This window comes from Malus sylvestris, chromosome 17 (assembly GCF_916048215.2).
Source record: "Malus sylvestris chromosome 17, drMalSylv7.2, whole genome shotgun sequence".
Lineage (NCBI taxonomy): Eukaryota > Viridiplantae > Streptophyta > Magnoliopsida > Rosales > Rosaceae > Malus > Malus sylvestris.
In genome coordinates, this window is record NC_062276.1 from 33,605,833 (window position 1) to 33,741,969 (window position 136,137).

Consider the following 136,137-nt stretch of genomic DNA (forward strand, 5'->3'; position numbering starts at 1 on the left):
TCGTCAATTAAGCCAACAATGTTACTTGTTTTGTAGGTTTGATTTCGTCGATCCATCATTCGATGGAATTTGCATCCATGCAACCCGCCTTGTGAAAGAGAAGGTAATATATATAACAAAAGGCTTGGGCTAAAAGAAAAGAGCAAAACAAAATGGAAGGGCCTAAGAAATCTTTTAGACGGGCTAAGAATTTGTCGGAATATATGAGTTACTTAGGAAGGCCCCTATCATCATCATCCATCACCATCAATGAATGATTATAATTTGAAAAATTAAATATATTTTCTTGAGCTTAAACAACCAAAATTTTGCTCTAGACCAAAGATTCTTGAAATAGTTATATGACTTTGTTTAGTTGTTTTAACTTTTCTTCAATGGGAGAGGATAATTCAAAGGACAAGGATTGTCTGCCCTCCATTTCTGGTGTCCTTCTGTTTGTGTGAACACGGCTAAATCACGTCAATATTTTATATTACTATTCATTTTTGTCTTATTATATTTATAAAAAAATAATATAAAATATTAACGTAACTTAACCATGATCACACAAAATAATAGAACATGAGAAGAGCATCGAAAGTGAAAGGCAGACAATCTTTGTTCTAATTCAAAAGCAGCTAAAAGCTCGCAGTCAGCGAAAGAGGTTAATTAATATAAATCTTAAAAGCAACTTTTGTATAATCAACCCAGCTTAGCTCAGCCATGACGTGGTTTAATATTTAATTGATATCTTCACAAACTTCATATTGAGGACGGAGTCCTATTGCCGTACTCAAAATTAAGGAGGTCGTTGGGAATCTTAATATTCTATGATATCTATCTGTCCACCCAGCCAATACATTACACATGGAGTTGATGAACCTGACTTCCTTGTCTCACCTCATGTCACTTAATGGATTATGATAGGATTTTTAGGTACTTAGCGCAAAGAGGTTAAAGTACTAATTTGGTACTGATGTGCTTTTATAAAAAATGGGTATAAAAAAATCTGAGCTAAAAAAAATGTTTGATAAACACTTAAAAATAGCTTATTTTCATAGTTTTTGGTGAAAAAAGCTGAAAACGTAAAGCAGCAAAAATGAACTTATTCTCACAACACAGCATGATCAGTTTTTTTTCAAAGCATAGCAATAACAAACCAACCCAAAATCACACAAAATACTTGCAAGAGAACAAAGTAGTTGTAGTATAAACTGCTCAAATAAGATCGTTTTTTACATAGATTATTTAAAACAATTTATGAAAAACCCTAATCTTAGTTAATTATCTAAAAGTAAAGATTGGAAAGAGTTGATTTTGAATTTAAAAGTAATAAAAACGAATTTTAATAAAAGTAATTTAGGGAAAGCAACTAATAACCAATTAAAAAGGAAACAAATCAAAGAGAAAAGATTTTGAGAAACAAATTTGGAAAAGCATTAAGGTTTCGCCGTCATCCTAACAATCTTACGTAGTTCTTCTAATTCCTTATGAATTACACATGCATATTTTGAAGGTTAGGTTTTCCTAAAGTATGCCCTACTTGGAACCCCCAACATAGAACGTATATCTAATATGCAACCATCCGTAGCGTCTAGATCGAATGTGAACATGCAAGACTCATTAAGTTTTGTGAAACCCTTTTGAAAAACCATATAACTCCTAAGACGTGTCGTCCATCCTAAGTAGTTACACATGTTAACCACAAGAAGCCTTAGTCAGTTTTAGGGATAGTCCTCCGTCAAAATTGCATCAAATTACTTTTCTAAATATCCTAATGGTCGCGAATCACTAAGACAAATAGATAGTTTAAAACACAATAATTAACAACCCAAAACTTGCATGCATAAATTCATAAGAAAATTAAAAAGAGACTACATGAACGTCCAAGAGACACATGAACGTCCTCCAATTTGAATCACTCCAAAATTCGTCCGTTTGATCATGTTTTGCTCAAGAAGAAGTCGAATGTCTTATATTGAAAATATAAAGCAAAGTATCAAAATTCTACCAAAATAATTATCAAATTATACTAAGAATAGGGTAAAATATATTCATCAGATTACAAGTCTAGGCCTAAGAAACTCTGTATCAACAAGCTTTAAGGTGCTACACTTGCAATTTTTCATATCATCAATCAATAAACTTGACGCATTTTCATTTACTAGTGGATTTCATATTGCTAGTGGATTCTAGCTTAGTTTATTCTATAGAAATAATTAGTACAGTCCAACATACCAAACGATGTCTTAGTATCGTCGCAAACACTACTAAGAGTAAAATTCGTGTCAAATTACCACCTTTGACTAATCTTTCAGTGTGAATATGGTATTAAATTAGAAAATTAATTTTGGGGCCACTTTCGATGGCCTTCTTTTATTGAAAAGTCAGAATTTTTATTAAGCTAGAGTATTGGGCAGAAAGTGTTTCTCCCTAAAATATAATACTATGAAGAAGTTTTATGTTAAAAGCTGAAGAAAATAATGAAACACTCTTCTATGTTTGGTTAAGAATTTTACACCTTTGACTAATCTTTCAGTGTGAATATGGTATTAAATTAGAAAATTAATTTTGGGGCCACTTTCGATGGCCTTCTTTTATTGAAAAGTCAGAATTTTTATTAACCTAGAGTATTGGGCAGAAAGTGTTTCTCCCTAAAATATAATACTATGAAGAAGTTTTATGTTAAAAGCTGAAGAAAATAATGAAACACTCTTCTATGTTTGGTTAAGAATTTTAGGACTTGTTTGGTATCCTATTAAAAAAATTTCATTATTTTTCAAAACATTTCTTAAGAACAACCTAAAATTTGAAAACTGTTTTCAGTTCAAAAAGTTAAATTCAAGTATAATATCAAACAAGCCTATAAAACATCCTCAAATTTTGGGAATGTACTACATAATTAGAAAGAGTGACTTCAAAATGAGATACGTTTCATTTGACAAAACTTTCAAATGACATTTTTCAAAGTGTCATACATTTTGCAAAGTCTAATATAATGTGCTTGAGTTGAATACATCCTAAAGTAGTGTCCTTGCTAATGCCATCATCGGAGTGAAGAAATGTCGTTTTATCTTTCTTGTTAGAACAAAAGATGTTTTGTTTATTGGTAAATGCATGGTGGATGTTGGAGCCTTGTGACTCGGAAAATAAAAAAAGGGTTTGCTAACTACCATAGGTTTGACATTTCTTGGAAAGCGATGTTAGAGTTTGACAATTATAAAGCTTGCGCATTAAGTAATACCAAACTGCTGTAGCACAAAGTGCATTTATATTAATATCTGCAATTAGTCAGAACAAACACCCCACAAATACAGAAAGTTGGTGAGTGCCGGCGGATTCTTCAAGCTCAAGATACCCTTTTGGTAAGTATCTCATTTCTTGCTCTGTGTTTCTGTGATTCGGCATATCATATGGGTTCTCTTCTGTTCCGTACTGAGTTGTGCTGCTGCTTAATTACTTTCTTTTACTGCTCCAAATGTTTTGGTGTTGTATTGGGTTTCTCGAGTTGCAGAGATTCGAATCTGATTCCGTCAGTTGCTCAATAAAGTTGCAGCCTTTTTTATTCTATTGGGACCCAATCACTTGATAAAACATCTTTACAGTGTCAATCTCCTCCTAGTTTTTCTTTCTCTGGAATCGTTTTGTTTTCCTGCCTTGGCCCTCCGGTGAGGTGATGTATTGTTGTTAGACTTGCCTGCTTGTCACCAAGTCACTTGATAAAACATCTTTACAGTATCAATCTCCTCCTAGTTTTTCTTTCTCTGGAATCGTTTTGTTTTCCTGCCTTGGCCCTCCGGTGAGATGATGTATTGTTGTTAGACTTGCCTGCTTGTCACCTTGGAATAGAAGACTAGTATGTAGTGTTCTCTTTTTTATATAAAGATTTAGGTTTTGTTTCTTTTTTCTTTTTAAAATCTGAAGCCTGCTTGCAGATATGGAAGTAGTTTTCTGCTTGCAGATCTTTAGCTGGCTTGGCTTGTAAGTTTACGATAACAGGCCTGTGCTTGTGCAGGTGTAGATTGAGGTATAACAACTCAGGAGTAAAACACCTCAATACTGAGATAAGTTCTTGGGGTTGGTAACATGGCCGAGGAAAATGGCCTGGGTGGCGCTGTACCTCAAGAGCGTGAGGATACCACTTCAGGAAACCAAGTAGAAGAGAAAAACACCGGCACGGACGGGGCTCATCGAGGCTCAGACAAGAGCGGCGGAAATGAGAAAGTAGAAAAAGTTGCATTTTCAAAACTATTCTCATTTGCAGATAAGACTGATATTATCTTGATGCTCGTTGGCACAATCGGTGCCATTGGGAATGGCTTGTGCATGCCCCTTATGACCATATTATTTGGGGACTTGGTCAATGCCTTTGGAAATAATCAAAACAATTCAGATGTAGTTAGTGTTGTTTCCAAGGTAAATTTATGCTGCACAAGCCGAGTGTTAATCTTCTATCTTTGTTGAAAAATCGAGTTGAACTTTTAATTGAGTTTTGAACTACTTTTATGAGGTGAAATATTAGAGTTCCACAAGTTCAAATCAATTTATTGAGCTCAGGTTTTATGTTCAATTATTCATTCAATTACGAGTTGGACTTCTAATTAAGTTTTGAACTACTTTTATGAGTTTAAATATTAGAGTTCCAAAATTCAAATCATGTTAATGAGCTCAGGTTTTTGTTTGATTTTATTTATTTACTTATTTTTTATGTTCATTTATTCTTAGAGGATTCTTTTTTTATCTTATCAGAATTTTTAGGGGATTCATTTGATAATTATAACATGTTCTCTTCCTCTTTTGATTCACTAAGTTGTTATCTTAAACATGTTGTTAATCACTTACTTATCCTGGTACTCCGTAGGTCTCTCTAAAATTTGTGTATTTGGCGATCGGGGCAGGTGTGGCCGCAACTCTTCGTAAGTACAAACGTTTTTAACGCATGCGTAGAGAGATTCATTCATATATCAAGCATTTGAACTGATACAGCTGTATTTCTTGTTCACAGAGGTCTCTTGCTGGATGGTAACAGGGGAAAGACAAGCTGCAAGGATAAGGGGTTTGTATTTGGAAACAATTTTGAGACAAGACGTTGCCTTCTTTGATTTGGAAACAAACACTGGAGAGGTCATTGGGAGAATGTCTGGAGACACAGTTCTCATACAAGATGCCATGGGCGAGAAGGTACTGAGCTGGCTGCACAATTGCACCCGTAAATTCACCCAGGGAGAATAAAAACCTTGAAATTTGTTATTCTTATTATGTAACTAAGGGTCATATTCGTGCACTTGTTCATGCAGGTTGGAAAATTTTTACAACTACTTTCAACATTCATAGGAGGGTTTATAATAGCATTTATCAAGGGGTGGCTTCTTACCGTTGTCATGTTATCCTCGATTCCTCTGCTCGTGGCAGCTGGTGCAACTATGTCAATCGTTATAACCAAGATGGCATCCCATGGACAAACTGCTTATGCAAAAGCTGCAAATGTTGTTGAACAGACGATAGGCTCCATCAGAACCGTATGTCACATTAGCCTTGCAACTATTGAAATAATTACGTTATTTTTATTTTTATTTTTATTTTTATTTTTACCAAGAGTATGATGTTTGTCATCTGGTTTCTTTGTAGGTTGCATCCTTTACTGGAGAGAAGCAAGCTATAACAAGTTACAAAAAATATCTTGTGGATGCTTACAAATCAAGCGTTTATGAAGGTACTGCTGCTGGAGCAGGTTTTGGCATCGTTATGCTAGTTGTGTTCAGCACTTATGCCTTGGCAATATGGTTTGGTTCAAGAATGGTAAGGAATAATGGATATTCTGGGGGTGCCGTGCTGAATGTGATTGTTGCTGTTTTGACTGGATCCATGTAAGCGCCATTTTTTGTTTCTTTTTTGTTTCTTTTTCGTGTTTGATGTAAATACTCGTACGCACATGCAGGTATACGTGAGTGCCTCTTATTGGTTTTTTTTTTCCTTCTCTTTTTATTTAACTTAATTAACTATTTTGGATGAGTTAGGTCTCTGGGGCAAGCATCACCGTGCTTGAGTGCATTCGCTGCTGGTCAAGCTGCAGCATTTAAGATGTTTGAGACTATCAGTAGGAAACCAGAGATTGATGCTTCTGACGAAAAAGGAAAGATTTTGGATGACATTCGTGGAGATATAGAGCTGAGAGATGTTTATTTCAGTTATCCTGCCAGACCAAATGAACCAATATTTGACGGGTTCTCTCTTCATATCTCTAGTGGCACCACTGCGGCTTTGGTTGGACAAAGTGGAAGTGGGAAGTCAACAGTCATCAGTCTGATGGAGAGATTTTATGATCCACTAGCTGGTGAAGTTTTGATAGATGGCATAAACCTAAAAGAATTTCAGGTGAAATGGATTCGGAGTAAAATTGGTCTTGTCAGCCAGGAACCTGTACTGTTTGCATCCAGCATTAAGGACAATATTGCCTATGGAAAGGATGGTGCTACCATTGAAGAGATAAAAGCAGCAGCTGAACTTGCAAACGCCTCCAAATTTATTGATAAATTGCCTCAGGTTCCAACTAATTCTATCTAAATGTCGTTTATATTATATATGTGATCATAAGAATGTTAGTTCATTGGACTTTAATTATTCGTGGTCAGGGAGTTGACACCATGGTCGGTGATCATGGAACTCAGCTATCTGGTGGGCAGAAGCAGAGAATTGCTATAGCAAGAGCAATTTTGAAAGATCCACGAATTTTACTTTTGGATGAAGCTACAAGTGCACTTGATGCAGAATCTGAGAGGATAGTTCAAGAAGCATTGGATCGGATTATGGTCAACAGAACTACTGTTATTGTTGCTCATCGTTTGAGCACAGTGAGGAACGCAGATACGATTGCTGTCATTCATAAGGGAAAGCTGGTTGAAAAAGGTATTCTACCCGATAAAGCTAGCACATTCATTTTATTCTGGCATATGGAACCATAGAAAGCATATGTTTCCCGATTCCCACCCCCTGATCAACCATGCATTCAACAATAGACACATATCCATTGCTTTCTTCTACTAAAATACGTTGCTTTTTCCACAAAAATCTATTATAATGTCCAATGTCCAGGCATAGTGATTGTACTTCTGGCAGAATTTCGGATTACTCCGAGCTGCAATGGATTGTTAGATCCCAGGTTCCTGCCTGTTTGTCACGTGTATAGGTAGAATATTAGTTAATTGTATCTTTGTCCATCGAGCAGGCTCGCACTCAGACTTACTCAAGGATCCTGAAGGAGCATACTCTCAACTTGTACGCTTGCAAGAAGTAAACAAGGGCTCAGAACAAATAGGAGAAGCTCAAGACAAATCTGATATAACTACCGAATCTTTTAGACAGTCGAGTCAAAGAGTGTCGTTAGCAAGATCCGTAAGTCGGAATTCCTCTTTAGGAAATAGCAGCCGACATTCATTTTCAGTCGCCTTTGGTTTACCCACAGGACTTGGTAGCAATCGTGACACTACATTGGCAGAACCAGAGGCCGCTGCCCTGGCATCAAAGCCACGTCCAAAGGTCTCTCTCCGCCGCCTCGCTACCCTCAACAAGCCAGAGATTCCAGTGCTTCTTCTTGGAAGCTTAGCTGCCATCGCTAATGGTGTCATATTTCCCGTTTTTGGTGTGCTTATTTCCAGGGTAATAAAGACTTTCTACGAACCACCTCGTCAACAAAAGAAAGATTCAGAGTTTTGGGCAATAATGTTTATGACCCTTGGTCTGATATCATTTCTGGTAATCCCAGTACGAGGATACTTCTTTTCGGTTGCTGGTAGTAAGTTAATTGAACGTATCAGATTGATGTGTTTTGAGAGAGTGGTTCACATGGAAGTTGGGTGGTTTGATGAGCCTGAGAACTCAAGTGGTTCAGTTGGTGCGAGGCTCTCAGCAGATGCAGCATCAGTGCGGGCCCTAGTTGGAGATGCGCTAGCTGAGATAGTTAATAGCATTGCCACCGGAATTGCAGGTTTGATCATTGCTTTTATTGCATCCTGGCAGTTGGCATTCATTGTTCTCGCATTGATTCCTCTGATCGGATTTGGTGCTTATGTTCAAACAAAGTTCATGAAAGGATTCAGTGGAGATGCAAAGGTATCATTAAAAGCTCCCTGATTTAGTACCACATTTCAAACTTGTAATTTCAAATTATTTCTTTCTGTTGAGGTCTCATACAGATGTATAATTAAATGGTTGCAGATGATGTATGAGGAAGCAAGCCAAGTTGCTAATGACGCAGTTGGGAGCATACGAACAGTTGCTTCTTTCTGTGCTGAAAAGAAGGTAATGGAACTGTACAGAAGGAAATGTGAAGGCCCAAGAGCGGAAGGGAAAAGACAAGGCGTGATCAGTGGAATAGGATTTGGGGTATCTTACTTCTTTCTCTTTTGTGTCTACGCAACCAGCTTCTACGCGGGAGCTAAACTCGTCGAGGCTGGCAAAACAAAATTTGCCGACGTTTTCCAAGTAATTATTCCCTTTCCATATGTATCTACCAGTTCTTTTCAGAAAGTGATGAAAACATACATACGAAATCAAAGTGATATATACATTCACACCTAGGTGTATGTAGCCGATTTTAAGATGTGTATTTGGTTTGCAGGTTTTCTTTGCTTTGACCATGGCAGCCACGGGAATCTCTAATATGAGCAGTTTTGGCTCTGATTCTAGTAAAGCCAGGAATGCTGCTGCTTCCATATTTGCAATAATAGACAGGAAGTCAAAGATAGACCCTAGTGACGAGTCCGGCATAAAATTGGATAGCGTAAAGGGAGATATTGAGCTTCGCCATGTAAGCTTTAAATATCCCTCTCGGCCAGATATACAGATTTTCCAAGACCTCAGTTTAACTATCCATTCTGGCAAGGTAAATATTTCGTCAATTGAACTGTATTTGTGTTCTGTTTTTTTTTCTAAATTTTACTTTTAACTTCATGACATGCTGATGAACCTCAAGACTTGATATAATGTTTTTTGTATTGGTGAATATGTTTTGCAGACAGTTGCCCTGGTTGGAGAAAGTGGGAGTGGAAAATCGACAGTAGTAGCATTGATGCAACGATTTTATGATCCGGATTCAGGTCATATCACACTTGATGGAACTGAACTTGGAAAATTCCACTTGAAATGGTTGAGGCAGCAGATGGGGCTTGTGGGGCAAGAACCTGTTTTATTTAACGACACAATCCGTGCCAACATTGCGTATGGAAAGGATGGTGATGCAACTGAGGCAGAAATCATAGCTGCATCGGAGTTGGCCAATGCACACAAATTCATTAGTAGCTTGAATCAGGTTAGAACATTTAATAAATTCTTTTTAGGATAGTTTATAACAAGATTGTTTCAGAACTAATCCAAATGCAATGTGCAGGGGTATGACACCGTAGTAGGAGAACGAGGAATACAATTATCTGGCGGGCAGAAGCAACGCGTAGCCATTGCGCGTGCGATAATCAAGAGCCCCAAGATATTACTGTTGGATGAAGCTACAAGTGCACTTGATTCTGAATCTGAGAGAGTGGTTCAAGATGCATTAGACAGGGTGATGGTAAACCGGACCACCGTAGTTGTTGCTCATCGACTATCGACAATCAAGAATGCAGATGAGATCGCGGTGGTTAAAAACGGAGTGATCGTAGAAAAAGGCAAGCATGATAAGTTGATCAAAATTACAGATGGATTTTATGCATCCTTGGTCGCTCTGCACATGAGCGCTCCAAATGCATGAGCTTCTTTCGTGTACACTTTTCTTTGTTTCAACCAAAGACTAAAGAGAAAATTGGCATTGCCACATATCCAAATAGGCAAATATTACAGAAATGCTAATGGTTCTATATTTCACTTTCTTTTTTTCTCTTTTTTTCTTCTTTTTTTCTTTCTATTAACTTCTTGTATGTACTATTGTTATTTCTAGAGAATGCATAAAAAGTATTTTTAAGCCATAGACGATGGCCTTTGTTTGTTCGTGAGCCTGTTTGAAAAGAAAAGATACCACAATTTTTTAAGATTATTTCAGTTCTTTTTGAAAAAAAGAATTCATCTCAAATTCTCTTAATACATTTTGAGAGGAATTTCAAGTTAGTTCGACGAATGCAACATGTTCACCGAGAAGAAAATTTAGTTATTGAGTTCTACCAAATTGTGACTTTTCTTAATAAAGAAAATACGATATATTCATTTATGAAAGAGAAATACTATTGAAAAATATATTTTAAACTGAAGTAAATTATTTTAGTTGAATAAAATTATATTTGATGGGGTTGTGACTATTCATGAATAAGGTTGCGATTCTTGAATTAAACAGAAAGGGTGCAACATTTACCTTTTAATTGAAGAGATGTAACTATTGACTCTTCAAGGAAATATGCAACCATATGAAGAGTCACTTTTGTAAGACTTTGTGTATTATGTGGTTTGTTGTGGCCGGCTATTTGGTTCTAATTGAATGCAGGAAGTCTTGTCGGAAAAGGTTTGGATTTAGTTTCAACTCGATAAGGACTGGAAAGTGGTTAATGAACCAGTGAATACACTCATTAGAGGACAAGGATTGCTTGTCAGTTTTCCAGATGGATTCTAAATTTCTTATAAGAGAGACAAGTAGATGCCTATGAATACGATGGCCTCTGCTCTCACAAAACCGTGCTCTCTTATTGAATCCAAAGCCCATTGTCGATTGAGCATATACGAGTTTTGACAGAAAGGAGAAGAACTATCATTGGAGTTTTTTGTTATGGCTTCATCTTCTTCAAGTGATGTAGGTACTATTCTTGGTTGTTATCATCGGCTTAGGGCTGTTCATAGAGACTTCATAGTGTCCTCATAGTGCTCTTATAGTGCCATATAAAGCTTCTGTAGTGCTCTTGTAGAGCTGTTCTAGATTTTTTATTAGTCTCGTGATTTATTAACTTTAACTTGATCTCTCAATTGGGCATGTTTATTCTTGCATGTGATATCAGAGACAAGCAACTGATTTTCATGATATTGCAAGCACTGCAGCTAAAGTATAGTCAACTCAAGGTGTCTTACAACACTCAAAACAACCACTGGACTATGGATGAACTCATTGCTCAATGCGTTCAGGAGAAAAACAGACAAACAAAGAAGTGGTGATGTGAACTTGGTGCAAGCTGCAGTGACAAGAAAGAGACCAATGGTGCTTCTAGTAAGGGTTCTAAGTCTTCTAAAAACCCTTCTAAATCTGCCAAAACTACTGAATCATCTAAGACATCTAACAATCTTGTGAAAATAAAGACAAAACCAAACTCAAATATTTATGGTGCAAAACCAAAGGTCACTTTAAGAATGAAGTGTTTAAGGACTGGCTTAAGAGTAAAGGCAAAACAGGTATCTATATGTGTGTGGAGTGTAATCTGATTGAAATTCCTGCAAAGTCATGGTGTTTTGGTTCTGGCTATTTTGTTCACATAACAAATATATTGCATGGTTTTGAAAAAGGAAAACTAACTGGTCAAAATACTTACAATGTTTTTGTTGGGAGGAAACTAAGGTTGTAGTGGAGGAGACTGTGAACTGAAATCTCTTGTGGTTTTGTTTTACAATTGAATAATGTGCTTTATGTGCCTAAAATGACAAGAAGTTTGATTCTAGCCTAAAAAATGGTTAAAAATGGTTTTGTTTTTCTTGATGATGATAAGTCTATTAAAAAATTTGGGTAAATTACACAAAACTACCTCAACTATGGGTCGAATGACACTTTCATACCTCATTTTTTAAAATGACAATGTCATACCTCATCTTACGAATTTGTGCCAATGTCAGACCTCCGTCAGTTTTTCTGTTAATTTATCTGTTAAGTGCTGACGTGGCTAGAGACGGGGGCCACTCACTAATCCAGCTGGATTAAAAAATAATTAAATATTATAAAATTATAAAATTAAGAATAGAAAAAACAAAAAAAAATTTTAAATGGCCTAGGGGTGCGGGCCTCCCCTTTCCTCCACCCGCACCAACCTTCTTCTTCTCTTCGACAACCACCAAACCCTTCCCCATCCCCCCAACCTTCCTTGACCCACCCCATCCCCCACATCTTCCCTTCCCTTACCTTTTCCCGTCCTTTTCGAATCCAAACCCTAACCCTAATTCCCCATTTTCAAACAGAAAACCCCAACCTTCCTCACTCGTCCCCCCCCAACTTCCCCACCCGTCCACCCAACCTTCCTCCACCACCCTCTCTCTCTCTCTTTCTCTCTCTGAGGAAAAGGGCACAAAATTGCGAGATTTATTTCGGAGCTCGAAAAACTCGCTTCGGCGAAGAGTCGACTAATAACTGAGTCATCGAGAATCGATAGAATCAGGTGTTGGAGCTCTACTTTAATGGCAGAGATCGAGGACTGCTGTGAGAGCTGGTGGTAGAGGTGGTCATTCTCTGGCTGCCTTTGTTGGTTGGCTTGTAACTGTTTAATGGCGGCCATGAGCGAGTTCGAAACGGGCGGGTCGTCGGCGAGTTGGGTTGAGGAAACCCGGTTGAGCGAGGCGCTGAGGCAGAGCTCCATAGCAAGAGCTTGAAGAAATGGGTCTGTGGCTGGTAGCGGTGGTGGGTTTGGGTGCAGTAGCATGTGTTGTAGAAGCTGGTGCAGCAAATGGTAGTGGTGGGAAGGGGAAATGTTAGGGCAGGTGGGATCTGGGTTTGGGGTGGTTTTGGTTTTGGGTTGGGGGAAGACGGGAGGGGGAAGAAAGGGTGAGGGGAAAAGGGTGCGTAGAGAGGGAGAAGAGAGAGGCGAGAAAGGGAGAGGAGAGAGGAGTCCCACAATTTTATATAAAAAAATAATTTTATAATATTTAATTATTTTTTAATCCAGCTGGATTAGTGAGTGGCCCCCGTCTTTAGCCACGTCAGCACTTAACATATAAATTAACAAAAAAAACTAACGGAGGTCTGACATTGGCACAAATTCGTAAAATGAGGTATGACATTGTCATTTAAAAAAGATGAGGTATGAAAATGTCGTTCGACCTATAGATGAGGTAGTTTTGTGTAATTTACCCAAAAAATTTCAAAGCACAAGCTTGATTTTGTTTTCTTAAACTGTTTCGTTGGTTGAGGAACTTTGGCAACTAAGTTGCACACCTGTTTAAATGAATCACATGCTTTAACTGCAACCACCAAGAGAATGCATAATGAAGACACTTCTTATATGTTGTGGCACATAATCTTGGTCATATTTCAAAAGAAAGGATTTTAAAGTAGTCAAAAATGGATCTCATTCCTAAACTTGTTTTTTATACCAAGTCTAAAAGGAAAATTGACTAACACAAGGAAATTTGATGCTAAAAGGAGTCAAAGTTTAGTAGAAATTACACACACTGATGTTTGTGGTCCTTTTCCAACTAAAACCATTTGTGGAAGTTGGAAACATCAATTTTCAATTATTACTTGTTGGATCAGAGTGTAAAAAGGTGATTCTTCTCAAATAATAATCCATGGTTATTCTTACTCCTATATAATTCTTTTGTGAATTTGATTTAACTTTCTCATAGGGGAGGAGAGTATTTTAATAGGTACATTGAAGTTGAAGGCTCCCTTTGCTATTTTTCTTGAGCAGCAAGACATCATCTTATTGAATTGAAAGCCTAATGACAATTAAGCACATAAGGGTGTGTTTGTTTCACCTCCTTAGAAGGGACTGGCTTGGATTGGCTTAAGTAGGACTATAATACTGTGTTTGGCATGTCCTTAGACTAAAATATGTGGGACTCGCCTCAACTATGAGGCCCTTTGGGGTTCGCTAAAGCAGGGGGACTAGAATCCAATCCCTAAGTTTTGCTCACTGACATCCAGTCCCCGCTTCTTTTATGGTGCCATCACTAAGGCGTCGTGGTGCTTGCTCTTTCGTGGCCCAAGTCCTGGGGGAAGGGGGACAACTGCAGCTCACAGCCAAAGCGGCGTCGCTGTTGGTGGACATTACGGCCAAAATCGGCGTGTCGGTGGAGAACTTGCCGACGCTGTGAGCCAATAAACGAATTTTGAGTCCCCAATTGAAAAATCGTATTGAATTTGAAAAACTCAAATGAGCGACAAGTCTTCGAGCTCTGTGGAAATTCCAGTGCTTTCTCTCTCTTTTCTAGAAAGCGGATGTTTGGCTTCCTGCTGCCCTAAGAAATTTGCAGGTTGGGTTGGGTATTCAAATTAGGGAAAACGAAAAGGGATTGAGTTTTTTTGGGGCATATTTGACAGTTGAGGGGAGATGGGAGAGAGGGGAGTGGAGGGGTAATATGGGAAATGAGGAAAGATTGAAAATCAATGGAAATATGAGTTTGAAAGTTCGAAAAATCAATGTGATTTTTATCTTGGTTTTTTTAATTCATATGAGTGCTAATTCAATAGAAAGTTGAGTTCCAAATTGAAAATTTTGAAGGCTTTTCAGCTGGGCTTTTGGGTTTCATTGATTTATTGGAAAGTTTTGTTTTTGGGTTGAGAGAATGTAAAATTTGGTTGCTAGGTGTAGTTGGATTCTGCAGAAAAGTTTGATGTTGGGTTCAACTTCTTTGCATCAGAAAATTCTGTAGAAAGTTTTGTTAACAAAAACTTTTATTTCCCTTTTGTCCTTAATTCTGCTTCTTAGTCCGACTTTGCACCAAACGCTTCACTAAGTCAATCCAGCTTAGTCTAGTCTAAGTCAGTCCAGCTTAGTTTATAAAGCTAGTCTAATCCGAAATAGTCTGGTGCAACAAACGCACCCTAACAGTTTTGACAAAGGGGAGAAGGACTATCATTAGAGTTATTCTATGGCTTCATCTTCTTCAAGTTCTGCATATATGATTCTTGGTTATCATCATCTTTGTGGCTTAGGGCTGTTAGAGAGACTTCATATTGTCCTCATAATGCTCTTATAGTTCCATATAGAACTTCTGTAGTGCTTTTGTGGAGTCGTTATAATTTTTTATAGGGAGTTTTAACAAAATACTTCCGTTACTGTTCACTTTTAACGACAAATCACATTTTTACCTTTCTCTGGTACTATTCACTACACCTTCATTTATCATTTTTCATTAAAACTAAAAAAAAAATAAATAAACTTTTTGTTAGTTTTTTTTTGAATTTTATATGTCTCGTGATTTGTGAACTTCATCTTGATTTCTCGATTGGGCATGTTTATTCTTACAACTTTCACAAACATCCTTTGTCGTCGGCCTCTTTGCTCCGGCTTGAGGTCGGCGGCAGCCTAACCCTCCCCTCCTCATCCTCCTCTATCTTCCTCGTCCGTCCTCCCTTTATTTTCATCCATTTTGTCTATCTCTTCCTGTTTTTTCGCCCTTATTCCTCTTCCTTTTTCTCCACCCTTGTTTCCTTTCTTTATCCCCTTCTTTCCCTCTCTGTCTTCCCATTTTCCCCTTATCCCCTTTCTCCTCCTGCTCCACCTCAGTTTTTCCCTCTCCAAGCCACCATGGTTGGAGATTTGGTTTATCTATTTATGCTTTTAGCTTTCGTTTGCTTTCTGTCTGAGCATTTTGTGTCTCAGGTTGCTCTGAGCTTGGTCTTAGTTTTCCCTAAGTTTATCTCAGATCTGCTTTCTTTGCCTTGTTCCTCTCCAATCATCGCTCCTCACCGTGAATAAGACGTAAACTTGTCTTAGAAAAAGAAAACCAAATTCTTGACTCCACCGTTGATTTTAGGTATTTCTAATCCAATTTCACGTGTGGTAACACTGTGTTTTGTTTATCAATAAGTAGTGAATTTAATTGCATGAGTATTTCTTGTATTATCTGTGATTAATATAGCAAATAAACCTATTCCAAAAATGAGCACATAGACCCTATTTTCCCAACACACAAGATTTAATACAAATAAAGAGCATTATCCCAAGAGGAGGGTACTTGCAAATAATATTTGAAACCAAATGTTGCAAGAAACTGAAAGATATGGAAGGATCCACATAAGTCAACAGTTCTAGTACTACAAGATCCTATCAAAGATCTAAGCACTCAAAAACCAATTAATTGTGAGATATGGAAACGCCATGCTCTTATTTGGACACTGCATAGAAAGACGTCATGACTCCAAATCACCTTATGATTCTGAAGCATCATGTAAACCTCAATTACTACAATGACACACCAATATATCAAATCTCAAATGACCAAACTCGCATATTGTGAGACTTACAAAACTCGCCTAAAACGAGACTACCACACTTGCTTACGGTAAGGCCAGACAAGTCACAAATTTTGTGAAATTATTGGGCATTTTTTCGTTGTGGAACTCAACTCACTTTTCCCTAAAACACAAAATACCCTTTTTTATTCTTCTGTGGGATCGTTTTGTTTACTTTTGGTTGCATTTTTTTCTACTTTATTTATCAAAAGAAAGAGAGAAAAGAAATACTTATCGGAAGGGTGTTTGCTTGTTAAAGTAGTGAATTTCGTAGTCTATGGAATCAAATGGTCAGATTCTCGTATTGTATCCTTGTCTGCTTGTGATCGACATTCGAGTAAATTAACATAAAACCTATCATCTTGGGATACAAGACAAGTATGTAGTGTTGAGTTTTTTTCAAGCTCTAGAATTTGAACCTTTGCCGTTATAGCATTTAAAGTTGATATACCAGTTAAAGTTGATATAGCAAAGGTTTCTGGTACTTTCAATTGCTCTTTTTTATTGCGGGTGCTTACTAAATTTGGTTTCTCGTTTGCTTTTCTGCCTAGTTGAGGAGGCTTCATCAAGGGGTCCGAGTCAGCTTCAACTTGATGGGACTAAATTTGGTTTTTCGTTTGCTTTTCTGCCTAGTTGAGGAGGCTTCATCAAGGGGTCCGAGTCAGCTTCAACTTGATGGGCTTACTAATTCAATTTTTGCTCTAAGAGGTTGTATTCCTCCTTCTAATGTACTTTATGTAGATGATCTATTCATTTTTTACAGAAGTGATGGTATCACTCTGCGTTATCTGCAAGGTTTCTTAGATAGATATAGTAAAGTCTCTGGTCAATTTGTCAGTAAGGATACAAGTACTTTCTACTTGGACTCTACTTCAAGGCATCGCAAAGTTGTGGTCAAGTGCTAAATGGGGTTCAAAGAAGGCAAATTACCATTTGTTTATTTAGGAGTTCCCATTTTTTGTGGAGGAGGTTTCATCTTCGAGTATTGACAGATGAAGCTAAAGCTAAGTTAACAGGTTGGGAGGGGAAACTTTTAACTATGGCAGGAAGAGTTCAACTTACTTAGTCAGTTTTTTCAGAGTATGCTTTCGCATAATTTTTTTTTATTTATCAGTGGCCTTCTTTCTTATTGAGATCTCTTTCACAATGTGCTTGCAACTTTATATGGTCTGGAACTCAAAGAAGATTGTCACAATTTCTTGGTCTCAAATTTATGCGCCGAAAAATGAGGGTGGTTTGAGATTACGTGATCTTTTCTCTCTAAATACTATGACTCTCTCAAAGCTTGGATGGGTTGTTATTACTTCTTATTCTCTATGGAGTGTTTATTTTTTAGAGCTATTTCAGCTACATGGGCATTTGTTCTCTTCCTGCTACAAGCCATCTTCCATATGGCCTGGTATTAAACCCAATCTTCATATCTTATTTCAGATTTGTCGATGGGTGATTGGGAATGGCTCTAGCACTTCTCTTTGGATTGATAAGTGGTTGGATATTCTTGTTGTGGAGGTCGTTGGTGCTATTGAGCTTGCAGATGCCACTTCCAATGGATGAGGAAAATGACTTGTTAATTTGGGAAGCTTCTACATCTAGAGTTTTTTTTGTTCTCTGATGGCTATGAAATTGTTCGTCAATGAATTCCTATTAAAAGTTGGGCTTCCATTATTTGGCATCCTTTCATTCCACCTCGCCACTCTATTTTAGTTTGGAAAATTCTTTTCAATAAGCTCCCAACAAAGGATCAACTTCAGCTACGGGGCATTCCTTTGATTCCAATATGGCAACTATGTTACAATAATTCGAAGTCCATAAAGCACTTATTTTTTAGTTGTGAATTTGCACAAGGTACATGCTTGGTTTTGGCTCGCTAGTCAATTTGGCACTATTCTTCCGCTTACGGGTTCCTTCTTGGATTTATGGCTTGCTTTTGTATCAAAGCGTTTTCTCCACAACTTCGCAATGTTTGGCTAGCATCAGTATTTATCTTATTAATAACTATTTGAAAGATGCGTAACAAAGTGAAGTTTGAAAGTAAGCCTCCTTCCTTTTCATGCCTTTGTCGTTCTTCTTTGGCTTGGATTAGGCAGGTTGGAGTTTTTACTCCTGATCATGTACGTGGTATAAGCAACTTTTAATCTCTCTTGGAATCTTAGTTGAGTCTTGTAAAACTCCATCTATAGTTCATGTTATTTGGCACCCTTCATTCCCTTGGGTGAAAGTGAATACGGATAGGCTTGCTAAAGATAACCCAGGTCCTGTAGCTTGTGGTAGAGTTTTTCAAGATTCTGCGGGATATTTTCTTGGTGGTTTCTACTTGAGCTTGGAGAATCCTACGTCTTTCTATGCAGAACTTTATGTCGTAATCCTTGCTATCAAATTACCTCATGCACGATATTGGCAATTTATGGCTTGAAAGTGACTCATCCAGTGTGGTACATGGGTGGGCACGGGTTAGGCCTAAATTTGGAGAAACTGGACATATTTGTAAAACTGTAGTGCACATTATTTTTAATTTTCACACATCTTTTTAATTTTCGACCGTCAGATTGGATGAATTAAAGAATATCAAAGACAAAAATTAATAAAAGAGTGTGAGAAGTAAAAAAAATGTGTGTGTATAGCACACCCCATTTTCAAAAATGCAATTTTTTGGATCCTTCAACATACCTCTTGAGATTCTTCCTTTTTTGCAATCAGATTTCATAGGCATGTCGGCTTACAGGTTTATCTCTCCTTCTTGATGTGTCATTTTCTTTTTTACCTAATCCTTTTGGATATTCTTTTCTATTTTGCAGCTTTTCTTGTAGGTTATTACCTTTTAGGTTTTACTAGCAATAATGGCCGCGCGTTGCTGCGGGTCTTAAAACTACTGGACATAAAAGAAGAAAACAGTCAGTGCAAACTTGTAATGGATAGTTTGTAATTAATAGGTTTTTAGTATGTTCATGCTATTTAAACACAGAAAATATAATAAGAAAAAGAAGTTGAGTGTTGGCAAAAAGTGATGTAATTTGTGGCATACCTGTAGTCAGGTCTGTGTAATCGATTTAGTTGTGAACCCTGGTAACATGCATAACTCAGAGAACAAAAAATAGCAGAAACTGAAGAAGAAATTGATGTGCACAGAGAATATACTGCAGTAACTATAAATTAAGGTTAGAAGTGTTTTAATTTTGATATAAATTTGTGGTCGAGAATTATGCATAAAAGGATAACTGCTTTTAAGAGTGAGCATATAATAAGTCAAAACGATTATTAATAATTAACGAAATGTTTGAAGTAAAAAAAATATACATTTGATGTTGAAATTCGATATTATAATGTAACTGTAACTTATTAGAAGTGTTTAAATTGGCATTAACTGGTCTATAACAGTTTGTCCAATTATATTGAATATCATTAGACCATGTTGTGATACGATGTTACTGGAAAACGAATAAAAAATTATATAAGCTATTAGAAACAATATACAATTGTAAATGTAAAGTTGTGTAATTTGATTCTTAATAAGCATGTGTGGATGCAAATTTCTTCCTCCTTGATCTTGGACAATTTTACACCTACAAAACAATTAACACCTTAGGTTAAGGCCAAGAGCCTCACGCGCCCACGATGAATGGGGGGGCTTTGGCTGAAGAACCTCCGATGCCAAAGTTAGAATTTAGAGAGAAAGAGTGTTTAGAGAATTTTGGGATTTTTGCCAAAGTGTTGGAATTGGCTTTTTGGTGAGAATGAGAGTATATTTATAGGGATAGGGGGTGGCTAGGGTTTTTTGGGTTTAATTTAGGTTTAATTAGGAGTTACCAAATAATTAGTCAATAACTCCCTAATTAACTTGGCTAATTATTTGTCATACAAAGGAAAAAAGGTAGAAGGAAAGGCTGACTTCTTTTGGGGATGAAAGTTAACCGGCCTTTTTGTGGGAGTTAGGGTAAAGTGAATGATCTAAATGCTAATTAAGGGAATAATTAGCTAATTAACCCATTAATTAGCTATTTATCATTATTTTAGAAGGAATGTTTTAGGAATTATGGAATAAGTATAGTATTTAGCTAATTGATTAGCTAAATAATGAAATAGGAAATATATGAATAAATTAGGTTTTAAGTTGATACCTATTTTGGGCACTTTTGACTCAGTTGAGGGATAATTGCCCGCTGCTTGCGCGTAGGAATCCCGGTATGCCACAAGGGTAGTTTTGTCTTCTTTTGTAAAAAATCCACGTGTCGTCTTGTGAATATTTTTGGCTCCACAAATGCCCCCACACATGTTGGGCTGCTCGCAGAAAAGGGCAGCAGGTGTAGAGATCTTCTTGCTTTAGGAAACTTAGGACTGCTTCCTATTTTGATGTAGATTTTCTCTTTAATAGGAAATTAGATCCTTCTAGGAAAGGGAAATAAATTTCTCTCAAAGCCTATTTAAGTCCACCTTAAGTGGGTTATTAAATTAACTTTGGAGAGCGATTTATTCTACCCTACAAGAGAAAGATAGCTTAGATGATATTTGTTCCCCCTCCTCTAGCAATTTTCTACATCTTGCCCGTGTAAAGGACCGTCTTTCGTTGCTTTCTTCGTCTTCTTCGTGCCGCACTGAGGTAAGAAAAAATTAATTTTCCTTGTCTTCTTCTTGGATGGTGCTACCTCAGGGCAGCCGTCGGGGTGGTGCGGCACGTCGGCTGGCATGGGCTAGGAGTCGGCTCGGCAGGGGTTGAGGAGGTATTGTGGCAGGGACCACTGCTTTAAGCTACTCGACTTGGCTAGAACCAATGGTAGCTTGTATGGCTGGGGCCACGGATTGTGATGTTGTGGCGCAGTACTAGGCGAGTCACATGGCTCATGTCTTTTTGGGCTTTTGGACATGACACGAGCTAGGCAGGTGATTGAGAGAAATGAAGAGGTTGCAGGCCTCATGAGCTGCTGGAATGTTGGGTTGAACTCCCCTGCTGGGTACCACGAATGGTGTTGGCTACTTTAACTCTCTTCATCAGGAGAAATGTGAGCTGCTCCCAAAATAAGAGGTGAATAGGATCAAGGCAGATGCATTGGCTCGTCCAATCACCGTTGTGGATCCTACTGCAAGTGAAGGTGGGAAAAGGGATCTTCCCTGCCTGCTCAAGAGATGCCGGCTGAGAAAAAAATCAAAGACTTCTTTCACTGCTTATGTAAAGGATGAAAAGTTGATTGCTGCTTATAATCAAGTGATCCACTTCAAGAGAATCGTTGATAGGCTTGAACCCCAAGTGTTGGAACTTCAAGGTGTACTGAAGATCAACGAAAGTTTGAAAAAAGAAATGGATGAGCTGCAGCGCGTCCATGTTGGTATTGGTGAAGTAGTTGGAGAAGTTGGTGCCTATGCTGGAGCAGTCGAGGGTGATGCCGCTGCTAAGAGCTTCGCGGCTTCTGAAGGTGTGGCTACCGAATAGTTGTAGGATGTCCAGGCTGCTAAAGTGTAGTCATCTAGGTAGCCTTTAAGATTTTCTTTGTTTTTCCTTTTAGCTCTTGTTTTGCTTGAACTCATTCGGCCTTTGCTAGTCGTTTATAAACATGTTTTCCTTAGCTTTTCTTCATTTTTGCTTCTTTTGTTCATGCCCTAACCCTTAGACTTGATAGACTAGTGGCAAGCATGCTACTTTTTTATAAGCAGACAAGCTCGCGTAGCCTATGCAGCCGTAGGTGTTGGTGTAGAACTTTGCAAAGTTGTTAGCCATTGGGTTGGCAGCCGGATGCCTTACTTGCAGAAGTAGACAAGTCCGCGTAACCACTAGGCTGTTAACCTTGACTTTCTCCAATTTCGTAGGTTGCGTAGCAAGTATCACAACACTTTAGGACTTGGTGTAGGTTGTTCCGCGCTTGGCAGAAGTGAAGCTTATTGACTACGTAGCATGTCGGCAGTGGATAAAACTTCGTATATGCGTGCTAGCTTGTTTAACCTTTTACAAGAATGTGCGGTTGTATAAGTCTAGTGCGGCTTTACTGCTCGAAGGGCAAGTCGTAGGCAGTCTTCCGGAATTCGTAGGCTACCTTAGTGCACTCGGTAGCAGCTTTTGGATTCCAGGGCAGCCGTCCATCGGATGTACTGCGTAATGTGCCCTCTCCGTCTCTAGGGCCCGGTTCCCCACGGATTAGGCCAAGAGACCCAAAATCCTTCAGTTAGCTAAGCCTTGAAAAAGGCCATTGCGGTTACTTCTAGAAATCCCGGCATAAGCCATCCTGCATCTAGTTATACTAAGGCAGCCCGGTTCATCCACGTCTGGATATTCGGAGTGTAGAGTTTATCCTCCCATTCTTGGAGAGCTTACCCATGTGGGTGTCGGGAAATTGGTTTACCCTCTTGTGTTGGAGAGCAATTAGTTTACCCTCTCGCACTGGAGAGCATGGTTGGTCCCTCGGGGGGCGCAATTCCTGCGGTAAGTCCCTAAGAAGGGCGCGGTCTTCTTTTGAAGTGCAAGAGTGATCAGTTGTTGTAAGCATGCAGCCAAGCCAAGTCGTGATTACTTCTGAATTCCTCATTGAAAAACGCGTTAAACGAACGAGAACTTAAATGTAAGGTAAGAACTGCATAACAACTGGATAATCCTCGGCTGGTGAGGTAGTGCCCATCGAGCTGCTTGAGTCTTCGGGCTTTGATGTAGCGAGATGTCACACATGGTACTTCCTCATTGTAAGCGTTCCACTGTTTTTCGATCTTTTTGTCGTTTTATGGTGGCGAGGGTGTAATTGTTCTTGCCACCTACTCTGCTAATCTTGTACGGACTTTCTCATATGGGATCCATATTTTTGGAGCCTTTTCTGCTGGCAATGATGAAGGTTTTTCTTTTGACCAGATCTCTGGGCTGGAACTGTCGGATCTTGGCCTTTTTGTTGTAGCTGGAGAGGAGCTGATGCTGGTAGGCTGCAATGCGAGTGATAGTCTGTTCGCGCCTCTCTTCTGCCAGATCTAAGCTTGTGGCCATCTATTTTCGGTTGCTCATCTTTTGGTTGTGCGATATGCCAATAGACATCCTTGGAGTTCGTCTGGCCATTTTCTTTTCTTATTGGTGGGGGATTTCTTGTGGCAGTCGAGGATCATCTTAGTGGATGCTTTGGCCCGCCTATTGCCTTGAGGATATCTTGGCGTAGACATGTGCTGCTTGATGCCATATTTTTGGAAGAACTTCGCCAAATCTTTGCCCACGAATTAAGGGCTGTTGTCGGTGACTATGGATTAAGGGATGCCAAATCGAAAAATGATACTCCTTCATATGAAGCGCTCTATGTCCGTCTAAACCATGATCGTCATGGGCTCTGCTTTTACTTATTTGGTGAAGTAGTCGGTTGCCACGATCATCATGTCTTTGCCCCTGGTAGTCTGGCTGGTGATTAGCTAGGACTCGGAATGAATGGAAAACTCTTTGACCACCAAGTCTTTTGTCATTCGAATGCCTGCTAGTGGGGCTTCGTACTCTGCTTCGTTGTTAGATGTTTTGAAGCTTAGAGTGATCGCCTGTTTGAGCATTGAAACGTCTAGGGTGGCAAAAACCATGGCTGCTCACGAGCCTTCGTAGTTGGATGCGCCGTCGCATGCAAACGCCAGAAATCTCCATTGAGGGAGCATGTGTGGCTAAAGTGTGCTCGGCTGCCTTCGGGGCGTCGTTGGGCCGAGTTGTTGCGTTCATCAGAAAACTTTGCATCTGCCAGGGTCTAAGCCTTTATCGTCGCCGGTTTGGATTCGGCCAAATAGTGCGTCATGATGATGACTACTTGCATTTGAAGGTAAAACTTAAGCTTTTGGGTTACAACAATTATCGCCAAAGTTAGCTTTTAAATTTTTAATAGCATCAATGAGAGCTTTTGAACTGTAGAATACAGGTAGTCGGGCCCCCATCTCTTCTCGCATGATGGTAGAGCTTATTGCTACTTTAGATACCGTCAAACATGTGAATAAGTCCTCCGTTGCTTCTAGAGAGGTGATGTCGGGTACTTCTTCAAGTCCTTGAATGTGCATTGGCGAGCCTCATCCTAAAGTACATGCTTCTCTGCCAAAGAAAAAGAGTCTGCCAAAGTTAGATCTTCTTTCATGATCAATTTTCTGAATAACGGGTGGTCTGCTGGAAGTCCTTTTTAGAAGGCTGCTCTAGCTATCGAGTCGTTGCATCCGACTATTTTTGCCTTCTCTACTTTGAACCTCCTCACATAGTCGAAGCGACTCCTTTGGGTTCTTCTTGACGTCAAACAAATGGTCAGACTTCTTTTTGATCGAGCGATAAGATGAATATTCTTTGGTGAAAACCAAAGAAAGTTCGTAGACATTCCAGATGGATTGTGGCGGCAGGGTGTAGAACCAATCTTGCGCCTCGCCTTGTAGAGTGGTGGTGAATATCTTGCACATGAGATCATCGTTGTTTCGATTAAGGATCATTGCGCTTCGGTAATGCTTTAAGTGTCTCCGGGTCTTCATCCCCTTTGAAAGATGTGAAATGTGGCATGCTGAACTCGCGTGGAGGCTCTGCCTACTCGATCTCGTCCGTGAAGGGTGACCTGCTTATGTTGGTCATGTTCCGTCGTAGTGCCTCATCGGTGACCTCGTTGCGTTGGAAATCATGCAATCGTTTGGTCAATAATCTCTCTACTTCTTCCTGAATTTACCTTTGTTGGGGTAGCGGAGCTCTCGGCTGCCCCCAGCCATGACTTGCTGGTCTAGGCTGCTCTTCCATGTGTTTGGCTCGTCTATGCCGTGGATGCAGTGCATGTGGTGCGTTCCTAGCAGGAGAGCGAGTTCTTCGTAGGCTGCTGGTTGAACTTAAGCGGGATTGAGTGACTGCTTCTCTCTGTCCGTCGTGCTGCCTACTCTGATGTGAGGTGGATGATGCTCCTTGTGGGCTTAGCCGCGAATGGACACTTTGTCTGGAAGGTTGCTCATGTTGACTATCGGAATATAACCCCAACCATGAATGTATGCTCATCCGTGGGCCTAGTCGAGAGTGCATGCTATTCCGCGCGCTAAGACGGGAATGTACACTGCCCAAACGTTCGGCTCGTGGCTGGTCGAATGGCTGCTTGCCGGGACGCTGCTGGAAAGGTCTGTCTGCCCTTGTCCTACTTCAGGATACCTCATCCGGGGCACGTTGGATCCCGATACGTTGCAAAAGTTAATTCACCAAGGTTGTCTGTTATGAAAGGGTGCTCGTCAACTCTATGACTTGTTGAGACAAGTGTTGTTCACCATTTGGATTGGAAGAGCTTGGAAGGAATGCACCTCCTTAGGCAGTGGAAGGGTGGTAGACTCCAGGCGTGAGATTTGAGTTGGAAAATGTCAAATCCGCGAAAAAATGTGGTGAAAATGCCCTCAGCTCGATGGTAGGTCCGGATGGTTGAGATAGTCTTGGGCCGACTTGGGCTGCTTGGAAAGCCACAAGAGCAGGCTGGGCCGTGAGAGTGGGCTGCTCGACTGGAGCTGGCTGGGCCACGGGAGTGAGCAGGCTGTTCGGCAGGAGCAGGTTGGGCCGTGAAAGTGGGCTGCTCGACGGGATTAGTTAGGACTCGGAATGAATGGAAAGCTCTTTCACCACTAAGTCTTTTGTCAATCGAAGGCCTGCTAGTGGGGCTTCGTACTCTGCTTCGTTGTTAGATGCTTTGAAGCTTATAGTGATCGCCTGTTTGAGCATTGAAACGTCTAGGGTGGCAAGAACCACGGTTGCTCACTAGCCTTCGTAGTTGGATGCGCCGTCGACATGCAAACGCCAGAAATCTCTATTGAGGGAGCATGTGTGGCTAAAGTGTGCTCGGCTTCCTTCGGGGCGTCGTTGGGCCGAGTTGTTGCGTTCATTAGAAAACTTTGCATCTGCCAGGGTCTACGCCTTTATCGTCGTCGGTTTGGATTCGGCCAAATAGTGCGTCATGATGATGACTGCTTGCGTTTGAAGGTAAAACTTAAGTTTTTGGGTTACAACAATTATCGCCAAAGTTAGCTTTTGAATTTTTAATAGCATCAATGAGAGCTTTTGAACTGTAGAATACAGGTAGTCGGGCCCCCATCTCTTCTCGCATGATGGTAGAGCTTATTGCTACTTTATATACCGTCAAACATGTGAATAAGTCCTCCGTTGCTTCTAGGGAGGTGATGTCGGGTACTTCTTCAAGTCCTTGAATGTGCATTGGCGAGCCTCATCCCAAAGTGCATGCTTCTCTGCCAAAGCAAAAGAGTCTGCCAAAGTTAGATCTTCTTTCATGATCAATTTTCTGAATAGCGGGTGGTCTGCTGGAAGTCCTTTTTAGAAGGCCGCTCTAGCTATCGAGTCGTTGCATTCGACTATTTTTGCCTTCTCTACTTTGAACCTCCTCACATAGTCGAAGCGACTTCTTTGGGTTCTTCTTGACGTCGAACAAATGGTCAGACTTCTTTTTGATCGAGCGATAAGATGAATATTTTTTGGTGAAAACCAAAGAAAGTTCATAGAAATTCCAGATGGATTGTGGCGGCAGGGTGTAGAACCAATCTTGTGCCTCGCCTTGTAGAGTGGTGGCGAATATCTTGCACATGAGATCATCGTTGTTTCGATAAAGGATCATTGCGCTTCGGTAACGCTTTAAGTGTCTCTCTGGGTCTTCATCCCATTTGAAAGATGTGAAATGTGGCATGCTGAACTCACGTGGAGGCTCTGCCTACTTGATATCGTCCGTGAAGGGTAACCTGCTTATGTTGGTCATGTTCCGTCGTAGTGCCTCATCGGTGACCTCGTTGCGTTGGAAATCATGCAATCGTTTGGTCAATAATCTCTCTACTTTTTCCTGAATTTACCTTTGTTGGGGTAGTGGAGCTTTCGGCTGCCCCCAGCCATGAGTTGCTGGTCTAGGCTGCTCTTCCATGTGTTTGGCTCGTCTATGCCGTGGATGCAGTGCATGTGGTGCGTTCCTAGCAGGCGAGCGAGTTCTTCGCAGGTTGCTGGTTGAACTTAAGCGGGATTGAGTGACTGCTTCTCTCTGTCCGTCGTGCTGCCTACTCTGATGTGAGGTGGAGGATGCTCATTGTGGGCTTAGCCGTGAATGGACACTTTGTCCGGAAGGTTTCTCATGTTGACTATCGGAGTATAACCCCAACCATGAATGTATGCTCATCCGTGGGCCTAGTCGAGAGTGCATGCTCCTTCGCGTGCTAAGACGGGAATGTACACTGCCCAAACATTCGGCTCGTGGCTGGTCGAGTGGCTGCTTGCCGGGACGCTGCTAGAAAGGTCTGTCTGCCCTTGTCCTACTTCAGGATACCTCATCCGGGGCACGTTGGATCCCGATACGTTGCAAAAGTTAATTCACCAAGGTTGTCTGTTGTGAAAGGGTGCTCGTCAACTCTAAGACTTGTCGAGACAAGTGTTGTTCGCCATTTGGATTGGAAGAGCTTGGAAGGAATGCGCCTCATTGGGCAGTGGAAGGGTGGTAGACTCCGGGAGCGAGATTTGAGTTGGAAAATGTTAAATCCGCGAAAAAATGTGGTGAAAATGCCCCCAGCTCGATGGTAGGTCCGGATGGTTGAGATAGTCTTGGGCCGACTTTGGCTGCTTGGAAAGCCACGAGAGCAGGCTGGGTCGTGAGAGTGGGATGCTCGACTGGAGCTGGCTGGGCCACGGGAGTGGGCTGCTCGTCGGGAGCAGGCTGCTCGGCAGGAGTAGGTTGGGCCGTGAGAGTGGGCTGCTCGACGGGAGTAGGTTGGGCCATGGGAGTGGGCTGCTCGACGAAAGCAGGCTGGACCACGGGAGTGGGCTGCTCGTCGGGAGCAGGCTGCTTGGCAGGAGCAGACTGGGCCACAGGAGTGGGCTGCTCAACGGAAGCAGGCTGGGCCACCGGAGTGGGCTGCTCGACGGAAGCAGGCTGGACCACGGGAGTGGGCTGCTCGTCGGGAGCAGGTTGGGTCACGAGAGCAGGCTGTTTGGCAGGAACAGGCTGGACCTCGGGAGTGGGCTGGGTCACGAGAGCAGGCTGCTTGCCAAGAGCAGGCTGGGCTGCGAGAGCAGGTTGCTTGGTGGGAGCAGGCTGGGCCGCGAAAGCAGGTTGCTTGGCGGGAGCAGGTTGTTTAGTATGTGATGCAAACGAATGCGAGGCTTGGGCCCGGGCCCGTGCAAACTTGGATGGCACGACTTGGGCCGTGGCCTTGGTGCCGTGAGCCTTGGATGGCACGGCTCGAGCCGTGGTGAAGGCACCATGGACCTCGCCACGGGTGGCTACCGAGGTAGCCACTGTGATGGTTCCCATGGTGGAAACTCGTGGTGGTGGTGCTGCTCCACTTATTGTCTCATTTAGCCTCACGGATCTCCGCAATCCCATTTCTTGAACATTAGAATTTTCACTTGTGGAATTTTCTAATTTTCTAGCCATTATATTTTGCTTATACGTTTTATCAAAGAACCTTTGCAAGTAAAAAATTCTAATAATAAGAACGTATGAAAAATATTCAAATGGACTAGAAAATAAAGAAAAAACCTTTTTGTGCGAGAGTCTTCTACGAGTATGGATTTCAACTCTCAATGAAAGCACCAATTTGTGGATGCAAATTTCTTCCTCCTTGATCTTGGACAATTTTGCACCTACAAAACAATTAACACCTTAGGTTAAGGCCAAGGGCCTCACGCGCCCACGATGAATGGGGGGGCTTTGGCCGAAGAACCTCCGATGCCAAAGTTAGAATTTAGAGAGAAAGAGTGTTTAGAGAATTTTGGGATTTTTGCCAAAGTGTTGGAATTGGCTTTTTGGTGAGAATGAGAGTATATTTATAGGGATAGGAGGTGGCTAGGGTTTTTTGGGTTTAATTTAGGTTTAATTAGGAGTTACCAAATAATTAGTCAATAACTCCCTAATTAACTTGGCTAATTATTTGTCATACAAAGGAAAAAAGGTAGAAGGAAAGGCTGACTTCTTTTGGGGATGAAAGTTAACCGGCCTTTTTGTGGGAGTTAGGGTAAAGTGAATGGTCTAAATGCTAATTAAGGGAATCATTAGCTAATTAACTCATTAATTAGCTATTTATCATTATTTTAGAAGGAATGTTTTAGGAATTATGGAATAAGTATAGTATTTAGCTAATTGATTAGGTAAATAATGAAATAGGAAATATATGAATAAATTAGGTTTTAAGTTGATACCTATTTTGGGTACTTTTGACTTGGTTGAGGGATAATTGCCCGCTGCTTGCGCGTAGGAATCCCGGTATGCCCTAAGGGTAGTTTTGTCTTCTTTTGTCAAAAATCCACGTGTCGCCTTGTGAATATTTTTGGCTCCACAGCATGCATATATACCGTTTGGATATGAAGAATTAAAAAGCATATAGAGCTCTGCACTTAGTTGAGGTAAGAGTTTAGATGATGGGAATCCATGCTGATAATTTGTTGAGGAAAACAAAACTTTAGTTTGATGTTCAAGCAGATGGGAACAGACAGAAAGAACAAAAGGCAAAATACATAATAAAAGGAAGATGATGTCCAAAGATTGGAAAAGCAGGTTAAGAAGTAAATTTATGTTTTATACCGACTAAAATGATAGTCAAATTTGCAGCAAGCTATCTTTGAATGAATAAAAAATAGGGTAAAAATTGTAGGCAAATTTGATCAGGTGAAATGGAGAAAATTGAAAACCAGTATTAAAAATGCATCACAAATGAGAATATGGTGTAAAATGATATGTAAGCCAGTTTTGTATTGATTCTAATGTAAATATGGGAAAAAGGATGTTCAAAGATGGATCCGATAGAGCTGATTAGGTGTCTCTGTGTAACACAAAGATACTATTTGCTCAGTTATTTCAGCTTTGATCATTTGGATAAATAATCATCACTTCCATATTTTCCCTTCGGTGAGATGATCTTTTTGTTTTACAATGTTATCTAGGAAGAAACTCATTGGATCATGCAATAACAAGTAGAAAAACTATTTAAAAGAATAACAAAGATCATTTTTGCAGTACATGGAAAATATAAACTTGTTTGAATAAAAAGCCTAAGATGAAAGGGTCATATTACGTACCTGAAGTACAAATGGTTTTAAAGGCTGTACATTGAAGCTGCAAAAAACAAAGAGCATCACATGCTGAAAACAAAAAGAAAACCAAATTGTAAGCGTAGACAGAGCAGGCAAAACATAAAAGAAACCAAAATTTGAAAAATTGTTCCATGCGGACACCAAATGTTTCAAAAGGTTATCAAAACGGAACAAAATTGGTTAATTTGTTATGTACGCAAAGCAAAGAAAGGAGTTGGATTGAAGCTGATTTAAGGCTTTTTCTGACTTGGCCAACCTATGTGGCTAGGGCTTCAAACACTAAAACTCCGTACAATGCACATAAAAGTAACCACCGCCGGGTAAGCAAACATGAGTTACTTTCATCAAAAATTAAAACTAAAAACATAAACTTCTGTTGATCCTAAAAACTACCAAACTTACGTGGCGCGCAGGCCGAGTAATCTATAAGCTAACTACGTCCTTCAGTGAATGCGGGGCGTGCCAACTCGTCGGCCGAGCTCTGCTGAGGAGTAAAATTTGTTGATGTTGCGTTGGGTGTGCGGCTGACTTCTGCGTCTTGCGATTGCGACCGAGGAAGGAACACGTCTCGGCCTCTTGGGTTCTCGAACCTGAAGACAATGCTACTATTCTTACGAAGTTCACGAATCACTGTCGTCGGATTCGGTCACAGTGATGTTATTCGTCAGAGTAAACTCACGCAGAATTGACACTAAAGTGTAAGGGCACAAATACTCAAAGCGAATATAAGTCTTAATAGTGAACGTGGTTCGACCGTCTGAATGCCGAACTCTAAATCCCACTTAAGAGTATCCAATCATAAAATAACTCGGCGTGCAATGTGTCGAGAATGCGTCGAGCTCAGTAAGCTGTAACACCTCACTTCGCCGAGAAGGCTAATGAGATGACCTCAATCAATAAGGATTCGGAAATCCTTCTCGACCGAGACTTGGAGTGTTGTTAATGCCAACGGAAGATGTGTCAGCGAAAAGAGAAAATAAAAATCTCAAAGTTGTTGAGAGAGTTTGCGCAGGGCAGTTGTGTGTTGAATTGGAGGGGCTTTTTCTGTCGCAGAGCATCTTGTATTTATAGCATTTTGTACTTGCTTGGCACGGCTGGATAACTGTGTAAAGTCCGACTGCAACTCTGACTCTGTAAAATTGATCCGTGTGAAATGCCAAAGCCTATCCTCTAGCTTTTGTGACTTTTCAAACCCCATAAAAGCCTATCCAAATAAAAGTCTTCTTATCATCATAGCCTAGCTTACCTAGACTCATTGTCTTATCCATCATGTATATTTCCCCTGACAAAGACCACATACATGCATGATGATCCCTTCATCAGCTTAAACTCTAAAAAACAATTGATGAAATTCATCATCATATCTCAAGACAAGGCTACGTGCTTCAACCCTGTCCATGAATCCAAAGTCCATTTGAATTGTACCATCCACATTGAACATATCACATATTAAGTTTAAATATCCTAGTTATTATTAAGAGATAATATTATGATTAAAATCACAATATCATTCCTCAATACTAAGAATCGTTTTAATCACTTTATCATCCACCGGCCTAAAATCCTGCTCATTCAAGGGTCTCGATTGCACGGGCCGATGGTGTAAAATCGGGTCCAAACAACTTCAAACAAGCAAAATCTGACAACTAGCATATCAATCCAAAATAAAAACTTCCACCACCAACAGCATAAACAAATTTAAAACCACAATTAAAACTAATGTTGACTGTCATCCTCTCCATGTTTGTGTTCCCTCTGCCGGATAAAAGCGACGAAGACAAAGCTTTCCAAAATTCTAATAACTCTACATATTATCAATTTCCCAACAAAACACATAGGTTCCAGCACTAATAGCATAAAAAGTTTTAAAATTCTTCCTCTCCCTGTTCTTAAGACAGAAAGACAAAGCTTTCCAAAATTCCAACGAATCCTCTCATTTCTTCCCAAAAATTATAAATCCATTTTAATCCTACAATTATTAATGCATTTCGAAACTGGAAAAAAGCAGGACATAAAACTTACCCAGAATATAAGAGCAGCGTCACAGGTGCTAGCAAATGTCAGATTTATTAACAGAGCAACCAAAATGCAAAATGCTCTTTTAGCCGGGAAATGCCTAATAGAGCACCACAACTGAAAGAACAATGAAATCGTTAGGTTTTTTTTCCAAATAAGCAAAAATCCAAAATAAAAATTGAAAGACAACCATTATAAAATACACCTTAGCTGAATAACATCTGTTCCGCAGCGATCTGATGACGGGCCGCGACCAAAACGGGTTGGAAATCGGCCAAAGTTCAGCCACAACCCAAAAATCTCAGACAGAAAAAAAAAGAATAACACTCTGAATTATTGACCCCCCGATCGCAACTTTGGAAACCTTGGAAACCACTTTTTTGTGGGGAAGAAGACTCTCGAAGTCGAGAGAATAAGGATGGCGGACACGCGGACAACATGGGTAAAAACGTCTTTTCGGCGTACGAAGCAGGCCAAACAAAGGAAAACAAATGATTGACCCAGGGGCAGTTCCGCCCTTTCACTATTTCTGAACAGTGCCGGTTTCAACTGAGTTTTAGTATATATAATTTTGGAGGGGGTTGATCCTATGTCCCATCCCCTCTCTTTTTTTTTCTTTTTTTTTTTTTTTTTTTTTGCATTTTCTTTTCCGAGATGGATAAGGTTTATGCCCCACTCCCCTCTTTTTCTTGTATTTTTTTTTTCAAGAAGAATAAAGTTTATGTTGCCCCCACTTCTTGTGTTGTCTGTTTTTTTTTCCAAAATGATAAGGTTTATGTCCCCCGACTATGTGTAACTTTTGTCATTATTGCTGGCTCTTGATACCATGAAAAGATTTCTCAACTCAACGAATGAGCAAGTCTACTGATCATTAACATTTGTAGGAGTACAAAAGCAATCCGTGTAGAAGAATAATACAGAAACATAATTACAACCAGAACTAGACTAGACTAGAACTAGAAATAGGACAGGCTTGGATTATTCTTCAGCACCAGGCGTGTCCATATTAGAGTTGGGTTGTCCTTCAGCAATTAGACTCAGACTCGGTTTATCATCTTTTATTTTGTCTAATGAATAGTTGAGGAAAGAGATGTGCTGAGTCAATTCCCCTACTATACTTTTTAATCTGAGGCCTGCTTGTAGATTTGGAAGTAGTCCGTGTCCTCTCTGCAGGCCGCACTGCCAGCACAAATTCGCCGGCTTGGCATTTAAGTTTACGATAACAGGACTGCTTATGCAGGTGCAGATTGAGGTATAAGAACTCAGGCTTAAAGCATCTGAATACTGAGATAAATTCTTGGGTTTGGTAACATGGCTGACGAAAATGGGGTGGATAGAGCTATGCCTCAAGAGCATGGGGATACCACTTCAAGAAGCCAAGTAGAAGAAGACAAAAGCACCGGCACGAAAGGGGATCATCAAGGCTCAGACAAGAGCGGCGGAGATGAGAAAGTAGAAAAAGTTCCGTTTTCCAAGCTATTTTCGTATGCAGATAAGACTGATATTATATTGATGCTCTTCGGCACAATTGGTGCCATTGGGAATGGCTCGGCCATGCCCCTTATGACGATATTATTGGGGGAGATGATCAATTCTTTTGGATCTAATCAAAACAATGCAGACGTAGTTAGTGCTGTTTCCAAGGTGAAGTTAATATGCTGCACAAGCCGAAATTTAATCTTTATCTTTGTTGAGATATTGAGTTGAATATTCAATAACGTTTTGAGTTACCCCTTTCCCCTTATGAGATCAAATATTAGATGTTAGCCTGAACATGTAGATCATCACTCAGTTATCTTGGTACATTGTAGGTCGCTCTAATATATTTCTATCTGGCAATCGGGACAGGTGTGACCGCAACTCTTCGTAAGTACATCTCATACCCATAACCACAAAAGTTTTTCATGCATGCACAGAGAAATTCATACATATATCAAGCATTTGAACTGATACAGCTGTATTTCTTGTTCACAGAGGTCTCGTGCTGGATGGTAACAGGGGAAAGACAAGCTGCAAGGATAAGGGGTTTGTATTTGAAAACACTTTTGAGACAAGACGTTGCTTTCTTTGATTTGGAAACATACACTGGTGAGGTCATTGGGAGAATGTCTGGAGACACTGTTCTCATACAAGATGCCATGGGCGAGAAGGTACTATGCTGGCTGCACAACTGCAACCCCTAAATTCACCCCAGGGAGAATAAAAACCTTGAAATTTGTTATTCTTATTATGTAATAAATTGTTATATTCGTGTACTTGTTTGTTCAGGTTGGAAAATTTTTACAACTATTTTCAACATTCATTGGAGGGTTTATAATAGCATTCATCAAAGGGTGGCTTCTTACCCTTGTCATGTTATCCTCGATTCCTTTGCTTGTGGCATCTGGTGCAGCCATGTCCATCATTATATCCAAGATGGCAACCCGTGGACAAAGTGCTTATGCAAAAGCAGCAATTGTAGTTGAACAGACGATAGGCTCCATCAGAACCGTAGGTCACGTTAGCCTTAAAAGTTACAACTATTGGAATAATTGTCGTTTGTTTGTCCAATAGTATGATGTTTGTCATCTGGCTTACGTAGGTTGCATCCTTTACTGGAGAAAAGCAAGCTATAACAAGTTACAACAAATATCTTGCGGATGCTTACAAATCAGGCGTTTACGAAGGTACTGCTGCTGGAGCAGGTTTTGGCTTGGTTTCGCTAGTTGTCTTCTGCACTTATGCCTTGGCGATATGGTTTGGTTCAAGAATGGTAAGGAATAATGGATATTCCGGGGGTGACGTGCTGAATGTGATTGTTGCTGTTTTGACTGGATCCATGTAAGCTCCATATTTTTTCCCTCTTTTTTTTTTTTTTAGGATATTAAACCTACTCTAACCCTTGGGTTAAAACTTAAAATTTTTGACACAGAAAATTTAGGTTTTAACTTAGAAACAATTTTTCTTCTCATCCTTCTAGGTTAAATTTTTAGTCCAAGATTATTAAAGAATGAATTTAGGATAATTTCTTCATAAAGTAACCTTAAAAAAAATCATATAGACTATCCTAATTTAATTTTATGAACATTTTAACCTATATTTAGATTCCGATAAATATTGAAAAATCATTAAACCTACACCATGAAACTCGTGGAACACTGTGAAACACATAAAATAATTTTTTTTAATTACTTTAGCCGTTGGATTTAAATTTGGACTGTTATATCTTTTTTTTACCGTTGAATTTGATCATATTAGATATTAACCATTGAATTCCAATGAATTTATAAATATAAAACTAAAAAAATTACACATACATGATAGGTCAGCTCAATTAAACCAGGAGAATCTTGGGCTAAATTTGCCCCCATAAATGAATTTTGAGTTAAAACTCATATTTGCCCCAAGGGTTGGAGCAAGTTTGGATAAGTTTAGAACTTAAAATTTGAGTTTTACTCCAAGAGTTGGATTAGGTCTTAGAGTAAAACTCAAATTTTAAGTTCTAAACCTACCTCAACTTGCCCAACCCTTGAGCCAAATATGAGTTTTAACGCAATACTCATTTTTGGGCAAATTTAAGCCAAAACTCCTTCCTAGGTTAGTGGGTTTGCCCATCATATATGTGTATTTATTTTTAATTTTATATTTATAAATTCATTAGATCCAACGGCTAAGATCTAATATGATCAAATCCAATATATATAAAAAAATCATACGATCCAAATTTAAATCTAATGGCTAAAATAATTAAAAAAAATATTTCATGTGTTTCATATTCTGTCATGGTGTTCCACGAGTTTCATGGTGTCGGCTTAGTAATTTTTCAATATTTATTGGAACCTAAATATTTTAGAAAAATTAATGAAAAGAGCTTCAAAACTTTGCATTTTAACAAAAAAATCATCTAATAACTTTATTTAATGATAAGAAGAAAAAAAAAAAATATATATATATATATATACATAAACATGTGTGCTCAGCGTGCGTCCCCTTAACCCTTCTCCCTCTCCCCCTGGCCCCAAATATAACTAAATAAGAAAAAGTACATGAAAATACACATACATATTATATTATGTATGAATTAGCTAACTGTAACAACGATGACACCCATTTTTAGGTCTTTGACAAAGCAAGATAATACAAACATACGTCTAGTACTATAATCTCATAAGCTGTATTTTCATGTATATAATAAATAATATATATAAGTGATATATGTAGATTTCACTCGTACCTACTTAAGACAAAAGAAATAATATACATATATACACAGTGTCGTACCGTTAAGTTTCATAAACAGTGTAGTACCGTTAAGTTTTATAAATAGTGTATTACCGTTAAGTTTCATAAATAGTATAGTGCCGTTAAGTTTCATAAACAATGTAGTCAGTTTCATAAACAGTGTGGTACCGTGAAGTTTCATAAATAGTATGTGTGAGGACGCGCGGGTCTCATGCGTTAGTTTTTTTTTTAATGAAAGTTATGGCTTTTTCATTAAAATTTAAGGGGGGGTGTATTCAATTGGGAATTTGAGAGATTTTAATGGATTTATAAATCCATGGATTTTTATAGAGTTTAACTGATTTGTAAAGATTCCATGTAAAATTTTGATTCAATGCCCTCGAAATCTCATGGGAATATGTGAGATTTGTGAATGCTTAAAATACACTACAAAATCTCTCTAATTCCCTCTAATTCCTCAACTTTTTCAAATTCTTTAAATTCAAATTATAATTGAATGCATCTGGAATATTATAAATTTCTTTAAAATTCTAATTGAATACACCCGGATTTCTAAGGATTTTAATAAACTATCTTAAAATCCTAATTGAATACACATTGAATTTCAAATAATCACTTAAAATCCTAATTGAATACCCCTAAAAGAATTAAAATCCCTCAAAATCCCAATTGAATACACCCCCCTAAGTTCTTTTATTATTTTTATTAAAAATTTAAGAGTTTTTCATTAAAATTTAAGTCTTTTTCATTAAATAAAGTTATAGCTGTTGTAGGCCTAATTGACTGAACTGTATTTAAGATTAGAGAGGGAAAGGGCTGGCGGCCAGAAAGAGAGATGAGAGAGATGTAATTCTGAGATATGTGTTGTATCACCCTATTGTGCCTTTATTTAAAGTAGTAAGGAATGTGTAATCCTTACTCTAATAGGATTACAACTCTAATAGGAATTTAACTACTAAAGGGAATATACAAAGATACTCCTAGATACACTAGGATTTACACAATCACATTTCTAATCCAATAGGACTGCAACACTCCCCATTGAGTGTGTAAATACTCAAACAAAACATCGTATCAGATCTTCAGCATATAAGGTAGAACAGTTGATGAAGTTGTTGGCACAAAAGGTGAATACGAGTCTCAAATTTAAAAGAAAGTATGCATGGGTAGTAAAACTCACAAAACCCACTATGGTAAAACCTTAGGTAGGTAAAAACCTATAGACTCAGGAGAAAAGTGAGAAGTATGCATAATGTCTAAAACAAATGTCAAACATGGCGAAAGTAGTGAACTCAACGGAGTATGATCATCCCATGATGGGTGCCTCACCAAAACCTCGTTAGGTAGCAAAAACCCAGTGGGAAAAATGCTCCTAATCGTAGAAAAAAAAATACATTAAGATTAAGTGAGTATGCTTCAAGATACTCTCCCTAAATTAGACATAACTTCCAAATAAGAGAACAATTCAACTTATATAATTTACGTATACCGATTCCTTGGACAAGTTTCTGAAAAGTAGACTTAGGCAATTACTTGGTGAAGAGATTGGCCAGGTTGTCTTGGGAACGGATTTGCTTAAATTCAATGTTTTGATGTTGTTGTTGCTGGTGAGAATAAAAGAACTTCGCTATGTGCTTGGTATTGTCTCCTTTGATGTATCCCTTCTTTAACTACTTGATACATGCTGCATTGTCTTCAAAGATCGTCGTAGGAAGGTCAACGACGGAAGTAAGACCACTAGTGCTTCGAATATGTTCCATGACTGCTCTTAACCAAAAGCACTCACGTGATGCTTCATGCAGGGCGAGAATCTCAGCATGGGTCGAAGAAGTCACAACTAGCGTTTGCTTAGTAAACCTCCAAGATATAGTGGTGTCTCCAACTGTAAAGACATAGCCTGTTTAAGAACATGCCCTATGTGGGTCAGACAGATAACCAGCATTTGCGTAACCAACAAAGCGGGAATCAACCCGAGGACTGAAAGGGGCAGCAGCTCATCTCGAGGATTCATGGGTGTAGAACAAGCCCAAAACTGTCGTACCCTTGAGGTAGCGGAAAATGTCTTTAACACCATTCTAGTGTTTGCGTGTAGGTGTATTGCTGTATCTAGCCAAAAGATTAACAGCGAATGAAATGTCGGGTCTAGCCAAGTACAATAAAGCATCAATTGCACCTAGGTATAGAACTTCAGGCTCCAAAATCTCTTCATCATCCTCATTGGGACGGAAAGGATCTCGTTTAACATCTAGAGTTTGAACGACCATAGGAGTACTCAAAGGCTTTGCTTTATCATCATTAAAATGTTACAACACTTTTTGGGTGTAGTTTGATTGATGTACTAGGATTCCATCTGAACAATGCTCGATCTCCAGGCTGAGACAATATCAAGTTTTCCTAAGATCTTTCATCTCAAATTCCGATTTCAAGTGAACGACAATTTCCTCAATCTTTGCAAGAGTTCCGATGAGGTTCATGTCGTCGACATAAACTGCAACGATTGAAAATCCAGAATGTGACTTCTTTCTGAACACGCATGGGCATAGTTCGTTGTTCACATAACCCTGACTTGTCAAATATTTACTCAAATGATTATACCACATCCGCCTGGATTATTTCAATCTGTAAAGTGATTTTCTCCATCTAATCGAGAGAGTGTTCCGTGGTTTAAAACTATTTGAACCAGTCAATGGAAGTCCTTCTAGAACTTTCATGTAGATTTATGTATCTAGATCCCCATAGAGATACGTGGTTACCACGTCTATAAGCTGCATATTCAATTTTTCGAAAACTACCAAACTGATAAGGTAGTGGAACTTTAAGATGTCCATTACAGGGGAATACGTCTCCTCGTAATCAATCCCTGGACATTGAGAGAAACCTTGCATTATGAGGCGTGCTTTGTATCGCATTATTTCATTCTTCTCATTATGTTTCCTCACAAAAAACCACTTGTAGCCTATGAGCTTCATATGTGGTGGAGTAGGAGCTACAGGCCCAATCACCTTACATTTCGTAAGCGAATCGAGTTTGACCTGGATTGCTTGTTTCCATTTTAGCCAATCCGCTCTACGTCGACAGTCATCAACGGAACGTGGTTCAATGTCATCGTTAAGCATGATGTCGGAAGCAACTGTATACACAAATGGATTTTCGATAATCATCTCATTCCAATTCCAAACCTCATCCAATACTGTGTAGTGGACCGAAATCTCACGATTTTCGGGAGGCAGGTATGTCTCATCTAAGACATCACTGTAATCTAGAATAACCTCATGCGTTGGAATAGATGAGTAAATAATGGTTGGATTTAGACTAGAATCACTAGTTTGTGTCGTTTTCTTCTTCCAAGGTTGTGAATCTTTTGAACCAGGGGGTCTGCCACGCTTCAGGGTAGGAGCAGATGATTGGCTAGCCGCCAGTGTACCAGGCCGCGTGGAAGGTACAGCCACCCCACCCTCGGAGACGGTTTGGCTTTCCAAGGTAATGATATGGCATATGTTGAGTACGTCTATCCTTACAGGTGCATTTGCAGTGGGTATATGTGATATCATCACCTTTGCTAAATCAGTAAAAGTATCCGGCATTCTTTGAGCGATGCTCTAAAGATCTAGAATACGTCGCACTTCAGTTTCAAACTGAGGGGTACGAGGATCTAAATGAGATAAAGTGGGAGTAATCCATGATAATTTGTGGCGTTCTACAGGAACGTTAGTGATTTTATCTCCCCCTAACAACTGGAAGACTGTCTCATCGAATTGACAATCCACAAAACATGCAATAAAGAAATCTCATGTCAAGAGCACTAAGTAGCGAATAATGGATGGCGAATCATAATCGACATAGATTCTCATTTTTCTTTGAGGACCCATTTTGGTACTTAGTGGCGACTCTATTGGCACATAGACTGCGCACCCAAACACACGTAAATGCAAGACATCATGCTCGTATCTAGTAACCAACTGTAACGGTGAATGAGGTTGGGTAGTGGTGGGCCTCAGGCGGACCAACATAGCTGCGCGTAATATTGCATGGCCCTAAGCAGATACAGGCAAGTTGTTTCGCATAACCAAAGTTTGAGCTATCGTTTGAATGCACTTTATGAAAGCTTCTGCCAAGCCGTTTTATGTGTGAACATAGGGTACATGATGTTCAACTTCAATCCCTATAGACATGCCATAATTGTCAAATGTCTGTAACGTAAACTCTCCAGCATTATCCAGTTGAATCGACTTGATCGAATAATCAGGGTGGTAAGCCCTAAGCTTAATAATTTGTGCTAGGAGTTTTGAAAATGCAACATTGTGTGTGGATAATAAGCAGACATGTGACCATCATGTCAATGCATCAACCAACATCATGAAGTATCTAAATGGACTGCATGTTGGTTGGATAAGTCCATAAATATCCTCTTAAATCATCTGATTAAATTTATGGGGGTCGTGAATAATCTTTGTAAGTGAGGGTTGAATGTTCAACTTCCCTAGGGATCATGCTTTGCAAAGCGGATGGCCAAGATAAGATTTCAAGTGATGCCAATGTGATACTTTGAGGATATGGCGTATCATATCTCGTCTGGGGTGTCCCATTCGATCATGCCAAAGTAGGAGAGTGCTCTGGAATCCAGCCATTGGGCCGGCCACGTGATGGGTCTCAATGGCGCGAATGGTTGTTATGTACAACCTACTCGGGAGACGTTCCAGCTTCTTGTGAATATGCTTCCGACCATATTTGTAAGAAATGATACGAAGAAATTCAGAACTATTCTCTTCAGTGGTTTTGACATGATAATGATTATCTTAAATATCTCTAAAACTCAGCAATGTTCTTCCAGAATATGGAGAATAGAGTGCCTCTTTAATGGTTAATTCAGTACAATTGGACAACATAAGACGGACATTTTTGTATCCTTCTATTAGGTTGGATAGGCCTGAGAGGGTTGTCAGAGGTACATTTTTAGGTACGAAGTTAGTAAATAGTGTTTCTCACATAATATGGTGTGCATGGTGGCACTATCAGCCAGACAACTAACTTCCCCACTAGTCATACCTATAAACAATTAATTGAATTGGTCACATGCATAAATATAATTCCATTCATTCAATTAATTAATTAGAGAATAATATCCATAAAATAATTATCCATAATTAAAAAAAAAATCAAAACCAAACAAATAATTTCAAAGACTTAGAAAATTTGTCTGAAAATTATACCATAAACCTAAAATTTAAAGGGGCTTGGGCCACTCCTAATGTGTTCGGCCACTAGGGGTGCAAACCGCCCTAACATGTCTTAGAAAAATAAAACTTTATTCTTCCATGAGAGCGGATGCCTCCTAAAAATATGAAACCTCCAGAGTTATAGTAGTATCTTCGGGATGTTCTACATGCACAAAGTTAGTCTCATGAGGGGATTGATATTGGGCAATAGCCTTGGAGGCAACTTGGCATACGCATGATCAATGATCTTTTGATCCACAGCGATAACACATGTCCAGTTCAATGAAAGCCAATTGAACGGTAGCTTTTCCCTTGTTCTTGAAGTTTGGGGCCTAAGGGGCAAGGGGTTGGCGTTTCTAGGTCAAATTTCCTCCCTTGGGTAAGCCTCTGTTTTGTTGACCTTGGGCCCATGGTGGGGTTTGTCGTCCATTTCCACGGCCACGATGGGGTTTCTGCCAGTTGTTGTAGCTAGAATTAGTCGTATGCACTTCAGGCGGAGCATTCGAGTCAGTGGGTCGAGCTTGATGATTCTTCATCAAAATATGGTTCTGCTTTTCAGTGAGAAGTAAAACAGATATCAAATCTGAAAATTTGGTGAACTTATGTGCCCTATATTGTTGCTGCAGGACAATATTGATGGCATTGAAGGTTGAATAGGTCTTCTCCAGGAGATCTTGTTCGGTTATGTCCTCTTTACAGAACTTAAGTAATGATCGGATTCTACAAACTTTAGAATTGTATTTGTTTGTACCATACTTAGGGCCTTCGTATTTAGACCTTGTATAAATACTCAAGGGACTCAAATGTAATTATGTAATAAATAGAGGGGCAAATATGTAATAAGTGAGGAGCCCTTATTCTATAAAAGGGCCTCATCACCGTCACAAACTTCAGGCTCTGATCCTCACATAGAAAGGCCCTTATCCTCACATACAGAAGCTCTCTCTCTCACAATCCTCTCACAAACAGAGAAATACAATATAAGTGTGGACGTAGCCAAAATATTGGGGTGAACCACGATACATCTTGTGTTCTTTACTTTCTTGCAGATTCACGGTCGGATTTACGTTGTTCCAAGGCCCCTCCGGTTTTGTGCATCAACATTTGGCGCCATCTGTGGGAAACGATACTAAAAGTTGTGTCGGTTCTCTTTCATTTTTTCACCTCCACCGTGAATCTACAGAAACCCAGAACCTCCCTCATTGGGCTGTTCCAGAAAAACCTTCGCAGATCTCTCTCTCATTCAGACTTTCCAGTTCAGCTTCTTCCCAACCCATCCTCTACAGAAGCACACCCAAAATCCACCACTTTAACTAGATCCATCTCTCCAACTTCCCCTACCAGCTCAAACGACATCGTTCAGCTCCACCATTCCCCTTCACAGAACCCTCGTCTCAAAATTCAATCAATCCTTCAATCTCTCGTCTCTCAGGGCAGAAACCCAAGCCCCAATTCATCCCTATGTGAATTCCCTGCATACGCGTACTGCCTATTCATGTCGATTTCAAAAAAATTTACAGTAAGTTTTCGATTTTCTTGCTTGGGGGGCGATAAATAATCGATGAAGGATTACTTGGGCAGCAACGAGGAGTACTATTACTCCGATCAGGATTCTCTCGATGTCATCGAGAATGAAGACTCTGATCTTTCGTGGATTCTCCCCAAGGGGCCCACTACTAAGAGCCAACTCAGAAGATGTCGGTCTTCCACCCCCTGACCACGCCCACAGCTCCGGCGCCTTCTGCGCCTACGCCGTCATCCTCCACCGCACCGCCTCCTTCGACTCCAAGCTCAACACCACCAGCGACCCCGACTACAAAAACATCAGTATTCATGCTCAGCGTCTGCTACGGGCTTCAGTTGATTGTGCAGAGGTCCGGTGGAGTGGTTAAGGTTGGGGATAAGCAGGAGTATGAGAGGATGGAGATTGAGGTGGAGAGGAACTCTGGGATTTTTGGGTCCAAAAAGGTTGGGGATAAGCAGGTGGTCTGGATGAGCCACGGGGATGAGGTGCAAAGCTGCCGGAAGGTTTTGAGGTCGTGGCGCGGAGCCAGCATGGATTAGTTTTCTCATATAGAGAGAAAGAAAGGGAGAGATAACAATGAAATGAGTTGATGCCGCGCTCTATAATCCTCGAACGGTCGACGAGGTTTTCAGATATTTCAAGGGCCGCAAATCTAAAATGATCGAAGCTCTCACTTCTGATGTTGATATATTCTTTTAGATGTGTGATCCTGAGAAAGAGAATCTCTCTTTGTATAGATATCCTAGTGAGCTGTGGGAAGTCAACCTACCTGCTGAAGAAGTGCCTCCGGAATTGCCAAAACCTACTCTGGGTATCAATTTTGCAAGAGATGGCGTGGCAGAAAAAGACTGGCTATCTTTGGTTGCTGTTCATAATGATGCCTGGCTAGTTTCTGTTGCTTTCTACTTTGGTGCTAGATTTGGGTTCGACAAAGCTGATAGTATTCCATGTGGTTTTGGGTTGTCCAGGCAGCTGTCACTTTAGAGAAAAGCGAGAAAAACAAGTGGGTGGTGTCAAAGCTGTCCAGGCAGCTGTTACATTTTACAAGAGAACATGCAAGAAATGGAAAAGAGAAAGTAAAAGCAAAAGCAAAAGAAGATAAAAAGAAGCAGACATAATTGAGATGATGATGGCATGCAGGAAATGGAATTATGGGTGTGACCCATTGAGCAGAGGGTTAGATTTATTTTTTGAATGATATGATTTATTTTTCTTATCTTTCAGAGACATCTGTATAACCCCATCAGAGGGTAATAAAAAAAATTAAAATAAAAAAAAGGGCAAGCCCAAAATAATGGGCTGGAATGTTGTGTGGAGGGCGAAGGCCCATATGCCCAAAAGAGCCAGGTCCTCTATTATCACCAACCAAGTGATCAAAAGTATGTCCAGTACTCTAAATTTATTCGGCAGCCTGCCGCTATTATCACCAACCAGGTGATCAAAAGTATGTCCAGTTTACAAAAAATTATTCGGCAGCCTGTCACTATTTTCACCAACCAGGTGATCAAAAGTACGTCTAGTACTCCAAAATTATTCGGTAGTCTGCCGCTATTATCACCAACCAGGTGATCAAAAGTACGTCCAGTACTCCAAAATTATTCGGCAGCATGCCGCTATTATCACCAACTAGGTAATCAAAAGTACATTCAGTACTCTTAAATTATACATGAGCTTCACTCATGTTAATCATGCATAAACATTCATGAGCATCACTCATGTCAATCATACATAAACATTCATGACCATCACTCATGTCAACATTTATGAGCATCACTCATGTCAACATCTATGAGCATTACTCATGTCAATCAACATAAACATTCATGAGCATCACTCATGTCAATCAGCTTCGAAAGCTTCATTTACAGAGCTCCAGCTTCAAAGCTTCACTTTAAAAGCTTCACCTACAAAGCTTCAGTGCATGGTATACAAAGACTGCCTCCGAACAACCGCCACTTCGGCCCATACATGGATTGAAATTGAAGTCTCCAGCCAACAGCCTTTATTGACTGAAGACTTGGGGGACTACACTATATACCATAAATTAAGCTTCCACAACTGGGCCTCGTGAAAAATACTCGGGAGACTTAACCCATTATTCATGTATTGAGGAGCGAACCCTTATTCTATAAAAGGGACTTCCTCACTTTCATTAGAGAGCACTCATTACTCATGTATTGAGGAGCGAACCCTTATTCTATAAAAGGGACTCCCTTACCATCATTAGATAGCATCGCCGCCTGCTGAACAACCGCCTCGTCGTGAGCATCAACTCTAGCCCATCATTTATGTATTGAGTAGCGAGCCCTTATTCTATAAAATGGACTTCATCACCATCATTAGAGAGCATCAATTCTAGCCCATCATTCATGTATTGAGGAGCGAGCCCTTATTCTATAAAAGGGACTCCCTCACCTTCAACGCCACAAGCCGAGCCAACCAAGGCAACATAAGCCACAAACAGAGCAGCCTCGCAACATGTGCTACTTCTAGTTGAGCATCATTTCAGATTGGGCACCACCTTATATCGAGTATCAGTTCTAGACGACATCTAGTTACTTCGGCCCACACATGGACTGAATTTCAAGTCTCCAACCAAAAGACTCTCTTGACTGAAGACATGGGGGACTACTATTTGTACCATACTTAGGGCCTCCGTATTTAGACCTCGTATAAATACTCGGGGGACTCAAATGTAATTGTGTAATAAATTGAGAGGCAAATATGTAATAAGTGAGGAGCCCTTATTCTATAAAAGGGCCTCCTCACCCTCACAAACTTCAGGCTCTAATCCTCACATAGAGGAGCCCTCATCCTCACATACAGAAGCTCTTTCCCTCACAATCCTCTCGCAAACTGAGAACTACAATATCAGTATGGATGTAGCCCAAACATTGGAGTGAACCACGATACATCTTGTGTTCTTTACTTTCTTGCAAATTCACGGTCGGATTTACGTTGTTCCAAGACCCATCCGGTTTTGTGCATCAACAGTATTCATTCACAGACTTATAGTCTTAGAAGTGTAAATATTGCCAGTCGTGTCTTGCTTTAGGCAAGTAAATGTCTTTCTGGTGATCGAAGCTATCAGCCAGGATGAGCAGAGGGTACGTGGATCCTCCTCTATGAGGTACTCGGTTTGCAGTGTGTTGATGCACAAAACCAGAGGTCTTGGAACAACGTAAATCTGACCGTGAATCTGCATGAAATGTAAATAACACAAGATGTATCGTGGTTCACCCCAATGTTTAGGCTATGTCCACACTGATATGTATTTATATGAGGAAGAAAGAGCTCTGAGAGTGAGAGCTTGGAGAAGGAGTGAGGAGTCTTAGGCATTGGCCTCTCCTAATTGTAAGGGTGAGGGGTCCTTTTATAGAATAAGGACTCCTCACTTATTACATATTTGCCAATTCTTTTATCGCATAATTACATTTAAGTCCCCCGAGTATTTGTACGAGGTCTAAATACGAGATCCTAAATATGGTATAAACACAGTGCATCGTGGATGTGTCTGCGGATGAAGATCATAGCAGTAGCTTTCTGAGCTTCGTTGATGGGTTCATCGTCGATAGGTTCCTCAATAGTAACTCTAAGACTTGTTGCAGTAAGATGGAGCTTCACATCTTAAACCCATTTTAGGTAGTTTTTTTCAAAGACTTCCAGAGCGATGAAATCGAGCTTGTTCAAGTTTGACATGTCCCTAAAACAAAGGGTACAACAAAATGTGGTTTAGTCGTATGGAAAGCCATAGAAATATATCGTAGAACATACGGGTTCCATAGACATGTATTGGTTTAATTTGAACATGAAAGCTACGGGTTTCATGTGGTAAGTTTTAAATGAAAATTGCGGGTTTCAAATGTGCTATATTCAAAATTACAAGTTCGATTTAGTTATGAACGTTCGATTCATATATAAGGGTACCTGCAAGAACACATAAGCAAAAATCGTAACCATTCGGGTTTAATCGTAGAAGCAAAAATAATAATAATATTCGGGTTAAAATTATAGAGAATGCCAAAAACAGTATTGGATTAAAAAAAAACCATAGCCCAATCACGGTGGGCTTGGGTGCTGTGTGCAGGGCTAGGCCCTAAAAAGGGCTTAGTGGACCACAGGTTGGATGTGAAGCAGCCCAAAGCTATAAGCCGGGGTTTGGGGATAGGCCCAACAGCACAAGGGAACACAGGCCCAGCTTGGAAGCTGGCTAGAAGTGCTCGCGAAGCTTAGTCGTGGGTTGACTTCAATTTTGTGCATGGGTGAGCAAAGCCCAGCCAAAAGGCTGACTTTGGATTGTAGACCGAGGCTAGGACAAAGCCCAGCTACTGGCGGGCCAGGTCGTGCGAAGCCCATCAAGGCTTTTAGTGCTTGTTGGTGGACTCAGTGCTTCAAGCCCGTATGGAGACCAACCCAGGCTAAGGCATGGTGTTATGTAGTGGCGTCAAAACGACGTTGTCCTAGTGATGGTGTGGCTGCAAGCTAGCCGTGTTGGCTTGGCGGCGCGGCGTAAAACCGCGGCTCAATCCCAAAAAAAAATCAAATCTTGGGTTAAAAACCCTAATTGCTTCTAAATTAATTTTGATGCCTTGACTCACAAATTCCACGTAGCATAATCGCGTATTGCATGAACAAAATATATATATATATATATATATATATTGACAAAATATATGGACACATATGTAATATATATAATTGGAAGGAAAATATAAATATAGAGGGTTCATGCATCATGAGGAATGTTTTCATGATTCAAGGTTGTTTCACATATCTTAATTTATTTTAAAAGAACCTAATTGGCGGCAAATAATTGAAAGCTTTTGATATTGTAGAAGAAAGCCTCATCCACGATCCTTCAGTTTCTTAGCTTCTGGCAAGAGTGTGCTGATAACGTGTTGTAGGCCTAATCGACTGAACTGTATTTAGGACTAGAGAGGGAGAGGGCTGGCAACAAGAGAGAGAGAGATGTAATTATGAGGTGTGTGTTGTATCATCCCATTGTGCCTTTATTTATAGTAGGGAAAGTGTAATTCTGACCCTAATAGGATTACAACTCTAACAAGAATTTAACTACTAAAGGGAATATACAAAGATATTCCTAGATACACTAGGATTTACATCACATTCTTAGGGGTGGTTTGGGAGTGAGGTGCTTAAAAAAAAGCACCCATAAAAAAAAGCTGTGAGGGTTTTAGGTGTTTGGTAAACTGAAAAAAAAAAAAAAAAGATTATTTTGGAAGCTACTGTGAGAATAAGCTGAAATCAAAGGAAAAAGCTGAAGCTGCTATTTGCAGCTTTAGAAAACTGGTTTTTTTTCAAAGCACACGGAGTTACAGTGCTCCTTTAATGAAAAGACCCACTATCAGACTGTTTTTTTTTTCAAAGGCACTTTTACAAAAAAGTTTACCAAACACTCTGCTGATTTATTTTACAGCCGCTTATTCTCACAGCAGCTTTTTTTCAAAGCACAGCAATACCAAACCAGCCCTTAATTCAATAGGACTACAACAATAGCATGGTTTTTTGTTAAAATAAACTTAGCCCAAGCCCTTTTCATTAAGTTCCCAAATTTTTTTAGGTTAAAATGTTTTTAAAATTAAATTTGGATAGTTTACACAATTATTATTTTTTTAAATGTTACTTTAAGAAGAAAAAAAATCCTAAATTCATTCTTTAATAATTTAGGGCTAAAAATTTAATCCAGAAGGTTAGAGCAGAAAAAATGTTTCTAGGTTAAAGCCTAAATTTTTTGGGTTAGAAATCTTAGGTTTTAATCAAAGGGTTGGAGATGGATTCAAATGCCCGCGTTCTGCTGTGGGTTTTAAAATCATAATCACAATCTCTAAAAAAATTCAAAAAATCGATCAAAGCAGCTGAACCCACATTGTAGAAATAAGTCTTTTAGTTTGCATCTATATTCTATGAATTTACATTAAGAGCTTATGTACAACTAAAATGATGGATTTCAAAGTACAAATCACAAAGAGAAAATAAATTGTTCACATTCATTAGTTTGCATCTAAATTTTACTAACTTTATATCAACAACCTATGTACAACAAAAAAATAATTCACAACTTTATTTCACATGGCTTAATAGAACTTAACTGTTCTTGGGGCTTATCACAAATTTTTGTTGTCTTGAATTCAAAAACGCTTGAAACTTCCCTTTAAAACTGTAAAGACACAAACTTAAACAATTAAATACAAATAAATTGAAACACCGACAAATAGCAACAATTTTGAGAAATAAAGAGTGCATAGAAAAGATCAAAGGAAAACTAATGAAAATTGCTTGAAAACTTTGAGTTTTAACGATAAGAACAAAATAAAGGGTAAAATGAATAGTATCAGGTTTGACTTTTTAATGTAAAAATGTGGTTTTTCGTTAAAGTGAACAATACCGTGGACTTTTCGTTAAAACTCTCAAAAATCAAATCATGATTTTTTTTATTAATTTAGAAAACATACTAACAAATAACTAAATGAGTACCGATTAAAGCCCTTAAACCATCATCGTAAAAATAAAGAGAAATACTTTAGAATAATGTTCCAATAATAACGTAATGTAATCATTGTTTGATTTGGCAGTCATTAAATCCAAAACTTAGTGTCTTCTTCAACGCCAGATCTCAAGCGTACATGACAATTTACACTCATCAAACACAAGGAAGATAAATCCAGTATATAAACTCACACTAAATGGTGTATAAATTGTCCGAATATAGTATTCAATTACAAGTATTTGGGTTTACTTCATATCGTGTGAAATCCCATTTAGAGAATGTGAATAATTCGTTGGTCTAATCATTAGTAAATACTTCCATGCAAAGTGCAAAACACTTTAAGCATTCCAAATTGTCCAATAACAACGGTAAGAATTCCAAATTTTCCTCCACTTTCTCCCCAACCAAACACAACATAAGCACAAATAACCCCTTCAATCCAAATCAAGATTCAGGGAACACACATGCATTATCATTTCTCACGCTTAACTCATCATTCAACGATGAAAATCCCACAAAATAGACCAAACTCATATGATGAAATTTTCAACAGAGCTCGAAAACACAAACAATACAGATAACAAAGAAAAGGGTATTCAAAACAAACCTGAGAAAACACAACTGCAGCAAGAACGCCATTGAAGTTGGCCAGAGCTATGTTGAAGATAAGCAGGTACGACGGAAAGCAATCACCTTTTCCATTGGTAGCTCCGAGAAGAACACCATCTTCTTCTGTTTAAGCACTTTCTCTCTCTCTCTCTTTCTATCTGTCAATCTAATCTGAGCAGCAGAGAGGAAAGCGAAAATCAGTATTTACTAATCGAACAGTACACAAAAGATTTGAAAAATATTTCTCACCTTTACAATCAGGACATGAAAGCATGGGGCGGACAAAAGAGCCTTTACTTGCCTCTGTTCAAAATCCCCACCCATCCCTCTCTTTCTCTCTCTGTAACCTTCCCAACCAGTTTGAATTCCACCATAGCTAAGCTACAGTTACCCCCTCCCGAACTTTAGAATTGTGTAATGTTATCGTCTTTTTTTTTCTCTCTTTATGTTTGAATTTAAATTCTCGTACACACATGCAGGTACATATATACGTGAGTGCCTAGTTTGGTTTTTTCTTTTCCTTTTCTTCTTCCCTTTTTGTTTAAATTTATTAACAATTTTGGATCAATTAGGTCTCTGGGGCAAGCATCTCCGTGCTTGAGTGCATTCGCTGCTGGTCAAGCTGCAGCATTTAAGATGTTTGAGACTATCAGTAGGAAACCAGAGATTGATGCTTATGACGAAAAAGGAAAGACTTTGGATGACATTCGTGGAGACATAGAGCTGAGAGAGGTTTATTTCAGTTATCCAGCCAGACCAGATGAACCAATATTCGACGGGTTCTCTCTTCATATATCTAGTGGCACCACTGCGGCTTTGGTTGGACAAAGTGGAAGTGGGAAGTCGACAGTCATCAGTCTGATAGAGAGATTTTATGATCCACGAGCTGGTGAAGTTTTGATAGATGGCATAAACCTAAATGAATTTCAGGTGAAATGGATTCGGAGTAAAATTGGTCTTGTCAGCCAGGAACCTGTACTGTTTGCATCCAGCATTAAGGACAATATTGCCTATGGAAAAGATGGTGCTACCATTGAAGAGATAAAAGCAGCAGCTGAAGTTGCAAACGCCTCCAAATTTATCGATAAATTGCCTCAGGTGCTAATTAAGTTCTAGCTCATTTTAATTGCAGCTTTCAAATAAGTGCATGATCATAAGAATATTACTTCACTAGAACTTGAATATTTCGTGTTTAGGGCATTGACAGCATGGTCGGTGAGCATGGAACTCAGCTATCTGGTGGGCAGAAGCAGAGAATTGCTATAGCAAGAGCCATTTTGAAGGATCCACGAATTCTACTTTTGGATGAAGCTACAAGTGCACTTGATGCAGAATCTGAGAGGATAGTTCAAGAAGCATTGGATCGGATTATGGTCAACAAAACTACTGTTATTGTTGCTCATCGTTTGAGCACGGTGAGGAATGCAGATGCGATTGCTGTCATTCATAAAGGAAAGATGGTTGAAAAAGGTATTGTACCTGATAAAGCTAGCACATTCTTTTTATTAGTTCTTGTGTATGTTTCCCTTGGTTGGAGATGTTGTATCCAGTTTATGCTGTTTGTCAAGTGTATTGATAGACATATATATGCATTGCTTTCAAGAAATCTGCACAATCAACCCTGATTTTGACTTGCTTTCTTCTGATATGACAAGTTGCTTTTGCCACCGAAATCTATTACAATCTCTAGAGTCCAGGCATAGTGTTTGTACTTCTGGATAGAATTTCGGTTTACTCGTGGCTGCAATTTATTGTTAGATTCCAAGTTCCTGCCAATCTGTCACGTGTAGGAAGACATATCAGTTAACCATATTTTTGTCCATTGATCAGGCTCGCACTCAGAATTACTCAAGGATCCTGAAGGAGCATATTCTCAACTTATACGCTTGCAAGAAGTAAACAAGGGTTCAGGACAAACAGGAGAAGTTCAAAACAAATCAGTTATAACTGCAGAATCTTTTAGACAATCAAGTCTAAGAATGTCGTTACAAAGATCCGTAAGTCAGAATTCCTCTGTACGAAGATCCATAAGTCGGAATTCCTCTGTAGGAAATAGCAGCCGCCATTCATTTTCAGCCGCCTTTGTTTTACCCACAGGACATGCTAACATGCATGACACTACCTTGGCAGAACCAGAGGGCGCTGCTGTGGCATCAGAGCAACCTCCAACTGTTTCTCTCCGCCGCCTCGCTGCCCTCAACAAGCCCGAGATTCCAGCACTTCTTCTTGGAACTTTAGCTGCAACCATCAATGGCGTTATACTTCCAATTTTCGGTGTGCTTGTTTCCAGGGTAGTAAAGACTTTGTACGAACCACCTAGTCAACAAAAGAAAGACTCGGAGTTTTGGGCAATTATTCTTATGGTACTTGGTCTGGCATCATTCCTGGTGGTCCCTGCGCGAGCATACTTCTTTTCATTTGCTGGTAGTAAGTTAATTGAACGTATCAGATTGATGTGTTTTGAGAGAGTTGTTCACATGGAAGTTGGGTGGTTTGATGAGCCGGAGAACTCAAGTGGTTCAGTTGGTGCGAGGCTCTCAGCAGATGCAGCATCAGTGCGGACCCTAGTTGGAGATGCACTAGCTGAGATAGTTAATAGCATTGCGACTGGAATTGCAGGTTTGATCATTGCTTTTATTGCATCCTGGCAGCTGGCATTAATTGTTCTCGCATTGATTCCTCTGATCGGATTTGGTGGTTATGTTCAAGCAAAGTTCATGAGAGGATTCAGTGGAGATGCAAAGGTATGATTAAAAGCTCCCTGATTCGGTAGCACATTTCAAATTATTTCTCTGTTGAGGTCTCATAAAGATGTATAATTAAATGGTTGCAGATGAAGTATGAGGAAGCAAGCCAAGTTGCAAATGATGCAGTTGGGAGCATACGAACAGTTGCTTCTTTCTGTGCTGAAAAGAAGGTAATGGAACTATACAGAAGAAAATGTGAAGGCCCTAGAGCGGAAGGGAAAAGACAAGGCGTGATCAGTGGAATAGGATTTGGGGTATCTTACTTCTTTCTCTTTTGTGTCTACGCAACCAGCTTCTACGCGGGAGCTAAACTCGTCAAGGCTGGCAAAACAACATTTGCCGACGTTTTCCAAGTAATTATTCCCTCTCCATATGTATCTATCAGTTCTTTTCAGAAAGTATTGAAAGCATACATACGAAATCAAAGTGATATATACATTCACACCTAGGTGTATGTAGCTGATTTTAAGATGTGTATTTGGTTTGCAGGTTTTCTTTGCTTTGACCATGGCAGCCACGGGAATCTCTCAGATGAGCAGTTTGGGCTCTGATTCTAGTAAAGCCAGGAATGCTGCTGCTTCCATATTTGCAATAATAGACAGGAAGTCAAAGATAGACCCTAGTGAAGAGTCTGGCATAAAATTGGATAGCGTAAAGGGAGATATTGAGCTTCGCCATGTAAGCTTTAAATATCCCTCTCGGCCAGAGATACAGATTTTCCAAGACCTCAGTTTAACTATCCATTCTGGCAAGGTAAATATTTCGTCAATTGAACTGTATTTGTGTTCTTTTTTTTTTAATTTTACTTATAACTTCATGACATGCTGATGAACCTCAAGACTTGATATAATGTTTTTTGTATTGGTGAATATGTTTTGCAGACAGTTGCCCTGGTTGGAGAAAGTGGGAGTGGAAAATCGACAGTAGTAGCATTGATGCAACGATTTTATGATCCGGATTCAGGTCATATCACACTGGATGGAACTGAACTTGGAAAATTCCACTTGAAATGGTTGAGGCAGCAGATGGGGCTTGTGGGGCAAGAACCTGTTTTATTTAACGACACAATCCGTGCCAACATTGCATATGGAAAGGATGGTGATGCAAGTGAGGCAGAAATCATAGCTGCGTCGGAGTTGGCCAATGCACACAAGTTCATTAGTAGCTTGAATCAGGTTAGAACATTTAATAAATTCTTTATGGGATAGTTTAAAACAAGATTGTTTCAGAACTAATCCAAATGCGTTGTGCAGGGGTATGACACCGTAGTAGGAGAACGGGGAATACAATTATCTGGCGGGCAGAAGCAACGAGTAGCCATTGCGCGTGCGATAATCAAGAGCCCCAAGATATTACTGTTGGACGAAGCTACAAGTGCACTTGATGTTGAATCTGAGAGAGTGGTTCAAGATGCATTAGACAGGGTGATGGTAAACAGGACCACAGTAGTAATTGCTCATCGACTATCGACGATAAAGAATGCTGACGAGATTGCGGTGGTTAAAAACGGAGTGATAGTAGAAAAAGGAAAGCATGACAAGTTGATCAAAATTACAGATGGATTTTATGCATCCTTGGTTGCTCTGCACATGAGCGATTCAATTGCATGAGCTTCTTTCTTGTTACCCTTTTCTCACCGAACACTAAAGAAAAAAATGGCATTGTCACGCCACCTATCCGTGTAGGCAAATGGTAGATAAATGCATAATGATTATATTTTCTCGTTCTAATCCTTAATGTAGTCAATGTTATTTCTAGTAGATGTATAAGAATGTAGTTTTAGGTCATAGAAGATGGCTTTTGTTTTGTTTTGTTGGTGAGCTTGTTTGAAAAGAAAAGGATACCACAACTTTCTTCGTATTGTTTCAACTCCAAGTGTGTTTTTTCATTTCAAATTCTCACAATATATTTTGAGAGGAATTTCAAAGTAGTTGGACGAATTCAACCCAAGAAACTTTGTTGTCGATGCCTACCAAATAGTGGCCTTATTTTTTGCATTTGGTTTTGTAATTTTCTTAAGATCGTGGTGCTTATATTATTGCATGATAATAGGCAACATACGGTTCTCAATGAGAGTTGTTGTGTAAGATTTTGTTTGTTCTAAAACAAGAAAGGAATGCAACCCATTTTTTGTAAGTTAGTATCAGACCCATGCAATTGAGTAGTTTTCAATTAACGATGCAATGTCATATGATGTTATTAATTCACTTGAGTTAATCTCTTTGTGAAAAAACTGAGTAAGGATTCAAGCAACGATGCAATGTTTCTATAACGAGTCTTGCATCAAACAAAGGATCAGACACAATCTATCTAAAAAAGCAATGCTCACTATCTAAACCAGCTTAGCAACAAGACTTCTTCCGCAAATGCGAAGGCAAGGGAGTCTGACTCAAACACTTAATTTGTCTAAACAAGAGCGCCCCTCTGTAGAGAGAAGGTAAACCCTTAAAATTCCAGAGTCCAGTTCCCCACACGAAAGCCAAATCATATTCATTCAAGAAACCACTCATTTCCAATGATAAAACCTAGGCCCTCCTTCCTCCAATTAACTTCAGATTCGACCTTCATGATACACATGAGAGTGATTCACAAACACCGGTTATTTGAAACAGGCCGGCATAGAGACAGATGTGCAAATGCAGCTTGTGAATAAAAGATCGTGTTTAGACGATTTTTATAGACCATGTCAGGGAGGGATCATGTCCTACTTCAAACTTTTATATCTTCTTTTTCTCCAACGCGGCAATACATTAATAAATTTATTATGAAACAGATTATCCTAAATCCTGCTTTGCCTTACTGAGTCTATTAGAGATCAAAAGAGATTAAAAGGAAAAAAAAAGTTTAATCAACATTAACTGCTCCTTAAAGACATATAGAACAATACTATCAGTCTTCTTCACTGTCATCACTATAGGAAACAAGACCTGTCTTGGCAGCAACACTGGACTTATCAATACCACCATTAAGCGTCTTAATTACCTCTAAAGTTTTTTCTGTATCTACATGTGGGCTTTTCATTGTGTTTCTAGGTTCTTCACTACCTCCCCGATCAATTTTGGCTTTCTTTGCTTGTGGCTGCACCTTAATAATCATACCTAATCGACGAGGAGGTGGATTCTTCTTCTCAGCTGATTTCTGTTCCTGCAACCAAATGATTTTATTCAGAAACGTAACTAACATTTCCAACTACTGGAGGAGGCCATCTCTCCTCTGGCACTGTCATATTCCTCATATTTATGTACCAACCTGGCCTATAGGAACCGAAGGTGCTTCCTTAAGCTCTTGCACAATGCTAGACTTCGCCGCCACCGCAGCCTGATATGAACAACTGGTGTAAAAAATTTGTCACACAAGACTAATGAAATGGCCAGGAAATCATGTTTGGCCTATTTCTACTAATCTTTATCATAATTTTTCATACCCATCGAAAAAAGGATTGGACAAATTTACTTTATCGTACCCATCAATAACGGATAAGATATATACAAAAAGAGAAAAAAATAGGGAACCTATATTCAATTGATTTTACTTCTATTCAGTAGAACTAACAAACCACATGACCCTTTACTCTTTTTGTCAAACCAGGAGAGCAGGTGGGTACTAAAGCATCATTCAAAATTGAGCTTTGAACGTTTTTAAATTTAAAGCATACCTATTTAAGAAACTCTAAAATCGCCTGTTATATCTTTCAGTGTACCCGTCGCATATCCCAGTCATATCCAAACCGAAATTCAACATAAAGAAGAATTCAAACTGGTACTTCAACTTTCATATTGGATACATATCTCACCATAAAAGAGTCATATCCTATCAGATACTCACCCTATCCTAAAAACAGAGCACCTGTGCTCATAACATAGAGGTAAGTATAAAGAGAGGTCTAACCTAGAGTTTCATTTGGCTAAACATTCCCAAATATCTAGATAGAAAAATGTAGTATATCTTAAAAGCACTTAAAGCTAAAAATCAAATGGATTCCTTTTCATGATCAAATGCATCCATGAAATGACCTCAAACATTAGAATTTCAAGCATTAAGAGGTCAACTGCGAGAAATTATAGATGTATGTCTATTACTAAATTCAATACAAAGGTTAAAGACAATATGTGAAGCTTTGAAACTGCCAAATTCTAGCATACAGGAAATCAAGATAAAGTATACTCTCAAACTTTTCTTTTTTGTGAAATGAAGTCTAAACTCTCAAACTTTTCTTTTTTGTGAAATGAAGTCAACATAGCGCCTTTCTGATGTAAGTCTTTATTTGTTTTGGGCCTTGAGGCCCTGGGTGTTCACCCAAAAAAGAAGAGAAAGAAGTAAACCTCAAATACGACGCCTCGACTGTAAAACGTAGGATTACTATTCCAATGTCATTGAAAACATACCTGGAAACTCAGAAGCTGTTGAGCTTCCTCATCTGCAATTTTTTGCTCATATTCCTTCCTTGACTGAAAAGGAATGTCAAGAAAATAACACATGTGATAATATTAGTATCTCAGCTGTGTTGATTGTTTAACTACTTCATCCAGCAGCAGTGACGAATGTCTTGAAATTAAGAAGAATAAATTTAAGACTGCAGTGAATAAAATCCTACTCAGCTACTCTACAAACCTAAAAAAAGCCCTATTAGAAATTGAAAATCCACAGATACTTGATATGCAACAAGTAAATGCTTCAAATGAAGTGCGAGTAACACTGATAACATGAATGAATAATAAAACATAGAGTCTTGTCTTACAGTCTCTAAATTTTCAAGGAACTCAGTCTCGTCATCGTCCAAAGCTTTGGGCGGTCCTGCAAAGAGAAAATGAGTGAGTGAGTGAGTGAGAGAGAGCACGAGCACCGAGCGCATAGCAGCACCAACATTCTTTGACTGATTTTATTTTCATCAAACAAAATGCAATGTTGATCAAATGAAAGGTTTAAATCTCCATACAGTGATTGAAAGAAACGAAAGTTTGAGGTTTGAGGAGCACTCACTGTGCTTGAAACGTTCATTGAACTCTGCATCCTTCTTGTCTTTGTTTTCTTTCAAAATCTGCAATTAATTGAATGTAAACACAAACAATTGATAAAATTCGAATGAAACTGAGAGAATGGAAGAAGGAGAAGAATAAGAAGGGAAACGTACCTCGAAAAGGGGTCTGTCTCTCTGGGCAGTGCCATCCTCAACTCGTTCGCCCCTTGCTCTCTTGGCTTCATCCAACTGCAATACATCATCAAAACGCAGCGTTAATGCACCAAAATTGCATTAGGATGGTTGATTGAAAGGATAATTAGGGCTTTTAGGGTTTTCAGAGAGATAACAACACCTGTTCCTCGGAGACGAAGCTCATAAGCCGGGGTGGGCGTGTGAAATCGTCCTCGGCCATCTCTCCGACTCCGAATACTAACAGTCACAATCCTTCCTTCTACCTATTGGCTTTTGCTCTCACACTCGTCCTTCGGGTCTGTTGCTTCCACGGGCTACGCGCCTATAATTTAACAAACAACCAACAATTTTATTGTATATATTATTACATTTCACACCTTGAGATTTGGATGATTTTCAAAACGAAACATGAAAGTTTTATTTTTACACCATAAAGTTTTGAATTTGTATCCATTTATATTTTTGGCGGATTAATTGTTAATCTTCATTAAATTGATAATATACGTGATGTTCTTGTATAAGATAAAGTGTAAGCTACATTGCACCACATTAATTAAAAAAAGAAAAAAAAAACCCATCAATTTAATAGAGGATTAGATGTTCTAAGAGATAAAATATCTAACTCAATTCAATTTTAAAACTTCATGATACAATGTGATAAAATTAGAACCTCATGATCTCCTTTAAAAATCGCTCCAAACTTGAAAATATAAATGTATTTAGCATATTATTTTATTTTCTTACCAAAAAAATATTTTTCCTGCGCGGTGCTGATTAGTGAAGTGAAATTTTTTTTTATAATTCACCAACATCCCAGGTAGACCCTATTCCTCCACTTTTCTTTTGTCTTGCATATGAGGCTCTGAGCATGGTTTAACTTTGCTTTGCTCTACTAGATGAATAACTCTTATTTCTGCCCCGCGGGATTGTTGTCCTCCAACTGATCATGTGTTATAACTTATTTACTAATGGTTTTTTTACTTTCTATCGTGGGAATGCTCCATCTGTTAGTTCTCTTCAGGATTTCTTGAATAAGTATGGTTGTGCTTTGGGCAAGTTGTTAATGCAAATAAGAGTACTTTTTATCTTGGGCTGACCTATTCCCATCATTGAACTCATGTCTTGAGACATCTTGATTTTCTCTTGGGTACAGTTCTTTCTTGGGTTTCAAATTTTATTCAAGCTTAGAGTTAGTCATTGTCGAATTATTTTATAGATTTATTCCCATATGTAGCATAGAAATTTTGCATCATCCTTTACCTTTGACCTGATGACAATTGATTTAGGAGTCATATTCTTCTAATAAATTTTCCCTATCTTCTAGTTATGATCTAATTCGAATGAGACATAGTAATTGTGCTTGAGCAAAAGTTATTTTGAGTCATTTCGCCTCAACTATCTATTTTTGCTTGGCGTCTTTTTCATATAAACTTCTCGCGAGGTTGCACCTTGTTGTCTAAGTCATGTTTCTTAAGAATCTACTACTTATCTTTTTTCGGGTGCCAGTTTTCTAAGCAACTTTGGAAGTGGTTAGCTTGTAAATTTGGTACATCATCGCCTTTTTAGATTCTTTGACTGTTTTTTGGGGATGATTTTTCAAGTGAGTCCTTTTCTGCCAGTTGCACAATCTATGAGTCTTTGCGGGTCCTTAACTATTTTGGCTATTTGAATAGTTAGAAACAAGTTTAATTTTAACGTCAATCAACCTTTTTCCATTGTCTTTGCATATCTATCTATTATGGGTTGTTTCATGGTGTAAAGTTTATTTTGGGATACTCTAAAGATTTAGATATTCGTATCATTTCTTCTTTAGGAATTCAGCATATTCCTCGTACGACCTCTATTATTTTTTCCGTGTTATGGTTTCTCCATAGTATCTTTGGATTAAATTTAATACAGACAAGTTGTCTACAGGAAATCCTAGTCCTGTTGCTTGTGGAAACATTTTTCAGGGATTGTTGTGGTCGGTTTCTTGATGGTTATCGTCAAGGTATTAGCCATCATAATTCTTTTTTTGCATAACTTTATTGAATTATTTTTTGTGAAGAATTTGCTTATTAGAGGGGTTGGCGTTGTCTTTGATTGGAAAGTTACTCTTCTAATGTTATTTTCGTTCTTTGTTCAAATGATTTTGATCTTCCTTGGATTCTTCGCACGCAAGGTTTACTTTTTTGGCCCTTATTCGTGAGATGACTTTTTATTGCTCTCACATCTTTTGAGAGACAAATGTTGTGGTCGATTGCTTAGCTAATCTAGTTTGGCACAATTCTCAATCGTTGGTTGTTTGTGCTGCCATGTTTTCAAACATTGCTGGCTTGCCTAACTAATGTGTATCCCGACTTTCAAGTGGCGCATTACTTAGCTAATGATAAAGTATATCATCTAGGTGGTTTATAACACTTTGATTGGCTCAGTTTGGGACTTTGATTCAAGGAATTTTCTTCAGTTATAATTTTTCGTTGATGTCTTCTTCTTTTTTTCTTTGCAGCTTATGGCTTCACCCCCGCATGTATTTATTTTTATCCATTTTTATTTTTAATAAAATTGCGGAGATGGGAACATGGCTATCAAGGAGTTTGTCCTTTCTAATCACTCCGAGTGAGAATGAAGAAACCCGCTTTGTAATTCATAGCTAAATTCAAGGTCTTGATTCTTTCTGATCATCTTATGCGGGTTTAAAGAGTAAGCCTACTATGGTAGACCGATAACAAGCCTATGTAGCTAGACTCGCCTAATACTTTATATTCTTTATCTTAAAAAAAAAAAAATCCCTTTCACGCATTCAGACCGTATGTGTGCTGATTTTTATGACATTGTTGCAATAGTGGGTACGAGTTTAATAGTACATGAGCATCATATTTTTTGGTAATCAAACTCAATTGATGTGTATATTACACTCAATTATTGAATTTAGCTCTTTTAGACTCAAAATTTTTGATTTACTGTATGACCTTGATTCCTTTATACCGGAAAAATCTAAGTGATTTGATGAAGAAACAAATTGAATGTGATTCCTTCCGAAAATAAATTTGACTATATGTTAATGCCTAGAAATGAATCATTAATAAGTAATAGACCAAGATCTCTCGAGCCCAACCAGGAGGAGGAGGTGTATGAGCTGATACCTTCTTATTCTTTTATTTTCCTTTGGAGTTACCGAAGAAGGGGTGCTAAGGCCTCTCTCTGTGTTATGGAACTAGGTTTTCTTGTCGACCTTCTTTGACCAACCAAATGGTGATTTTGGCAAATACAGAATCATGCTGAAAAAATTCTCTTCTACAACCAAGTTTTAATTTTAATCATGTCACATCCAACAAATGTTGGTCACATATTCTTAAAAATATACTGCCTATTGAATAAACAATTAGCTCATGCTAGATTGAGTTCATAATATGTACTGTGTCTACTTAAAATAACACTTTTGGCAATATTTATTGAGAATTTTAACGAAAAGTTTTCGATATTGTTCATTTTAACGATAAACCATATTTTTACATTAAAATATCAATCCTGATACTATTTATTTTACCTTTTATTTTGTCCTTATCGTTAAAACTTAAAATTTTCAAATTTTTTTTCTTAGTTTTCTTATATTTCTATGGATCGTTTCCAATCAAAACAAGAAACAGTGCCAACCGTGATAGGCAGTGACAAAAAGCGTATGGTGAAAATCTTTACCGCACATTTGTCCAAAGTGTGAAATTTCACAGTTTTCCATTTCCCTGCCCAAAAGCTCCTAACGTAATAAAACGTAAATATAAATTATAAAAAGAACAAGTAAGAAAAAATAAAAAAATAAAACACACGGGGCAAAAAGGCAAAGAACGACAGAAGAGAAGAAAAACCGAGAAAGCTCCTTCAAGTCAAGAGAGGGTCTTTGATTTTTCTGCGTTTCGAAATAAAAAAGAAAGAAATATGCCCTCAGATTCTATGTCACATGAAATCCTCCTAAATCGAGTCTTCGCCAATTCCCTCTCAGCCTCAGGTACGCAAAATTTCCAATTTTCTTTTTAATTTCTTATCAATTTGATTCCAGCTGAATTCCGATTCTTAATGTAATAGAAACCCTAGATCCTTTGCTTGATTGCATTTCCGTTCATAGCACAATTGAATTAATTCAAAATTGTGAATTTCATGTTTTCCGTGTCTTTTTTAGATTGAGTTGTGTACGCAAGTACAAGAGCGAATTTGGAAGCAGCGGGAAGAAGAAGCTTCAATTGTGAAATGTTGGCGACCCAGTAGGGTTCTGCCCTTGATTCCATTCCATTCGGTTCGATTCAATTTTTTTCTCTTAATTTTGGACTCTGGGGTTTTGGGAGGTTTTTGTTCATCAAAGGCCTCCTATTAGCTCATTCTTTCTTCGAAATCTTTTGGGTTTCAGTACGATCCATGTGTGAACCTACTTATCACACTGTTTCTTATCATCCCTCAGTTCAATTTATATGAATAACTCGTTCAATTTGCCTTCCAATTCGAAGCCCTTGCTTTCTACAACTGGGTTTCAACATAATTTATTTCTACTGTGCCATAATAAATTTTAATTCTCAATCCCGGATTCTTGAGCTTCTTTTGTTTTCTATAGAGGGATTTGGAAACTTTCGATGTCAAATCCACCGCAGCCTCCCATTGGATACTCTGTCAGTATCACTCCCTCACGCCCACACATACCATCTCCTGACCCTGAGAAAATTTCTATTCCTCCACCACCTTTAATTACTCCTAGATTCCCTCCACCAAAGTTTCAACACGATCAAACTCCTCCTCCTTTGATCAAAACCCCAAATGTACCATCACCAGCTAATGGGTTGAAAACTGGCAGCCCTATTCCTCACTTGAGTACACCCCCTGGACCTCCTGTTTTTACTTCCCCTGTGCGGCCTGCTGCTGTGCCTTTTCGTGCTTCACCTGCAACTCCTCAGCCAGTTGCTTTCTCCCCGGGTACATCTTTGTCAACATGTTCGCCTCCCAATTTTTCGAATGGCTCACAGCACCAACTTTCTAATGATACAGAGGATGATGCTGTGCCTGTTGGAGAATCACCATATGTCCTATTCTCAGCGCATAAGGTATCTATCTTGCTCTCTTGGTTTTCAACCATTACGGTTTTACTATCTGTTTGTCAGTATATATGTAAACTTTGGGTTGATTTTTAAACTTTTTTAGAACTTATAAGCTGCCTCTAGATTTCTCTAACCACACACTTTAAGTAAGGACATGTTAGATTTCTTTTTTTGTGGAAACATACATATATCTAGATATCCTTGAGCTCAGTATGCAATCATTTATGCTTGAAAGAATGTATCTTTCCCTAGATGGTTAAAACTTTCACTGAACCTCTCGCCTATGCATGTTATTATATAGGTGTTGAAACAAAAGAAACAAGCAAATGTACCCAGTTTGGGTTTTGGGGCCTTGGTTTCACCTGGAAGGGAAATTTCTCCAGGTCCCCAGATAATACAACGTGATCCTCATCGCTGCCACAGTTGTGGAGCTTATGCCAATATTTATTGCAACATCTTATTGGGCTCAGGTCAGTGGCAATGTGTAATTTGCCGAGAACTGAATGGAAGCGAGGGCGAATACAGAGCTGCCAGCAAGGAAGATCTTTGTAATTTTCCAGAGTTGTCATCTCCTATGGTTGATTATGTTCAAACTGGGAACAATAGACCCGGTTTTGTTCCCGTTTCTGACTCAAGAATGTCTGCACCTATAGTTCTTGTCATAGATGAGTGTTTAGACGAACCACATCTGTGGGACTTACAGAGCTCCTTGCATGCATTTGTTGATTCACTTCCCCCGACAATGAGAATTGGAATAATACTGTATGGTCGCACAGTATCAGTTTATGATTTTTCAGAGGAATCAATTGCATCTGCTGATGTGCTTCCAGGAGATAAATCACCAAGTCAGGACGCCTTGAAGGCTTTGATATATGGAAGTGGTTTATACTTGTCTCCAATGCATGCATCATTACCAGTAGCACATGCCATATTCTCATCCTTGAGGCCATACAAACTGAAAATTTCAGAAACTTCTAGAGATCGGTGCCTGGGTACGGCAGTTGAGGTTGCACTTGCTATAGTTCAAGGGCCATCAGGAGAAATGTCTCGCGGGGTAATTAAAAGGTCTGGGGGTAATAGCAGAATCATTGTTTGTGCTGGTGGGCCTAATACATACGGTCCTGGATCTGTTCCTCATTCTTTCAGTCACCCAAATTATCCTCATATGGAAAAGACTGCATTGAAATGGATGGAGCATCTGGGTCAAGAGGCACACCGACAAAATACAGTGGTCGACATTTTATGTGCTGGGCAATGCCCTGTAAGAGTTCCTGTTTTGCAGCCTCTTGCAAAAGCTTCTGGCGGCATTTTTGTTCTCCATGACGACTTTGGGGAAGCCTTTGGTGTGAACTTACAAAGGGCATCTACCAGGGCTGCAGGCTCCCGTGGGTTCTTGGCAATACGCTGTTCCGATGACATTCTCATAACTCAAGTTGTGGGTCCTGGTGAAGAGGCACATGTTGACACTCATGAAACCTTCAAAAACGACACTTCCCTTTATATACAAATGCTTAGTGTTGAGGAGACACAGAGCTTCTCACTCTCCTTGGAAAATAAGAGGGACATTAGGACTGAGTATGTGTATTTCCAGTTTACAATTCAGTACTTAAATGTGTATCAAGCTGATATATCAAGAGTAATTACTGTTAGATTGCCAACAGTTGATAGTGTTTCAGCATATCTTACAAGTGTTCAAGATGAAGTAGCAGCAGTTCTTATTGCAAAACGGACTCTCTTGCGAGCTAAAAACTATTCTGATGCAATTGATATGCGAGCAACAATAGATGAAAGAATTAAAGACATTGCTCTGAAATTTGGGTCTCAAGTACCAAAGTCAAAGTTTTATCGGTTTCCAAAGGAGATCTCTTTATTGCCAGAGCTCCTGTTTCAGCTAAGAAGGGGCCCACTGTTGGGAAGCATTGTTGGCCATGAAGATGAGAGGTCTGTGTTACGAAACTTGTTTCTGAATGCATCCTTTGATCTCTCACTTCGAATGGTAGCACCTCGCTGTTTAATGCATCGGGAAGGGGGAACATTTGAGGAACTACCAGCTTATGACCTTGCTATGCAGTCAGATGCAGCAGTTGTTCTTGACCATGGTACAGATGTCTTCATTTGGTTGGTATGTGCTTTGGTTCATACAGTTTTCAATTTTTATTTATTTATTCTAAATGTTGCATGCCATCTATCTGCCCAGAAGGGCCATAACTTTGTCATTTCTGACATTGATTGGACTTAAATTGAAAAGCATTAAAGTCTTGCTATTAATGCCCCCAAAAGAAATCGGAAATACTATTCCTGCCTCTGATATATGAAGTTTTATATGTGTAAGTGCATGGAGTCACTTGAAGTGACCGTTGTAGTATCACTATTCATATTTCTGGAATTTTCTCTCGTTAGAAAATCTTGATGTGTAAGATGATACGGAGGCTAGGATACCTTTTAAGGTACAGAATTTTACTTGGTTTCTTCCCCCTGGAAAAGATAGTACTTGTGATATGCTCTAGGGAAGAGAACCTATGCATGTTTATCTCTAGTTCTCTACATTGTCAATCTTTATGTAAGGGTAATGATGATAATATCCATCATATTTTCTTTGCATTGCTCTTTCACCGAGTTATTGCAATGGTTAAAAGTGATGGGGGTTTGGTCTAGAAACTACCACTTGTTTTTGGTCAAGGATTTTTTGGGAGAGCTGATAAGATGATTACCCTTGTGGTGATCTGTAATAGAGAGAAATAACAGAATCTTCCAAGATTAGAGGAGATTAGAGGGAGGAAGTGTCACCCTTCAAACCTGTTTCCCCACCTCCCTTTTATTAAAAAAATTAATTAAAAGTTTGCCCTCATATAAAATCACTTGAAGGGGCGATTTAAACTAAAAACCTCAATATCAATGGTGATGATGTGTATGATTGTAAGATTCCATGATTTTGTAACGGTTATCCATAGTGGTGAAGCGGTTATTGTGATGATTCTAGCAGATTTCATCAGTTGATGAAGTGGATGATACTCTATAGAAGGATGCTTTGAAGAGTAATATGGTGATTTATCACATGTTGATAATGGTGTGACTATTGTGACAACCTTAAAATTCATTTGCCTGGGCTTAAGCATGGGTTAATGCCTATAGAAATCTAGGGAAAGTCCAGATCTTTCAAGCATTTTTTACATTAGTTTTAGAGTTAGGCTTAGCAGATTAAGGTGGATGGAAATGATAATATAGGAGGAATACGAAGGGGGTGAGTTGAGTGAATTAGGATCTCTCAGAAACAAAACTGACGGGGGTGAGTATTGGGGGTGGTGGTAACAGTTTCGACATCATTATAAACATCAACACCAAAGAATTTTAGGGATGTTCCTCATTTCTATTAATTCTTTATTGGGTGGGAGTTAGATTTTGAAGTTCCATAGCAAATCCTATCGCACAAAAGTAATTTGTAATCCTTGCTTAAAATTAAAAGGAAGAAATAATAACTATTTAAAATAGATGTATAGGCTGGTTGTGCCGAGCGCTCTTGAGCAGTCTACAAATTCATATGATAACATCCACAAGCAGGTAACGGAGTATTACTTAGAGCAGTCTTTGGTCTTAAACTCAAAAGTTTGTTTTCTCTTTGTTGCTCAAGTCTTTCTCTGTTCAGAAATATCATAGATTTTTTTCATATATTATTGTTTCCATATCTTTTAGTTGAACAGCTTCCTTTTGAATGGTGTATTCAGGGTGCTGAACTCGCTGCTGATGAAGGAAAAAGTGCAGCTGCTTTAGCAGCTTGCAGAACATTAGCTGAAGAGCTCACTGAACTGCGGTTTCCAGCTCCTCGGATCCTGTCGTTCAAGGTTATTTCTTTGTATATTCTTTCTTATTTCTTTGTATATTCTTGCTCTTTGTAATCTCTAGAAATGAAGCTGAACCTAATGGTCTGGTTGTTAAACAGGAAGGAAGTTCTCAGGCTCGATATTTTGTATCGCGGCTCATACCTGCACACAAGGATCCTCCTTATGAGCAGGTGAGAGTGAAGACGATAAACAGTGGCGAATGTGGCTAATTGTCTTTGTAATCTAAACGGTTTCCTATTTACATTGGTTTTACTTTGGTGCGAATGACGTATTGAACTGTTGCATGTACTGCAGGAGGCAAGATTCCCACAGCTACGAACTTTGACAACAGAAAAGCGGACAAAGCTGAAAAGCAGTTTTATTAGTTTTGACGAGCCTAGTTTCTGCGAGTGGGTACGAAGCTTGAAAGTGGTGCCTCCGGAACCAAGCTAGAGGATGTTTGCTTTCTTAAACAAACTTGTTGGCTAATGTCGCTTCAAAAAGGCAGAGGAAATTGTGTCAAAAGGGATTCTTCTTTTCTTTCTTTTCTCGCTGTTAACGGGAAATTATAGTTATTTTTCTTGTTTTTGGTCAACAGAGGAAATTGCAGTTAAAGACATGAGCTCCCATCCCATTCCATCCGATGATCAATATCATTCTCTTCCTCTAGGCTATAGTTGCTGCTTTTGTTTTAACTGGGACGATAATGTTGCTTTATTATGCCTATATATTATAATGAGGCAAACAAGTGGTTCACGAAAGAAAGAACAAGGGTTAAATTGAAATTAGAATTTTCAGATTTAGTCTCAATTCCTTCCTGGAAAATACTAGACTATCGTAAAGAAAGCAAGCTCAAGCTTTTGATCAACCAAAAAAATCTCCCTATTCAAAGCAAACATCAAACATATAAACATTCTCGTGTTGTTCGTTAAAGTCGTGGTGAGTCACCAAAACATACCACACATGTGCCGATTTCTTCACACCTAAAGTTAAAAGACCATCTCACACTTCTCGCGGTTCCAAATTGAAGAAGATCAAGCCTCGATAATTTTTGACCAAATCACATTCCGGTCCAAAATCAAGTGTTCGTCACCTTTAGTTCAATCTTGACATTGAACTCTAGGGAGTATCAATACACATATTATTTTGTACGTGTATTTTTGTTTTATAGGTTACAAATACTAGTGCGTTTATTGTCCAATTTTCTGTCTATTTCTTAATGAAGCAATCACATGACTTAGTAAAAAGTAACGTATTGAGACGTAAAGATGAGTTCGACATAACTTCTAATATCCCTCCACGAGAGGGTTATTTGATTACTTCGTCAAGAAAATAAACAAAAGAGTGTAAGACTATATGTTGTCCATGAATTGCAACAGTTGATAAATTACAAAATTAAAAGAATTCAAATATAAAGAGTAAAGCCACAGATAAACCCTTTGTTTCCATTCTCAAGGTCATTTCCTGTTATTTTTTGGGGGTAATTATACAGTTACGCTCACCTTATCCAATTGGTTTCAGACTCGAGAGCAAGCCAACCTCTGGATCCTGGGCTTTTGTAAATAACAGACAAACCGTTTGAATCCCTCCTTGAACTCGCAACCTCAAGGAATAATGGCGGTGGCGCCTCTTCCTCTGGTGAAACATCATCAGCTGTCACCTCTGTGCTCCAAGTTTTCCCACCCCCTCAACCTTAAAAACCGGCAGCTGGGTTCCTCCTTTTTCGGCGGAAGAACCTTCCAAATGCCCGAAACATCGAGAATGGTGTGCCGAAGAAGACGAAGAATGCAAGCAGTGGCTTCGTTGGGAGGTTTATTAGGTGGGATTTTCAAAGGAAGCGACACTGGTGAGTCCACCAGGCAGCAGTATGCTCCCACCGTGTCTGTCATCAATGGCTTGGAAGCTCAGATGTCTGCGCTCTCCGATTCGGAGCTGAGGGAGAAGACGCGCCTCTTTCAAGAACGCGCCAAGCAGGGAGAATCTTTGGATTCCCTTTTACCTGTCAGTATTATTTTCTTCCTTAAATTCTAACTTTTTGGTTTTCTCTAACGTAGGAATTAAAACATGGGTTTTGTATTCTGGATTGTGCTTGTTGCTCAGGCCGAGGATGCTACTCAGTTCTTCGTCTCCATTTTATAGTTTCTGTTGTATATTTTCTTTGCTTATATTTATAACCAAAGAAGCATTCCCATTCCAGGAAGCATTTGCCGTCGTAAGGGAGGCTTCGAAGAGGGTTTTAGGCCTTCGTCCCTTTGATGTCCAACTCATAGGTAGTTATCCTCCACTCCCTCACATACTATCCATCTGAATCTTGCTCAAATCGTCCTGTCAAAATAAATAAATGAACATTTAATTTGGCCTCTGGTACAGATGCATGACATTTCATTTGTTATACTATTGTTCTGTTGGTATTGGTTGAGATACTCAAATGAAACAACACTTCTGCTTAGATCACCCATTGTCTGAACAGAAGGACGCCTTTGTTCACTTCTGCTGGGTGCTTAAATATGCATGTTATGCCTTTACTTACCGGATGTTACTTTTTGATCATTTAGGTGGCATGGTTCTTCATAAGGGGGAAATAGCTGAAATGAGAACTGGAGAAGGAAAAACCCTTGTTGCTATCTTACCAGCATATTTAAATGCATTAATTGGAAAAGGAGTTCATGTTGTTACTGTCAACGATTATCTGGCACGGCGGGATTGTGAGTGGGTTGGCCAGGTTCCTCGTTTCCTTGGATTGAAGGTTGGCCTAATCCAACGTATGTCTCCTTCTTATCGCTTCCTTCAATCTCCATTTCTATTGGTTTGTATTTTGGATCAAGACTAACTCCTAGGAACTCGGGAGATTGGTAGATTGAGTGCTTCTGCTTCTGCAAGTACTAAGTGCTTCATGCCTCACTTTTCCTACAATTTGAAAGTCTATTTACTACCAGTCGTCATTTTAATGTTGTGGCACTTAAAATTAAAATTAGATAATGGAAAATCTTTTTAGAGTTTAGTTCATGGCCATTTATTGTTTATTTGCAAGTCTACTGATATGTTTATTAGTGAGGATGTTAATTTAAAGTGTTGCTGGATATTTTTTTTCTACATATTGCTTGCTTGCTAATTGAGATTGGACAGTTACGGACTTACCTAACAACTGGATGTTTCCTTGAGCAGAGAATATGACAAGTGAGCAACGAAGGGAGAATTACTTATGCGACATCACATATGTTACCAACAGTGAGCTTGGTTTTGATTACTTGAGAGATAATCTGGCCACGGAAAGTAATTCTTGCCTTATTTTCTATTTCCATATTATTTTATTTAGCTGAGTACATTTTCCATCCATTCAAGAGATTGTTTAACTATATTATTCGAACTGAATGTACTTCTTGGCATGTGCAGAGTGTTGAGGAGCTTGTCTTGAGGAATTTCAATTACTGTGTAATTGACGAGGTTGATTCCATCCTTATTGATGAAGCAAGGACACCTCTCATTATATCTGGACCTGCAGAAAAACCTAGCGATCGGTATTATAAAGCTGCAAAGATAGCTGCAGTATTTGAGCGTGAAATACATTACACTGTAAGACTGCTGTGTATTTTAATGCAGAAGTTTCTCTATCTGGAGGATTTAATAAATTCCAGGAGCCATGAATGATGAATTAGATCTTGTAGTATTCTTACTGAGGTTTTTGTTGCAGGTGGATGAAAAGATGAAAACAGTTCTGCTCACAGAACAGGGTTATGAAGATTCGGAAGAGATTCTGGGTGTAAAAGATCTATATGATCCCCGAGAACAGTGGGCATCTTATGTTCTGAATGCAATAAAAGCGAAAGAACTCTTTCTTAGAGATGTAAACTATATCATCCGTGGAAAAGAGGTTCTTATTGTTGATGAGTTTACAGGTCGAGTTATGCAGGTGATTATATTTGTCAATAGTTATATAATTTACCAGTGTGTTAGTTCTTGGATTAGTTAAAGGCCTTATTGTTTGTGTTGTGCAGTGTAGTTTGTTTTCTCATGTATTTTGTGGTCATGGAATGATTAGGTACCTAGGTGGTGTCATACATTTACTAATGCAATAGTTTGTAATATATATGTTAAATCAATCCCATCGAACACAACATTTTCATGTAGAGTTATCTCACAAACCATGCAATATTAACTATCTTGCGGTGATGCCATAGCCTATAACCAATTGATTTCCAATCTTGTGTGAGAAATGTAGTCATGTTGGTAATCTGTTGAAAGTGTTCTCCTATCTCAGAATTAGATATATGAGAAATATGGGTGCAAAAGTCAGGGTTATATTTCTTAATCTCTCAAGGTACAGGTTATAGTGGCTTATTATTTGTCATTTAGGGGAGGCGCTGGAGTGATGGACTTCACCAAGCAGTTGAAGCAAAAGAAGGTCTGCCCATTCAAAATGAAACTGTGACACTGGCTTCAATTAGCTACCAAAATTTCTTTCTCCAGGTTGGAGCATTCTATCTCTCATCTCAATATCTGTCATATTTATGGGAATTTATCTTCTTAAACTTATTTATTTATTTAACTATTACAGTTCCCAAAACTTTGTGGGATGACTGGCACTGCAGCAACTGAAAGCACAGAATTTGAAAGTATATACAAGCTTAAAGTTACAATTGTTCCAACAAACAAGCCTATGATTAGAAAGGTATTTTATACTATTTTATCTTGCCATTATAAAATACTAGTAAACTATACAAATTGTACTGCTAATAATTACTCTTATTTCTATCTTTTATAGATACTTTTATAAGTGGTTCAGTAAATAGATTTGGATGCCCTGTATACAAAATATAGGTAGTTTGCACAAGACTGATGGTTTTATTTTACTATAATTAGTACAATCAAGTTTCTTATCATCTCTTTAATCTCTTTCACAGGATGAATCTGATGTAGTCTTCAGGGCAACTAAAGGAAAATGGCGGGCTGTTGTAGTAGAGATTTCTAGGATGAACAAGACAGGTCGTCCTGTACTTGTTGGTACAACTAGTGTTGAGCAGAGTGACTCATTGTCTGAGCAATTGCAAGAAGTTGGAATTCCCCATGAGGTACGGTCTCCTCTGTCAATATTTAAAATCATTACTTGGGGATTTTGTACTATTAAATTATTTGAAGACCAACTGGGTGCAAAGTTAATCTTCACTTTATTTTGTTAGTTTAAATTTGGATGATGTTATTTAGAAACTGTAGAATACTATGTGCTTTTTGAGAGGAAATTTATTATCTTTATATTTTCTGGAAGGTTCTCAATGCAAAGCCAGAGAATGTGGAGAGGGAAGCAGAAATTGTGGCACAAAGTGGTCGTCTAGGGGCAGTGACTATTGCGACCAATATGGCAGGTCGAGGAACTGACATTATCCTTGGTGGGAATGCTGAATTTATGGCAAGGCTGAAGCTACGGGAGATGCTGATGCCAAGGTATTGTCTGAGCTTCAAGCTTGTTTTCCTAGTAGTTAACATTTTCGAAACTTGGACTTAATGTTTATCAGACACCAATACCACTTAGAAGATTGTTAGGAATTATGGTCTACTACAATACTACATAGGAAACCTTAAGATGGATAAAATATTCTAGAGGGGTGGAATATGTTATCTCAGAATCTTATTGCTCCTACTTACCTAGAACAAATCACAATTCTCCCTACTACTACTACCTTAGCACTACCTTATTTACAATGGTTTATTTATTTATTTATTTAATTTGAAAAATATATTTACATTGATTTAGTTGTCTTTGTATCATTTTTATTTACTTTTAAGCTTACAATGTGAATGATGAAATAACCTCCCATTTTTGTTCAACAAAATACCTAGAAAATCAAATCGAATGTCTTGAAATTTGATTGCCGGGTTCAATTCATAAAGTTGTTTTACAGTAACCAAGCAAAGCTTACTTTTTGAAATCAAATGAGTTGAGTTGAGCTCTTAATAAGTAACAGAAAACAATTACTAGGATTTCACCTCTTATTCTTAATAATTCAATAAACAAACATTATCTTGATATTGATCATTTTCCCCCTTACTGGAGTTGGACAGATTTTTTACCAAACTGATAATGACTAACACATGAATGTATGCAATCCAAGATTTAACTAACTAGAATGATACATATGAGTTTTTAAATCAACTTTGCATTCCTAGATGCAAGTCTTGAGTTGTCTTCAATGTGAATGGAATGTGTTAGACCATGATCAGTCTTAATGGTAGTCATCAACGTAACTATTGACACTGCGAAGCATTACTCAACTCAACACCAAAATTATAACTCAGTGTTTGTTTTGGACAACAGACTAATTAACAAAAATATGACTTACAAGTTCTTTATCCTAGCATGCAGATTGCAGAGCTATATAATACTAAGAAGTTCATATTATGTGTTTGACTTTTGTAGTTAGCATATTTCCACTTCCATTCACTTTAGAGTATTCAGATTTTATTTTTATTTTTATTTTTATAAAAAAAATATGCTTACATTAAATGAAATTTATATAGTACATGACAGAGTACAAGTGCCCACCGACTAATGCCTAGGAAGTGTATTTAGAGTATTTAGAGTAACTTGTTTTGAAGGAAGAATTTCCATTGATTTTATATGGGAATGTTTCATGGGGCCTTGTATTCTGACAATTACAATATTTGATTTTCAAATACTCTGCAGGATGTTGCTTTTTTTCTTCTAAAAGTTATCTAAGGTTAAAGCACACAATTCATTCTGCCTTTCGTTTTCTTGCAGAGTTGTTAAACTAACAGAAGGTGGTTATGTGTCAGTGAAAAAACTTCCCCCAAAGAAATCATGGAAGGTGTGTTTTTCTTTATGGTTGTCTGTAATTGGTTTTCACTTGAGGTACAATAGTTTAGACATGACAGTTGCATTGTTCAATGAATTTATTATCTTGAAACTCAGAATGATTTTTTCAGGTTAATGAAAACCTATTTCCATGCAAACTATCCAATGAAAAGACCAAGTTGGCTGAGGAAGCTGTAAAGTTAGCTGTTGAAACGTGGGGTCAGAGGTCATTAAATGAGCTTGAAGCAGAGGAGCGTTTATCTTATTCTTGTGAAAAGGTGAATCCTTGATTCTTAGCTGGAACTTCCTATCCTCCTATCCTTATAATAGATTATTGAATCTTCACATTTGTTAGGGCCCTGCTGAGGACCAAGTCATAGCCAAACTGCGGAGTGCATTTCTAGAAATTGTTAAAGAATATAAGGTCTACACAGAGGAAGAAAGAAAGAAGGTTAGCTTCGTTCCACAAAATACAATTTCCTCAACTTTCTGTATTAGTGCTGATATCTTATATTTCTAATCTCTGGCAGGTTGTGTCATCTGGCGGGCTTCATGTCGTGGGGACAGAACGCCATGAATCTCGTCGAATCGATAATCAGGTTTAGGTCTTGGAAAGATTAGTTATATTGTCTTCAATTAACTAAAACTCTTTTTAGTTGAATTTCCTTATTTTCTCAACATTGGTCATGAGAGATTTCCTGCCAGAGAGCACGTCTCGAAATTGATTTCAGTAATTTGTATCTGTATAGCTTCGTGGTCGAACTGGAAGGCAGGGGGATCCTGGAAGTTCTCGGTTCTTCTTAAGTCTTGAAGACAACATCTTTCGTATATTTGGTGGAGACCGTATTCAGGTTTAAGCTTTGATCCTGGGTCTTTAATTGCTAATGCTGCTGTAGGCCTTCTAACGAATGATTGGCATTGCAACGTGTAGGGTTTAATGAGAGCTTTCAGAGTTGAGGACCTGCCAATTGAGTCCAAGATGCTAACCAAAGCACTAGATGAAGCTCAACGGAAAGTGGAAAATTATTTCTTTGATATCCGAAAGCAATTATTTGAGTTTGATGAAGTGTTAAACAGCCAAAGAGACCGTGTCTATACGGAAAGAAGACGAGCCCTTGAATCTGACAATCTCCAATCACTTATTATTGAATATGCTGAACTAACAATGGATGATATCTTGGAGGTACGCATGCTAAACAATATTCTTTTTGATAATTTTTTCCCTTAGATCTCTTGCAGAGTCGATCTGTATCTGATTCTTGGGTCTGAGAAATCAAATTTTGTATGGTGAATAGGCAAATATTGGGTCAGATGCTTCAAAAGAAAGTTGGGATCTTGAGAAGCTCATCAAGAAACTTCAACAGTAAGTTTTGTCTTCCATTCTCTGTGCTTATGCAAAAGCTGTGTAAAAAAAGTGTCAGATGAATGATGGCACATCATTTCTTTCTAATCCTACCATTTAGTTACCAGAAGCTGAGTTTTAAACTCTATTGGAAAACCCAATACTTATACTAACTATTGATTGCTGCAACTGCAAGCTTTTTGTTAAGAATATCTGCAGAAAAGGTTGCTCTATGCTTGTAAATTTAGCTGTTTATGTCAATTCTATGGTGTGATCTAGTTGTTTGATTTTGGCACTTAAGACTTTTAATGGCAATATTTCCTTGGCTCTAGATATTGCTACCTATTGAATGATTTGACACCGGACTTGCTGAGGAGCAATTGTTCAAGTTATGAGGATTTGCAGGAGTACCTTCGTCTTCGTGGTCGTGAAGCATATTTGCAGAAAAGGGTGAGTATAAGAAGTTTTCGTAAGAAAAATTTCATGATTATTGAGAATATTAAGATCTCGCCGATTTAAAGGGATGCTTAGTTATAATTAGAAGGGCAAGCTTCTGCTTATTTTGATTACAAATTCTGCTAAAATGTGGCAACCATGAATGAATACTCAGACAAATATTTGTGCATGTTCTTTGTGTAATACTCGCTAAGGTAATCACAACTTACTACTGACAAATGCTACTGCTGTGACCTTTTCTGAATATAGAGTTAAATCTGTATATTGACAGACCAAGTCTTGCAAGTGATCTTTTGTTATGAATAACTTGGGTTTGCAAACTAGGCTTGCTATCAATTTTCTGGAAGGCGTATAATTCTGATTATCAATGTTGTTGAACTACGTGTATCAGGATATTATTGAGAGCAAAGCACCAGGCTTGATGAAGGATGCTGAAAGGTTCCTAGTTTTAAGCAATATTGATCACCTGTGGAAGGAGCACTTACAAGCACTTAAGTTTGTTCAACAGGCTGTTGGTTTACGTGGATACGCACAACGGGATCCACTTATTGAATACAAGCTTGAAGGCTATAATCTTTTCTTAGAGATGATGGCACAGATAAGAAGAAATGTTATATATTCCATATACCAGGTGTGTATCAAATTAAAAGTTAAAAACTTTTTCATCAGAAACATGTTGGTCAAATATATCAAGCTTTCCAATTCTAATTTTGTTTATTGTATTTTATTATATGGCAGTTTCAACCGGTGATGGTAAAGAAGGATGGAGACCAAAGAGAGAATAACAATTCAGTTGTCACAAATGGTAGGAGGAGTAATAATAACCCTGATCCGTTGAGCTCTGTCGATCCTTCAGCAGCTGCGACCCCCCAATCTAGTGCTTAACATCTACATGGACCTACACGGTTATCCCTGCAGAAGATGAAAAGGAAGATGCCGAGAAAATGGAAGCTTCATTCCATTGTATTGATTGGTATATATTACTGTACAATTGGTTGTAATGTAAAATTTTGGACGAAGAGGTGTTAAATCTCCAAACGTGTTTCTTAAGAATAGGAAAAGGCGGAGGAGGGTGTTCAATCTACCGCATTACAGAAAATAGGACCGAAAGAATGGGAAATTTGTTGTAACACTACGATGATCATAATGATAGAAATTGCAAGATTACTGTATCTCTGTTCCATTCATTGGCTTGATCATAAGAAGCTAGCTGCATGGTCAGGCAGACATAGTACATACAAACAATCTCTGAAACTGAAACAGAAACAGCACCTACAACTGTTGTCTTCAACATCTACATGCATAGGAGGCTCATCTCTGAACTTCTCCTTGTGTTGTGGTAAGCATTTGAGAAGAGTTGAGACTGAAGAGTTGAGGCCTTCAGTTCCGACACCGAGTTGCATTATATTGCCACTAAGAATCTCCTCAAAAAGTAGATTGATGGCATTTCCTTTAGCCTGCAAAACAGAAGAGCAAACGACTCAAGGGAAATGGCTAAAGTTGGAGCACTCAATGCTTTTCAGTAGCTAGTTACCTTAACACCAATGGCAATGGCTGTTTTGAGTTTGAGAAGTTGGCCCAATCTTAAAAAAGCTCCCTCGTTATCTTTGAGAAAGATGACTGGGACCTTCCCTGAAAGAGCCAAGCTTGGCAGATGCTTTGACAGCCATCGTGGGTTGCAATCGGATGCGATCACAACAGCCTGAAGCTTTCGCATGCTGCTGCTGCTTTACCTGCTAAGCTGCTTGCTCTTGCTGTTGATGCCATGCGTTCAAGCACGCGCGCCACGTCATTCACCCCTATTGCAAATTGTTGCTACAAACACAATACAGTTATTCATCACACTTGTTGCAGTGTGTCTGAAGAGGTCCCAACTTCGAATCCTCTTTCCCGTTGGATTAAAAAACAAACATGTTATCAAACAAAATACATGATGAATTGGATCCAAATGCACAAACCTTGAACCACATCTTTTCTGGTAAGGACTTGCCATCCACAAGTCTTTCTGACTCTATTTTTCTGTGTAATAAAATAAAAAGCATTAGACTAATACTGTTGTTGTTGTTGGATAATAAGTCTCGCTCAAGTTAAAATCTATTGACCTCCCAATTTGTTGGAGAAGACGATTGAGACGTTCCCCTTCATAGAAACTACATGTTTAACAGAGATTAAGCAACTTCGTAACACAATGTATTTGTCGACAAAGACAATTAATTAGAACTCAGAAAGTATCAAATACCCAAAGGAGAAAGGACGCACGTACTCTTGGAAAAAGGCAGACTTGGAAGCATGGATGTTTTTGTTTCTGGGTGGCATGTTTATGCACACCCACTGCTTCATGAAAAACATCTACCAGTTTGGTTAAGAATTTTAGCAAAACGGTAGTGAGGAAGAGAGGCTCAGTGCCCCAGTAGAAGCGCCAAGCTTTGGAATGATATTAACTTTATGACTCGAACAAGAGTGTGGAATGATATTTTCAAGTGCACGGAACGGAACGAAACAAATGAAAAATTGTGCATCAAGTCTGATTTATTTATATATTTTGTTACAATTTAATATTTGTTATGACTTAGGAGAGGGTTGGAAAAAATAAATGAATGGAACATATGATATCGGTTGGTTGGCAACTTTTTGAGGGTCAAAGGATCTTAGAAGAAAGGGAGAAACCCAAAACTAATGCAATTAAGTAGATAGGAAAAAGGGAGGAGTGACATGAAATTTGAAATTTGGAGGAAGAAAGAGTGAGAAAGGCTAAGTGGGAAAGAAAAGGGAAGGAAGGGAAGGGGGAGTCATGTTTTTGGGTTTGTAAATAATAGGTATTCGTTGTTGTCAATAAACATTGACAAATTAAATGGAGAACAAAAGAAAAATCAGCAGCTACAATCATGGTGTGGTATGGTATCCAAGGACCAACGTCCTGTGCACGTTTGTTCAGGTGGTGAATGTGCTTCTGCTACTTGGATTGCTCGGCGGTGCTGCTCCCTGGTCTGTCAAGGGCAGCCCACACTGCAGCAATCAGACCAACTCAGGAGCAATTCGACCTCACAGTGTCGCCATCGCTGAATTTGGCGCTGTAGGAGATGGGGCCACCCTAAACATAAAAGCCATTCACAATCCTATAGGTCACTAGTGTCAATACTAAGCTTATTGCCAGAATTCTGAAATGTTGTTTGTGAGAAATTGCCAAGTTTATTGTGCATTCAGGATAGCTTAATTATTGCGGTGATTATTGGTGCTAGTTCCAAAAGTATAAATTATGTTCAATCTCCAGTCCAGATAAGAGTTGAACTCCAAGTTCAATAGGGCAGTGCTATGCTATCTGTTTTGACCTTGTGGACACATTTATAATATTTTAGCTCATAATACTGAGTAACTTCTTCTGTAATGTTCCAGAACTCCGATGATTGCCCAATTGTTGAACCATTACCAGCCTACGGTCGAGGAAGGGAGTTGACAGGAGGAAGACATCAAAGTCTCATCTAGGGATGCAATTTGACGGACATTATCATAACTGGTTGGTAATATTTGATGCGGAATCGGCTCTGTTATATATATATACTTTGTTTGATTTGTAGATGTTGCTGCTTTCATCATGCAGGTGATAATAGCACCAGTGGTGACCAAGGTAGCATCTGGTGGGATTGGTTCCATAATAAAACCTTGAATTATACAAGGCCCCATTTGTTGGAGTTGATAAACTCGACTGGGGTTGTCATTTCAAACCTGACCTTCCTAAGTTCACCATTTTGGACCCTTCACCTGCATATTGCAGGTTAGTTTTATGATTCATCCACAAGGATTGGCTATCACCCTTTGTCCTTGCTTAGTCAACTGAAGTGCATTGAGTATTATTTGAACACTATGGAAAGTGGTAAGATTTTATGAATTATGGTGGGACTGAACAGCCATGTTACTATCCATAATCGGACAACCCTTTCTCCTCTAAGGTCTCGAAACACGACGGCATTGATCCAGGTGAATCACCAAAATCTCCTTTAAAGATGATTATACAAATATAAATAATTACAAACACCAATCACTCATGGTTGTCTTGTCATACAAATATGTCAAAACCAACTGCACTTAGGGTAGTTTGTAAAAAGCCCGTGGGGTGCTCAGCTTAACTTCTCACTATAGAACAAAAATAAGGGAAACATCATAGTTTTGCTGCATGTGCGGATCAAATGTTAATCCTTTACCACACAAATGCGCCTGATTATCCACCGTCGTTGTTGTGGATCGTCACTCTCCCCTTGAAAATTGCTGAGCTCAAATAAGCACATGATTCACTTTCATTTTTTACCAGCTGCATCAACTTTAAACTACGTTCTACCCCCTTCATTCAGCAGGTTGAACTATGAGCACACAAATTTTTTCTTACCCATCCATTTTATTGCATCCAGACTCTTCAGATAATCTCTGCATTGAAGACTGTCATATTAGTACTGGTGATGAACTGGTTTTCATCAAAAGTGGGTGGGATGAGTATGGCACTTTATATGGTCGTCCCAGTAGAAACATCATCCTTCTAAGAATTACTAGTAAAACTGAAACAAGCGCAGGAATTGCAATTGGAAGTGAGATGTCGGGAGTTGTGTCAGAAGTTCATGCAGAAGACCTCCACTTTTTCGGTTCCAAAACAGGTATTAGAATAAAGACCTCCCCAGGAAAGGGTGGTTATGTGAGAAATATATATGTATCAAAATTCAAACATGACCTTGGATGGTATAGGAATAGCTATAAGGTTCACCAGTCAGTATGAGGAGCGCCCAGATGAGTTTTACGACCCAAATTTTAGTGAAGTTCATTTCGATGAAAGTAAAAGTACATTGAATGGCGAGTAAAGTTTAAAAGAATTACATCCAATGGGTGGTATAATAATTTTAAGAGTGCATATACATTAGTCTCCAAAAAAACCGCATAAGATATCAAGAGTACACACACAGGTGGTAAATGAACCTTTCTCAAAGGTTGAGAATCAATTTTCTACTAAGCACAATCCTCCCTATCTCGGAGATGCCTCATTCCCATCCTTCTTTATAACAGAACACAAAACCTGCCTTGATATGTAGGTCTCCAGCTCCCTCGACACCTCCGTCAATTTCAAGTCAAAATTGTTTCGGTATTTTTGTTTTGGTGACGGCGCAATGCCAGATGACGTTGTTGGCGAGCCAGAAAACCGCCTTCTTGGGCTTGAAAACTTTCTGCCGGGTGACCCAGGCATCCACCCTTTGGATATAAGAGGTGTTAAGCCTGATCCTATAGCAGTAGCCGTGCTTTTATCTGTGCTCGTCATCAGTGGTCCACGTTTGGTCTCTAACGGTAGGGGTTTCAATGAATCCTCTTCTGTAGGCGGCTTCTGTTTCACAATCCGTTCTCTGGCTTTCTCTGCTGCTATCAATGCTTTCTCTTTGCTCAACTTGATCAGTCTCCAGGGGTCAATGCTGACACGGAAGCCTTGTTTCTTAGTTGAGGTAAAGGGCTGAGGATCGCTATCAATTCTTATGGACAACCTTCGGTTGTTCTGTAACTTTAAATGGCAATTTATTCCATAAGTCATGTGGCAAATAGACTTGTATGCCTTCTGAAATCTGAAGATGCAAAACTAGGGAAGGCTGTATGTATGCCGTATAAGATATAGACTTTACCTGAGTTGCACCGCTCCCTCTGCATATAAACCGCGATATGAATGAGGGTTTTTCAGGTGAATCAAAATCGCTACTCACATCCGAGGAGAAATCTGAATCGACATCGAATGGATCCATTTCTATGGATTGGCTCTCCTCTTTCATTGCCAGGATATAGTCATATGTTCTCATTCCCTGCAGCAGGAATTTGTTGTGCCAAAAGTTTCAGTGAGATAGAGCATTAGATATACTGTTACTGTGAGACTGGAATTTGGCAAATAATGAGGAATGTTGGGTCAATAGCATATGAGAAATTGAGAATTGACAAGTACCTTCCGTATGAGAACCACATGAAAGAAAAAAAGCTGTCCCATTGCTGCTGAACCATAAGCTATCATTAAAGTCAGCAAAACCTGCAAGATTTGCATGGAGTTGGAACAAGTAACTGAGTGATGATTGTGATGGAGATTTGAGACAAGATTAATTACCGATATTGTAGCAAGAACGCTTCTTGGGAATTCCACGTAGAGCTTCCTCTTCAGTTCCTGTTCTATTCCATTTTTATCTGAGAAGCACCTGACGAATATGGCAATTGCAGTTGCTCCTTCTATGATTAGCTGTGTCACCGGAAGCAGTAAGTTTGTTACCATGGGACAGAAAACAGGTGTAGCAAAGTCACTAAAATCTCAACTTGTAACTTACCAATAACAAAACGAAAATCATAAGGAGAATGAATGTGGTGTAGTTCTTTTTCCCGATGCAGTTGTTTAACCACTGGAAGATAGAAACAATTCAGTTTCAAACTGAAATAACATATCTTAAATAAAATACTTGCTATTTGTTCTTTCAAATTGAACGAGAAAAACAAGGACAAGATTCAACATTTCTCACCCTGCAGTGGTGGTCGAATCCATCAACGCAACGGTTGCAGGTCCTGCAGTGCTTACTGTGTTTTTTCACCTGCAAACAGAATTACAATTACTTGTGTAAATACAAATTATGTGATGAGAGTGAGATATCTAAGCTCGGAATAGGATTAGGGGTTAGGGATTAATCCGTTGTTTACCTCAAAGTCGCAGAGTGCGCAGAAAGAGATGTCGTCTTCCCTTAAATCAGGAGAGACAGCGTCTTCCTTCATGAGGACAAAGGGAAACGGGAGCAAGGGATCCAACTGAGCGGCGGTCATCCATGGATCGAGATACCTCCTCCTTATAAAAGTCCTGAGGATCTTCCTCTCCACCCTCCTAAAGAAGGTGACTACAATCTGGCCGAGAAGGAAGCCGTAGTTGAGCTTCGGAAGTCCTTTGCCACCTTTAGGTTTCTTCTTGTTCTTCTTCTTAAGGCTGGTTCTGTCAGATGGGTCAGTGGCTGTGCACCTTATGAAGAGAAACATGACCGATACAGCCTGAAATTCATATTTCAAATTTCAAGATTAAAATGAATTCACTCAGATATGAGATGTCATGCTGATATCGATTGATAGAGAAGAGTAGAGTAGAGTACCACAAAGGAAAAGACGGTGGTAACCGTGATTTCGGCGGTTCTATTTCCGAGGAAAAGTCCGAGGAATGTGTAGAAGACCACCACAAGAAAACTGTAAACTGCAATTCCAACAATCTGCAACTCCCACATTTACGTTTGGTTTCGCAAAGTTACCAAATGAAACCAAAATATGAAATGAAACCAAGCGAGTCGGAGTTACCTGGAGAGGATGGAAAGGGCGTTGCCAGCCATGGCGTCTCCTGTTCATTTCCAACCACACTAGGCTAGACTAGTTGCTAATCGTCTTGCCGGTTGCTCCTTCTCCAAACACAGAACCAGTACTGCTGACTAATTTGTGTCTTTTGTCTTTCCTTGTAAATTCTGAGCAGATCCAGTCCAATCCTCTTCTTGTTTACTTAACTCTCTCTCTCTCTCTCTCTCAACGGTCGACTCTCAATGTGCCTTTGAAATTTGAAATTTGCAGGAATGAAATCGTCTACTTCTTAGGCCCACCCAGCACACATGTTTTACACATTGAGCCCACTAAACATCTTAATACTCATTAGGCCTGGCCCACTACATATCTAATTTGATCAAATTTCTCTCTCTTTAGGAGCCTTGTATATAGAGACAAAAACATACAATATATTTCATGGAATTCTACTAGTTTTAAACATTTTAATGATAGACAAAAACGTTTATATTCCAAATAAAATTTTGACATAGTATATTTTATTGAGAGACAAAAACACATAATAAAATTTTAACATATTATATTTGTCATCTTTTATGAGATGCTCCAACTGAGTTATTGCCATCAACTTTTCCCCCAGCCCCATTTCTTCCTCTCCCTCAACTGCTCTCGGCCTCCAAAAATATGAGATCCCTACACTATTTTTTGCACGATTTTTCTCCTCCATTTCCATTAAATTCTAAACTTATAAGACAACGTCCCTAAATCTGCGGCTTCCACTATTTTTGTTCAAAATCACCGACCCACTCAAACTTCACCACTTTTTTCAATTCAAGCTTGTTTTTGCAATATCAGTTTGGGAAAAAGTAAGCCCGCTAAGCCCCACCATTTTTGGAAAACTATTATATGAATAGGTTTTATGTGTGTCACGTCATCAAACTAACAAAATAGTTTAACGGATTTAGACAGCATATACAAAATTGATGTGTGGTGATTAAATTCACTGACCACCACATTTATGTGTGCACAGAGGTCAGTCCTTATCAAACAAGTTTATAGCTAATAGCTTGTACTTTGTTAGTTGTTAGAGCATTCCTAATGGGAGCCTTGTTCTCTTTGGGCCTACCATATTTGTAGCTTCAATGAAATTTTTTATCTAGAATAAGCAAGAAAATTGAGCTACATCCATCACATGGGCTAGCAACTTCAATTTTTGGGTAGAAAAAATTAGGCTTCATCTAGTCCAAAAAAATATCAAACCCACACCAAATTGAGGGTCCAGTCTTGGTTTTTTTTATTTATTTTTTATTTATTTAATGAGTGAGCCCCATTTTTAATTCCATAACATGATTTTAAGGGTTTATTTTTCAACTGTTTAGGATTTTAAAAGTTATTTTCAGCCGATTGTTTGATTAACAAAACATATACAAACAACGACTATTTTGTGTGTGTTATTGATTAGAAAAAAATGTTATGCTTTGTGTTTAATTTTCTAGATTAAAAATTCATAAAAAAAAAAAGTGATGATATTTAACTTGGTAGTTTAGAGACCTAAACCGAAACAAATCATTGGTAGTTTAGAGACCTAAACCGAAACTGTAGACATCGAAATTTCAGTAAATAAATGTTGACCGATAAATCAAAGTTTCAACGCTCATGTATTACATAAATTTTACACGTAGCGTGTGTCTAAACAAAAAATCGAAATAGTTGGAAAAGTCATCAAACAGGACACATGTCAACACCTGGCAGAAACGACTTATTTCATCTGGGATATTATATTCAAAATTAGGCCTTGGAAATTTCTATAAATAGAAGGCTAATTCATTCATTTATGGGAACCAAAATCATTAGGCAAAACTCTTGAAGCTCTGAAGCTCTGAAACTCTGAAGCTCTCAAGCATCCAGATTCCCGAAGAATCAAGAAAGCGTTCTTCGTTCATCGTTCATCCTAAGATCAAGCCCCAACGGCCCTTTGGATCAACAATCATCCACCAATTCAAGATCAAGCCCCGACGGCCCTTGAAGAAAGTGTTCTTCGTTCTTCGTTCATCGTTCATCCAAGATCAAGCCTCGACGGCCCTTGGATCAACCATCCACCAATTCAAGATCAAGCCCTGACGGCCCTTGAAGAAAGCACCATCGTTCATCATCCGTTCATCCAAGATCAAGCTCCAACGGCCCTTTGGATCAACAAACGTCGACAAATCCACACATCCAACCGTTCTTCAAGATCAAGCCCAAAAGCCCTTGGAGATCCGTTCGTCACTGTTCATCCAAGATCAAGCCCCAACGGCCCTTTGGATCAACAAACGTCGACAAATCCACACATCCAACTGTTCTTCAAGATCAAGCCCAAAAGCCCTTGAAGATCCGTTCATCATTGTTCTTCAAGATCAAGCCCAAAACCCCTTGGAGATCCATTCATCACTGTTCTTCAAAGATCAAGCCCAAAAGCCCCTTTGAAGATCCGCTCAAATCCACCTTCAAGATCAAGTCCACGGCCCTTGAAGAACGTTCATCCTTAGATCAAGCCCAACGGCCCTTTGGATCAATCACACATCCACAAATACACACCTTACGGAGATTGAATCAGAGGATCAAATTTAAGAGAGATTGTAACCCAAAATCATCAAATACAAATATTTGTTTGTGCACGTTGTTCTTGTCTCTTTCGTTTCGGGAATTTTCCGTGTTCACAAATTGGCACGCCCAGTGGGACAATCTCTGCCTCTCATCTCTTTCTCCGTTCAAGGAATCCAAGCACACCTCAAAATCAATGGCATCAAGCAAGGGACAAGCCATTCTTGCAACCACTGAGGGAAAGATCCTAAGCACTTCTGCCGCAAACGGACAATCCATTGGCGCCACAACCGCTCCTCAACATGCCACTTCAAAATTGGTGCCGCTAAAAGAGCAAGGGGAGCATCCAAGGTGTGAGTATGTCATCAACCTGACCTCGCTGGGGGCACCGAAGCATGATGTTGGGGCACACACGATGACGTCCCAAAGCAGCCAACGACGTTCTTCGTCAGCATCCTGGATGTCTAAAGGAAAGTCACGTCTATTGGTCGCACAAGTCATGACTATCGGCGTTACCTCCGTTGAAGAACAACTGGCTCAAATGAATGAAGCGATTGCAAGGCTAACACAGATTGTGGAAGAAAAAGACTTGCAAATTGCCGACTGGAGCTACAGGACGGCGAGAACCCCAACCCAGAGAATGATCCACTAAAGAGAAGAGACGACGAAGAAGAGGAGCCTCAGGTGGAGAAAAACGATGTGAAGCCGGAGCCAGACCAAGCAGCGGCACTCATGGGATCTCTTTCTATCCAGCAACTGCAGGAGATGATCACCAACACCATCAAGGCACAGTACGAAGGGAGCTCACATACCTCATTGTTCTACTTGAAGCCCTATTCCAAGAAGATTGATGCCCTAAGGATGCCAAAGGGTTATCAACCACCAAAGTTCATGCAATTTGATGGAAAAGGAAACACAAAGCAGCACGTTGCACATTTCGTCGAAACTTGCAACAACGCGGGGACGGAGGGAGACTACCTCGCCAAGCAGTTTGTGCGCTCGCTGAAAGGAAACGCCTTTGAGTGGTACACGGATCTGGAGCCTAAGTCCATCAACAGTTGGGAGCAATTGGAGCGGGAATTCCTCAATCGCTTCTACAGCACCCGCCGCACTGTGAGCATGCTAGAGCTAACGAGCACAAAGCAGTGGAAAGACGAGCCAGTCATTGACTACATCAACAGATGGCGCACTCTAAGCCTCGACTGTAAAGACAGGCTCTCGGAAACCTCTTCAATTGAGATGTGCATCCAAGGCATGCAATGGGGTTTGCAATACATCCTTCAAGGCATTAAACCACGGACCTTCGAGGAATTGGCCACTCGCGCCCATGACATGGAACTGAGCATCGCCCATCATGGGAAGAAAGAACCAATCGTCGACTACAAGAACGACAAAGTTCTTGGGACAAAGGTGGAAAAGGCTGCATGGAAACCCACCAAGGAAGCGATGACGGTCAACACAGCTCCCGTCAAAATCTCCACACGAGGTAAGGCGATTCAAACCGAAGCTTTTCGTGATCAAGAGATGCGTAGACGCACTTTGAAGGAGCTTGAAGAGAAGATTTATCCATTCCCCGACTCTGATGTAATTGCCATGCTGGATGACCTGTTGGACAAGAAGGTGATCAGTTTGCCTGAGTGCAGACGGCCGGAAGAGATGAATCATACCGACAACCCAAGATACTGTAAATTTCACCGCTTCATCAGTCATCCAACGGAAAAGTGCTTCGTACTGAAAGATCTCATCCTGAAGCTATCACAACAAGGGGAAATCGAGCTTGACCTCGAAGACACGGCTGCGGCACACACTACTACTATCGTGTTTGAATCACTCGATCCTGTGCATCTCCGAAGCATGCATGACCATTCCCGTCAATGTTCAAGTCACATGGCACCTCCTACACAACCATCACCGGGGGCAAGCAACCAAGATGCATCTACTGGTGATAAGAAAGGGTGGACATCGGTAACCTACAAAAAAACGAGGAAGCCAAGACCACAAGCCACAAGGCCAAAAGAGGAGCCTAAACCCGCCCCTCGAACTTCAGTCTTCGAAAGGCTGAATTATTCAAAACCTAGAATTGCAGCACTTGATCGCCTCAGTGGTCGAGACCAAACTTCCGTCTTCAAAAGGCTTGAGACGCCAATACCGCAAAGATCAGTCTTTGAAAGGTTATCAAAACCTAAGAAACAAAGCGGCACAGCTAGATCTCCTCCGCAACGGTCGGCTTTGGACAGACTCGAAGAAACTAAGAAGCTTTCTAGAAACAGAAAGACAACGCCAAAGGGAGAGAAGCTCTATAGTCTAGCAGGAAAAGACGATGTTCAAAGCTTGATTCCTTCAAGGATGAGGCGCCAAGCAACTTTGGAAGTCGACACAAAAGGACCATTGAAGGTAAGAAGGCGCACCATCATCTACACCGGCCAATCTTCACGGCAACAAACCCAAGAGGACCGCACTGAAGAGAGGGCCCAAGAAGACAAAGAAGACGAAATCCTGGAAGAAGACATCACTTTCGGCTCTGTCAACTCAAAATTTTCACCTCAATCGCTGGGGGCATGCTCCAAAAACATGCCAGTCAAGCCGAGTGAAGTTGAAGGATGGACTTATGTCACTCCGAAGAAATTACACAAGAAGCATATGTCTTCTCCACAAGCTCACCAATGGGAAATGGGGCAAAACAGCTCCTATTCACCTCCAGAACAATGTGAAAGTGTTGGAGATAATGAAACTTTGACACGAAGATCATCCATCCCCATCACGATGCGTGACATCTTCCCAGAAGACTTCTTCAACTACTCAGTCAAGGCTCCTTGCTATGAAGATTGCGAGGAACAACTCTCTCAGATCGCTTGATGAACCAAGCTCATTGTCTGCAAGAGCCTAAACTGCAAAGACACAAAGCTCCTTGTCCGCACGAGCCTAAACTGTAGGACAAAATGCTCCTTGTTCGCACGAGCCTAAACTGCACGAACCAAAGCTCCTCGTCTGTACGAGTATAAAAGGCAACACCAAAGCTCCTTGTCTGTAAGAGCCTAAACTGCAAGACACAAGGCTCCTCGCCTACATGAGCCTAAAACTGCATGGCACTAAGCTCCTGGTCTGCACGAGCATAAAAGGTAACACCAAAGCACCTTGCCTGCACGAGCTGAAACTGCAACACGGCACCAAATGCTCCTTGTCTGCACGAGTTGAAACTGCAAACACATCCAACCGTTCTTCAAGATCAAGCCCAAAAGCCCTTGGAGATCCGTTCGTCATTGTTCATCCAAGATCAAGCCCCAACGGCCCTTTGGATCAACAAACGTCGACAAATCCACACATCCAACCGTTCTTCAAGATCAAGCCCAAAAGCCCTTGAAGATCCGTTCATCATTGTTCTTCAAGATCAAGCCCAAAAACCTTTGGAGATCCATTCATCACTGTTCTTCAAATATCAAGCCCAAAAGCCCCTTTGAAGATCCGCTCAAATCCACCTTCAAGATCAAGTCCACGGCCCTTGAAGAACGTTCATCCTTAGATCAAGCCCAACGACCCTTTGGATCAATCACACATCCACAAATACACACCTTACGGAGATTGAATCAGAGGATCAAATTTAAGAGAGATTGTAACCCAAAATCATCAAATACAAATATTTGTTTGTGCACGTTGTTCTTGTCTATTTCGTTTCAGGAATTTTCCGTGTTTACAAATTGGCATGCCCGGTGGGACAATCTCTGCCTCTCATCTCTTTCTCCGTTCAAGGAATATAAGCACACTTCCAAAATCAATGACGTCAAGGAAGGCTCAAGCTGTTCCCATAACCGGCGCAAAGAACAAAGGCGCCCTCGTCGCAAGTGGTGTCACGTTGGGTATCACGACTAGAAGCAAAGCAAAAGCTACTTCTGCCACCTCTTTCACCTCTGCATCAACTCTGCCAGGGGAACGAGAGTACCCCAGGCTGGCATAGCACCGTATATAAAGGAAAAAAAAATAAAATAATAATAATAAAATAATATATATATATGTATATATATCATGGTGCGGTGTGAGTATAAGGGCCATCATTTCATTAGTGATGGTGGGTGTAAGCACCACGAAAGGAAAAGAAAGAAAAGGGAAAAGCAAAGGTGGTGCTTCAGGCACCATGTGCAAAGAAATTAAAAAAAAAAAAAAAATATATATATATATATATATATAAAATAAATAAATTAATTAAAAATTAATTAAAAAAAAAAAGACCATGTGCAGAAAAAGAAAGAAAATATATATATATATATATATATATATAAAGAAGTAAGTGGATCCTTGGTGGCTAGCACCATGCAAAAAAAAAGGGGAAAAGGTTTTGGAATGGTGAATCAGTCCATGAAAAAAAATTAATATGTATGTATGTGTGTGTGCATAATATATATGTTTACAGCAAAAAAAAAATAAAATAAAATCAAAATCAAATTTACAAGAGGGGATCTTCAAGGACGATCAGGTGCCGCCTCACCACTCGGCGAAGCTCCAGAAATGAGAGGCGCCGGAGGCTGACTATTTGAAGCCACACCACTCGGCGGAACTCCAGGAAGAGTAGGCATCGAAGGTTGATCATTTGTAGCTTCATTACGCGGTACAGCCCCAAAAGACGAAGGCAAATGCTGCTGGAACAAACCCACAAACCTCTGATGATCAAGTAAAATATGACCATCAGATTCCTGCATCTGATCAATCTTCCTCTTCATGTTTGTCGCATAGTTATGTGCGAGCTTATGCAATTGTTTATTCTCCTGCTTAAGCCCTCTAATCTCCTGTTTGAGACTCGTCACTTCAGCCGCCAATGATTCAACTTGACGGGTTCGAGCAAATAGGCGTTGAGCCATATTAGACATAGAACCTGCACACTGCACACTGAGAGCCAGAGAATCCTTAACAGCCAACTCATCAGACTGTTTAGAAAGTAGTCTGTTATCCCTGGGAGTGACAAGATTTCGAGCCACCACCGCAGCGGTCATATCATTCTTCACCACCGAATCCCCAACGGTAAGAGGACCAGTAGGGGATATGAAGGATGGGCGCCATATGTTGTCTGGAGAAGGCGGGACTGCCTCTTCACCAAGATTCAAGTCAAAACGAAGGTCGGAGGGTCCAGACATTTTCAAAGTGTTGAAGGAAAAAGAGATCGGACAAATCAAGATCTTAGAAGTGCAAGAAGGGAATTTCTACAAGCGAAAATTCAAGTGTGCTTTGAAACGAACTGCATGCCTCTATAAAAAATCAGCACTCGACGGGATTTCAGAGATCGAAGAGGCGGGCTCAGAATTCGAAGAGGCCATTCAAAAATCGAAGAGGCAAGCTCAGAAATCGGAGAAGCATCTTGCTTTTCCAGACGCATCGGCACCCGTCACACGCAAACTCAGCTTTGCGGAAATCACGGGTAATTTGTCGAAGCGCCGATCCCAGATATCGAAGAGCCGCCAGTCTTTTTCAACCTCGTCAACACCTGTCATATGCACACTCAACTTTGCGCAAATCACGGGCAATTTGTCGAAGATTTTCGGTGAAGGAGAAAGCACGTGAAGTTTACTGTTCAATCACGCATTGGTTGCCGACATGAGTGAAAGAATAGTACCTCTACAGGTATCAAAGAACTTCCTATAAGTGTCCACCTTCGCCTTCCATAGCAAGGCAGACATACAGAGCCTTTCTTCATCTCCAAAAAATGCTTTCCCAACGAAGCCTCTCGAGTCATTCAATGTTCCTTATTCCTTGGGGTACCTCTGCAAGCCAATGACTCCAAAGCAAAAGTATCTCATATCACCAGGGTAGAAAGCAAGAGTATCTCATATCATGCGTTCTCCCTGTCCTTTCCTTTGTCCTTGTTCCTACCTATAAAGACAAGGATAAAGAAAACAATATGCCGGAACTTCCACTCAAACTCAGGTAAGGAACCGACTGCTGGGAACCCTTCCCTGATTGCCTACCTAGCATTGCTCTCGAGTACTCGTCTCTCATTGCTGCTGTACTTCCAAAGAAGCTGCCACATCTGCCTGAAGAACAGATAAAGGCAAGTGAAAATGATACCTTGCAGCATGTGGAGACAACGTGTAGAAGAAACAAGCAGAGAAGAATGCGGTATGCACAGTCAACTCAGCAGAAGGAGTCCGAACTGAGGAACTCGAGAAGCTGCCACATCTGCCTGAAGAAACAAGCAGAGAAGAATGCAGCATGCACAATCAACTCAGCAGAAGGAGTCTGAGATGAAGAACTCGAGAAGATGCCGCATCTGCCTGAGGAACAATTAAAGGAAATGAAAATGATACCTTGAAGCATGTGGAGACAAGTGCAACAAAGCACGTGCTGAGTCATCCGCTACTTCTTCAAAATCAAAAGTATCTCATATCATCAGGGTTGCAATCACTCTGGACGGTAAACTCGTTTTGACCCTCAAATTCTTGGGTCGACTTACTAGGCGTTGTGGGCTGCACGTGCCGATTCACCACCCTTGAATCGAATCCTTAAAGATCAAGTCACCAACTGGAAGAAGAGCCCATCAATCTTGAAGATCATACCGTTGACCAAACTGCTCAGGTGTGAATTAAAAAGATTGAACAAAGAAATAGGCTGTCACCTTTACCTCGTGCCTGCTTGCCATGTGTTCGAATCAACCTTCGAGAACAAGCCTCAAAGGCCCTTGAAGAAGCTTCCAGCCAAAGTTCAAGATCAAGCCTCAACGGCCCTTGAAGAAATCACAAATCCGATTCAAGATCAAGTGTCTACCACCCTTGAATCAAATCCAGTTCAAGAATAAGCTGTGGAAAGTCAACAATTGGAGGAAACCAGAAATTCCTCCAACCCAGTTCAAGAATAAGCTGTGGAAAGTCAACAATTGGAGGAATCCAGAAAGTTCTCCAATCCAGTTCAAGATCAAAGCTGTGGAAAGTCAACAAGTGCAACAAAATACGTGCTGATTCATCCACTACCAAAGCCAAAGATCATCTACCACATGAAGTTCCTTGTGGTCCAATTTCAACCTTCAAGATCAAGCCTCGACGGCCCTTGAAGAAATTTCAAACAAAAGTTCAAGAACAAGCCTCAACGGCCATTGAAGAAATTTCAAACAAAAGTTCAAGAACAAGCCTCAACGGCCCTTGAAGAAAGCTCCAGCCCAATTCAAGATCAAGCATCGATGGCCCTTGGATCGACATCTACATTAAGTGACTTCAAAACGCATCTCCTACACGCAACAAGCACATGTATACGACGCGCCTTGAAGTGGGGGCATTTGTAGACATCAAAATTTCAGTAAATAAATGTTGACCGATAAATCAAAGTTTCAACGCTCATGTATTACATAAATTTTACACGTAGCGTGTGTCTAAACAAAAAATCGAAATAGTTGGAAAAGTCATCAAACAGGACACATGTCAACACCTGGAAGAAACGACTTATTTCATCTGGGATATTATATTCAAAATTAGGCCTTGGAAATTTCTATAAATAGAAGGCTAATTCATTCATTTATGGGAACCAAAATCATTAGGCAAAACTCTTGAAGCTCTGAAGCTCTGAAACTCTGAAGCTCTCAAGCATCCAGGTTCCCGAAGAATCAAGAAAGCGTTCTTCGTTCATCGTTCATCCTAAGATCAAGCCCCAACGGCCCTTTGGATCAACAATCATCCACCAATTCAAGATCAAGCCCCGACGGCCCTTGGATCAACCATCCACCAATTCAAGATCAAGCCCTGACGGCCCTTGAAGAAAGCACCATCGTTCATCATCCGTTCATCCAAGATCAAGCCCCAACGGCCCTTTGGATCAACAAACGTCGACAAATCCACACATCCAACCGTTCTTCAAGATTAAGCCCAAAAGCCCTTGGAGATCCGTTCGTCACTGTTCATCCAAGATCAAGCCCCAACGGCCCTTTGGATCAACAAACGTCGACAAATCCACACATCCAACCGTTCTTCAAGATCAAGCCCAAAAGCCCTTGAAGATCCGTTCATCATTGTTCTTCAAGATCAAGCCCAAAAACCCTTGGAGATCCATTCATCACTGTTCTTCAAAGATCAAGCCCAAAAGCCCCTTTGAAGATCCGCTCAAATCCACCTTCAAGATCAAGTCCACGGCCCTTGAAGAACGTTCATCCTTAGATCAAGCCCAACGGCCCTTTGGATCAATCACACATCCACAAATGCACACCTTACGGAGATTGAATCAGATGATCAAATTTAAGAGAGATTGTAACCCAAAATCATCAAATACAAATATTTGTTTGTGCACGTTGTTCTTGTCTCTTTCGTTTCGGGAATTTTCCGTGTTCACAGAAACAAATAACATAACTAAATTGTGATAAAATAATCCAATCCCATGGTTGTTATGAAATGAAAATCTTCTTTGATTTCGGAGAATGTGTCAATCAGAGAAATAAACCAACTAATGAGATTGAGATAAAATAATTAAATCCAATGGTTGTTATGAAATGAAATCTTATCTTGTCTAATTTCATAGAAACAAACCAACGAATGAGGTTGAGATAAGAGGACCTACAACAGTGCATAAGTGATGAAATCTGACTTTGTCATAATTTGAATTTTTTAGATTAAAAAGTTCATAAATTAAAATATAACACGTCCAAAAATCAAGTTAAGAAAAGTTAAGACAAAAATAAATTGACCATGTAATCAAATTACTACATAAATAGTATATATAGTCCCACATAGAACCCAAAAGATATACAGCGCCTTATTGGGAGAGATTCTTTTTTGGAGCCCCAAAGATTCATTGAAGCTCTAAATTGGGTTATATCCACCACTTTTCTAGCCCCATATACAGCCTCTTATTGAGAATGCTCTTATGACGTTGATAAACCTTTCCATTTATTTCAACCTCATATAAACCCATGACTACCTTGTAATGCAGGCTTTGCAGCACCAGATAAAGGTAAAAATGTGGTTTTTCGTTAAAAGTGAATAGTATCAGTAGCGTTTCGTTAAAACTCCCATTTTGTATTGCTGATTTCAGGCTTCTTTTTTTCCGTCAAATAACAAATCTATTAGATAGATATAAAATTAAAGAGTCAACGGAATTTGAATCCATGCCGTGGTGCAAAGCACTCCTCTCCACCACTATGATAGAGGATCACTTACTTGATTTAGGGCTTCTTGAGACTGACCACTCCTCTCCACGGTAACAAACGGAAATCCTTTCGTGTGTTGTGGATTCAGTCAATTGAATAATCTGGAGCAACATCTTAACATGTGAAAGCCAAAAAAAGTTTCCAAACTTATTACTTACGGTGCTGTCAAAGTGATGGCAAATACCTAGTTTTGTGCACAAGGAAGGTTATAGAAGCAGCCATTGATATTCAGATGAGTGTTATTATTTTCGTCCCATTGTCTAATCTCATCACTCACATTTTAATAAAAAAAATTAATTACAAGTTTGTTCTTTTGCAAAATGACCGCTACGGACCTTAAAAGGTATAATAATAATTTGAACGCGAAAATATAACAAGAGCTCTAGACTTGCATGAAATTGCAAAATGAATGGACAACATATAAACCTAATTTGCAAAAAATACATAAAAGACGACGATAGAAGAAATTTTTAGACAAAAAAGTGTGGATGCCATTTACAATTTATAAGGTGCTTGCAGTTGATAATGATTGGATACGATGGTAGTTATTATTAAAGTGCATAATCACACAACAGCAAAACATTTAAAAGGTCATTCATGTTTGCAATCTTGTTTCTGGGAATTTAATTCTGCATATTTGATTAAAAACAATAAAAAACAAAACTGGTGTAAAGAGAAAGTTGTAGATAATTGAGTTGGTTTTTCATAAGTGAGGATAAATAGGGGTACGACGGAATCCATGGAATTCAGGCAAAGTGAAAGAAAAAAAATAGAGATTCATAAGGGAGCGAAATTTGAGTTTAAAAAAAAAAAAAAAAAAAAATCAAGTCACATACGCAGACCATAAATGATGACAGAGCCTCACTGAGAGTTAAAAAGATTGCGAGACAAAGCTAAATGCGGAAAACTGAAATAAACGCACTCCCGTTTGTAATCTAGAAAAAACATGGTATAACCACCATGCCGGTTTTCATGGAGAAGTTATTGGCACCGATATCAGTAGTCGTCGCCTCTGGATATGACCTCTTTGCAGGTTGGCCGGAGTAAAATGGTATGCTCAAACTGAGAAACATAGCTGCCCTTAACATCACAGAGAGGAGGATAGGGCTGCCATAAAAAGAAAAAAAAATCAACAAGGTTCTTCATCAAAACCAATTGCAAGAAGCCTTATGGCCAAACACAACATATAATAAAAGCTACATTGTGATATATTGAAACGTTCCTCGGAAATTACATACTGTCAAATCTACATAAATTACTCATTTAAAAAATCATGCACATGTCTGACTGTGATTTTGGCGGTGGTTGGATAGTTAGCAAATTTAATTTACAGAGCAAGGAAGAGCAACCCAGATACACAAGAATCACATATTTCAAGTAGGTTTATTTTTTTTACCCTCGGTTCTTTATTTTCATCCTAAAATGACTTGAAGATATTTCCAGAGACACTCAATTAGGTAAACTACAAAATAAAATCCCCTTTCCTCAAGCATGTTAGAACGTCAATTTAAAGACTTGCAACCATCTGAAATTGGACCCATTCACCTGATTCTAGACCAGCAATTTCAGCTTCAGTCTAGAATCGGTCTGGAACCATAACATATGCAAGTACTATACAATAAACTCTATTTGTGTGACAGCAACTAAGGCCACTGCGACCAGAGAGCAAATTCAGTTTACAGGAAAACTATTTCACAGCATAAAGAAATCGAACTAAGCCATGCTTCACAATATCAGATAGTGATGAAAAATTAGTGTAGAAGCACAGCTGTAACGACTATTAATATACCTACATTTCGATGAGCAAGTTGTTTGATGAAAATTACCTGCACAATGCCGGCATCACACAGATTCTTTAGTGCCATAAGATACTTAGTCTCTCCAAGGCGGTCTAAGTAACGCCTGCAGAAGGCCAATGTGGAGAAGTTCTTGTTAATTGTTGCTAGCAATTGCTTTGCCCTGGGCAACCTCAGTGGGATGTGGCCAGCTTCAAAATTTTTCATGTAATGGCTGCACTCTAGATCTTCTCTGACATACCCTTTCCCTAGATATAAGTTGTAGAAAATGGGATAATTAGCACAGTAAATAGCATGTGGACTACTACCTATTTCACATCAAATTGCTGCCAAGTACAAAAACTTTGTTTTACCAGTTGATGCAAAAGTTTCAATTGCGAAAAATTCACCCTCTTCCATTTTCGTCTGCTCCCCGCCTTTCACAATAGGAACAGATTTTCCAGCATGGATTTGATAACGTCCAATGCTATGTCCATTCAAGTTTCGAATACTTTTAACTGTCAACATCAGACAAAGTCTACCTCACATGTACAGAATTATCATACAGACGTCATAAAAAGTATAAGAGTTGTTTGTATTACAATTGGCAAACCCATTACTCGTTGCTTGTTGAGCATATACAACAATGAACAACAACAACAACAACAACAACAAAGCCTTTTCCCACTAAGTGGGGTCGGCTAAATATACAACAATGAACAGAAAAGAAAAAAAGTGAGAAATTGTGTGTTTGTTTTACTCCCCTGGTTATTAAGGCCTTTCTCTTCAACCCACTGTGTCCTGGGTTCAAACCCTCCCTCCTACACTTAGGGAAGAGAGTATTTTCATATACCAGTGGTTGATTTGGCTCAAGTACGTGTTGTACCATCTACTCTCATAGTGAAGAACAAATTTCTGTTCCATGAGCATAGATAGGATATTTCTCAAAAAGTTGGGTGTTTCCATGTGCCCCTTAAGAGTAGTAATCTACAACAAGTTTCCTAACCATGTAATATTGTGTGCACTGCGCACAACCTTTCCTCCTAATCTATTTATTCACTTCCATTGTGGCTTGTTATTTATGAATCTCATTATGTACCAATAAATCCCAACACCAAAGGTGTGCCTTGGTGCAACGGTATGGTCTACCCCAAGAAACCTGCCGGTGAAAGGACTAAGCATGCCTAACCAACTTTTCTTGAAATTAATAGTAGAAAGTAGCTTCGTAAAATAAATTTACACTGAGCATTTCAGATATTGATCTTGAGAAAGAAAGACTGTTCGCTAGTTTGAGACAACTATACTTCCCTCACCACAAAACATAAGTTTTACTTGTTTAGAATTAGTGTAACTCAAATGTTGCCAATAATTTTATTCACAACATGTGTTGCTGGTGAAGGCTGCACCTTTTCAAACAAATGTGTACCTTGTACTTTGTTACGAGTGTAAAAGATAATCACATCACATGGAAAATTACCTTGATAAACCTTTCCATTTATTTCAACCTCATATGATTCCATGACTTCTTGTATTGCAGCACCAACATCACAAAGACGCACATCAATTCCAGACTCCTAAACAATTATAAAGCCAACATATTACAGAGTAATTAACCTTTGATTGAAGCACTAAATTCAAGTTTCAGAGAAAAAAATATCCAGTCAGCTTGTAATGATAAACAACTACAAGTTATACATCCCAGCAGAGTACCAGAATTATTTGAAATCAGTTGAAACTAGTTTGATATGCATTGGATGACAGGAAACCTTCTACAGAGAAACGAAAGTGATCAAACACAATCAACGCTTTTAGTTTTAGGGTATGTTTGGGTGAGGAACTTCAAAATTCCAAGGCATTTAGGCAAAATGAAGAAGAAAACGGATAACAAAGAATTAGACAGTGGAGGAATTACAAAGTGTACCTCATGAGTATTACAAGGTATGTGAGAGGGATTTTCATATGACTAGTACACAACTTTGTAATGTTCATGTGGTGTATTTTCTACTTCCTTCTAACTTTTTGTGGTTCATTTCTTCTTCATTTTGTCTAAATGCCGTGGAATTTGGAAGTCCCTCAACCCAAACATACCCTTAAAGTTGGAAGCACTAGAAGTAGACAAGGGCATCAAATGCTACAAGTTCATTTCCCTGTCTTACCCTCATAATATCAGGCCTTTGTTGAATTGTATAATAAGCTCACTTGTAAGGTGTACAATCAGGAGCTAACTTTTACAGTCAGTGTAGTTACTTCTTTCTTCTCATATGCATTATACACTTTAAAGCTTCCCTTGAGAGAAGAGCAAACAAAGTTTAATTTCACCTCTAGTGATATTCTACACGGTCTCGGAGCACGACAGAAGGACAAAAAACCCGGTTTTTACATGTTTGGCTTGTCTCTTAGATAATGTAGCGGCAATTGCTTGCATATTTCACCTCAATTAGTATAAAGAGTGATGACATTGTGATGAATGATTCCTTAATTGTCTTTCATGTAAGGATATTATCAGTCTTACTTTATACTACTCTAGTCGCAACAAAACAATTGCTAGCAATAATGACTTCAACCCACAATTGTAAAGATTTAGGGTCTTATTGAATTTTTAAGTAGATGGGTTCGATTGACACTTGCCTAAACTATAAGAAAGAAAAAAAGTGTATTCAACGCATAAATTCTTACCTTGATACCCGTATTTGTTGCTTCACGCGAGGCTTCAAGGAGTGGATCAAACATAGGATTAAATGCTACTGTAAAAGCGCAGTCAACTATGTTTCCTGTAAAGTCAACAATAACTCATGCACTATAAAATTGGCCAAGCATACTAGAGTTCACCAAAAGCTGACTTCCCAACAGGCTTTAAAACACAAGAAGGATGAATTACCGTCAACATGAGTTCCAAAATCCAGCTTCATTACATCATCATACTGAAGCACAGTCTTGTCCCCTGTATTAGGGGTCCAATGAGCAGCAACCCTAACAGTAAGAACAGGAATGAACACAAACAGACTTATGTGGTAAACAATAGAAGAAATTAAATTCGAAGCTGACGAATTTTAAAAAGTCTACCAATTCAAAGAGCATCCTGTCGGGAAAGCAATGCCTGCATCCAGACCATTCTCAGATATCAACTTCCTCACTGTGTTCTCCAGAGTCTCACACAAATCAGTCATCAACATTCCAGGCCTTAAGATGCCTTTGATGTATTTCCGAACCTAATTACAAATAAACAAAGCCACAGGATAATTTCCTCTCATTCCTTCTATGCCAATTTAAGCAGAATACATTCGCATGATAAAACTGCACCTGGCGATGAACTTCTGCCGCTCGACGAACAGAATTATACATTGGTTTTTCAAGGCGCTCCAGCTCCCTCTTCTCTTCAGAGGTAGTCCTCCAAAGGTTACTGAAAAACACAATACCAAATTTAACTTCTATCTTGAAGAAATACACACAAATGATATACAAATAGCCGCACAGGTCCAGTATCATGCAAATCAAACTTGGGCTGACTTTAACCAATAAGACGGTTACACTGAGAGCATATTACATTGATGGTTGTCCATTACCAAGGGTAAAATGCTCTTGGTCATGCATTCTAAGCATATTACTCAGTTTCACTGCACGTACATTAACCCAAAATTCCTGATCTATAAATTGAAAAGCTTCATAAGCAATTGTATTTCAATTGGCATGTAATATTATAACTTTTACTTATGCTCAAAGAAAACTAAGATTATTTTAGCTGGCTGTTATACATGAAAATTCTATGAAATATTTTTCATGAGAAACAGAAGTTCAGTAAATATTTCAGCCCCCCTGATACTAAAGTACAGCTATTGTAGACTAGAACACTGCAGGAGCACGACAAAATAAATAAACAAATAAAAGCTATCCAACAAAACCCTTTCAATTTTTCCAGGAAAGCTGCATTCTAACTCCCCAAAGTTGCAGAACAAAATATCCCGGAGACATTGAACCGAATCTTATTTTATCCCATAACACCTCCTCCACGACTATGATTCACAAAATTCCTCTCCATCCAGGTTAACCAAAATATAGTGAGCACACAACACAATAATCAGAAGATTTGGCTTCTTAGTGCTGCCGATGCCTAATACATCTCACAGACAAAAGAGCAACATGCAGCTGCAATCACCCAACTCAAATCAACTATAGAGCAGTGAAGAAACAGATAATCCCCACTGTCACTTCCTCTTTCACACATAATGCACTGTTGGAGAATCACAGGTCTTAACTTTCAATATTTATAGATTAGAAAAAAAATTAATTGAGAAGCAACTAATGTACATAATACATAGAAATACTGGACAAGACATCTGCCTTCCCCCTGATACAAATAACATCCCAGGAACATTATCCCGCAATAAGAAACATGATTACACTTCTAGCAACACTTGTAAATAGATCATCCCAATCATACCTAAAAGCAGTTTTCCAATCTTGTAAAGTAACATGAAACGATAAATCTCCAAGAACTGGTTTCACTGAAACCCCATAACTAAAACTTATTTACCTTTCACTTCCCAAGTACATTCCAAACTACTTATCCTAATTATTGACTTGTTCTACCCCTGCTCTGCCAACACCCGTCCTCTCGCAATTGACATCAGACTTCAATTATTCTTCAATTCCTCTATTTCCTTTTACAACTCTTGGCTCCTACCCCCCCCCCCCCCTCCCCCTTTCTCCTCTTTCTTCTCTTTTTTCTTTCCTCCATTACCTTCAGCTGGGATCAAATGTTGTTATAAAAATTCCTAGTTTTCCCCAAAATTCCACCTCAAACAACAGGCCCTTTTCAATTCTGGTACTAGAGAAATATGGGTTACACTTTCGCCCATGAGCAGACTTGCCTCTTTAACTAGTGGAGAATTACAAAGTTCCAAACACCATTAAAAGAAGTGCTGTAAATTACAAGAACAATCAAATACACTCACTCGTCTTTGTACTGTTGAATTTCACCCTCGGGAAACTCCCCAGATGGGAACAGGTCAACAAGAGGAATAGATGGTGGATCAGTCTGCCCTTGCATAGATTGTGGATTAGTCTGCTCATGTTGTGCTTTCTTTTTCCTGCAGATAAGGAAAGAAATTCAACAAAAATTCAATTTTAATGTTCAAACAAAAAAGCATTTGTTTGTAACACCACAAAAATTTTCCTTACTTGCTCTTACTTTTCTTCTTTTTTTTCTTTGAAATGTCTGCTCAAGGAGAAAGGCAGAGAGAGAAAGAGAGAGGTGAGATGCAAAACTTGATACATTAGAAGAAAAACACACGAACAAATTGGAAGTATAAGACATTAAAATGCCCCACTATATCAGTATTTATAATATAAAAAACTTAAAATGCCCCCACATTATTTCATTCTCCGAATCAGAGCCCTAGATTTTTGCTCATCCCTCACCGTAATAAAATCTCGGGGGATAACTTGGTATATCTACTATTGGACCATCAACTAAAATATTCTATGGTTAACTAAATGGCGGGCTCTAATACAATAGTCACACCACAACGGAATGCTTAACCTGCATGGAGGATTATAGCACCACTTAGACTCTTAGATACAGAAGTTCTGAAGAAATAGCAGAAGTGATGATTAATTGAGTATTATAATTTTTTGTTTCTCTTGAAAAAGATAAGTATTATAATGGAGTAGAAGCATAAAGGCATTCCCTTTCATGATAAATTCCAAACATTAACGTGATTAAAGAAATTTAAGGATTTTCTTTTGAGTGGGTGAATACATATAAACACGATTAAGCATGAAGGCATTCATGTTTGTAGCTTGATTCATTCCTTAATATAGTCATGATGATGTTTTCCTCAGAGATGAAGAAGCTAATTAATGCTAATAAAAGTTATGAATGATTAAATGTTAAGGAGGAGATTTATAAACCTTTGTCGTCATCTTCATCTACAAGATGCAAAGTTGGAGATTGTTGAGCGGCCTCCTTGTTTGTAGGCTCCAAAGTCTCGTTTTCTTCTTCACAAGAAGGGATGTTTTCATTCAAAACTACCTCAGCCATCTCCAATCACCTGTAAACGTAACAGAAAACAAATATAAAATTCAATTTCGAAACATCACGATTCTTCTTCTCCTTCTTAATCAAATTGCACGGTTAATAAGCAGATGAATGAGCAGGAGGGAAGGCAGAATTTACCTGTAATGACAAGCCTACTGCAAAACTGATCTGTTGAATATACAGTTAAAGCCCTAGATGCTGATGCCGGTGATGCTGATGGTACGATTCAGACGTACGAGAGTTTAGGGAGGAGCTCAAGGAAGGTACCGGGGGTGGGGGTTAGAATTAAACAAGACAAACAATTATCGAGAGCAGAAGGGACAGAGAGGGGAAAATACCTAAAACCCTATTTGCGGACTGAGAATATCAACTTGACTAGAGATTTTACATTGTGACCGCAACTACGCCATGTTATTATATAAGAGTTATTGTTATAAAATTGACGGTGTGTGCAGTGAAATAAATGAAATAAGACATAAAATTTACGAGGTTTCTAAGTACATTCTCAAGGTAGCAGTGGTGCTTTCATTGAGAGTCTGGAATAATAGTAGTATAAAAATAACTCTCTTTATTATTTCCTTTCTTCTTCCTCTTTTCTCTCTCTTCCTCTTTTGTGAATTTCCTTACTTTTGATGTTGTGCGGAGTTTGTACTTATATGGAAAATAGGAGTCGTGTGAAGCAAGACTCGGAAGGGCAACTTGCCCATTATTTAATTCTTTGGGTGGACATCCACTGTTCTACAACACTTCTTCTCGGATGGCCATAAGTCTTTGATTGACTCATTAAAATCTTGATCTGTTTTGGTTGTTCCTCCTGATGAGTAGTACCATATATGTTGTGCTTATTGACTTTCCACAGGCTTGTTCTTGAATTGGGCTAGAGGGCCTTCTACTAGATTTCCTCCAAATGTCTGAATTTACTCATTTTATCTGGAGCTGAATTTTATTCAAGGGTAGTGGACACTTGATCTTGAATCAGACTTGTGATTTCTTCAAAGGCTATCTAGGCTTGAGGTTGAATGAAATTGGAACACGAAGAGCTTCACGTGACAAGTGATCTTCAGCTTCGTCGGGAATGAATCAGCATGTGTTTGTTACGCTTGTTGATTCTCTACGAGCTTCGATGTATCATTTTCACTTGCCTTATCTGTTCCCTTTGCAGAAGTGGTATTTTCCCTAGTTTTCCCCCATGCATGTGTGACATCTTCTCTTGTAGTATTTGTTCATTGATGCAGGAATGGAATGCAACCCTTGCATTTAGATAGCTCATCATTTCTTGGTGACTCATCCATGCATGGCAGCTTCAGTGTAAAGAGCCAACAATGGGCTAATTATTCTACGGTGTTGGTGACTTGAGACACAACTCCATCAACAGTTGAAGATGGCTACTTGAGAGCAATTCTAGGTAAGCAATCATGAAAAGTTCCAGGTGAACCTTACAGGAAGTTTGATTGGAGGTTCAGACATATTGCTTTCTTTATCCTTGTCTTTACAAGTAAGAACAAGGGCAAAAGAAAGGACAGGGAGAAAGCATAATATGAGATACTCTTGCTTTCGACCTTGATGATATGATATACTCTTACTATGGTGTGACTTGTTTGAAGAGTTATGTTTGGAAAGGAAGAAAATTGAGTATGTTGAGAGGTTTGGTTCCAGATGCATTTTCGACAATGAGAGAGAGTTAGGAGTTTTGGATGTGTGCTTTGCCATGGAGGATGAAGGTCGACATATATAGGGATTTCCCCAATAGCAGGTAGTGGTGCGGATGTGGCCTTGTTACCTACGCGTGTCGGTAACTTCACGTGTTTTCAACTCTGTCAGATATCATTAACAAAGTTGCACGTGATACCCGAAAAACTGAGATTGTATCTGAAAAATGTTGACTAACTTTATGTAGGGAAATCCAGCTTTTGAAATTCGGATAATGGTGTCTCTTCAATTTTGAACACATGACCACGTTGCCTCTTCTTTTATAGAGGTATCGATTGTATTCAAATTGCACTTTGAAGATTTCTCACCTGTGAAAATTGTCTCTGTTGTATTTATGAGAGTTTAATTTATCTGACATTCTTCTCCTTCATCATTTTCTGATAATAGCTTGCCCATCTAACCTTTGTTTAGATTTGAGTCTCACGAGGGATATAGACGAGCCGCATCAGGATAATATATGGCGCCCGTCATTCTTATCTTTTAATGGCCCTCTTACAGTTGGAGACTCTGTGATGAGGAATAACATAATTGCTACAATAGTAGCTAGGAATCTTCTTACTCCAAAGGATAACATAATCCTTTCAGAACGGTCTGATGAGTTGGTCGTTCAAGACTCTTTGGCTCTTAGTGTTCAGTGTGCTAGCTCTGTTTCCAATATAGGTCAACGCCTACTTGTTTGAACTCGCAAAGTTGAATCATTGATGGCTGAGGTGGCAAGTCTTAAACAAGATATCAGATGGCTCAAGCACGAGAATAGAGTGTTACATGTGCTTGCAAATAATTACTCAACCAGCATGAAAAGAAAGATTGACCAGCTGCTAGAATCCGAAAATTGGACTCAAAGTGACAATCAGATGTTTGAGGCTTTATTCCAATGACACACATTGTCCCAGTCGTCTGGAGTTCCACCAAGTACTGAGGCTCCAAATAATCAACATCCGGTGTCTCCCCCTACTGGGATATTTTCGAGTACTGATGCTTCACATGAGTAACATTTATGAAGGTTCCATCATTTTTAATTGTTTTAACTCATGTGTATGTACATGTCTGTAATTTCTCGGAGATATCAATAAATAAGCTTTATTTCATTCAATGTATTGTGTAAATACAATAAAGCATATACTTCACTAAGATGTGGTACTTCTAGACCAAATATCAATTTATCTTTATCCTCGCGAAGATAAATGATCATTTTTAGTGTCTAAATAATTTGAGTATTCAACTCATAATTTTCAATTTATATGATTCTTTAATATCATAAACATCATGGATAAGATTCATGTTGGCATATTGTTAAATTTGCAGTTTGAGATAATATTTCTCTCAACACTTTATACTCTTTTTAGACTCTTCAGGAGTTTCAATTTAATATCATCAAGTCTTGCAAGAGATTTTAACAATATAATAATAATAATACTCACTAAGACAATTTATATCCTCCATTGGTATTGAGTACATAATTTATGTTTTACCTTTTCAAGGCTTTCTTCAAGCAATATGAATCCTTCAGGGATTTTCTACACTTCATGACACATTTTCCTTTGAAATTTATACAAAGCAGTTTGCTCCCATGTATTCTTGAGGGATTTACTTATGAAGATATGATGTGGATGATTCAAAACCCTTCATATATGATTCTCCATTCATATTAACTTATTTACAAGAGTATAATTTTAGGTTTCAATTAGAAACCTTGTGTCATATCATGTGAGTGTATTTCACTGCATTACAAATGTCTATATATAACCTTCTAAGTTCAACATATTTTGGCTATTTGTATTGTATTCAAGTATATAGGTCCATTTTTCCATGTTCTTACAAAATTGTAATGAAATTGTCTTTCTCCATTTTTGGCCAATAAATTTTGTTGACGGAAAAGAACGGGACTCAATATCAACACAGCTCATTTATGAATTTAGTAGCTACTTGTAAAAACCAACATTACTATTGGTTATCATCAATTTGTGTTCCCGTATTCTCATGTGCATGCGCATGCATAAAAGCTTTTAGATATCCATTGCCTCTTTAAGATCATTACACGATCTCTTCCAGGATAGTCGTAATTTAGAGAATGCGGATCATAACCTCTTCTTGAGCGTTATAGAGCTTGGATTTTAATCTCCATTTCGGGAGTTGAGTTATTGGAACCTATACGTCTATCATGCTTCATGCATAAGACACCAAAATTCCCATGTTTGCAGATTGTCCTTATTAGGACGTATATCCATGCGGCGATTATCATGCTTCTAGTATGCAACAATTATGCTTCGGGAATGCAATAGTTTAGTAGTGCCATATTTTTCTTTTTTCGAAAGATTGAATCTGTTTTTTAGTCTAAGAATCTGCCATGCTTCAGGCGTGCAACAGAGAAATCATTTACTGCATCATTATTTTTGTCCAACAGGGACATCAATTCTTGTAGGTACATTTGCAGCAATTATATATGATTTCATCAATTTCGTTGCATCATTAATCATTCTCACTTCATTTTTCTCATTGATTGTTTCATGAATCAAAATAAGACAAATTCTCTTCGTTCTTCTATAACGGTTTTTTCTTACCATTTTTCTAGAATGCTATTTTCTCATCATTCTTATGGAACGATGTTATTTTCTCCCCCTAACGGCGAGAAAATTGTCTTATCAAAATGACAGTCCGCAAACTACGCGGTAAACATATCCCTAGTCAAGGGTTCCAAATGTTGAGTGATAGATGGTGAATCAAATTCAACATAAATTTCCAATTTGCGTTGATGCCTTATTTTAGTATGTTGTCGCAGTTCAATAGGCACATAGATAACACAACAAAAAACTCGTAAATGTATAATGTTTGGTTGGTTTCCAAAAACGAGTTGTACTGAGAAGTATTGATGGTTGGTAACAAATTTCAACCAAATTGATACTGCATCATGCAAAATAGCATGTACCCATGTAAAAACTGGCAATTTTGTTTTCATGAGCAAAGCGCGGGTAATCAATTTTATCTGCTTAATAAAAACTTCTACTAAACCAATTTGAGTATGGATATAAGGAACTTTTGGTCCTTATTTAATAGTCTGTAGATTGAGACTCTTATGGCTTTTATTACAATTAAGTTGAGGCACTGCGGCACTGCAAACTTACGATACTCATCAAGGAACTTCTTGTCCTAATCTTGAGGATCAAGGGACTTCATGCCCGATCTTTTTGTATATGGAACTTTGGGTCCAATCATTTTTATATGATGAGAATCAAGAAATTGCAGGTTCTGATCTAATCAAAGAACTTTGGGTCCTTGTTATATTCATCGTAACAAAAGATAAGTATAATAAATAAATTAAAGCAATAGACGGTAATTCCAGCCATAATGAATAAATTGCATTTAAGTAAATAAAGTTTGTGACAAGGGCATTAATTCAACACCATTCAAATAAATCAAAACTTAAAGCAGTAGGCGGTAATACCGTCCATGATAAATAAATTGCTTTAAAGTAAATAGAACTTGTGAAAAGGTTTTAAACCAACGCCAATTCACATAAATAACAAGAAGTATTAAACCTCCTTTTATTTATTATTTTTCTTTCTTTTGTCAGCACTTATTCAAACCTTGTTATTATTATTTTTCTAATTTTTGCAACATGGTGCCATGCACCAATAGAAACCTTTATATTTGTTTTTTTATTTATTTATTACTTTGACCAAATGGTGCCGTGCACCATTCAAATCCCTTTACATTTTATTATTATTATTTTTCTTAGGGTGCAGTCAACACCACACATTTCCAAACTTTTTTCACATGTGCCTTACCATTCCATCAATCCCCCTTTTCTATTATTTTTCTTCCTTCTCTGTCTTTGCCAGTCTCGAAACGTAGGGCCAGCGAGGTTGTTGTGGAGGTTGCCTAAATTCAATTCAATCCAAAAGGCTAGTAGAGACTGTTGTTGTTCTTGCATGGCCCAGGGAACATGACATCGCGAAACAAGAACCTTCTTACAGAGACATAGATGACATCGGGGTTGATGGAGGCACAAGAGAGGGAGGCCTGTGTGGAGTCAGTCCTGCCATCACCATCTCAGACAATTGAGGATTCATGGGAGTCCTCGAGATCCGTTGAAAACAATGCGATCTGGGTTTCTAAGTTTGATGAGATTTTTCTGGATCTCTGGAAACCAATTATCAAGTATGAGTTTTCTCATCTCGTGACGACTACAGGTCGTAAAATTTCAATTCTCACTGAAATTCGATGGGACGCTTCTAGTGTGGTGGGAGAGACAGAAAATGGACATACCTTTTATTCTGTGAGATTTTAGCTAACGGATGTGAGAGGTAAATAGTGCTTCACCTGATTTATGGCGTTGTGCTTTCCACTGATATGAGAGCTTCTCGTGCTGATAACGTGTTATAAAATTGACGGTGTGTGCAGTGGAATAAATGAAACAAGACACAAAATTTAAGAGGTTCCTCTACAGTTAGTGTGACTGGAGTATATCCTCGGGGTAGCAGTGATACTTTCATCGAGAGTCTGAAATAATAGTAGTACAAAAATAACTCTCTTTATTATTTCATCTCCTCTTCCTCTTTTCTCTCTCTTCCTCTTTTTTGAATTTCCTTACTTTTGATGTTGTGGGGAGTTTGTATTTATATGGAAAATAGGAGTCGTGTGAAGCAAGCCTCGAAAGGGCAAATTGCCCATTATTTAATTCTTTGAGTGAACATCCACTGTTCTACAACAGTTATGATTTTTTTTTTCAAATATTTTTTACTTGTATAATGAGTGTTCGTGTTCTAAGCACACTTAAAATATTTCCTATTTAATGGAAAGCAAAGTTTCATCTTTTGTGAGACAACCCATCAAAAGAAATAAAATTATAGTAAAATTAGACTTATTTTTTAGTATGCCCGATGTAAAACTCCAATTTAATCTTACTTTACTCCTTAAATGTCCTATTTCTCAACTTTGCACCTTAAACCTCATACTTCTCCACTTTGCACCTTCAAATTCAATTTTCATTTCACTTTGTCATTTTCCGTCAAGTCTATCAATAAGTCTATTTAAAATTTGACATGGCATGAGTAAGGACCACTTAACTGTTGATATGGTTGCCACATAATTCCTATGTCACTTAATTGTAGAGCTTGAAAAATGTATCACTTTTGTCTCCTTATACCTTAGTTTTCTTCATGGCGTTGGATCGCCTAGTCGACATTCAAGATGGAGAGAAGGAGAGACCTCAACCATCATAATGAGATGGAGAGAAAGGCAAACGTCATATTTAGGTCGAGACTCACTTAAATATTATAAATGATGGATTGGATGAAAAATGTCAAATTGAAGCGAAATTGAGTTTGAAAGTGCAAAGTGACAAAATTTGAATTTCAAGAAGTAAAGTGAGATCACAGCTAAGTTCTAGGGCATATCAAACAATTATTAAAAAAATTAGAATTTTTTATTTTATCAAGAAAATGGTCCAATCAATTTCTATATTTTTTTTTATTTTTCCTACAGTCACGGATAAATTTATTTCTCTTCATATTAATTTTAAATCTTTTAACAAGAAAAATGATTTTCACACTCATATTCTCTACTCTCACAGACTTCGTTTCATTGCTATTTCATATAAGAAAATGGATGATTGCCCAAACTGCCACTGACTAGTACGCATCACAGATTGCATCACATACAAATGTTGGAGCAGGTCTTGGTATCACAACTGTAGGTTTAAGGCAAGTGGTGTTGAGAGCCAGATTCACGCTTCTATCATCACCAATCTGCCATTTTGATCCTTCCACAAATGTTTTTCTTTCGTGCAATAGACTTGTTTATATCAAAGAAGGCATGTAGCCTCTAGATGTTGTAAGTTAATCACCATGTGGTAAATATTTGCCTTTCAACACTTTAAACCAAAAAGCATTTGGGAGTATCTACAGTGTGTAGCATTATTTTGCAGGAAGGGCATCATAAATTTTCAAGTTCTCGGAAGCCCATACGCATTGGCACATTACTTTAAATCAAAAGAGAATCATTAGACAAAAATTAGCACACATATATAAAAATCATATCCCTTTCACAATACCACTTGAAATGAACCAAGGAACTATAATCCCCATAGCCTAACTATAAAAGTGTTTATTTTGATTCACACAAATTACATTTATCACAAAATAGATTGAGAAAGCAAATAATAATAATAATAATAATAATAATTAAGGTTCAAAGCTATAAATGTTATCTTAAGTGAGATTCAGTTTTAATTGGTCGAATTAGAAATTTCTCATTTGGCTACGTGTCCATATATAAATGGTGGGTTATGTGTGTTAAAAAGTTAATAACTTAAAAATTAAATTTTTTTACCACTTACACAAAAACACATGGTGTAACATCCGTGTTTTCGTCACAATTAAAAATTTCTCCAAGAGGCATTCACAATTTTTGTCCGAACACTCATAGAAGCTTCCTAACAGTTGTTGAATGTCATTTTGAAATCTCATACCCATTTTCATACGTCTTTTCTCAATGTTCTAAAAGGTGACTTTAGGTGGTAGCCAGCTGGTCACTGCTATAATTAGTCTCTAGACATTTAAAAAATTAAATAGGGCCTAAGTGGGCCTAGGCAAGCTATATACGACTTTTCTTTTGTTATTTTCTTATTTTGTTAAAAAATTTAGAGTCACGACTTTCTCTTTTAGACAAAAAAAGGAAACCCATACTCTTTCTCTCTACGACTGCATGCGTCTCCATTTGCCATAGTCTCGTCCTTGCTTTTAATAAATTCTAGTACTTTATAATTTATATAGTTTGTCATTTTACATTTTATGTTTCTAGATTATAGTATAAGTGAACATTTACTATATTATATAATAGATTTAATTAAAATAAAGGGTAAATATCAGTTTACTATCCTCATGTTTCGTGGTTTTTAACATTTAGTACATCAAATTTTTTTCGTCCCATAATCATGCCTAAAGTGTTAATTTTGGGACAGTCTTATACATAAAAAAAAAAAAAAAAAAAAACATAATGTAACTCATAACGTCGCTTCACCCGCAAACTTCTCTTTCACTATTCGGTCCCACATGCCCAACTTTCTTCCACTCTTCTTTTTCACCCAATGCTACAACAAGCTTGACCAACCAAAAATCCAAAGCAATGTTCGACAAATCTCTAGTGGGCATAGAGTAAAGGTCTAGGCCTATGTGGTTTTTTATTTTAGGGTAAATATCAGTTTACTTCCCTCATTTTTCGTGGTTTTTAACATTTAGTACATCAAGTTTTTTTCGTCCCATAATCATGCCTAAAGTGTTAATTTTGGGACAATCTTATACATCTGTTAATCAAACTGTTAAATTTACCATTAACTGATGACGTGGAGAGAATGGAGGGATAATGGAGGGTGGTGCAGGTTGTAGAAGAGAGAAGGGAATGAAAGGGTGTGGGTTGCAGAAGAGAGAAGGGTTACGGTGTGCAGTCTGCAAATTAATTTTCTAGGGTTTGGTGGGTTGGTGCAGAAGAGAGAATGGAAGGATAAGGGAGGAAGGAAGAGCGAAGGGAGGGTGGTGCAGGTTGTAGGTTGTAGAAGAGAGAGGGAGGGAAGCGGTGCGGGGGGTTGGGGGAGGTAGAAGACAGGTTTTTTTTTTTTTTTTTTTTTAACTCTTTCTCCAAAAAAAATCCACGTGGACCCCTTAATGACATGTGGCACCCAATCATTGTCCACATAGGCGCCAAGTCATCAGTTAACGGCAGACTTAACAATTTGACTAACGGATGTATGTGACTATCCCAAAATTAATACTTTAAGTATGACTCTGGGACGAAAAAAAACTTGATGTACTAAATGTTGAAAACCATAAAATATGAGGGTAGTAAACTGATATTTACCCTAAAATAAAAAACCACATAGGCCTAGACCTTTACTCTATGCCCACTAGAGATTTGTCAAACATTGCTTTGGATTTTTGGTTGGTCAAGCTTGTTGTAGCATTGGGTGAAAAAGAAGAGTGGAAGAAAGTTGGGCATGTGGGACCGAATAGTGAAAGAGAAGTTTGCGGGTGAAGCGACGTTATGAGTTACATTATGTTTTTTTTTTTCTTCAATGGGCTAAGATTATGTTAAGAGAAGCAATTTGTGGTGCGTTTGTGCACCAAATTATCGCAGGCTGAATTTGTTTGTACCATACTTGACCAATCCCGAAACTACCGAGCACCGGCCAACGCTATACTGTCAAGGACCCAGAAGAGTTCCCCTCCGACCAGGAGGCCAATCACTACTCGACACGTGTCAAGATTAGAAGCCAATCAGAGCGCAGCACGTGTCGACATCAAGAACCAATCACAACATGACACATGTCAATGTGACAAAGCTACAAGTTTTTCTATAAATAGGGGTCATTCCCCCACAATATTGCCTAATGCCATTTGTGTTAAATCATTCACAAGAACTCACTAAATTGAGAGCTTGATCCTTTGTACTTGTGTAAGCCCTTCACTACTAATAAGAACTCCTCTACACCGTGGACGTAGCCAATCTGGGTGAACCACGTACATCCTGTGTTTGCTTCTCTGTCTCTATTCATTTACGTACTTATCCTCACTAGTGACCGAAGCAACCAAGCGAAGGTCACAAAACCTGACACTTTCTGTTGTACCAAAGTCTTCGCTGATTTTGTGCATCAACATTTGGCGCCGTCTGTGGGAAACGACACTTATTCCTACTCTCTTCAGCTGTGTCAAGCTGGTTTCTATCATTCGTACACTTTCTTTTGACCAGGCATCCCTCTCCAACATGGGAAGCGAAGGAAGCCACAGCACACAGAATGACACCCCCCTTGCACATAGTGCGAAACAACGAAAGAATGAAGGAAAACGAGTTCTTCTTCAAGCTAAAGTCGATGAGTTGGAAGCTCAGAACAACAAGATAGCAATGAGGAATGAGGTCCTCCAGGAGCAATATGAGAAGCTCTTCGAGACACTCCACGAAGCTAGGCAAGCTCAGACACGCGAGCTTGTTGCCCCCGTGGAAGTCAACCATCAACTGGGTGCCCTCCAACATGGAGGGTCACATGCATTCGACATAGATATCCCTGATAGGGAACAGATTACCCCTCGACTTGATAATCAACATGAGGCTTCTCTTAACCCAGTTGCTTCGACCCGAACCATGAGAAGTGGAGGGAGACACCTCTTTACTGAAGGGGCAGAAGGATCGAAAGCCGTCTTTCGCGATTGTCGGGATTTCCTGAAGCAACGTCGAGAGAATTCCATCCATATAAGCTCAAAGATTAATGACCCAAGGATTTCTGAGAGACTCGGTCCCCTGCCACGGCCCAAGCCGGCCACCAATTTGGGGAAGGGGCAACAAGTCCCAGAGAGACATGAGGGTACAGGGGACTCAGAGGTGTTCCGACAGACATACCCTGGAAGCCAGTACAGCGAGTCCAGGGAAAAATCACATGCCCTTGATCAAACCTTCCTAATTCCAAGAGGAGATAGAGATTTACGAAAGAAAGCTCCAGTGACACATAACTCCGCTCAGGACCCCCTTGTCCTACAACTTCTTGAGGAAGTAAACAAGTTGAAGGCTGAACGTCAGGCTGAAATACCTGACTGGAACCAACCCAGGCCTGGCCCTCTTACAAGGAGGATCCTCAACACCCCCCTTCAAGCAAAGACAAAGCAAAAGCTTGGCTTGCAACTTTATACTGGAAAAGAGGACCCGATTGAGCACCTTAACCTCTTTGAGTCCACCATGGCATACCGGATGCACACCGACGAAGAGCGATGTCTTCTCTTCCCCTCCACCCTCTCTGGTGGAGCTCTAAATTGGTATTGTCGTCTTACACCTGAGACGGTAGACTCATTTGAGGAATTGAGGAAACTATTTGTTTCCCAACACATTTTCCAAACCGATCGCTTGCATTCTGCAGATGACTTGTACACTATCCGCCAGAAGCCAGACGAGTCATTACGTATGTATGCTGGCCGCTTCAGCCATGAATACTCCCGGTGTGCCGAGGCAGATGACAAGACTGCCCTCAAGGCCTTCACGGCAGGCCTACGTGATTGTTTCTTTAAATACATGATCAATGCCAATACTTGGAAGACTTACTCTGAGGTGATGGCGCAGGCTTATAACCATGCCTCCGCCGAGGCAAAGACATATCAGGAGAAACCCCCTACAACCATCCTTTATCAACAAGTGGGAGGTGGAAGCCAGACTCACCTAAATGAGAAGACCTCGACTTCCCAAACAGCAGTGGCACCTCCCCATGCCTTGCATAATGCTTCACCGAATCAACAGACATATCAATTTCAAGGCAAGAGGAAGGATTTCCATCCTCACCACTCTCCTTTCAGTAAAAAGAGTAAGGGACACTATCCCGATAACCAAGGGTATTGCCACAATAACGCTCGCCCCCAGGCAGTCAATGCAGTGGGTCAAACCCGCGTCAAGATACCCCCTACCCCAAGGTATGAGACATACACGCCCTTGAATGCCACATGCGCGGCCATTTACCCCAGCATAGCTCACCTGATACCAAAACCAAAGCCGAGGCACCCAGATTACACGCCCCCGAATAACGCGGGCACGTTTTGTTGCTACCATGAGCATAACGGCCATGATAGCGAGAAATGTATCATCCTCCGTGATCGTATTGAAGCTTTGGCACGAGAAGGAAAAATTGATCAATTCCTTCTTCACCCTCAAAGGGATAACCGTAACCAACGCCAGGTGAATGTCATATATTCCATAAGCGGCGGCACACCCATATCTGAATCTTCCAATAGGGCCATGAAAAACAGTGAACGAAGTCTGAGGCCTGGTCACCAAGTGTTTCACGTGGAAGACATCAGGGGAGGGAAGTATCAAAAACCTAACTGGGATCCGATATGTTTCTACCCTGAGGAAGAAAGAGGTATCATCTACCTTCATAACGACCCATTGATCGTGGAGGCTCACATAGCCAACTTTGATGTTCGACGAATCCTCGTAGACACAGGGGCTTCGGTCAATATCATGTTTGCCGAAGCTTTCAGGGCGCTCAGTGTAGCTGAACACTTGCTCGATCGCTCGATTTCTCCTCTGATAAGCTTCTCCGGTGATATCGTGCAACCCTTAGGGAGCATACATTTACCCTTTACTATTGGTACAGGCCCTTACACGGCTACCATTACCACTAACTTCCTAGTGGTTGACTGCCCAACGGCATACAATGTCATCTTTGGGAGCACAGGCATCAATGATCTCAAGGCTATGGTATCCACGCATATGCTGTTGATGAAATTTCCAACCCCCCATGGCAACGGCTACATCAGAGGAGATCAGCTTAGTGCACGATCATGTTACAACACTTCAGTTAAGCAACAACACTTGCCCGGACCCAAGGAAACCCTGTCTGTACATGACCAAGTCACAAAGACCAGCCTAGATGAAGTGAACTTGGATCTTCTTGATAGCAACAATCAACCCGATGATCCTCGAGATGACTCTTTCACCCAGCAAGCCCAACCTGCTGAAGAGTTGGAGAAGGTACCTATCTCAAGAGATTATCCAGATCGCATGGTGAAGATTGGCACCACATTGTCACCACCCCTTCGGTTAGCATTAATATCTTTTTTGAAAGAGAACACTGAAGTCTTCGCCTGGTCATACGAAGACATGCCAGGCATCTCTCCCGATGTCATCTGTCATCGTTTGAGTATTGACCCCAAGATCAAGCCGGTGAGACAGAAGCGAAGATCTTATGACGCTGAACGATACGAGGCAATGAAAGCAGAAGTTGAAAAACTCAAAGGCATAGGCTTTGTCCGCGAAGTCAATTACCCGACATGGGTAGCAAATGTGGTCCTTGTTAAGAAAAATCCGACCAAAGAAAGTCTTTTGCTTCAAAAGGTCTTGTGGAGAATGTGTGTTGACTACACCGACCTAAACAAAGGGTGTCCGAAAGATAGCTTCCCTCTTCCTCTTATTGACAGACTTATAGACTCTACGGCCGGGTGTGAACTTCTGAGCTTCATGGATGCTTACTCAGGATACAACCAAATCCTCATGAACCCTTCGGATCAAGAACACACAGCCTTCACTACCGACAGAGGACTATACTGCTATAAAGTCATGCCTTTCGGCCTAAAGAATGCAGGAGCGACTTATCAGAGACTAGTCAACTCAATGTTCGCCGAGCAGATTGGGAAGAGCATGGAAGTTTACGTTGATGATATGTTAGTCAAGAGCAAACATGCTGACCAACACATCACCAACCTATCTGAAACTTTCACTATTTTGAAGAGGTATCGAATGAGGTTAAACCCCAACAAATGTGCCTTCGGCGTAGGCTCTGGCAAATTCTTAGGTTTCATGATTAGCCAACGAGGCATTGAAGCTAATCCCGAGAAGATCAAAGCAATCCTCGACATGAAGGAACCGGTAACTTCAAAGGACATCCAGAGCCTTACTGGCAAGGTGGCAGCCTTAACCAGGTTCATTTCTAAGGCCACAGACAAATGTGCTCCCTTTTTTAAAGCACTTAAGGGAAGTAGGAAGTACATTACATGGACTGATGAATGTGCCGAGGCATTCAAAAACCTCAAGGAGTACATGAGTAAAGCCCCTCTACTCTCCAAGCCCGAGGTAGGAGACATTCTCATTATCTACCTATCGGTATCAGCTTCAGCCGTAAGTTCCGTTCTCATTCGAAAGGATGGGAATATTGAGCGACCTGTCTACTACGCTAGCAAAGCCCTACAAGATGCGGAGACACGATACTCCAACATTGAGAAATTAGCTCTAGCATTGGTCATGTCTGCTCGGAAACTTCGCCCTTATTTCCAAGCACACGCCATCATCGTGCTTACCAATCACCCTCTTCGACAGATACTCCAGAGTCCTGACACGTCTGGGCGAATGATCAAATGGGCGATAGCATTGGGTGAGTTTGACATCTCCTACCAACCAAAACCAGCCGAAAAAGGTCAAGCAGTAGCAGATTTCATTGCCGACTTCACATATCCGGTTGACATTGCTTCTACACCTGAAGCAGTGGCTTCATTACCCCCGGAAACTCAGAAGGTAGAATCAACGACCTCAGCATGGAGTCTGTATGTTGATGGCTCATCCAACCAACAGGGCTGTGGAACGGGACTAGTCTTGACTACGCCCGACAAAGTAGCAATGGAGTATGCTATTCGTTTCAAATTCAAGGCATCAAACAATGAGGCCGAGTATGAAGCCCTTCTGGCAGGATTACGTTTGGCCAAACACCTCGGGGTTAAACAAATTGATATTTTCAGTGACTCCCAATTAGTGGTCAACCAGGTTACCAACAACTTTGATGCTAAGGACAGCTCCATGGCAGCATATCTTGCGCAAACACAACTTTTGCTCAAGCACTTCCACTACCAGATCACCCAAGTTCCTCGAGCGGCAAACAGTCATGCAGACGCCCTGGCTCGCCTCGCCTCAGCTGTGGAAGACAAGATTGGAAGAAAAATTCATGTCGAACTGTTGGCAACACCAAGCACCATGGCCGCAGAAGTATGCAACTTACAACAGGGGGATAGTTGGATCACCCTGATCTATAATTTCCTTGCTCATGGCACCCTCCCAAATGATAAAGTCCAGGCTAAGCAAATTCGATACAAGTCTACCCGCTACCTGATCATCAATGATCAACTCTATAAGCGAGGTTTTAGCCTGCCATACTTAAGGTGTCTTACGCCTGCCGAGGCGGAAATCGTCCTTCGGGAAATACATGAGGGAGTTTGTGGAGATCATGCTGGATCTCGGTCCCTAGCACACAAGACTTTTCGCCAAGGATATTACTGGCCAACACTCCACCAGGATGCCATCAAAGTATCCCGTTCATGTGACAAATGTCAACGATATGCAACTATTCCTCATTCCCCTCCAGAGCCTCTTACTCCTATGATCAGCCCTTGGCCCTTCGCCCAGTGGGGACTTGATTTGATCGGCCCAATGCCGGCAGGGAAGGGCAAAGTCTGTTACGCAGTCGTTGCAGTGGACTACTTCACAAAGTGGGCCGAAGTAGAACCTTTGGCAACCATTACTGAGGCAAAGATAGAAGACTTCGTGTGGAAGAACATCCTTTGTAGATTCGGCATTCCCAATGCGATAGTCACTGACAATGGGCGACAGTTTGACAACAAGAAGTTCAGGTTGTTCTGCTCTAAGTTCAACATCAACTTATGCTTTGCCTCTCCAGCTCATCCCCAGTCTAATGGACAAGTTGAGGCCATCAACAAAATAATCAAGCGCACTTTGAAAACCAGCTTGGACAAAGCTAAAGGCTGTTGGCCAGAATTTGTACCCCAAGTTCTTTGGTCATATCGCACTTCATATCGGACTTCAACAGGAGAAACTCCATTCTCACTTGCCTTTGGCACAGAGGCGATTGTCCCTGTTGAGCTCGAGCAAGCAACATTCCGAGTCCAGAACTACATTCAAAGTGAAAATGACAAACAACTCACCCTCAACTTGGATTTAGTCGAGGAACACAGAAACTAAGCTCACTTGAGGAATGTCGCCTACAAGCAGCGCATCTCCAACTATTATGACTCTAGGGTCAAGCTTCGTTCTTTCAAAATAGGAGACTGGGTCTTAAAGAAAAGATTACTCTGCGACAGAGTCCCGAGTGAAGGCACACTTAGTCCAAACTGGGATGGACCGTATGAAGTCATTGGCATCAGTCGCCCTGGCTCTTACACACTTAGAAGCTCCGATGGCAAGACCCTTGGCCATCCATGGAACGCTGATCACTTGAAGTACTACTACAAATAGACTCACGATGTACAAGTGTTGAGCTATAGCCGTTCGGCATCCTATGTAATGAAGGCCATTTGGCAATGAATTCAATAAAGAGGTAATTTAGCCAACTCAGCCCTCACTCTTTTACATTCCTAGCAAGGGAACACTCAAGTGTTGAAACCTCAAAGCAGATATATCCAACACGAAACAAAATCTAAGTATGTGTCGACAAGACTATACAAAGAAAGGAACAACCAAACAATGGCTTATATCCAAACAATAGATCTATTCATACATAGCCAAACATGCATTAATAATAGTGCAAACACTCATAAACACCTAAAATCCAAAACTCTCAAGCTTATAACATGGGCACATGTTATACACATATCAGACTACTACATCCAGAATACATGCAGATAGTAAAGACACTGCTATTCATTCTCATCTGAAGCCGAACCCCTGGCAGTATCACTCCGCGTCCTACCATCATCCTCTGCATCCCCAAGATCCTCTTCACCATGCTGAGTCTGTGCATCAGCACTACCTTCATTATCAGACTCATCTTCGCTGTTAGGATCAACAGCAAGGACAAATGTCTCGCCCTTTCGATGATGCTCATCTATATCTTCGTGGTATTTTCGAAGAATGCTCCCATCATCATAACGATCAAGGACGGCCATCCATTTCCTTTTTTCAAAGCGAGCTTCTTGAGCACAGTAGGGTTTAATAGCAAGATGAAAGGTCGAAGAACTTAAGTATTCTTGCACAGCAGCCTCCCTTTCAGTTGGAATGCTCTTCTCCAGTTCAGAAATCTCAACTAAGGCACCATCCAATTCTCCCCTAACCTTGGATACTTCCAAGGTAGCCACCTCCAACTGTTTTTTAGTTGCCTCAAACAATTTCTTAAGCCTTAGGTTCTCACCATTTCGCCTTTTCAAGCTCTCCATGGTTTCGTCCTTCAGTTGGAGAGCCTGAGTCAAAAGTCCCTTATTCCTTCGGGCCTCGTCCACAAGCTGCTTATTCTCCTTCAGTTTTGCCTTGTACCGCTCAACCTCTTGCAGTCTGTCGTGATACTCGGCCATGACCTGCATGGCAAGACGATCATCACTACCTAAATAATGATAATAAAGAGGAAAAAGTAAGGAAATGACAAAGTAACACTCACATATGAAGACAGCTTCAACATCCGGTCGCAATCCGATTCATCCTTAGCTAAGGGCTCTCCGAGCTCATCGAAGGCGAATCGACGCCCTGCCAAGCAATTGTTGATATCCCCAAAATCCTTTGGCCGCGTGGCAACCCTCAAGTCCTTCCACGGGACACTGCCAGCTCTTTCCTTGCCTTTCCCCTCATGGCGGGAACCAGGATCACTTTCCTGGACAGTGTGCTCCATAGTAAGAGGATGAGGCAACAGTCGGCTCCCTTCTCCTGCAACTACGGCAGCAGTATTATCAACGGCCTCGACTCCAGTCTTCCTAAAGGCAGGCCCCTTAAGGACCCCATCTTGGGACTTAGGTCTAACGGATGGTTCCCCTCGGAACTTATGAATTTTCTTATGCGGTAGGATGTCTTCCGAAGGAACTAACACTGGTGCTTTCCTTTTATGGGTGCTAGTCCCTGTTTTCTTGCTTACCTTCTCCACTGCATAAGGAAAATCAAAATAAGAAATACAACTTTCCAAATAAAGTAAGGAATTGAGCTAAGTTTACATGAAGGATACAACTTACTCGATCGTCCCTGGCTCTCGGAAACTAAGGGTTGGAAACCGTACCGACGAAATAAGGGTCGTAGCTTGCTTAAGTGTCTATCCTCTTTGGGCACCCTCAACACCTTCTCTATGTCAGATAGCTCCTGCCCAAACAGTTGGATGGTGCCCCGCGTCACTACATGAAGCAAAGTGTTAGAAGCAAGAAAAGACCACAACAAATAGCAAATAGTACGAACGGTTGATACGTTACAACCTACAGTCTGGAAGTGAGTAAGCACACGTCGCTCAGGCGTGACACCCTTATCATACTCCCAATCATTATACAGAAAGCACCAACGGTTTTTCCATGTGTAGTATGCCTTTTTCTTACCATACACAATACGCTCTCTCTCACTCCGACATGCACACTCGGCATAACCAGTGCATGATTTTGTTGGGCGCATCTTGTAACAGTAACGCCACTGATGGAAGGAAGGCTCACACAACCCACACTCCATCCAAATGATATAAAATCCAATCAAAGTATCCCAGAAACCAGGATTGAGTTGCCCAGGTGCATATCCGATCAAAGATAACATCTTTTGCAACCACGGATGTAAAGGTAGTCTCACCCCTAAAGTCAGTAATATCTGGGTGTAGAACATAACATGACCCTGGGGAGGCTCAGAAGGCCATTCTTCATCATGTACCAAACGTATCCCTACACTACGAGGGATATTACATGACTGCCTTAGCGCCTCAACCTGCTTCTCATTATCTAACAAGTTATTCTTTAGATGGTCTGCTGTGAACTCAGAGCGAACTATGGGTATGGCATCAAAAACAACCCCCTCACCCAACGCCATGGAGGAAGAACTAGCAATAGCTAAAGTTTGACGGTTGGGAAGATCATCCAATGTTTCTCTAGTACCGGACTCTAACAAAGACCCTGAAGACTCCGACATTGCAGACTCAGACTTAGAGCTAAAGCTAGAAGAGCCCTCATCACTAGAACTTCCAGGCTCTGACATCTACAATAAGAAGAAACAAATTCTATCACTACATGCATGATCAAAACATAAGGAAGTTCCTATATTACCCACATGAAGATGGTGCAAAGCGATGCCGGAACCCTTCTCAATCAGAAAGCAATCCGTCTTCCACAGTCACTACAAAACAAGCAAATGAAGACCGTGTCAAGCGCCAAAAAAAAAAAAAAAAAAAAAAAAAAAAAAAACAGCTTCATCCAAAAAGCTTCACCCGAAAAGCTTCACCTCCAAAGCTTCACCCACAAAGCTTCACCTAAAAAGCTTCACCCACAAAGCTTCACCCAAAAAAGCTTCACCCGAAAAGCTTCACCTCCAAAGCTTCACCCACAAAGCTTCACCTCAAAAGCTTCACCCACAAAGCTTCACCCAAAAAAGCTTCACCCGAAAAGCTTCACCTCCAAAGCTTCACAAGGGCCCAAAGCTTCACTTAAAAAAGCTTCACCTACAAAGCTTCACCTAAAAAAGCTTCACCTAGAAAGCTTCATCTACATACTTTCACCATCAAAGCTTCACCATCAAAGCTTCACCTAGAAAGCTTCATCTACAAAGCTTCATCTACAAAGCTTCACCATCAAAGCTTCACCTAGAAAGCTTCAACACCAAAGCTTCACCTACAAAGCTTCAACACAAAACCTTGCTCCAAATAAACAAATTTTGTTCACAAAACCTAAACATTTTTTGTTTTACACCCACAAGGGCCCAAAATCTTCCTTCTTATTTATTCACTTATATATGTTCCCAAACATATTATGATAGATCAAATAATAATTCAAAGTCCAAAATTTAGTTATGGACAAAAATACAAGCAATTCACCAGTACTGAAGTTGCTACAAAAACTGGAATCTTCCCCAGCCTAGAAATCCAACAAAGCTTCGCCTCCTTTTCTCTATCAAATTTTTGCAGCTGCTGCTTCTCTCCAATGGAGCTGAATTTTGGACACCCTCCAGTTCTTGAGCAGATGAACAACTTTCAAGAAGGAACCATTTCTGTTTGAGCCACGGAAATTAAAGTGTTGAAGCTCCAAGCATGACAGTCGGATTCTTGCAGATTTCGAAGCTGCTGTGATGTTTCAAAGATCTGGAAATATTTAACCATTAGTTCATTCTGAATTTTTGATATGTTATGAAAGAGACGATGAGGAACAACTTCAATGAAGAAAGCATGCTGATCTGAACAATAGAAAATGGAGTTTCGAAGCTCACAACAAATCTGACGGGTTGACAGAAAAATAATAACCAGTCATTCATCATACCTGAATTTCTTGAGTTATACAGCTCCGAGGGATCTCAATTTTGGATATGTTGTAGTTCACAAGTTAAGGAACAACTTCGCTGAAGAAAGTTTGTTGATCTAAGCAAGAGAAAATGGAGTTTTTGAAGCTCACAACAGGTCTGACGTGTTGACAGACAAATGATGAACAATCACTCGTCGTACCTGAATTTCTAGAGTTGTACTGATCTGATGGCTCTCAAATTTGGATATGTTGTAGTTAAGGAATTAAAGAACAACTTTCATGAAGACAGCTTTGTGATTCGAGCTACAGCTGATGGTCTTATATTGAAAACCAATTCAGGTTGTTAGGGGAAATGAAAACCAATTCCACCAAAGAAACATCATTATGATGTTTCATCATTATGGTGTTTTCATCATTATGATGCTTTCATCATTGTGATGCTTCCATCATTGTGATGCTTCCATTATGATTGTAATGCACCAACGGTTACACCCTCTATCATAGCAGTATGTGTGTGTATCTCCCTATAGTCATCATGTGCAAGACTATCGTAGTCAGATGGCTTTCCATAAAACAGCTACCAACCGTTACACCTTCTGCAATTCCACTTATTCGGGCCTAGCAACCTTCATAAACAAAATATATGAAGAAAAAGTCCGGGGCTACCACTTAGAAAACAAAAGAATGAAGTTTTGGTACTTACGACATGGACTATTAGCAAGACACCTCATTCGTCAACTCCCTCGACTAGAGACTTGGGAGACTCCCACCATATGCTACTACGCCTTGGTACTCAAAAGTTCGTGACTACTCAGTGACTTGGATTTTTCAAGTCTCCAACCGAGAAGTTTTCCTCACTCGGGAAATTAAGGGAACACTACCTCAAACTACATGCTTCACTCACAAAGCTTCAACAATACAGGTTTCAACAAAAGCAAAAATTCAAAGAACTTTATGAAGAAGGCTTTGGTGTATTTAACACAATATGTTGAAATGAAGCAAAGCTTATTTATTAATATTTTCGATAAGCCACAAATATGTACATATACATGAGTCAAAATAAACAAACAAAAGGGAGCCTTCACAAAGGTTGCTTAGGGGAAGTCTCAGCAGTCGGTAGAGCCCCAGAAAGAGAAAGCACCGGAGGGTGGTTATCCGGAGCCTCAGTACTTGACAAAACCCCAGAAGGAGGAGGCATTGGAGGTTCATCATTTGAAGCTTCATTACCAGGTACAACCCTAGAGGACGAAGGCAATAAATGCCTTTGGAACAAACCCACAAACCGCTGATGATCAAGTAAAACCTTACCATCAGATTCCTTCATCTGGTCAAGCTTCCTCTTCATGTTTGTAGCATAGTCATGGGCGAGCCGGTGCAACTGCTTATTCTCATGCTTGAGCCCTCTAATCTCCTGTTTGAGACTCATCACTTCAGCAGCTAATGATTCAACTTGGCGGGTTCTAGCAAATAGGCGTTGGGCCATATTAGACACAGAACCTGCACACTGAACACTAAGAGCCAGAGAGTCCTTAACAGCCAACTCATCAGACCGTTTGGAAAGTAGTCTGTTATCTTTGGGAGTGAGAAGGTTCCTGGCCACCACTGCAGCGGTCATATCATTCTTCATCACAGAATCCCCAACGGTAAGAGGACCAGTAGGGGATATTAAGGATGGGCGCCATATGTTGTCTGGAGAAGGCGTGGCTGTCTCTTCTCCAAGGTTCAAGTCAAAACGACGGTCGGAGGGTCCAGACATTTTCAAATGTGTTGAAGAAGGAAGAGGTCAGACAAATCAAGATCTTAGAAGTGCAAGAAATGAGCTTCTACTGGTAGAGATTCAAGTGTGCTGTGGAACTTAATGCCAGCCTCTATAAAAATTTGCACTCGACGGAGCTTCAGAAATCGAAGAGGCGTTTGCTTTCTCAAAAGCTGGGCTGCTCAGAGACCACGAGGGCCGATCTCAGAAATCGAAGAGGCGTTTGCTTTCTCAAAAGCTGGGCTGCTCAGAGACCACGAGGGCCGATCTCAGAAATCGAAGAAGCACCTGCTTTTTCAGCCTCGTCAGCACCTGTCACATGCACACTCAGCTTTGCGGAAATTACGGGCAATCTGTCGAAGATTTCTGGTGAAGTAGAAAGCACGTGAATCTTACTGTTCAATCACCGCTCTCCATATGCACCATCAACTCCTCGGGTACCACATATAACTTTGTCAAAGATCTCTGACAAAGTTTAGGCACGAGAATTTCGAAGTTCCAGCTACCCTACTATTACCCATAAGGGTAAAGGAACAGCACCACTGCTTGACAACTGGAAAGTCCCTATGTGTGTCGACCTCCGTGTTTTGCGGCAAGACAGGTTGGCAAGAACGTCCAACCTTTACTCACATTCGAGAAAAGACTCCCAACATAATTACTTTCTCAAAAACCGGAGTAGCACCGCTTTCCGAATCTCGAGAGTCAGATCCTCGACGGGATTGCTTGTTCGAAAATCGAAGAGGCACAACTCTCAGAACTTCGAGAGCCAGATTTCCTTAGATAAAGCTTGTCTGTAATCTTCACACGTAATATCAGCTTTCCAGATACCACATACCACTTTTTCAAAGTGCTCTGACAAAATTAAAACACGTGAAGCTGGCAGCTCCCACTACATTGCTGTGACCAAGAAGGGTAAAGGAATAGCATTACTACTTGTTATTGGGAAATCCCTATATACATTGACCTCCCTCCTCAACGGACAGGCAAACCTGCAAAAATGCTCAACCCTTTCTCGCATTCGAAAAGGCACCCTCAACATAACCTCTAGAAATACTCAGCTTTATTTCCCCCCGATAATACCTCAGCAAATAAGCCACACCAAGAACAAGAGTATCTCATATCATCAGGGTCGAAAGCAAGAGTATCCCATATCATGCTTTCTCCCTTTCTTTGTCTTTGTCCTTGTCCACACCTGCAGGACAAGGAGAAAGAGAGCAGTCAGTCGGAACCTGAAATCAAACCTCCAATTTGGAACTGACTGCCTGGAGCCTTTGCCTGGTCGCTTACTTAGCATTGCTCTCGAGTACTCATCCTCAACTGCTGTCAAGGTCACGAATTCCACCGGCAAATACCTCATGACAGTTGATCAGATATTGGCTCTTTACACTGAAGCTGCCAAGCGTGAATGAGTCACTATGAAGGAATGTTCTGAAGGACCATTTAAATGCAAAGGTTGCACACCACTTCTGCCATGCAAAAGATTGAAGCAGAAGGTTCAACGGTGGGCTGAAACAAATCACTACAGCACGACACCTTTCCATACCACATTCATTATTCCGTCAACAACAATAGTATCCCATATCATCAAGGTCGAACGTACTCTAGATTTGATGGACTTGTTTTGACCCTCAAATTTTTGAGTCGGCCTTATACTCTGAAGGGCACCAGAAAACCCTCCAGCACAGTTCAAGAATAAGCCTGTGGAAAGTTACTTCTTCAAAAGCAAAAGTATCTCATATCATCTCTTATCCATTTGCTTCTCCTTATCCTGGCAGTTGAATGAGAGACAAGGAGAATGAGAACAATCAACCGGAAGTCGAAGTCAAACCTCTGCTCCTGGGTTGCTTACTTGGAAGTTTGACTGCTTACCTTGTCTGTCACCTCTTTCGGCAGATCTCCTAGCTCGGCGACTTGGGGGACTCCTACTATAGGGTTTGTATCGCACTTGACCAAGCCCGAAACTACAAGTAAGCTTCAAGTGAAATTGATACATTACCTTGTGCGTCAACATCAGCTAAATACACCATTCCCGGATGGAGGAAAGGTACTTCCAGAGAAGGGCAGATGAAGATCAGACCACACTTCGGTACTTAGAAGTTTCGTGATTACTCAAGGGATTGGATCTTGCAAGTCCCCAACCGAGGAGTTTCCCTCACTCGGGAACTTAGGGGAGCACTGTTTGTACCATACTTGACCAATCCCGAAACTACCGAGCACCGGCCAACGCTATACTGTCAAGGACCCAGAAGAGTTCCCCTCCGACCAGGAGGCCAATCACTACTCGACACGTGTCAAGATTAGAAGCCAATCAGAGCGCAGCACGTGTCGACATCAAGAACCAATCACAACATGACACATGTCAATGTGACAAAGCTACAAGTTTTTCTATAAATAGGGGTCATTCCCCCACAATATTGCCTAATGCCATTTGTGTTAAATCATTCACAAGAACTCACTAAATTGAGAGCTTGATCCTTTGTACTTGTGTAAGCCCTTCACTACTAATAAGAACTCCTCTACTCCGTGGACGTAGCCAATCTGGGTGAACCACGTACATCCTGTGTTTGCTTCTCTGTCTCTATTCATTTACGTACTTATCCTCACTAGTGACCGAAGCAACCAAGCGAAGGTCACAAAACCTGACACTTTCTGTTGTACCAAAGTCTTCGCTGATTTTGTGCATCAACAGAATTAATTTCAAAGATCCAATTATTTATTCCTCATTTCAGAAGGGTAGTATATTGTTTATTCCTCTGTTTCTCCGTTCGACTCTCTCCCTCCCATCTCTTCTTTTTCTCCGATTTTTTGATAGATCTTTCCTGCAAAATGCATAATCGGGAATCCTCAATTTCGTTGATTCCAACATAATTTTGAATATTTAAATCATGTTCTATTCATAGTGCTTTTGACGTTACGACTTCCCCTCAACAGTTGTATTGCTGCAATGGTGCTCCTTTGGCGGTTCGATGGATGAAGGAATGATCTGATGTGAAATCTCCAACATTCTTGACCTCTAGTATTCTTTCAAGGCGAAGATGTGTGAACTGGTCCTAGACGAAGCAAAGCAGACGGGTGTAGCGGTTTGATGCTTTTTGAGGGGTCTTGCTAAAACATCCTGGTGATGGATTTAGTTGAGGTAAGTCTTCCTTTGTTCCATTAAACTTAGTCATGTCTGTAACAAACACTAGTCTACACTAACATGTAATTCAATGCAATCCGGTTAAAGTTAATGATGGCAAACAAATGCATCCTTAGTGAGTATAAATGGTGGCTGACATCAGATCTACAACAGAGATGTGGTGAAGGTGGGGTGGTGGTTGGTGTGAGGTTTATGAAAGTCCCAAATAAATTCATCATCCTTGTTTGACAATATTAGAGAACGTGATACTTAATTTCTAGACATTTCAACAAATGGTTAAAATAATTTACCCACAATTAAAGACCAATCTAGCTGATGAGATCTAGTTCCCTGATCAGCTAAAGGAAACGGGTGAACCTAAATATTTTGGATAAATGGTTTTAGTCGAGCGAACTTAAAAGTGAGGGGCAAAATGTAAAGTTAAATGATAAATGTAAAGTTTAACAAAAACCAAAATGTGGGGAACTTAAAAGTGAGGGGCAAAAAGTCAAGTTAAATGATAAATGCATTTAAGGGTAAATGTAAAAGATTAACTAAAATGTGGGTGTAAATAAATATTCCCTTAAATTAAAAGAAAATCGGAGGCAAGGCCCAGGGATTGAAAAGTATGCAAAGGGCAAGGCCCAAAGGGTGGGCGGTGCGGTGGCAATAGGCAATAGGGGTTTTGGAAACGAGGGGAGAAGAGAGAATTCAGGGACAGATGATAATGGCAGTGGCACTGTCAGGGTGGAAATTGTGGTATTCATATTCATGGGGTTTAAGAGTAGTAGGGGGAGTAGGTGGTGTTTCAAGAAGCAGTGGCAGTGGCAGAGCAGCTGCTGCTGCTGTAACACTAAGAAGAAAGGAAAGCTTCAGCAACTGGGCGTGGTCCCAAAAACATCCACCACCGCCACAATCCTTCTTCTTCGTACGGTGCTCTAAGTATGGAAGCAGCAGCAGCAGTAGCAGCGTCAGTGCTAGTAATAGTAATGGGCCTAATGGCTCCAATGTCGGAAAAAGATATCTGGAATCTACGGACCAAGAGCTGATGAGCCAGTGCCAAATGGACACTTTCAAGACGTCTGGTCCGGGGGGTCAGCACCGTAACAAGCGAGAGTCTGCCGTACGCCTCAAGCACCTCCCCACCGGTATTACTGCGCAGGTGATCCATTGCTCGTCTCGATCTCTCTCTCTCTCTTCGTAGTCAATTCAATTAATTGGAATTCCAATTCTTATTTATTAGGCTGCGGAGGACCGATCCCAGCATATGAATCGTGCCTCAGCCTTGGCTCGCCTTCGCACTCTTATAGCTCTCAAAGGTGAACAACTTCATTCCCTGTCAATATTCTTCTTCTTCTTATTATTATTTTTAATTATCAAATTGTTATCTTATGGAACTATTCTATTCTAGTCTAGTCAGGAACACCGTCGATCTCGATGCTTATTCCCCTCCTCGAGAGCTTCTTCAAATTCTTCCCCCAAAGTCTACCATCAGAGGCTCAGATTGTGGTCCCCAAATTGGTCCCAACAATCCTAAGTTCATTTTGGTATGTTAATTCTCTTATATTAAGTCATTCTTTCTACTATCGTCTACCGCTGTGGACGATCTTATACTAGTCATTCTCCTTTTGCAGGGAATGCAAGCTCTGCTGGATCTCATTTTCACAGTTGACGGTTCTGTCTCAGAGACAGCAAAGTTCCTGGGGTATACCATTCCCAATGTTCTCTACACTTTCTCCGTAATTAATAATTGTGCACATTATCCGTATTCTCTTCTTACAATCCCTTTCCAGTTGGCTCCATCTTAGATTGACTAGCCAGTTTGTATGGAGACACCATGTACATGCACCAAGGCAACAGTAGTGGTTTCAAAGTACAGCCTACATAAGTTATCATTAACAGAAAAATTCCCACTCTTCTTTTAAAATAAAAATAAATAAATAAAAAACTACCATTTTCCAGTTCGAATTAACTTCCACTGGAGATTGACAGAACGACCAGCAACAAAAAGGGGATAAAATAGGATAGACGGGAAGATGATTCTGTTTGATGATTCACTTACTTACAAATGGAAAGTTTTTGTTTAATTTGTGCAAACATCAGGGCGCGGAAAAAAGTTCATTATGTCTAGACAATAATTCTTCTGTTTGATAGCTTACTTGCTAAATAATGCAGGTTGAGCACAGGTGCTCTGTCGCGGTTAATACTCTCGAATGATTCTCTCCGACTAGCAGTCAATGAACTAAGGTTTTCCAAGGTAATACTTCTAATTTTCACTATAGGAATTATCACTTCACTTTCATATTTTAGCTTTTGACTTTTGGATAACAACTTATTCCTGCTGTTATTAGGTAACTAGATGCTTTCTGTAATGCCATTTGGGGTTTGGAGGGTCAGACACATGTATCCTTAACCCTGCTTTCAGCTAGGCTATGTCCTGTGGCAAACCCACAACCTTTAGGTCACAATGAGTTCCATGCATGATATGTTTAGGGACAAGATTAATAGTAAAATTAATTTAACAATAAAAAGTCATAAGAAACTACAAACACCCATAACGCACCAGAAAATTCAGAGTAGGAAACTAGAGTAATACAAGCGGATTTTTGTACCCACAGTATGTCCCTTCGCAAATTTTAGAAACTACGTAGTTTTAAATTGCTTCGACTCCTGTAGTTTAGGGTTGGTTCAACTCCAATGCGAGTAATAATTCCTGTAGAGTGTTGTGCAAATGGTTGGTACGAGATGAGAGGGGTAAGGAAATAGAGAACCTGTTTTTAGAAGAAGAAATGAACTGGATTCACTCCAGGGGCTTAACACCCAAGCTTGGCTTCACACCAAATTCCTTTCGCAGGAAAGAGATCAGAGTATTTCTGAAACTGAATTTTATTTATAAACTTAATTGCTTTGCGTAAAGGCACTTACATATATTTATAGTCCAGATAACTCTTAATGGCAAAAGGCTTTTCGACTCCTATAAAATTCTAGATGCATTAACTTATTAATTTCTAGAAAGCTGCCTACCAAAGGCTTGGGGAGTAACTGCAAGGTCCATTGAAATTGAAATGAATGCACCCTCTATCTTTCTGGAACATTTAGAACCATAAAAGACAATAGTTTGATTCCTGGAAGATTCCAAAAGAAAAAACTGTAGGGAACATTGATCCAGCCACAAAGCAAAGGCAGAGCTTTGTGGTCTCTTCCTCCATCTCTCTTGGTGAAAAACCTTAAATGATTTAGCACTGATGTCCTCATCAATTTTATTTCGGTGCCGTTTCTATTGACCAAGAATCTTTTCCATATCAGGTTAGTGGGCTATTTTTCCTACTTCTAACTTTCTAAGCAATCTAAAAGGTAAGATAACAATATGAAGCCATTTGGTCTTTTCCTCCTTCTCCTCTGTGGGGACCAAGATTCTTCAGGCACTAAGAGTAGTCAGTTGCATAGCATCCTTGTATAACTTTTTAGCCAAAAGTTAGAGGTTATGATCCTTGGCATTCTTAGTTGAGGGGCACCATTTTGTTTTCCTGTACGCCAGGCAACTATTGTTCCAGGATTTTATTTCCGGCTTTGTTCCTTTCCTTGCTTGTACTTGCATTAGCCATAACGAATGGTACTTGCACCAACAAATTATGTTTGCTTCTACAGTTGAAATCAGTATGGTTTGGATTCTAGGAAAGTGAAATAACAGAAATGAGATTTATACATTAAGAGATGAAAAAACAAAAATTTTGAAGGGTAAAAATTGTGGAAGATAGAAAATTATGCTTGCCAGAGATTCAGATTGGCAGTAATAGTAGGAATTTTAGTGCTGTTTGAAGGGCTAAGGGTTCTAGAGAAGACCTGGATTCTAGTTGCTTTATTTTTGTAAGAAAGAAGTGTATTTTCAGGCTTTGCCACTCCAAAGAGATAAGAGAAGTAGGGGTTCTTTTAGTCTAGAATAGAGTGGCGTGGTAATAATTACCCCCACAAACATCTTCCTCACCTCAAACACACACACACACACACACACACACACACAGAGACCATACAGAGGTATCCTAGGCACACATTCCTTTGGTAAACAAATGCTCATATTTTTCTTGTCTGACCTGCATTCTTTATGTAACGTATCTTATGTGTACTTTATAGAACATTTGCTTTCCTGTTAGGACAAGAACACTCAATATGGTGGCCACCTAGTAAACGCAGAAGTTAAAACTAAGTACTCAGTTTAAAGTTCAGGTGACTAATATAACCATGGATTCCATACGAAAATCATATTCGTATGATCTTGCGTGTGGGCCAAAGATGAAAGTTGCATATACTACTTTATGTTGCATGTGACATAAAATTCTTTTCTTTTATCCTAAGATTTGCTTTCCTGACTCAAGTTTGTAATAGTACAAATGAGTGCTGACACCCAAAATAGTCGAACATGTTCATAAAAGCAGAACTTGGGGATTCAAATAGGCCTGTGTGAATAAAATTGCTCTGGAAATTCTGATAAGAGGTGAGAACCAATTTTCAGTTGACAAAGTGTTATATGTATGTGCTGTCTTACAAGATGCGTCTGCCTGAAACCTGATTTTTTTATATATAGAATAGAAAAACCCAGGAACACAATATATTTAAAATAACAGATGAGTACAAACTGAAACTACAAAAAAGGAAATGCTGAGGACTAGGAATTCACTTACAGTTGAAGCTAATTTAACCATAAACATGAAAAGATATTTCGTATTCAAACAACCAAGCCCACCCCTAAATAATGGATGAAAGTCTTAGAGCTGCAAAGTGAAAAAGGTTGAGGGAAAACTTGAAATCTGGGATTAACCATGAACAAAGAGGTGGCACCACGCAGGAAGAGCTAGGTAGGGGTGGGTTCGGTTTAAATCGGTTCAGTTTTTTGCCAAAACCGAAACCAAACCGAAATTTCGGTTCGGTTCATTTTTTTTTCGGTTTTTTTTGGTTTGGTTATTTTTCGGTTCGGTTTTTTCTGGTTCGGTTTCGGTTTTTTGTTTTTTGTTTTTTTCAAAAAATGAAAAATATTGAAATTTTAAATTTTAACATATCCAACACAATCATAACATAAGCATTCTAACTAGAATCAAAGACAATGAAAATAAACATTTAAAGTTGAACTAAAATCATCAATCAAGTCTTCCAAAGTCCAAACTAACAACCTCACAGCACAAAAATCGTACAAATGACTTAGAAAAGTTAAATTGTATGATGTTGTTCAAAGATCAAGGTTGTTTGCTTGTAACTGCATGTTGACAACTTGATTAGTAAAAGTAATGCATGGGTGGATTTATTTAGTGTGTGTTGGATTTTTTTTTATCACAAATTACCCAAGTAATCTACCCGAAATAAATGTTTATGGATTCTGTTACATGTTATATGAGAGTAGATTTGGAAAAGAAAGCTGGGGCAGAAGTAGACAGTGCTATGGAGATGGATGTAGGTACTTCAAGAGAAGGTTTGGTTCCGAAACCTTATAAAAAAAGGTCGTACCCAGTGCACAAGGCTCCCGCTTTACGCAGGGTCTGGGAGAGGTGAAATAATAGGTTAGGGTTTAGAGTTTTTATAGGCCTTTTTTTAATATTTTGAGCTTAAAGTTTGGCAACACATTGGGTTTAGCACATTTTAACTTACAAATTCGGTTTAGAAAATAATACCCAAAACAAATAATTAAATAAAAAAATTAATTTAATTAATTCGGTTCGGTTCGGTTTCTAGATCACTAAAACCGAACCAAACCAAAAGAATTCGGTTCGGTTCGGTTTTTTCAATTTGGTTCGGTTTTTTCGGTTTCGGTTCGGTTTGGTTTTCCGTTTTTTTCGGTTTTCGGTTTTTGGAACCCACCCCTAGAGCTAGGTGAGTGATAATTGTAAATGAAGTTAGTTAGCTGAATTTTAAGAGGGTCGGGTAGTAGAAGGAAAAGACTATATTATTTGGTTTGAGGTCGGGCTGATCTAATTGTTTTGAAAGAGACAGAAAACTGTAGTTCATAGGAAGTTAATAAGCAGTTTTTGGGGTAGAAGATATAAAGATTGGGTGTCAATACAGCATGTGGGAGTACCATCACCTGAACTACTAATGTTTAAGAATCAATTGGAGTTATTTTTCTCTGTTTACAAATCGAGGGGAGAAATAAATCTGATTGGTGGCTGTCTGGAATCTATGCCTCTTACAAAGCTAGGGAGAGGGCACAATGAAAATATTATTGACTAACTAATTAAAAATTAACAGGATGGTTAGTTATATCCATTCGATTATATATTGCCCTTTTAGGATTTTCAGGTTTGATTAAGAGGTTGCCTGCCGCACATATCATAATAATGAAATATGAATAAAGCTTATATTTTGTAATATTGAGTTGAGCACATGTGAAACTGGGTTCATGCGTAGGAATACCCAATGATTAGTTAGAGCATGTGACGGTAATGGCTTTTTTTTTTTTTTTTTGGAAGAGACAGTAGTGGCTTAATAGACCCAATATTTTATCATTTGTGAAGTAAGGGTTAGAATACCCTTCTCAGCAACTTTTTCATGAAATAATTTAAGCAGGTCTCTTTTAAATGCATATAGCAAATTATCTGGATTTTAAAAATTTGGTGCCAGTAATACAGATGTTGAATTTTTCTGTGACGTGTGCAGGGTATGAAGCCTCTCAAGTAGAATTTGTCTGCTGGGAAATACTTGTTTCAACTTTCAAGTACTAATGTTTGCTTTCTCTTTTCCTTTTTTGAGGTAATTGTTCAAGTACTAATGACTTTGGATGCCACTTTTCTTTTAAAACCTACTCTCCTCTTGACTTTGATCAACCTGCCTTCCAATAGTTTACTTTGCATGACAATTCTTATTTGTCAGATACTGGTATATGCAGTTTATGCACAGACATTGTTTCGAGGCTAAAAGGATGAATGCGCTCTCAGCTTGTATTCTTCGAGACAGCAAAGCTAGAAGAAAAGGCTTAGATTCTTCGACACAGCAAAACTAGAAGAAAAGGCTTGTTGGTTCATTTGGTTGGACGGTTGGACGGTTGGACCATTGCTTCTAATTGCCATCGTTCAATGTGTCTTTCAAAAGAATAAACTAATCATAGGGTTGGGCTTACTGTTGCTCTTCAAATTAAGTTTTGGAGTTCTTGATATTTTCGATAATTAAATTTACAGAAGGAATGCCTTTAGGATGAACTGTGTGTGTTTGAGATTGTACACTCACTTTAGGCTATGTTTGGACGGGAGATTTTTTATCAAATCTTAAGGGATTGAGGCCAAGTTAGTAAAAAAATTGACTACAAAACGTTAGACGTAAGGGATTGAAAATGCACTGCAGATGCTTGTACTAGGACTTGAAATTATGTTCCGTTTATCAAAGTCTATTAGGAATTCTGTACCCATTTTCGTTAGAATCGAAGCCCATCATGCCTCGTGCACGTGGGCCTTGTAGGTAGTGGCAAAGCTACAGAGGGACTAGGAGGGGCGGCCGTTCCTCCCCTCGCTGGAAATTAAGCCCATGAACGTGGTTCCGCCCCTCTGGTCTTGTCGGAATGAATGGTGCACCTGCACTGTAGTCTGCAGATGGTTTCTGCCTTTCTGTGTTTCTGAGCAGCTTGTGTAATTTTTTTTTTAAATCCCCTAAATGGAACGGCATCGTTTCATTTAAGTATTGAAAAAAAAAAAACTCCTTAAATAAACAAATGATGTCATCGCCATCATTAATTGCCTAAAAAGATAGAAAAATTTAAAGGGGACCACTATCCCCGACTCCCCGTGCCTTCCATTTTTCAAAGCAGACCTTCACTTTTTCAAACCTAATCCCCTTTTAACCAATCACAAGACCCATGCCTTGCATTTGCGAGGAACATGATATTATCATTCCTAACATGGAGAATTTGTATTTCGTACCTGGAAAATCAAGGCGCAAAGCTCCAAAAATCACAAACTTTCATTACTATCATGTGGAACTTTATTTTCAAGTCCTTGATATGCAACTAAATGAATTGAATGATCGCTTTAATGAGGTAAACACCGAGTTCCTTCTTTGTATGACATGTTTGAGTTCGTTAAATAATTTTGCATCTTTTGACAAAGCAAAAATTGTTCGTTTTGCCCAACTTTATCCTCAAGATTTTGATCGTATGGATCTCATGAAATTTCGCCGGCAACAATTGTAATTTGTTTGTATTGATTAATTATGGAAGACATTATTATATAAAAAGATTTAGTTGTTGCCATTTTTCTTTAACCTTGCACTCTTTTAAGTTCGCCATTCCCTTCGAGAAATCCTGACTTCGCCACTGCTTGTAGGATATAGTTGATTACAACTTGTGGGATAGAGCTTTATGGAACTAAAAGATATGCTCTCAGTGGCGTTGCCACATCCCGGCCAGGGGCGGACCACTTCCTGAGTCTGCTCAACCACCGTAGCACGATATTGTCCGTTTTGGGCCACGACCATGCCCTCACGG

General features: G+C 39.5%; 10 protein-coding genes, 1 long non-coding RNA gene, 1 other non-coding gene and 1 pseudogene across 16 annotated transcripts in view; 8 read left to right on the forward strand and 5 right to left on the reverse strand.

Annotated features, from left to right (window-relative positions):
* The window catches only part of LOC126611356 (uncharacterized), a 2,908-nt gene extending 2,602 nt beyond the window's left edge, over positions 1–306 (forward strand). Inside the window, exon 2 of the long non-coding RNA XR_007618817.1 lies at positions 37–306. This is a non-coding gene — a long non-coding RNA (uncharacterized LOC126611356). The remainder of the gene's footprint in view (positions 1–36) is intronic.
* A 2,648-nt stretch (positions 307–2,954) lies between these two features.
* On the forward strand, positions 2,955–9,935 carry LOC126611355 (ABC transporter B family member 11-like). 2 transcript variants are annotated; one of them, XM_050279584.1, is made up of 13 exons: positions 2,955–3,344; positions 3,995–4,395; positions 4,841–4,895; positions 4,985–5,160; positions 5,277–5,498; positions 5,608–5,846; positions 5,997–6,522; positions 6,612–6,885; positions 7,205–8,088; positions 8,194–8,460; positions 8,597–8,860; positions 8,993–9,286; positions 9,365–9,935. In XM_050279584.1, the coding sequence occupies exons 2-13, from the start codon at positions 4,066–4,068 to the stop codon at positions 9,719–9,721; spliced, it is 3,888 nt and encodes a 1,295-aa protein (XP_050135541.1). In that variant the 5' UTR covers positions 2,955–3,344; positions 3,995–4,065; the 3' UTR covers positions 9,722–9,935. The 2 variants fall into 2 exon arrangements, with proteins under 2 accessions (XP_050135541.1, XP_050135542.1); XM_050279585.1 differs by lacking the exon at positions 2,955–3,344 and adding an exon at positions 3,373–3,835.
* A 19,869-nt stretch (positions 9,936–29,804) lies between these two features.
* LOC126612725 (small nucleolar RNA Z103) lies at positions 29,805–29,907 on the reverse strand. The gene has a single exon (XR_007619284.1). It is a non-coding gene; the product is annotated as a small nucleolar RNA Z103 (small nucleolar RNA).
* Positions 29,908–33,165: 3,258 nt separating this feature from the next.
* LOC126610751 (ABC transporter B family member 11-like) lies at positions 33,166–54,815 on the forward strand. The gene is made up of 12 exons (XM_050278876.1): positions 33,166–33,764; positions 33,932–33,986; positions 34,095–34,270; positions 34,389–34,610; positions 34,702–34,940; positions 50,772–51,297; positions 51,396–51,669; positions 52,030–52,943; positions 53,033–53,299; positions 53,436–53,699; positions 53,828–54,121; positions 54,200–54,815. Exons 1-12 carry the CDS (start codon positions 33,432–33,434, stop codon positions 54,554–54,556), a joined length of 3,921 nt encoding a protein of 1,306 aa, XP_050134833.1. The 5' UTR covers positions 33,166–33,431; the 3' UTR covers positions 54,557–54,815.
* Positions 54,816–55,773: 958 nt separating this feature from the next.
* Positions 55,774–58,426, reverse strand: LOC126610764 (uncharacterized). The gene is made up of 7 exons (XM_050278893.1): positions 58,259–58,426; positions 58,078–58,152; positions 57,927–57,984; positions 57,685–57,740; positions 57,332–57,394; positions 56,196–56,264; positions 55,774–56,090 (listed from the first exon to the last, which is right to left on the reverse strand). The coding sequence occupies exons 1-7, from the start codon at positions 58,316–58,318 to the stop codon at positions 55,836–55,838; spliced, it is 636 nt and encodes a 211-aa protein (XP_050134850.1). The 5' UTR covers positions 58,319–58,426; the 3' UTR covers positions 55,774–55,835.
* A 3,467-nt stretch (positions 58,427–61,893) lies between these two features.
* On the forward strand, positions 61,894–67,786 carry LOC126610755 (protein transport protein SEC23-2-like). The gene is made up of 6 exons (XM_050278879.1): positions 61,894–62,083; positions 62,255–63,164; positions 63,460–65,280; positions 66,881–66,997; positions 67,096–67,167; positions 67,292–67,786. Exons 2-6 carry the CDS (start codon positions 62,700–62,702, stop codon positions 67,427–67,429), a joined length of 2,613 nt encoding a protein of 870 aa, XP_050134836.1. The 5' UTR covers positions 61,894–62,083; positions 62,255–62,699; the 3' UTR covers positions 67,430–67,786.
* Positions 67,787–68,437: 651 nt separating this feature from the next.
* On the forward strand, positions 68,438–76,754 carry LOC126610753 (protein translocase subunit SecA, chloroplastic). The gene is made up of 20 exons (XM_050278878.1): positions 68,438–68,977; positions 69,174–69,246; positions 69,532–69,738; positions 70,142–70,244; positions 70,369–70,549; positions 70,668–70,886; positions 71,330–71,443; positions 71,532–71,645; positions 71,878–72,045; positions 72,240–72,415; positions 73,731–73,797; positions 73,916–74,062; positions 74,140–74,235; positions 74,315–74,383; positions 74,534–74,635; positions 74,716–74,967; positions 75,080–75,147; positions 75,459–75,576; positions 75,974–76,213; positions 76,321–76,754. The coding sequence occupies exons 1-20, from the start codon at positions 68,591–68,593 to the stop codon at positions 76,465–76,467; spliced, it is 3,048 nt and encodes a 1,015-aa protein (XP_050134835.1). The 5' UTR covers positions 68,438–68,590; the 3' UTR covers positions 76,468–76,754.
* Positions 76,755–78,433: 1,679 nt separating this feature from the next.
* LOC126611993 (probable polygalacturonase) lies at positions 78,434–80,426 on the forward strand (annotated as a pseudogene).
* On the reverse strand, positions 80,361–83,163 carry LOC126610757 (protein S-acyltransferase 18-like). 2 transcript variants are annotated; one of them, XM_050278883.1, is made up of 9 exons: positions 82,912–83,163; positions 82,713–82,826; positions 82,276–82,614; positions 82,101–82,169; positions 81,912–81,983; positions 81,698–81,826; positions 81,542–81,622; positions 81,231–81,404; positions 80,361–81,106 (listed from the first exon to the last, which is right to left on the reverse strand). In XM_050278883.1, exons 1-9 carry the CDS (start codon positions 82,957–82,959, stop codon positions 80,588–80,590), a joined length of 1,545 nt encoding a protein of 514 aa, XP_050134840.1. In that variant the 5' UTR covers positions 82,960–83,163; the 3' UTR covers positions 80,361–80,587. The 2 variants fall into 2 exon arrangements, with proteins under 2 accessions (XP_050134840.1, XP_050134839.1); XM_050278882.1 differs by having other exon boundaries at positions 80,361–81,112.
* Positions 83,164–87,269: 4,106 nt separating this feature from the next.
* LOC126610765 (uncharacterized) lies at positions 87,270–88,301 on the forward strand. The gene is made up of 2 exons (XM_050278895.1): positions 87,270–87,649; positions 87,939–88,301. The coding sequence occupies exons 1-2, from the start codon at positions 87,322–87,324 to the stop codon at positions 88,202–88,204; spliced, it is 594 nt and encodes a 197-aa protein (XP_050134852.1). The 5' UTR covers positions 87,270–87,321; the 3' UTR covers positions 88,205–88,301.
* A 6,955-nt stretch (positions 88,302–95,256) lies between these two features.
* On the reverse strand, positions 95,257–102,759 carry LOC126610758 (methionine aminopeptidase 2B-like). 2 transcript variants are annotated; one of them, XM_050278884.1, is made up of 12 exons: positions 102,527–102,759; positions 102,262–102,401; positions 101,530–101,569; positions 101,304–101,438; positions 99,652–99,751; positions 99,415–99,560; positions 99,230–99,321; positions 99,028–99,122; positions 97,829–97,925; positions 96,726–96,869; positions 96,403–96,620; positions 95,257–95,683 (listed from the first exon to the last, which is right to left on the reverse strand). In XM_050278884.1, the coding sequence occupies exons 2-12, from the start codon at positions 102,389–102,391 to the stop codon at positions 95,573–95,575; spliced, it is 1,308 nt and encodes a 435-aa protein (XP_050134841.1). In that variant the 5' UTR covers positions 102,392–102,401; positions 102,527–102,759; the 3' UTR covers positions 95,257–95,572. The 2 variants fall into 2 exon arrangements, with proteins under 2 accessions (XP_050134841.1, XP_050134842.1); XM_050278885.1 differs by having other exon boundaries at positions 101,530–101,566; positions 102,527–102,758.
* Positions 102,760–118,910: 16,151 nt separating this feature from the next.
* On the reverse strand, positions 118,911–120,273 carry LOC126610760 (uncharacterized). The gene is made up of 2 exons (XM_050278887.1): positions 120,000–120,273; positions 118,911–119,919 (listed from the first exon to the last, which is right to left on the reverse strand). Exons 1-2 carry the CDS (start codon positions 120,225–120,227, stop codon positions 119,266–119,268), a joined length of 882 nt encoding a protein of 293 aa, XP_050134844.1. The 5' UTR covers positions 120,228–120,273; the 3' UTR covers positions 118,911–119,265.
* Positions 120,274–127,293: 7,020 nt separating this feature from the next.
* LOC126610761 (uncharacterized) lies at positions 127,294–134,860 on the forward strand. Of its 2 annotated transcripts, none has more exons than XM_050278889.1 (7): positions 127,294–128,841; positions 128,923–128,998; positions 129,096–129,226; positions 129,314–129,384; positions 129,855–129,936; positions 134,322–134,414; positions 134,551–134,860. In XM_050278889.1, the coding sequence occupies exons 1-6, from the start codon at positions 128,401–128,403 to the stop codon at positions 134,340–134,342; spliced, it is 822 nt and encodes a 273-aa protein (XP_050134846.1). In that variant the 5' UTR covers positions 127,294–128,400; the 3' UTR covers positions 134,343–134,414; positions 134,551–134,860. The 2 variants fall into 2 exon arrangements, with proteins under 2 accessions (XP_050134846.1, XP_050134845.1); XM_050278888.1 differs by having other exon boundaries at positions 127,295–128,841; positions 134,535–134,860.
* The last annotated feature ends 1,277 nt before the right edge of the window (positions 134,861–136,137 follow it).

Coding starts and splice junctions, on each gene's coding strand:
- LOC126611355 (XM_050279584.1), top strand. CDS start 4,066: ATGGCCGAGGAAAATGGCCTGGGTGGCGCTGTACCTCAAGAGCGTGAG. Junction 4,896..4,984: donor AGGTGTGGCCGCAACTCTTC/GTAAGTACAAAC, acceptor TCTTGTTCACAG/AGGTCTCTTGCTGGATGGTA. Junction 5,161..5,276: donor AAGATGCCATGGGCGAGAAG/GTACTGAGCTGG, acceptor TTGTTCATGCAG/GTTGGAAAATTTTTACAACT.
- LOC126610751 (XM_050278876.1), top strand. CDS start 33,432: ATGGCTGACGAAAATGGGGTGGATAGAGCTATGCCTCAAGAGCATGGG. Junction 33,987..34,094: donor AGGTGTGACCGCAACTCTTC/GTAAGTACATCT, acceptor TCTTGTTCACAG/AGGTCTCGTGCTGGATGGTA. Junction 51,298..51,395: donor TTATCGATAAATTGCCTCAG/GTGCTAATTAAG, acceptor TTTCGTGTTTAG/GGCATTGACAGCATGGTCGG.
- LOC126610764 (XM_050278893.1), bottom strand. CDS start 58,318: ATGGCCGAGGACGATTTCACACGCCCACCCCGGCTTATGAGCTTCGTC. Junction 57,741..57,926: donor CAATGAACGTTTCAAGCACA/GTGAGTGCTCCT, acceptor TTCTCTTTGCAG/GACCGCCCAAAGCTTTGGAC. Junction 56,091..56,195: donor CTTCGGTTCCTATAGGCCAG/GTTGGTACATAA, acceptor ATTTGGTTGCAG/GAACAGAAATCAGCTGAGAA.
- LOC126610755 (XM_050278879.1), top strand. CDS start 62,700: ATGTCAAATCCACCGCAGCCTCCCATTGGATACTCTGTCAGTATCACT. Junction 66,998..67,095: donor CTCGGATCCTGTCGTTCAAG/GTTATTTCTTTG, acceptor GTTGTTAAACAG/GAAGGAAGTTCTCAGGCTCG. Junction 67,168..67,291: donor AGGATCCTCCTTATGAGCAG/GTGAGAGTGAAG, acceptor CATGTACTGCAG/GAGGCAAGATTCCCACAGCT.
- LOC126610753 (XM_050278878.1), top strand. CDS start 68,591: ATGGCGGTGGCGCCTCTTCCTCTGGTGAAACATCATCAGCTGTCACCT. Junction 71,646..71,877: donor ACAAGCCTATGATTAGAAAG/GTATTTTATACT, acceptor TCTCTTTCACAG/GATGAATCTGATGTAGTCTT. Junction 75,148..75,458: donor CTCATCAAGAAACTTCAACA/GTAAGTTTTGTC, acceptor CCTTGGCTCTAG/ATATTGCTACCTATTGAATG.
- LOC126610757 (XM_050278882.1), bottom strand. CDS start 82,959: ATGAACAGGAGACGCCATGGCTGGCAACGCCCTTTCCATCCTCTCCAG. Junction 82,615..82,712: donor CCACCGTCTTTTCCTTTGTG/GTACTCTACTCT, acceptor TATGAATTTCAG/GCTGTATCGGTCATGTTTCT. Junction 81,623..81,697: donor GCGTTCTTGCTACAATATCG/GTAATTAATCTT, acceptor CAAATCTTGCAG/GTTTTGCTGACTTTAATGAT.
- LOC126610765 (XM_050278895.1), top strand. CDS start 87,322: ATGCATGACCATTCCCGTCAATGTTCAAGTCACATGGCACCTCCTACA. Junction 87,650..87,938: donor CTTTGAAAGGTTATCAAAAC/CTAAGAAACAAA, acceptor TGAAGAGAGGGC/CCAAGAAGACAAAGAAGACG.
- LOC126610758 (XM_050278884.1), bottom strand. CDS start 102,391: ATGGCTGAGGTAGTTTTGAATGAAAACATCCCTTCTTGTGAAGAAGAA. Junction 97,926..99,027: donor CAACAAATACGGGTATCAAG/GTAAGAATTTAT, acceptor ATAATTGTTTAG/GAGTCTGGAATTGATGTGCG. Junction 96,621..96,725: donor TGAAACTTTTGCATCAACTG/GTAAAACAAAGT, acceptor ACTTATATCTAG/GGAAAGGGTATGTCAGAGAA.
- LOC126610760 (XM_050278887.1), bottom strand. CDS start 120,227: ATGGAGCACACTGTCCAGGAAAGTGATCCTGGTTCCCGCCATGAGGGG. Junction 119,920..119,999: donor TGTTGAAGCTGTCTTCATAT/GTGAGTGTTACT, acceptor CTTGCCATGCAG/GTCATGGCCGAGTATCACGA.
- LOC126610761 (XM_050278889.1), top strand. CDS start 128,401: ATGATAATGGCAGTGGCACTGTCAGGGTGGAAATTGTGGTATTCATAT. Junction 128,842..128,922: donor CCACCGGTATTACTGCGCAG/GTGATCCATTGC, acceptor CTTATTTATTAG/GCTGCGGAGGACCGATCCCA. Junction 129,937..134,321: donor ATGAACTAAGGTTTTCCAAG/GTAATACTTCTA, acceptor TGACGTGTGCAG/GGTATGAAGCCTCTCAAGTA.